General features: G+C 32.8%; 2 protein-coding genes and 6 long non-coding RNA genes across 10 annotated transcripts; 6 read left to right on the top strand and 2 right to left on the bottom strand.

The window, feature by feature from the left end:
- The first annotated feature begins 4,286 nt into the window (after window positions 1-4,286).
- Window positions 4,287-8,597, top strand: LOC143050982 (uncharacterized). Its single transcript, XR_012970524.1, has 3 exons — window positions 4,287-4,376; window positions 6,925-7,017; window positions 8,049-8,597. It is a non-coding gene; the product is annotated as an uncharacterized LOC143050982 (long non-coding RNA).
- A 21,278-nt stretch (window positions 8,598-29,875) lies between these two features.
- On the top strand, window positions 29,876-33,707 carry LOC143050981 (uncharacterized). The gene is made up of 2 exons (XR_012970523.1): window positions 29,876-29,965; window positions 33,362-33,707. It is a non-coding gene; the product is annotated as an uncharacterized LOC143050981 (long non-coding RNA).
- Window positions 33,708-36,740: 3,033 nt separating this feature from the next.
- LOC143051621 (uncharacterized) lies at window positions 36,741-48,679 on the bottom strand. Its single transcript, XR_012970853.1, has 5 exons — window positions 48,435-48,679; window positions 46,518-46,599; window positions 42,407-42,589; window positions 37,584-37,691; window positions 36,741-36,947 (listed from the first exon to the last, which is right to left on the bottom strand). It is a non-coding gene; the product is annotated as an uncharacterized LOC143051621 (long non-coding RNA).
- An 18,862-nt stretch (window positions 48,680-67,541) lies between these two features.
- LOC143050980 (uncharacterized) lies at window positions 67,542-81,835 on the top strand. The gene is made up of 7 exons (XR_012970522.1): window positions 67,542-67,653; window positions 70,915-71,246; window positions 71,946-71,979; window positions 74,030-74,067; window positions 75,857-75,890; window positions 78,777-78,814; window positions 81,104-81,835. It is a non-coding gene; the product is annotated as an uncharacterized LOC143050980 (long non-coding RNA).
- Window positions 81,836-88,193: 6,358 nt separating this feature from the next.
- Window positions 88,194-90,269, bottom strand: LOC143051620 (uncharacterized). The gene is made up of 2 exons (XR_012970852.1): window positions 89,928-90,269; window positions 88,194-88,545 (listed from the first exon to the last, which is right to left on the bottom strand). It is a non-coding gene; the product is annotated as an uncharacterized LOC143051620 (long non-coding RNA).
- Window positions 90,270-98,751: 8,482 nt separating this feature from the next.
- On the top strand, window positions 98,752-128,109 carry LOC143051619 (uncharacterized). 3 transcript variants are annotated; one of them, XM_076224519.1, is made up of 22 exons: window positions 98,752-98,885; window positions 103,977-104,470; window positions 105,222-106,214; window positions 107,033-107,182; window positions 107,700-107,868; window positions 109,794-109,930; window positions 111,954-112,032; window positions 112,434-112,630; window positions 113,114-113,281; window positions 114,685-114,940; window positions 115,275-115,390; window positions 116,724-116,874; window positions 117,368-117,565; window positions 118,195-118,282; window positions 119,100-119,299; window positions 121,740-121,819; window positions 122,480-122,650; window positions 123,364-123,514; window positions 124,117-124,170; window positions 124,567-124,725; window positions 125,378-125,503; window positions 127,695-128,109. In XM_076224519.1, the coding sequence occupies exons 2-22, from the start codon at window positions 103,991-103,993 to the stop codon at window positions 127,988-127,990; spliced, it is 4,419 nt and encodes a 1,472-aa protein (XP_076080634.1). In that variant the 5' UTR covers window positions 98,752-98,885; window positions 103,977-103,990; the 3' UTR covers window positions 127,991-128,109. The 3 variants fall into 3 exon arrangements, with proteins under 3 accessions (XP_076080634.1, XP_076080633.1, XP_076080635.1); XM_076224518.1 differs by lacking the exon at window positions 127,695-128,109 and adding an exon at window positions 126,470-127,320; XM_076224520.1 differs by lacking the exon at window positions 127,695-128,109 and adding an exon at window positions 126,331-126,407.
- A 5,581-nt stretch (window positions 128,110-133,690) lies between these two features.
- LOC143052023 (uncharacterized) lies at window positions 133,691-139,186 on the top strand. The gene is made up of 3 exons (XM_076224998.1): window positions 133,691-134,069; window positions 136,856-136,906; window positions 138,876-139,186. Exons 1-3 carry the CDS (start codon window positions 133,754-133,756, stop codon window positions 139,184-139,186), a joined length of 678 nt encoding a protein of 225 aa, XP_076081113.1. The 5' UTR covers window positions 133,691-133,753.
- Window positions 139,187-141,720: 2,534 nt separating this feature from the next.
- LOC143050979 (uncharacterized) lies at window positions 141,721-143,670 on the top strand. The gene is made up of 2 exons (XR_012970521.1): window positions 141,721-142,113; window positions 143,323-143,670. It is a non-coding gene; the product is annotated as an uncharacterized LOC143050979 (long non-coding RNA).
- The last annotated feature ends 509 nt before the right edge of the window (window positions 143,671-144,179 follow it).

Raw genomic sequence — 144,179 nt, 5'->3', positions numbered from 1 at the left:
CAACGGTTTATTGCAGATTCCCGAATCATCATGTTCAATCAACCTAATCCAATAAACAATTGTCTTTTGGTCGTTACTTATTGATTAATCAATGGTTGTTAATCTAACGGTTTAGCGTGGTATAATTTCAAGTTAATGAAAGAAAAATAAAAAATAAATTTTGTGTTTTAAAACTTTGCCTTTGTTATATATTTAGTTTTTAAGGAAATTGCTATGCAAGCTTTTTTTTTTTTAATTAACGAACTCTATTTTGAGATACGAATTGAGAAACAAAGGCTTTTGATATTTCATTTCCTTACTAACAACACAAGACTTTACATACTATCATTGTTCCTTGAAAGACATTTGAGAGTATGTGGTGTCCATGGGGTTCTTCAAAATCCGATTACAAAAGTAATATAGAAAAACTCCAAGAGGTAAAATTATTTTACGTTTTAAAAAGAGAATTATAGAATAAATCATAACTGTCTTCTATGAACGATAACTTTAAACTGGTGTCAATGCTTGTTTTTTAACAATTCATCTTTATTTCAACAATTGAAGATGAATACCATTTAATTTTATAATGTAATAAGCACTATGGGCAGGCGCGGATCCAGGGCTTGAAGTGGGGGTTTGGGGGGAAGGGTTATGTGAGAAATGTTTAGAACACTAGAGAAGTTTTCTTGTTATACCAGAGACATATAATACAATTGTATGATATGTCTCTGGTTATACCAAACCATATGTTTTTCAATAAATGGCACACTTTTTGTTCATCCGGCATATGGTTACTCTAAATAAACTTTTAAGTATTAATTCTATAAGTTTAATTATTTGATTACAGATCGTATCTACCCGTTTTGCAATTGTTGTATCACTCTAAGTGAGGCTAATAAAGATATATAATAAAATATAGAGATAGCAGCCTTGGATTGTCTTAATTAAGGCAGCACTCCTTTTGCGCCAATTACTGTTTTTCAGGGGTATCATTTGCGCCAAAAAAATTAATTTCAAATGTATCAATTGCGCCAGTTTTCGGAACTCATTTGCGCCAATTTACCTGAACACATATTGATCGTACCTATTAAAGATTAATACATATTTAGTATGATTTTTGTGTTATAAATTATTAGTTTTTGGACAATATAGTAAATTTTCAAGCTACAACTTACATTAAATTGAGAAGTACAAATGCACCAGCATTTAGAACTAGGCATGTGTCAGAAAAGGAAAGTTTCGCCGTTGAAAAGTATGAGAAATATGCAGAAGGAAAACTTAGCCGCATAGGCTTTGTTTGTGTAATGAGTTACTATTTCTAGCCTTTAACTTCTTAAACAGATAGAATGAAATTCAAAACAGTGTGGCTGTGGTCATTGATTGACACATTAAATTCATCCATTGACTGGGACAATTTAGGTGAACGTTTGTATGTAACGACCACTGCTCACTATGTACTTTTGAAAGGCACTTAAACTATGAGGTCACCAAAGGTTCTCAACACCTTAATAAAGTAGTTCGAAAAAATTATAATCAGAAATAACTCGATGTTTTGATTTATATCAATTATATAAATCAAAACATAAAGGTTATTCCTGATTATTTTTTCGAATTATTTTATAATTAAAGGCGTTAAGAAACCTTTTGGCCTTAAATTTTAGGTTCATCTGACGAAAGGTTTTGACCACTTTTGAAACACTTAAGTGTCTATTTTATTTGCTTCTATTAGTGTATGTGGAAGATTTTCTCTGATTTTGTCATTAAAAACGATCCGATTCAAGCTCAAATATGAAAAATCCACCAAATATGCCGGAAAATGTCACTTTTCAGATGGTTTTTGCCATTTAGCATGACTTTATGGTGCTAGTACCCGATATATGTGCCATGTATTGTCAAAAACAGCCCATATTTATGTAGCAGAAGCATTCTTCTGTCCAAAAAAAAACTAAAAATTTGGTAAAACTGCTATATTTTGGGGCCAAAAAGGTGTCTTACCGGACCTTCTCCTTTTACAAAGTCTATTTCTATATGCCATATCCTTTGTGACAGTTGTATCATTCCATCAGGTCCTTAGTGCATATTTTTGTTCTTATTGCACTAAGGAGGTCCTTTGCGGTGTTTCTACGGACCCCATATATTTGAAGCTGTTCAAAATTCTATACATTATAGGTACGTGTATCAGATCGGACAATTATTGTCATATATATAAAAAGAAGATTACTGTATAAGTTATCTAGTATGAAATATGTCCACTGGACCGACCGTGCACGTGCTATTTATATTATATCATGTATATAGCCAGTCAATATTAAAAAAAAGATGTGGTATGATTGCCAATGAGACAACTATCCACAAAAGACCAAAATGACACAAACATCAACAACTTTAGGTCACACAATTAAGGTCGTTAAAAACTTCCATTTGTTGTTGTCCACTGAAAATAAGCTCATAAAAACACGAATCCCCGTTTACTCAATTCCACCTTTATTTGTTAATATTTCTTTATCTTTTTCTTTTGATTTTATCATATCTTTTTTGTGAAATATTTTGTGTGGTCGAACATGAAATTGCCTCCGATGCTACAAAGAAAATTTGTTTAATGTCATCTGTTGCGATATATGCTAAGTACTACACGTGGACAGGATGTTCCCCAGAAAATAAGTTATACACACCCCGATATAACCCCAAGGGCACACGCTACTGTCATATGGAAAATTACTGGGTCACCTGTAAGATGGTAATCAGCCATGCAACTAATTAGGTTACTGACCATGTCACTTCAATTTAAAAAGTTTATCGTTAGATAACAAAATGATAAATTCATTTTAATTAAAAATTTAAGAACTAAAGGATTTATCATTATAATGAAGTGAAATAATTCAACCAAACTCGTATAAAGATTATTTTTTTAATCGATCTATGCCGGAAAGAATTGAAAAACTGTATTTATAATTTTTTATTTGTTTTATAGAAATCTGTGTAGGTTTCATGAAATGGAACTCACGCATGCCTAATTAAGATTTTTAAATTTATTGAAAAATATAACAAAAATTTAGGTTTGATATTAAATTAAAGTTACCTTTCCGCGCTGTAATTTATTTGATATGACATGAATCAAGCAATTTTTTTGAGGGATTTATGGGTTTGTCCATACAACGTATAAAAAAAGAAGTGTATGTTATTAGTATTTCACATGCCTTGCTTTCGCCTTGAAGCTCATTATTCAGAGTGTTTTAGACAAGATGATGAAAATAACGTCCAAGATACTTTTTTCTATCATCGAGAAGAGACAATTTTAATTCCCATTCCTCCATGCACTCTACCCCTGTTGAATTGTATATTTATAATTCCTCGTGCTTTTAAATAGCCCCCCCTTTTTTTGTGGTTACCGTTATGCCAAAAAATACCCGGGGCTTGATTTACATGTAAAATCATGGGCGGATCTAGCCATGATTAAGGGGGTTCCAACTACATGTCTCCATTAAATAAGGTGTGTCATTGCCGCTGGGTTTATGTTACCCCACCCTTTTCATATAATTTAGATTTCAAAAGTGTATACCTTATTCATATATTGTGTAGGTTAAAATGTTATCTTTTCCCATATTGTTTGCGTTTTGGTTGGTGTGTAATGCAACAGTGCAATACCTAACATGCCTAAGTGTCAAAAGAGAGTTCCCGACCTGTTCACATATTTTTAAGGTTCCTATATTAAAACTTTTCCTGATGCACAGGTAACCTATTCCAACGGAACGTCCTATCACCTTGTATATAGGAACTTGAGAGGATTCCCTAGATTATCATTTATGCAATGATTGCTCACAAAAAGCTAGGGGAGTCCAACCCCGGATTCCATCCCCTTCGACCCGCCACAAAATACAGATATAATTGATAATTGTTATTTAAAAGTCATATACTATAGCAGAGACATATAAATACATGTATATTATTAGTATACATGTCTCTGACTATAGCCACTATATATATACTAGAACCGAACACCTGTTTTGGGTTATATATACATACACCACATCTTCCTATGTCTATATAGCTGATTTACGGTAAATAACTGCGAGAAAATGAATAAAACACAAGTTGATAATTGTCTCTTCTCTGCTAATTTTAATGTGCATGCAATATTCACTCTGATTTGTGAGACCACCGACACTAATAATAATTACCTACAAAATAATCGGTGCTCCTTTAGCCTACTGGGAAGAACATTTCGGATCCGATCAATTTATTGGTTCCATTCCCCCATTCTACACTTCTCCACAGAAAAAAGGCCTTGCAATGCGTCATAATTATCTGGACTACTAACTTACTTCCATATAACTTCGAAAACAGACAATAATCTATTTACTGGATGAGATTGGGCTCACGGATTTTTTAATGGATTGGTAATTTTTATTTATAGCACAAGTTTACCAAGCAAGATTAATCACATTTTTCACCGTACAAATCAAATGGTTGCCTCCTGACAGACTTACACCTACACTGGCTAAAAACATATTCATATGAACATTTGGTATCATTTATTTTGTGTGACAACTCTTCACCAATGACCTGAGTGAAAGGTTGACGGGCGGATCCAGAACTTTTCATTTGGGAGGGGGGTTCAGATGGGGGATGCTTGCCTCAGTCATGTTTCTGTGATTCCCTATATAATCAACAAAATTTTTCACACAAAAAGGGGGGCAGGGATTTCTCCTTAATAAGAAATCTCTATTTTCAGCATAAGCTCATATAAATTTGCCTTTTAAAGAACTGAAATTAATATGAGCATGATGAGACGGCTAATGATTTTTCAGATGCTTTACATTAAAATACATCCATGTGACATACACAATTATATATAGATCCAAATTTAAAAAGCTATTTTTTTCAATATTTAAATAATGTAGGATCAAATCTTGATACTTGTATGTAGTTGAAATTGTTAGCTTTACACATTAAAAAATGAACACCCAAAATTTAAACATAAGAGTGACCATGTAGTCTTTATTAATGTATGCTATTGTTATGAAACTAGGTCATTGTAGGTAAACTGTCATCTATTCCCTTAAATCTTTGTTCCCAGTCACCCCAAGTTTGATTTAAATTAGTCAAGGATATCTACTCTATTAGCATGATTAGGTCTCTAGTTTGGATAGTTAATAACTTGCAAATTAAAATCATACTACTCCCAAATTTATATTTCTTTAAATATTATGGATGAAATAGCAAGTAAGGGATGAAATTAAATTGGATGAAATGTGGCATTTATTTTTGATAAAGTAGTATGTCTGATGTTGTCAAACTTAATTATAGACCCTTAAGGGGCAGATCCAGTCATTTTAAAAACGGGTGGGGGTGGGATTCTAACCCAGGACAAAAGGGGAAGGGGGGGGGGGTCCAATTACATGTCCCCATTCAAATGCATTGATAATCCAAAAATAGGGGGTTCCAATCCCTTGAACCCCCCTCTGGATCCGTGCCTGCCCTTTAAAAATAAAATGATCCTTATTTTGAGTTAAAGCTTATAGATTTTTCTATAATGCTTCTCAGGGGCGGATCCAGCCATTTTCAAAGGGGGGTCCCAACCATGAGTAAAGAGGGGTTCCAACTATATCTCCCATTCAAATGCATTGGTCGGTAAAAGAAAAGGATTCCAACCCTCGAAACTATGGTCAGGTTGTTGTCTCTTTGACACATTCCCTTTTTCCATTCTCAATTTTATCATGTAGTCGTCGTTGTCCCAGGACATTTAGTTTCCGCTTAATTACTTTAGTACAAGTTAATAGAAATCTGTGAAATTCAAACACAATGTTTGTGACCAGAGTTTTTGTTCAGAGTTTAGGAATTACATGAATTAGGGGCCAAAAGGGGCCAATATTAAACTTTGTTTGATTTTATAGAAAATTGATTTATTGGAGTTCTTTGATATGCCAAATCTAACTGTGTATTTAGATTCCTAGTTTTTTGGTCCTGTTTAAATTGGTCTACCTTAAGGTCCAAAGGGTCCAAAATTAAACTTATTTTGATTTTAACAATATTTAAATTCTTGGTGTTCAGATTAATATGCTGAATCTGAATATTTACTTAGATTTTTCTATTATGGGCCCAAATTTCAAGTTGGTCCAAATCGGGGTCCAAAATTTTACTTTGTTTGATTTCAACAAAAATTGATTATATGAGGCTCTATGATATGCTGAATCTAACCATTCGTTAAGATTTTTTATATTTTGGCCGTTATCAAATTGGTCCACATTGAGTTCTAAAGGGTCCAAAATTTAACTTTGTTTGATTTCATCAAAAAATGAATTATTGGGGTTCTTTGATCATGTTGATATGCTGCATCTAACCATGTATTGAGATTTTGAATATTGGGCCATTTTAGAGGTTAATTGTCAATTTAAAATGTTTTAAGTACTTGGACCATTGGACCACATTCATTCTGTGTCAGAAACCTATGCTGCATCAACTATTGAATCACAATAAAAATTCAAAATTCAGAGTTGTATCGAGCTTGAATGTTGTGTCCATACTTGCCCCAACTGTTCTGGGTTCGACCTGTACGTTTGTATCAAGCTGAGCCATGCATAGCATTTTTATTGGTTATTTATATATTAATTTGAAATTTTGACGAGTGAGACACATACAGATTATACTGTTAACAATATTTCAGAGTTTAACGTAGTCAAGCGAAACAAATTATAGAAGAAAAGTTGAATCACCATGTCTTTTTTGTCAAATTTATGAAAAATTAGTACGAACACAAAGAAAAAGTATGGGAATGTTTGTTTTTTAAACTATTGACCAGGGTGAAAGTCTTTGAAGGTCATGACTGGCAAAAAGTTTGTGAAATGAAATAGCACAAATATTCCATTCTTTTTAAATATAACTGCATATACAGAAAAACACAAACTGATGTTTAATAATAGTATTTACCTTTTTTATGTTTTATAGGACAAGGAATATAGAAAAATAATGAAAAATATAAACAGTTACAATAGAAATGAGCGCAAAACAAGATAAACAGAATACAACAAGGCCTAAATGGTAAGACCACTTCTATATACTGTAAATTCAGATTTTTCAGGGAATGGACAACTTATTGTGATTACAAAAAAAATCTGCATAAAGATCTATATAGTTACATGATATATATATATATATATATGTTTCTGTTATCAAAATATGATTTCTTATTTTTGCGATACTCACCCAGTCACATTATTCACATTACTAAAAAGTTTGGATAATTTCTGAATTACAGTAATAAAAGAAATTGCCTTTGAATGATGACTCATATAAAAATAAGAAAATATGGTATGGTAAATGAGTGACTTATCCACCAGAGTTCAATGAAGTGGATGCAAGAAATTAAAGGCCAATCTTGGGCCTGCCTTCAATAATGAGAAAACACTTCCTTTATATGTCATTCATTAAAGATCTCAACATATAAAGATTTAAACAATCCAATTTTGTTCAACATGTTCAAAGGCAATAACAATTAATAAAAAAAAATCAGGCCTAATATAAAATATTGTTTGTTTCTCCAATCCCGACCGACCCTGCAAAAATGGCCCTACTCATAAAATTTTATTGTCAAAACTAAGCCAAATATTATTTTATTCATTTCTGATTTTTCGGGCTTGCCGGATCATCCAATAATATTCAGGCTTTTGGGAAAAATAAAATTATTTACCTACCTACCTACCCACACCTGGCTTGTCAGAATAGGGATTAGGGAAACAAACAATATATTAATTTAGGCCTCATGCATGTCTGTGAGCACTCAACCTGACCATAATATAGGACAGTGGTTCAAATATTAACACAACATATGAACATTCTATAACAACTATTGCAAGTGGCTCAATTTTAAATATCATTGCAAGGTACTAAACAAAGAATATTAAATCTTGGACACAAAGCACTGAAATAAGAGAACTCATAAGCATGACAAGTAAGAATATCAAATGAAAGTTTCTCAAAATGTTCATTTAAACATGATAAAATAAGCTTATTTATATTGCTGTTTTTTTCTCAATTTATAACATTTGTTTTTTTATTTTGTGTATTTATAGATATCTTGGTTTTTATGATCATCAACAGGTCCTGCAGGTCTATACTGAAGAGGAATTTTAATTGTTAATACTTTTCTACATAATGTGCTAATTGGATTACTAATGTGAAATGAACTCAACTGTGTGTTTTTCTGGAAAAAGAAATAGAAAAAAAATCCTACAAAATTGCTATAAACAAAATGGAGTACTATCAAAGAACACAATTGTGTAAAATGTAACAACCTACATTCATATTCACTGATGGATTATGGAGAAATTAAGAAAAATAATAGTATCTTTGTCATGTTTGTTGTCGAAATAAACACCTGCTTTATCCATTCATGTACATGGCTCCATCATATCAAATATACAAAGAAGATGTTTGAAGAACATGTTGCCAAAATTTATTCAACAAATTGAAGGAAGATGTCTTGTGGATTGAATTATTTATGCACTGAACTGTTATGTAGAGGGTCGAATACACAGCAGCTGAAACAGAAGACAAGTTAATTTGACATGAAAAGTGTTTATTTTATTTAATATTCAAATATGAGCACAATATTAATAACATCACAAATCATATCAAATATACAAAGAAGATGTTTGAAGAACATGTTGCCAAAATTTATTCAACAAATTGAAGGAAGATGTCTTGTGGATTGAATTATTTATGCACTGAACTGTTATGTAGAGGGTCGAATACACAGCAGCTGAAACAGAAGACAAGTTAATTTGACATGAAAAGTGTTTATTTTATTTAATATTCAAATATGAGCACAATATTAATAACATCACAAATGGTATGATATTCATTGCGTTTTGCTTATTATTGTATTGTCTTAAACATACTAAACAGTCAGCCTTTTGTTTTTGTATGTTAAATACTCACCATGAAAATTTGTATTACAGTAATAAAGTTTTAATTATCTTTTGTATCAATAATTCAGTCTAGGAGAAAATATATTAATACTGTTTGTACTGTTATGAGATTTCCATAGAGGAAAAACATTTCCTTAAGGGAAATTTGATGTTCAGAAATTTCCCTAGAGGAAATTTGAAGAACAATGATTTCCTCAGAGGAAATTTGTTGTCTTGAATTTTCCTCCAAGGAAAAATGTTTGTCAAAAATTTCCTCACAGGAAAAAGTATTTCCTCCAAGGAAAATTTGAAGCTACAAATTTCCTCACAGGAAAAAGTATTTCCTCAAAGGAAAATTTAAAGCTGCAAATTTCCTCGAAGGAAAATTTGAAGCTGCAAATTTCCTCAAAGGAAAAAGAATTTCCTCTAAGGAAAAAGAATTTCTTCTAAGGAAATAGAATTTCCTCGAAGGAAATAATTATGCAGCAAATTCCCTAAGGGAAATCTTTTTCCCTTGAGGAAAAAACAATTTCCCTTGAGGAAAAATCTTTTTCCTTCAGGGAAATTTGATTTCCCTTGAGGAAAAGTACTTTTCCTCTGAGGAAATTGTTGAAAAAAGGGGCATAACTTTTTCAACAGTGGTGCTAGAGCCAAAAATTTTTAGGACAAATATCAGGGAACCAATACCAACCAAGTTATCAACTTTGTTTTGACTTAACTCCAAAAATTAAGTTGACAACTTTTGCACTCAGCGGAATTGCAAACTTGTCCCGGAGACTGTTTAATATATGCACAGGATACGAAAATCCTTAGTTTTCGAACAATTCAAAGTTTTGTAAACAGGAAATTTATAAAAATGACCACATTATTGATAGTCATGTCTACACTAAAATGTTAACTACTGAGCTGGTGATACCCTCGGGGACGAAACGTCCACCAGCAGAGGCATCGACTCAGGGTTGTAAATAGTTATCAAAAGTACTCGGATTATAATTTAGTACGCAAAACGCGCGTTTCGTCTACATAAGACTCATCAGTGACGCTCATATCAAAATATGTATACAGCCAAACAAGTACAAAGTTCAAAGGGTTGAGGATCTAAAATTCCTTAAATTTACGAAACCCGAACTCCATAAATAGATCATCCAAGAGATGACACAAGGCGTTTCGAACGGGTAACAAGATTCACCTTCATTAATGGCACCCGTCATGTTGACGTATATAAAGATAGACTCATCATATAATAACCTTGCAGTAGTTTTTGGTTTCTGGAAGATTCCGATTGTTTAACTATTCATATGGTTAATGTTATATTTTTTTACGATGAGAAAAAAACAATAAAGAACAGGAGTTACATGTATTTCGAAATATTCTGACCTGGTTTGAACTAAACAAAAAACAATCTTGCTTAAGGTAAGATTAAACACATTTTCTGTCTCAAAAACGAAACATGAGATATAGTTGTTTATATAATATTTATTTTTTGTAATCCTGTAAAAAATAAACATTTAAAAATTTAAAATATCAATTCGAGTATTTTTTGTGAGTAAGATTTGCAGACCCTAATTTTGATCTATTAGATAACATTGATGTTAAGCAAGTCATCAGTACTCCTCTACAGAAATATGACTCCACACTACTGTCGCATCGAGTATATATTATGTATAGCCATAGAATGTTCTGTATGATTTTGCTAATAAATATTCATTCATTCATATTGATTGATATCCATGTTTTAAAAGTTCATATCATAATGCATATGTGTACTGACTTTCAAGATTAAGTGACACCAACTTACCTTCCTTGACATCAAAATGGTCACTTTATGGTCAATAACAATCAGCAGACGCTGGTCATGTATAATGCATGCCTTGCTTGGCATTTTTTCACTCCTTCAATTAAAGTTGTTTTTAGAGAAATCTTCATTGCATGACAAGACGTGGAGGTCAATCGTTTAAAATTGTTTATAATATAAAACATCGTATATTGATAATTTTCAATGGAAAGAAAACAAGCAAGTTAGTATGTCTGTCTTATGGTAAAGGTTTTACTTTTATATGGTTGTCATTGTCAAGCAGGGCATTCAGGTAACGTCATGAAAATTATATGAAAAAAAAATCTGTGAATCCGTTTTAGTTATCATCAATCAGGCTGATGTGTTTCTAATTAATATTTTTGTTTTTAGTAGTTTTCGAACTTATAAATATGGAGCTAATACACAAGGCCATAAGATGCTTTGGTATTATTGGTAAACAACGACTATCGTGAATGAGGTTCTCATTGGATGTTTTAAATTCGTTATTTCATATCTTCAGCCATTTTTCTCTATTATTAACTTATCATGTCCATTTTTCTCTTTTTTATAATTAAGCATAAAGAGGAACAATAGATAACAGGGTGACATTTAAACTCATAGACCTAACATAAAATAACAATGCAAAGAAAAAGACAAACAAACAAATCATTATACACAAAAAACAGCATAGAAAACTAAAGACTAAGCAGCACGAACTCCAGTAAAAAATGTGGGTGATCTGAGGTGCTCAATATTCAAATGCTAGATATTCTTCATGCATATATTTTCTTCTTTTCTTTATTTGTTTTTCATTTTAATATGCCCTGTTTGTTAATCATTTATTATTAGGGTAAACACCCTCCACTAGACCCTCATATAAGCGTTTACATGGTACTCGTATGCCCTCGCAAATATAGTGGAAAAATACGCAGCATTAATATTTAAAGGTTAAATTCAAACGTTTTTGAATGAAAATGTATGCTAAAAGTCGAAATTTGTAAACAGGCATACGATTTAAAATGTATTCTATATAGCCACCTTAAAATCTTATTGAATTCTCACCTTGGTCACACAAAACATTCTATAGAAACATTAATAAGATTCTGTGATATTTCTTTTGCCTCTGAAATCTTTAGAATCTTGTTATTTTTCTGTTTCAAGGTTGAGTTGACTAATGACAAAATATGTAATTACATCTTACCAGATCATTTCTTTTTTATCATTAGTGTTGTCATGCATGTAATGTAGTTTCATACCAATTTTGTTAATTTATCGACTTTAAGGCTAAGCAATTACCTTATTTGTTGGATTAAGATATAGAGTAGTAAATGTGAAAATGACTGAATGTTTACTGTCAATATAAATATTGCTAAAAGTCAAGGTCAAATTATTTCCTTCTACACTGAATAGAATATCAAGCTCAATATAGTTCCAAGTGTATACAGAAAAAAGCAAAGCCAAAAAAAATCATTTGAGCGCTTCTGATGAGTCTTATGAAGACGCGCGTCTGACGTGTCAAAGTATAAGGATTGTACAATTCAATACTAAATTAAAATATTAACAATATATCAAGCAGAATATAGTTCAGAGTTGAAAATGAAACAGGGTCTTGCAAAAATAGTTCTCTTTTCTAAACATAATTGAGGTGCTATTTGGATTATGTGAAGAGTTGTCTAATAAGCAATAAAATCACTTCTCCTTTTAATTATGAAATTAGTTATCAAAGGTACCAGGATTATAATTTAGTACGCCAGACGCGCGTTTCGTCGAAACAATGATATTGTTCAATTATAAATAAGTTAAAACCTGAATATTGCCGTACCGTTGCATGTTTCTATTATGTAAAAATACGAGTATTGCTACTGATAGGCGAAGAGTGCAACACGAGTTATTTTTCAATCAGATACTAACTTTTTGATAGAGTAATTTTAAGCAGAGGTGGGAACAACACCCGGTTAAAGTTTTGGCCTGGAGGAGTAGTGGAATTTTATTTAGTGGAAAAGATGATAAATTATTTTGCAATCACACACTTTACTTTGATATGGTAATTTTTAAGGGGTAGAGCTTGGTTCAGGGAGATAACTCTTTAAATTAGTTATGCGTTTGTAAAAGTAAAGTTTCGTCAATGAGTTTTAAGCATTTACCTGAAACAGATTGGAAATAATCTATGTATCCAAGAAGCTTAGAACATATTTATGAAAATGGCTGGCACAAACGTACCGATGATTTTAAGAGTTATTTCTCTTAACCTAGGTCTTCCTCCTTAAGCAGAGGTAGCAACAACTTCCGCTTCTTTTGCCCGTATGTGTGGTAAAAACAAGCAAATCTTATTTAGTAAGGGACGACATAAAAAAATCAATGAAGGATAAAAAACTTAATTCAAATAGTTTTTTGGGGGTGGGGGGTCAACATTGCTGCAAGTTTTGTTAAATTGACATCGATATTATAGATATCCTTATTGGTCAATCAATTTTTTTCCAAATTAAGTTAAGAGAGGGGTAGGGTGTCAATGAAAAAACTATATGAATTAAGTTTTTTTATCCCACATTGACTTTTGACGTCGTTCCTAATAAAGATGATCAGTTATCAATTAAACGAATCCACGTTTCAGTTCGTTTATATATTATTTTTTTTTTTGGAATCTGGCCAATATCGTAGTTAGTATGAGGTTCCGGTGTAATTCCAATACATACTATGAACGTGAAATGTAAGTGTTTAAAGAAATTATTTGAATTATTAAGTCACATTCAATCCGAGTAGTTACATTGTAATAAACACTTAATTAGTTTTTCACGTCCATTTATGAACTTAAAGACATGACTGGCTTTTAAATTTCTAACTAACAAACAAATAAAATTAATCGAGTTGGTGATTCGAATGGTATTTTGATACACTGCCAGGGAAAGAATTTCTCAATAATTTGCTTTACACTTTTTATGAAGAGATATATCTTCATGACACTTCGTCCAAATTCTGCAGGACTGTGTGCATTATGGATGCAATGTCCGTCAACGACATTTTGTCTATTATTTGATTGCGTGAAAATATCGTTTTCCCCGGAACCTCTCTATTAGGTACCAACAATTTTAAATATGATATAGAATCACTGTGCTTAAACGGCTGTGGGTAACTTAAGTTACCCACAGCCCAAGATGGAGCCGCCTTGCGTCGGTTAGGGACTTCTCTTCTATAGAATAACAATACCATGGATGCATCAATTAAACCACTGAATTAAAAAGTTGTATTAATCGTTTAGGGAAACCCCTAAACTTAACAGGTGATTAAATTCTACAAAATAAACGATCACAGCACGATTTGAAAAAACGCTTAGGCTGTCCGTAACTTAAAAACAACTTGTCCGTAACTTTTTTCATTATACCAATAGGAATGTCCGTAACTTTCAAAGAATCGACATACGTGGATGTAATGTAACGTTATGATAGAGATTGCACCAAATACATAATCAGAAATGAAGTAGATCTCTAGTATGATATAATTCATTTGAATTAGAATGGAAGACAAAATTGGGATAGTATGAAAAAAATAACGATAAATCCGCTTAACTCGGGTTTGATTTTTTATAAAGTCGGGATACCCAAATCGTCAAGTTCGGAGGGTGGTTTCCTACCATTGCAGATAATCTGTTGACACATCATTGTTGATCTTTTTTATTTTTGAACAAGTAGACTACACAAGTACTTTTTACACATGCATGTGGCGTGTATGCACCCGGTTACAAATGCTGAATGCACTAATTGATTTTCTGCCAGCAAATGACAAGAGTAGATCATGCGTAAAGCCGGGATTATTTTGTTTTTGGGGAGGGGGCCAAAATTGCCCAATTGCATGACAATTATCAAAGGTTCAGCCAAAAACAATTATATTCAAAAGATATTCATTTCCATTTAATTAAAAAAAAATCACTTAATTCTAAGTCCAATGACGATTCGATTACAATTTATAGTGGCCTGTTGCATTCGATGCTCGAACTTTATAGATTTGCAGTAAATAAGAAAACTTGAAGAAAGGACATTTTGTAAAAATGTATAAAACCTAGTTTTACAGCTAGCTGCATATTTCACTTGTATGCAAGTTGCATTAAATTTCATTACATTGAACTAAACTAAAAGACACAATAGTTAAAATTCAGTGACATAAAAGGAATAGAGCAATCAAAATAGTGTAACAATTAGAAATAGTATATGAAAATATAAATAACTAAGACAACAGAGTAATTTAATAGTTTAACAATCCCTGATAACATACAAAGAGAAATAATAAAAAAACATACTAGGAAACGTATTCAAAAAAACATAACACTATAACTTATTGGTGGGATATATAAATACCGAGCAGCGTCAAAGAGTATTCATCAAAATACACATAAAAAAGAAACAGGGGTGAAAATAAACCGCAAACAGATAATAAAACTAAAAAAATTAAAGAGTATGACAAATCCATGGTGCGAATCGAAACCGTCGATAAGACGCACATCAGTTAATAAAAGTTCAAACCATAACCAGGATCGCGTACCACAAACCCCGCATAAAACCTCTGTGGTGTTAGTATGATGCGTTAATAAAATCACATTTGGTGGTGAATGAGTAGTATAAACGGCCGTGAAGGTTACAAATATGATGTTAATTGTCTTCTAATTGTTGAAATTATAATTCTTAAAATTTTAAATCAAAAGTTACCCTCATCTGAAAATAAAGTTACGGACAGTCTGCTTAGTTTCGATCAAAAAGTTACGGACGTCTTATGCATTTTTTAAAGTTGGCCTTGTGCTTTAGTGAACTCTATATTAACAAATGTATGGTAATTGTTAGTTATTTCTTTATTCAATAATCCTATAAATATTTACATTCTGCATGAAAAACGTCGCAAAAGGTACATTTTGTATGAATTAAATATCAACGAGTTTAGAGTCCGCCATCTTGAGCTGTGGGTAACTTAAGTTACCCACAGCCGTTTAAGCACAGTGAGAATGCAATATCTTCCTAAATTACAATAGGTTTTACTCTTAAGAGATATTGTTTCTAAGAGTTGCTCACATGTTAGTTCGCCAAAAACTGGATTTTTGTTTTAAAGGGAATCTACGAGTAAGATGTAATACCATATCATATTAGGTCTTCTTTGTATTGATGTGATTACATAATAATTTCATACATTGATTATAAGGTAAAAACATTGTAAAAGAGGGACGAAAGATACCAAAGGGACAGTCAAACTCATAAATCTAAACAAACTGACAACGTCATGGCTAAAAATGAAAAAGACAAACAGACAAACAATAGTACACATGACACAACATAGAAAACCAAAGAATAAACAACACGAACCACACCAAAAAACTAGGGGTGATCTCAGGTGCTCCGGAAGGGAAATGAGATCCTGCTCCTCATGTGACACCTCCTCGTGTTGCTTATGTGATAACAAATCCGGTAAATAGTCTAATTCGGTAGGTCACATTCTTGAAAGGAAAGGGGATTGTAGTTACGACGTAAAGAACATATCCTGTAAGCGTTGATTAATTTCTTGTCATCTTTATATCATATAAATCTCTTAAGAATGTGAAAGAAAGGTCAAATAGTGGATACATGCTTCAGACAACAAATCGAATTTAATTACATAACTGGCAGAAATTGTAATTTTATTGTTGAGAAAAACGATAAAAGATCTTCTGACAATTAATTTGTAAATTGATTATTTGGAATTTAACGCAACTTTCAACTGTATTGTACTATTTCGGTAGGAAATCTAACAATCATTGTCAGTTAAATTAGGAGTCGAATGGCTGGATTCGAACACACAACCTTTGTGTGGACAGGCCAAATAGGTAGTTATTATTGTTAAATACTTCGTCTATTCATATAGGAAAATGATCTGGATTTGAATAAACTCAAACCAGACGCGCGTTCCGTCTACAAAAGACTCATCAGTGACGCTCGAATCCAAAAAAGTTAAAAAGGCCAAATAAAGTACGAAGTTGAAGAGCATTGAGGATCAAAATTCCATAAAGTTTTGCCAAATCCAGCTAAGGTAATCTATTTCTGAGGTAAAAAAGCCTTAGTATTTCAAAAATTCTAAATTTTGTAAACAGTTAATTTATAAATATAACCATATAAATGATAATTCATGTCAGCACAAACAGTGCTGACTACTGGGCTGGTGATAACCTCGGGGAAATAAATTTCCACCAGCAGTGGCATCGACCCAGTGGTTCATAACCAACAATGTCTAAATTTTAACAGTGTTCTGCCATCAAGTAAATAATAAGGCAGACAATAATCATTGCTTGAAACAGTATATACTAGGCATCTACTTGATAATCTGTTGAACTCAAAAGAAATAATTAAAACTAGTAATCGTATTTCAATCTACATGATCTAGAAAAGACAAGTAAAACTATGTGTATATTGATTAAGTAAGTCGTAATCCTGTTGGTAGCTGGATTAAATGGACTGTGTAGGTTAAAATGTGTTTCTTATGGTTAAGAGAGTAAAAGGAGAGCTTTGTGTGCTTGTAAAGCTAGTTTAACCACAACATATTTTGAGCTTTTACAATGTCAGAACATTGTTACTGATTTTTATGTATTATTAAGTTTGGACCTAATGGAATTCTCAAATAAATGTCAAACATAATAGCGTTATCAACACACATCTCTATCGTGCTTCTTTATTGCGTGATTAATGGAAACAAATTTCTCCAACGTGTTCATGAAATAATTGAAGTTCAAATGTCCTTAAAACATTAAAACTAATACCAAAGTTCACGAAGCTGTAATATGAAAAATAGAAATTATATAAATGACAGAATGCTTGTATTTAACTGAAACTAATCTGGAAAGGAAAATCAATGAGTTCCTCAATTTTTTTATATTAATTTTAATCATTATACTTTTTTTTCTCTTTTCTGCATTGTTTTGTATATGTTTCCATATTCCTAATTATTAGGTACCCCGATTTCCTGTATTCTAAATCTATTGCTCATTTTTCTATTTTCTGTATTTTTCGTCTTTTTTATTATTACTTCTTTCGTTTTTTATTATTACTTTGAAAAATCTAACAATGGTCTGATCCAGACCCTCAGCAATCGTATATGCAGAATGTCAAATTTCGATAATAACAAGACACTGATCATATCTGCAATATGTCATTTGTTCAGGGATCAGTCAATAAATGCCATGTCTGCAAAATGTAATATTTAAATATTTAAATTACTCCGAACATCAATCAAATTAAGACACACCCTATCTGTAGGATTTTCTGACAAGGATCTGACAACGTCCTGTTAACCACTTTTATCAGTGTTCTCTGACTTTTAGCTAGTATTTCGTAGCTTTAAAATGCATATGTCTTGTAAATGTCCTTAACACCAAGTATTTCAAAAACTGCTTTCGTCTTTTTTTTTAATTAAAGATTTTGAATGCACTGAGCACTCGTTGAGATGGCTCCAAACTGCAAAATTTTGCATGTATTGTAGAAACATTAAACTATCAAGTAAAATAAATGTGTATCAATAAAAAAAACAACACTTAATGCGGATAACCTTCCCGCAATTTTCTATTCTAAAACTTTGTTCTCATTACCGTATCAGAATAGAAAATACATAGTAAGTCCGATCCTTGTAGGTCATGCGTTGTTCACAAGGCTAATAAATGTTTAATCTAATTGAGTGAAAATCTAATCATATTGAACTTTGATGAGACAACTATCTACCTAATCTATGAACCAAAAATAAGCTAAAATCTTATATTACAGAAATATAAGCACAACACTGAATTATATGCCTGCGAGAGTATTGACTTGATATTTCAAATGTCATCATCGAAATCGTATACTGGTTGCCTTCTAATTACAGAATTACACCTCATAATTGCGCCTCATTTCCTACCAAACATCTTAATAATGACTCAAATTAGACAGATAATTCGCCGTTTCAGAATCTATTGCATTCTGGGTAATATTTTCAAAAATGTACACCGAAACGTCGTGATTGGTTGAAAACGTCAAAAACAATGGAAATTCAACCAATGTCGTGACGTTATTTTCATTTTGGGGTACGAACAATGAAATTACCCATAGTCCTTTAGATTCTGAAACGGCTAATTGACCAGTGGGGTTGTTTTCAAATTGCATGTTTCCGCTTTGTCACATATTGATTAACTTTGTTGGCTCATACAGTCTACTACATATCACGCAATTTTGTTTATCAGATTTGTTGGAATATGATCCCAGTTACGGAAAACCAGTCTGGTACCCACGAATGGGGTTCTTAAAAACAATATATTACTTTTATTAAAAATGGTTTAGTGCTATTATTACACATGTTCTGTAACTAAATGTATTTTCATTAGAAAGAGAAGGCTTTCTAGGTTGAATTTCTGTAAAAAATGTTGATTGATTTAAATTTAATGTATACTAAATTGCCTTAATTTTATCATTTAATCTTCGCCATAAATAGACGGACTGAACTGTTGTTTGACAATCAATTCCAGACACTGAGATTGTACTTAAAAACTTCGAAACAAATGCCCTTTCATGAACCAGAAGCGTCAAGGCGGCTATCAAAAAGTAAAATCACAAAAATACTGAACTCAGAGGAAAATCAAATCGGAAAGTCCATAATCACATGGCAAAGTCAAATAACAAAACGCATCAAAAAGGAAAGGACAAGAACTGTCATGTTCCTGACTTGCTACAGACATTTTCAAATGTAGAAAATGGTAGATTGAACCGGGTTTTATAGCTAGCTAAACCTCTCACTTGTATGCCAGTCGCATCAAAATAATTAATTGAACAGCACCTTATTTATTTACTATATGATATCAATGCGTTTCAATGGGACAAATAATTGGATCCGTTCTTGTTACAACCGGTTTCCTACTTTTACAAGTTACTTGAAGTTTTGATCATGTTTTGTTCAAAAACATTTTAAAAAGTATGGGTCACCGGACTTTTTTCCACGCTACAGGTTGTGCAAAATTGTCAGATTTTGTATAGATTATGCATGGAAAATCAAATTTTATGTGATAAAAAGAAAACGTTCTATCAGAACTTTTAGATAAAATGTGAGACGATTGCATCTTATAAAATTCTTTCAGATCAGAAAAGAAAAAATGGGGTCACCGAACTTGTTTTCTTTCTACATATCAAAATAGGTAAATCCATAACACTTTCTATTATAAACGTTACTTTATCTGAATTATCTCCCCTTATTTAACAAAGTTGGAAAACATCTAATCAAACACAAATAAGGTGTTTTTGATAAATTACAACTGTAATTATGATAAAACACACAATTTTCTATATGTATATCAAAAGTCTTTTACATGAATTACATACACCTCTCAAAATTTGCACATATCATCAAATATATAGACCAACGTTTTCTGCTTCTTCAAAATCCAAGATGGAGGAAGACACCCGAGCCACCGTAATAGTCACAGCAGACCATACTTTACTTATCACGGTTGACCAATTTTTATTTTTTATATCGGACCTTTCTTTATTCATCCATTCTGTACTTTACAGAGTGTGCAATACAACCAAGGATCTTTCATTGCGCTTCCTATTTCTAACCCAGATTTTCGCTTGATAAAGATCTAATAAGTAAAGCCCTTTTCACCAGAGTTTAAAAGTTTATGTAATGATTTGCTGTTACACCACTGCAATATCTAAGAGGATGGCTGAGTACTACAAACATGGCTTATCCCACAATAGGTGCCTGTTCCAGTGTTTGATGTTCTCCTGAAATTACAGAATTTCAATCAATTCATTTTGTCTATTTGATTTATCAGGTTCTTGATTAAAGGTTGCAGACCTGTATCTCGCATGCCATGTTACATTTAACCACATGTTAAATGACTGAACTAGACAATTTGTTTAAGTAGTTAAATCCAGTTATTCCATTTCCTGCTTTTATAGGAAATACAATTCCTCCTCGGACGCCACAAACAAAACATTTATTAATCTATGATATAAAAAGAATAAATGATTGCCAATTAGAAACCATATGTCAGCATATGGCCTTCAACAATGAGCAATGCCCATGCCACATAGTCAGCTATAAAAAGCTCAGAAATGACAAATGTAAATTAATTCAAACTATAATGTTAAATATATCGACTATATAAAGATATTAACACAAATAGCCAGAAACAACCTGAAGATATTAAACTCTAATTTTCTTGAAAATTACGAATATTTTCTTCGAATATGTCTGACGATGACCTTTTCAAATTACAGTATTACAATCCATTTATCGTGTCTCATTTCCAACAATACATCCAGTTAATGACTCAAATTACTATAATTGACTAGAGTTGTTGTTTTCAGATTTCATGTTTCCTCTTTATAACATATTAATTAACATCGTCTGTTGACTTAAAGTCATTAACTTATCACGCAATTTAGTTTATCAGATTAAAAAAAAGGTTTGAACGTGTACTGTGTGTTAATCCTATTTGTTCGATACCAATTTCCGTGACTTTCGTTGGTACAGGGGTATTCAACAATTTACAAATTTTCAAAAGGAGTGTATGTAGACTTTACCTAAACCACGAAATTAAATATATACGAATATGCAAGTTTTCCTCACACCACTAAAATTGATACCCACGATAATAAATGAACCCACAGCACTTAAAAGAGGGGCGAAAGATACCAAAGGGACATGCCGTAAGGATTTTAACCACAAGTTTAAATACCTGTACCACACATTACGTTATATGTTTACCACATTTTTGATACAGTCTTTGGATGGTGTAAACTTCCCACTATCACCATACACCATTACACCATTCACCGTATACCATAACATCATACACCCTGTGCAATTTCACCATACACGTTACATCTTTGCACCATACACCTTACACATTCTATCTACACCATCCGATACATAATGCAATTTAATTTCAATGAAAGCGTGCGACTACAAAATTATTTATTTATTTTAAAATACAAATTTTGATCACAATATTGTCAATTAATGTATAAAATTAAAAATCAGCTCTTATATATCAATATATTGAATAGTTTTAAACCTTGATAACCACACTTTGTATACACGTTACACAATCACACCATTTCTCATACACCATTACACCATTCCACCATACACCATAACACCATACACCTTCTATCATTGCATAATATGTCATACATCATTACATCCTACATGTTTTTTTTTTCTATTTGTTTAAACAATCCAAGTTCTGTACGTACCTGTATTATATATAAAACATATGTTTTTTCTAAATGAAATATAACAGTGTCACACTTGAATCAATATACCAACAAGTGTTGATGCATGTACCCCACACGAAGGAGAACTTTTGACTCTGGATAAATTATTATTCCCTGTTTTAAACACAAATGAAGCAGGACATTTATCACCGAAAAAATACATGTTCAACACATGTAGCCCGAATTCGGCAACAAATTTGATATTTTAACCACACTTAAATCATGTTTTGCTTTTTGTTTTTTGTTGTTTTTTTTTGTATTTTTTGTTTTGTTTTTTGTTTGTATCATGTAATTCATACAAAATTACAAGTGTTAACTTACTGCTCTTTAGTCGGGTTGTTGTCTCTTTGATACCATCACCATTTCCGTTCTCAACTTTTAATTTCATTATCACGAGTAATATCTATGATACTTTCCGTATCAGATCATGTATTTATGATAAATAATGTTTGCCTAATGTCTTCCTAATTAATTTTCAGCCAGTCTTTGACACCCTGTGGGTTGTCTCGATATTGACATATGTTTTCATGTATATGTTCCTTTGTCACAATGATATAATGATTTTTTTTATCTTCTTGTTGACCTCTCTATCGCAGTACCTGTTGTGATATGAAAGTTGACACGTGCATTGCTATTTCAATGAGATTAAAATATCAAATTCGTTTCGTTGAAAAATTTGATATTTAAAAACTTGACAGAGAGGGGATAAATATATATTATCTTCTCTTACATATGTCATTACTAAAGAGGAATCAATAGTATCTGAAAAGTTTTTTTATTTAGATAAGACTCTCTCTCCTCTCTCTCTCTCTCTCTCTCCTCTCCTCTCTCTCTCTCTCCCTCTCTCTCTCCCTCTCTCTCTCTCTCTCCTCTCTCTCTCTCCTCTCCTCTCTCTCTCCTCTCTCTCCTCTCTCTCTCTCTCTCTCTCTCTCTCTCTCTCTCTCTCTCTCTCTCTCTCTCTCTCTCTCTCTCTCTCTCTCTCTCTCTCTCTCTCTCTCTCTCTCTCTCTCTCTCTCTCTCTCTCTCTCTCTCTCAGTTGAGGAAAGAGAGATATAGAGAGAAAGAAGATGAAAGAAATAGAGAAAGAAAGGTGGGACAGAAATAGGGAAAGAAAATAGAAAAAATGGTAGGGGAAGAGAAAGCGCGAGAGAAAAAGTAACGGAGTGATAGTGTGAGAGAAAGAGAAAGTAAAAGAGAGAGTGAGTGAGATTGAGAGTGAGAGTGAGAGTGTGAGAGAGAGAGAGTGAGCAATTGAGAGAGCACAATAGAGCATGGAGAGAGAGACGGAGAGAGGGTGAAAACAATTCCTATCCAAAATAAATTCTTTTCGACTACATTAAGTCTACAAGAAAATACACTCGTGATGTAGTGCATGGTTACGGCTGCATAGTGTTCTTTTTCATCAAGACTATGCATTGAAGCAGTCCATCGTGCAGAACACTACCGCCTACCAATATCTTGGATAGGTTGGCACCCAAACCTTCAGTTAATTTTTTTTTCTTTTTTTTCTCATAAACCTTCAGTTAATGTCCTTCATTAGGTATTACATATATGTGGTGGTGTTTAACGACCTTGACTGGCTATACAGCCCTCGCACGGTCGGCTCGGTGCCCGAAGGCGATTGGTGAGCGTTTGAATAATTTCTGCCGTGGGTCAGGAACAGGTGGTAAGGACGCCGAATGGAGGCCGCCATCTTGGTTTTGTTGAGTTGATTTTGCTTTGTTTACTATTTTGGATTTTACTTCTTCACAACGGCTGCTTTCAGGGCCAGTTTGGTCAGCTTGGCAGCCCGCTAACCTCGATGAGTGAGTACTGGTAGATGAATGGTGGACGTAGTTCTAAAGATGACAGGAAGCGTTATCAGGACCAAAGCCGTGAGGCAGTGAAATGAAGGTCGTATCACCCAACAGCCTAGGATACAGCCCTCGGACGTTAATCGGCATAACACTCCCCATGATACAATGGTTTTGGAGTGCATGTTAACGCGGCTACGCCAACTACTACGTCTATCTGTACGGCATGGATTGGTTTCTGTCATCTTAAGTAGTATGTCGTTGTTCATCTAACTGTAAACCCTCATCGAAGATAGCGGGTAAAGGAGAGCTGGCCCAGCACGTCCGTTCAGCTGTAATGACTGATACGTGACTGGTAATGGATTGAATGAATGTATGATTAGGTATTACAATGTTGAAGTAAAGGTTTTATCTCAATATATTATAATGTTCGTTTTGGTATTTAATTTTTGTATTTGTTGCATTTAAAGTATTTTAAATCAAGTCGTTGTCCTTTTGTTTTCACTGAACTTTGATAATTGACCATGTTAAAATTCTTAACTTTAATATACTTTTAAAATCTTTAAATTTTTGAACATTTTGAAATTTTAGAAATAAGCTTATTCAGGTTTGGTAACTCGAATGGTTGTATATGTGTACTTCAAATAAACCAAACACGTGTTAACCAATATATCCGTGTGTAGTCTACGAAGTATATGAAAAGAAGACAACAACACAAGTTCCATTTACTTGTTCCTAGATTATTTGTAATATATTTTTTTTAAAGCTAGAAAATATTTAATAGAAAATTACTCTCTAATATATGGTGTGACATATAGCCTGAAGCATGACATTTTGTAAACTTTTATAATTCTTCAGAAAGATTGATATTTACATTTTAAAATATTTTTTAAATGCATTATATATAGAGTTTACCTGTCAAAAAATGCGCACAATTGTAATCAAAAGCTGCGCGCAAACGTAATGATTTTTGCGCGCAAATGTAGTGTTAATGCGCGCAAACTTAATGCACCGTTATAGGGCCTTTTTACAAATGTTTAAACGGTATTTGATTAACATCATTTTGCTGAATCCGTTTTTCAGCTTTCAGTCTATTACAATCATTGATCACTTAAACAAATTAAACGCAGCAAACAAAAATGTGATAATATTGTTATGAATTGTAAATATTGACCTTTTTTTAATATGGCAAAATATATTAATATTCAAATAATTTAGTGGCAGATCCAGGGTTAGGGTGCTCCAGGGTAGGAACCCCTCCCCACTCTTTGAAAACTAAACATTGTCTTTATATTTTGGAGATAGGTTAGACCGCTTCCTTTATATAACTAACATGTGTTGGAATATCCCCTTTTTAAACTTGCTTAATCCGAGACTGAAGTTATTCTCTATGATTTGGAGTGTTTTACATTCAAGTTACTTCAGCCGTTTCCATTAGTTTTTGTGAAAGATTTGAACTGATTTAGTCATTAAAGACGCTCAAATTCAAGCTTAAACATGAAAAATCCATCAAATATGCAAAAATATGTCACTTTTCAGGTGTTTTTTCGTCAAAAATGAAAGTGGCCGTATTGGTGTTCACTCTGAACCTTTATATATGTTATGTATTATTTTCAAATAAAACTTACCTTTTTTTTTCTTTTTTTCTTCTTTTTTTTTTCTTTTCTTTGTGATTTGTCTGGACAGGTATTGTCCTCTGTATTCCGTTTTTGCTACTTTTTCGTTCTTTGGTATTGTCCTATATATTTTGTGTTTTGTTACTTGTTTCTGTCTGTTATTAGGTCTTCCCACCTTTCCGTGGAAAGACCTATTGGATTTCTTCTCAGAATGATTTGATTAATTTTGACCAAAGCTATCCGGAGACTCCATGTGAGAGTTATTTCCCCTTTTATATTTGATTTAAGTGATATGCATTTTTAACTGGAAAAGTGATAGAGGCCTAGGCTCTGTTGAGGTCCTTGGTAAAAAAAAAATGAAAATGAGGTCAAGGTCAAAGGTCAAGGTCATGATTAAAATTTTGATTTTGGTTTGTTATCTCTTATTTTCAAAAATCATGTAAAAGATATCAACAAAATATTTTCACAAAATTGTTAGTCGCGACATGTCGTTACACATAAATTTTAGTTGAAAGGGTACGTAAACATTTGATGCGAGTTTTCCCCCCTTTTATATCTAATATCAGTCATATGGTAATATAACTCATTAACAATATAAAGTAAAGACTTAGAGTCTTTTGTTTTGAGGTCCTTGGTTTATTTGAGCTCATATGTTAATTTAACGTTCTAGATTTTGACCTTTGCTTTTACCTCATATGTGTTCATGTTAAATTTTTTTTTAGACTTTTTGCTTTAGGTTGAAATCCATTGACGTTGAAAAAGCTAACCGTAAGTGACCTTTTGTAAATCGGAAGTAGCTAATTTTTGTAACAAATTATTGTAAAAGTATGTAAAACCATATATTTTTAGAATCAGCGTCAAGTAAACTATAAGACAGTACCGGAAGTAACATATTTTGAATCGGAAGTAGAAAATTATCTCCCTTATTTATATCTGTTTGTATAAAAAACCTTATATTTTTGGAATCAGCGTACAATAAGTTGTCATTTGACGCTGAAATTAATATTTTAAAACCAAATTTTAATATTTTTAAGTCAAAATAGATCCTTACTGGTGGAAAGACCTTTAATTGTTCTCTGAACAATTGGTTTTTAATTGTACTCTGAATTCCTTGTTTTTTTTTGTTTTTTTTTAATAAGTGTTTACAATTTCTTCAGTTGCCCAAAATGCAAACTGAGGATTCCCGTTACATTTAAAACTAACTGTCCGGGAAGCAGGAGGCTGGAAAAAATTTACATTTCATTATGAAGAATGAACACATGCGGCCACTTCCATTTAAGACGAAAACCGTCTAAAATTTAACTCAAATGATAAAATTGTGAAGATTTCAGTAATTTAGCCTGACTGCGGGAATTTCTAGCTACATTGAAGACCTTTTGGTGACATTCTACAGTTGTTTGTTTTATCTACAGTTGTTTGTTTTATGGTCGGTTGTTGTCTCTTTGACACATTTTTTTTAGTTCTGTTTGGAGTATATAAAGAATATTACCATGCGAGTCAATCATTATGTATTCCACTTTAAGCAGGTTCTCTTGATTTTGAATTTTCGCAAGATATTCGGAATCCTCTGGTTTATCCATATATCGTAAAATCCTACTTTTCTCCTTATAATTCTATGACATATATTTTTCTCCTCTGGGTTGTATAGTCCGGCGTTCCCACTGATTACTTCATCCGAAAAGTTCGCTTAAATTCATAAGCGTAGTTATTAATAATTGTCTTTATTTGTATTATAAGTAGCATTATACTTGTGACATAAACAAAAGTAACAACAACAATAAAATAACTGAGTTGACACGTATCTATACATATACAAGCAAAACTAACTAAGAGTCCCCTGTCCTCAGCTCTAAAGACTGTTTTATAAAGGAACCTGTTTTTTCACTTGGTTTATAGTAGAAGGATCTAGTAGGACTACTAGTTTTTCAGTATCAAATAGATTTGGAAACATAGGGTTATCTATTCCCATGTCATTAAAAAGTTTTATACGTAAAAAATTATTAATTTGACAGTAGAGGAGAAAGTGATTTTCATCTTCTAAGATTTTACAAGTTGGATATAATTCAATATGTCAGTGTTTGGTATATATTTCTTGGCAGTCATTTTTTATTGGTAGAGGAATCTGGAGTGGCACTTATTTTTTTATGTATCACAAAAAGACATTAGACCATTGGTTTTCCAGTTTGAATGGTTTTACACTTGTAATTTTGGGGCCCTTTATAGCTTGTTGTTCGGTGTGAGCCAAGGCTCCGTGTTGAAGGCCGTACATTGACCTATAATGGTTTACTTTTATAAATTGTTATTTGGATGGAGAGGTTTCTCATTGGCACGCACACCACATCTTCCTATATCTATAAATTCACTATTAAAATATTTTGGATAAAATGAAAATCAGAGGAACTCGACGTAATTCTACATGTACATGACAAAACGAATTTGTGAACTTCTCCGGACCCGATGAATATTTTTTTGCTAAATTGCTAATGTTGTATTTTGTTCTTTCGAATTTTTTATTGACAACTTCTAGTATAGTTTTTTACCAATAATCAGACATAACAAATACCCGTGCTGCTCCAAATGATATTAAAATGGATGTCATACTGAAATTAACTAGGCTCGGTAAGAATTTAAACAAAATTAAAATAAGTTTGCACAAGAACGGATGAAAACGAATATTTTGTAACACGAAATGTAGTAAACAAGCGTATAAATTGAAAGTAATTTTTTGGGAGGAACAGCCACAGACAAATAAATATATTTAGAAAAACATGAAAATATACCTCTGACCCCCCTCCCCGAAAATATCAATTAGTTGTCCCATATCTCGGTATAAAGAGGACCACTGTTGTGTTCACTTATCGGTACCCTGCGAAGCTTGAGAGGGAATGGCGGACCAGCTTAATCTCGATGTTACCAGTATATTATCAACAGGTGGTAAACGATACTTAAATTAGGTGTTTATTGATGCAACCTGTTATAGCATGGTTTATCAGATAAAAAATTAAAACATGTTTAATCAGATAACCAGTTTATTTATTAAATTCCTAAGGCAATGACATTACAGTACATGTACGTATATATATTAAGCATATGTTATTATAAAACGTGTGTGTAATACTATAAAAATGTAAATCTATCTGAATAACCTCTTCGTAGATCCAGGGACGCTGAGGGACTCGGGCTCCCCCTTCTGTGATAAAAATTTGGTTGATTATATAGGGAATCACTGAAGTATGACTGTAGTGGGCACCCTCTTTGGGAACTCAGTTCCCCCTCCCCGCCCTTATGAAAATTTCTGTATCCGCGACTGCTCTTTCTCTTTTCCCATGCGTGTGATTTTCTTGTTTGAAAGCTTCTCTTTTTCTGTTTTTGGTTTGTTAACAAACTTCATTTAAAACTACGATATTTTTAAGAAATCTTTAAGAAATCAGATGTGTTGTTTAGTGAAAAACGTTGAAGCCATGTTACATATTATTTAAATCTTAGTATGCGTGTTAGCACACATCCGAAAAGAATATATAATAACTTGACAAGCAAAAATTTGTAAAAGGCAAACTGTGGTATACAAAATAATGTATAATTTCACTGCAACTCTTGTTTGCTATCCGTCCCCGATATATGCATGTTTTAATGATGATATATTTAATTCTAAGATACCAGGTACTTTGTTCTGCAATCAGCCAATTATTTAAAAAGCGGATAGAACATGTAGAAATACAAAGAATAATATATTGCTGTTTTGTCATGATTTGATATAAGGGAGCTACCATTTGAATTTTATGTGGGGCTAGGATGAAATTTGAAAAAAATAGGCAGGACAGGAGTTTTGAGTAAAAAAAAGGCAGGATGAGACTCTTACAAAAAAAAATGTCAGGACGACAATTTAGGTAAAAAAAAGTCAGGATAAACTAAAAAAAAAAGGCAGGACCGAACAGAGTGAAAAATAAAATTACAGCTAAAAAAAATGCAGGACAAAATTTTTCATCATCTGACACAAGCAGGGTATAGAAAAAAAGTATTTAGAAAGTCAAAGAGTTCTGGGATTCAACCGGTGCGAATTCTTCCTATGTTTGCGTGACAAAACGCATTTCGTTTGCGCGAAATTTACTTCTTGAAAATTCACAATGTTTTCGCGAATAGATTGAAAAAAGAAATATAAAAAAAATAAATACTTTTCTTTTTATAAATAAATTGTTATTTCCAAATTTAAACAACTTTACTTGTAATCAACTAAACAAAAATTTTGTTTGAACTGTTTTGTTAAAATGTATTCAAATACTACAGTCAAAGGTTGTCGTTTTCATCGTTAACATGACAAAAGCAATAAAAAAAGACATAATCGGCAATAATCGCTGCGATATGCTTTTCTCCCCCTACGCTCACAAAGACAGCAAATTTTAAATATATAGATTATCATCATCTTTGGTTAATGGCAACATTTGGTATATAGCAGTTTTGGCATTAAAAAAAATCTGTTTAAAGTTTCTAATCAAATTTTATTAATCTGATTAATCATAAGCTCGGGGCAGTTTCTGGGTTGTGTATATAAGGAACAAAGTTGCTATTATAAGTACATGTACTCTGAAACTTATCAGATTCCAACAAACAGATTTTGAAAATGGAGGTAAGAACTGCTGTTTTATTTTGTAAATTTTTTTTATTTTTTTCTTGAAACTAAACAAAAAAAAAATTGTTAAAGACTTAATTAAACACAAATCATTTAATTCAATAAGAAACATGAATAAGAATTTACGTTTTTTTTCACATAATATCTAATATACAGGAAACCATTTTTTTTTGCGTTTCCTTTCTACAACATTTTTTTTAAATCTCGACCCCTGCAGACGATAAAATTGAATAGTCGGTGCCCAACTATCTATACTATTAAACGAGAAGACCTCATTTTGTGTGTCGCTTCTCTTCCTTCCACAATAAATAAATCATTATGACTCTGTGTTCTTTAGGTAACATGCATGGTGGCATTTGTCATCCATTTTTATGATTATTCGGATTGAGTTATTTTGGGAGAAAAACGACAAGATAGGTGTCCGGATATGTTTCCGTTATCAGACTGACTTTTAGTCATAGATAAGACTTCCGGTTTTAAACATGCATAAGAACAACCAATCGTATAATGGATTACAAAAATGAAAAATAAATAAGCCAATCAGACCATTCTCCATATAATTGTTTTTAGATCGCAAGAACCACAGCTATTAACCTCCTTAGAGACAATTATGTTTTCGCGTTTATCCACCTGTAAACTAAGATTATACTACTATAATATACAGAGACTCTCTGTACTGTAGTATTCTGTCTACTTTTTTTCTGAAATACTTACTATCTAATGGGTCATACCAGTTGCATAAATATTGAAATAAGTAAAACATGTGGAAACAAGAATGTGTCCATAGTATACGGATGCCACATCGATTACAATGTTTAGTGGAACGTGAAATGGGATAAAATCTCTAATTTGGCATTAAAATTAGAAAGATCATATCATAGGGAACATATTTACTAAGTTTCGAGTTTGTTGGAAATCTCTTCATCAAAAACTACCTTGACAAAAACTTTAACCTGAAGCGGGACAGACGGACGGACGGACGAACGAACGAACGGACGAATAGACTAGAAAACATTATTCCCGTAAATGGGGCATACAAATTTATTGCTGAAAGTGAAAGTAGTGATTTAGCCAAAATGAAAGTAGGGTAGAGATTTGAAAGAGGTAGGACTTATTTGGGACGTCGGGATCGGGTGTTTTTAAGCTCAGGATCACGGGATTGATCTTTACGGGATGCGGGAATATTTTATTTTTTTATTTCGGGATGTCGGGATATGAATTTCGTTTAAATATGCACCTCGGGATTTCATGTTTTTAAGCCCGGGATTTCTGGACTAGGGCCCATCAGACCATCCCTCAAATGAGTCTCAGTCATTTACACGAGATTCAAATCATACCATTGGCATGTTAATAGGGCTCTCAAAAGGAAAAGCACTGATGGATTGTCCTAGAAGCACATTTTATTAGAATAATAATGGTCTATAAGCAGTTTCATTTATTTCATGTTTGAAGCTGTGCAAATTTTTAATTTAATTTGACATTTACCAAAAAATACATTGTAGCAAAGTGAAAGAATAATTGTGATATAAGACCAGAAACACGAAAAATAATTGAATTTAACAGAAAGGAAACACATAACGGACTTTGGAAAAAAGGGAGAGGGCTTTGATACCTTATATGAAATTCCCCAGTCATAACATCTTTTACAAAAATTCATCCTTCAACAGTTTAAAAGCTGTATATGCCCGCGATTTCGCGGGTATTATTCCCATAAATAGGGCATAAAAATTTATGGTTGAAAAGGAAAATAGTGATTTGGCAAAAATTAAGATTAGAGGGAGGCAGGACCTTTTCCAGGGCGTCGGGATCGGGTGTTTTTAAGCTCGGGATTTGGTGATTTATCCTTACGGAATCCGGGAATATATTTTTCGATTTCGGGATTTCGGGATATGAATTTCTTTAAATTCTGCATCTCGGGATTTCATGATTTTAAGCCTGGGATTTCGGGATCAGGACCCCTCCGACCACCCCTCAAATTAGCCTAAGTCGGTCTAAGTCCTTTATACAGGATTCATATCCTACCATTGGTATGTTAATAAGGCTCTCAAAAGAAAAGGCACTGATGGATTGTCCTAGAAGCATATTTTATTAGACAAATAATGGTCTATATAATTATATAAGCAGTTACATATATTTCATGTTTGAAACGGTACAAATTTTTAATTTGATTTGACTTTCACCAAAAGAAGCATTGTAGCAAAGGAGAAGAATAATTGTGGTCTGAGACCAGAAACACGAAAATAATTGAATTTAGCAGAAAAGAAACAAATATCGGACTTTGGAAAAAGGGAGAGGGCTTTTGATACAGTTTATGAAATTCTCCATACATATTATCTTTTACAAAGTCATCCTACAACAGTTCACAAGCTGTTCTAGTTGTAATGTAAATAAAAGTCACATCTCGTATAAGGTTAATTCAACTGGTTTTTATGGTTACCATAATACACATACTTTATTGTCATTTTAGCAGAAGTTCAAAATAAGGATTTTTAATGCGCATGCACTCGTACCATATCTGCTTATAGATATGATTGTGATTAAGGATGTTCGCTCTCCATGTGTTTTTTATTTTTTATCAGATATTCGAAATCTTCTGGTTTTATCCTAGAAGTGTCATTGAACGTTTTGGCCGCGTACGTGTCCATATTTTTCTTTTCATAATTTTATCACTTATTTATTCTTAAAAGCCATACTCGGATATCTTTTTAAAAAAAAAACGTTTTATTTTTTCATAGTGTTTGATAGAAAAAAGGTGTCAATGTTAAATGTAAGAAAAATCTAGAGAGAATTTTTCAAATTTCTATCTATCGAAAACATGATAGCTGAGTCTCCGTTCCCCATTTTTTAGTTCCGTTATTCATATCCTATCAATGCATAACAGTCTTTTTTCAAAGCTTAAAACAGAGGAGCGAACGTCCTTTAGTGTCAGTCATTGTTTCATTTCTAAAAAATACGTTTATTTTTTACAACTCCAAGAGTTATATTTGTCAAATATCGTTATGAGCTCGACGAAGTTTTGACAGTCGTATGAAATGTTTCTGTTTTATTTTCATTGGAAAATTAACTTGGTGTTGTCTAATCTGAGATACCATACCTTGTGTTTAAATAATTCAAACTTTTTTCTGGGCTTTGAAGGATTAAAAACATAACATATTGTATAGACAGTTTCTGTTGTTAAAGTTTATGTGTTTACTTAAATGTGTTCTTTTTAATTTACACAAGGAAGCTTAAGTGTCTGTACCAAGTCAGGAATAAGATAGACGTATTCCATTTGTTTGGTGTGTTTGAGCTTTGAATTTTACTTTGAGAAAAATTAATTTTACTAAGAGGTCGTTATTCTTGTTATTTCACTTTTTTCGAAAGTACTATTTAAGTTTATTTCTATCGTTTCAGACCAAAGTCCTCGTCGTTATGTTGATGGTAGCTATGGTGCTAATGGTAGAGGTCAAAGGTAGACAACTGCAAAACGACTGTCTAGACATCTGTCGCCGAAGAATGGACAGATGTAAATCAAATTGTAACCAGGACTTTAAGAACAAAAACAAAAGAAAGAAGTGCAAGAACGTCTGCAAAAAATCTGATAGACAATGTAAAAGGTTCTGCCGCAACGACGACCCGACCGATGATTTTACTTACGACATGTAAATAAATAATTGGGAAACAAAACGTAAAATTATTCAAATACGTGTGTTCTCAATATATTCGTTTCATACTTTGAATAAAAGGTTATTACTAGTAATACTTATTATAAATTATTTACATTATTCTTCTCCCCAAGGTATTTTTAACAGAAAAAGGTCTTGTATTTCCATGGGTATATTTCCAGTCAGGATTTCCTTGGAAGAAGGTTGATATCAACCATGAGTTTCAAGTGTTGACGTTGCAATCATCCCTTCATAATCTTACGGACGCCACCACGAGTTGGTTGACCGCTGTGAAATATCTGTGTCACATGTACCGATGAAAGCGGATATGTTCCTAATGTCGTTACTACAATCCCGTCAGTGGTGTAACAGTACATTTTTTTGTTTTTGTGTTTCTGTATGATAAATATTTTTGCTTGTGTTTGTGTGGGATTTCTGTCACGTATTGTTGTCATTTTAGCGATATGTTTTAACATAGTCATAAAGCAGGAGGTTTAGCTAGCCATTAAACCAGGTTCAACCCAAAATTTTTCTTGAAATTTCCTGTATCATAGCAGGAATATGACAGTTGTTATCAAATATTCTTTTATATGTGTGTAGGAGCTTATTTTTGTTGCACTCAAGTGTTTCTGTTCTTCCGTTGGTTTCCTCTTATAGTTGATTTGTTTCCCTTGATTTTGGTTTGTAACCCGGATTTTTTTCTCTCTATCGTTATGACCTTTGAACACCGGAATACTACTGTTACCTTTATTTTGCAGGGTGTTAATTTCCCAATAACGTGTAAAATGTAATATGTGATGTGTGTGGTTCCATTTAAAATAGTGTTTAATGATTGATATATTTTGTACGGATTTTAAATTCAAGTTATTCAAAAGAAGATGTGATATGATTGCCAATGATACAATTCTCCACAAGAGCCCAAATGACACAGAAATTAACAACTATAGGTCAAAGTACAGCATTCAACAACGAGCAGAGCCTATACCGCGTAGTCAGCTATAAAAGGCCTCGAAATTACAAATGAGAAAACTAACGGATGAATTTATGTATAAAAAATGAACAAAAAACAAATATGTAACATATAAACAAACGACAATAGCATGAATTCAGAGTTTCCACATGCCTTAAAATGTAAAATGTTGAAAAGACAAATTGATTGATAACTTCGAAAATCTAAAAAAAAAAAACAATCGGCAATCCTCGGTAGAATCCGCTACTCTCCTTCTATTCCGAGTTGTGGCGAATGATACAAAAAAAACCCATAATCACCTTAAAGTTAAATGGTTGCTCCCTTACTTATGTACAGACATGTAGATATTGAATTTTACAATTGCAAAACAAAAGATGTATAATACACGTAATAGTATAAACATGAAATAAACAAAAGAAATGAAACTTAAAATATTGTAAGCTTCAATTATGTTTTCATTTCACACAATAACTTGCAATAACTGTTTTTGTCTATCAAGTTTATCAGATATTTATCTACCATCAAAACTCGTTCAAATTAAAATCATTTTTTTTACAATCTTAGTCGAAATACAACGGGTTAATATCTTCAATATCTGCCCTACATATTGGACAGCGCTGGTTCGACTCCAAATATACTTCCATGGCACACTCCATACAGGTAGTGTACAACGGGTTAATATCTTCAATATATGCCCTACATATTGGACAGCGCTGGTTCGACTCCAAATATACTTCTGTTGCACAGTCCATACAGGTCGTGTGGCCACATGGTAAAATCACAGCATTTTTCTCACGGTCCATTCAGATCGTACATTTCCTGGAAGGTTCCTTTATTTTCTGAAATTAATAAAAAAAAAAAGCATCATAGATGCCAAATATTGAGGTTGTACCAAGCACCTTGACTAAAACTAATTTGGCTCTTTTAATATTAAAAAAATTTGAATAAATATTAACTTAGGCCCTTTGGCAGGGAGGTAGTTTAAAGATAAGTTTATTTGAATTTGCTATGAGAAAAGCATCGTCTTTATGTACACTCATCCAGGATTAAAATTGTGAACGCCAGACGTGTAGCTATTCATCTACAAATGACTTATCAGTGACGCTCGAATGAAAAAATGAAAAAGGCCAACAAAATACGAAGTTGAAGAGCATATACATCATGGGTACACAGGTAAAATAGCTACGGACGTTTTACGTCCGTAAAAAATCCGTAAAACGTCCGTATTATACGGCACGTCTACGGACGAATAGTACCACGGACGTAAAACGTCCGTTGCTTCCCATCCGTAAAACGTCCGTAAAACGTCCGTAATACGGATATTTAGTACCACGTCCGTATTACGGACGTTTAGTACCACGGACGTAATACGGATGTTTTGTACCACGGACGTATAACGTCTATTATAATTATGCATTATAATATATATATATTATAGTATATAACACACTTATTGTAGTATATATAACACACTTATTATAGTGTATAGTATAGTTTGATTTTTATGTAACAGTTGCATTGTATTGCTGAAACTTTTGATGGAACTGTCAATGATAAAATGCTATACTTTTTTTTAAGGTGATGATACTTTTTATTTGCATTTCCTTATATCATGTATATAGTCTCCTAGTGTTCTATCTAAAAAAATATTCTGATGCAATACACATACAAGGATTTTGTCCAAGAACTTTCTGTCATACAGTGACTTGTTGTTTAACAAGTTGAATATTGATGATATCTTTTTAAACATTTTACATGATATTTCAAGAGTAAATCAACAATAATCAGAAGTATTTCAGTGGTGGTCTTTGGTTCATATTTTGCTTTCATGTATTAACTTGATAAAACAAGGCTCTTAGTTTTCTCTATTTGTCATGTCCAAACCCTTTCACAACACACTATATAGTTCATTTTTTTCATTGTTGGAGGACATATGGTGACCTATAATAGCTCACTATCACATCATGTGAACTCTGGTGGATATTTTTCTCATTGGCAATTCAACCAAATGTCCTTACTTTTATAAGTCCTTTTAATTATATATCAAGAGTAATTGATCTCAAGAGTATAAATTGAGAATACTGTAATGTTTCCTTTTTACAGTTTTGAATGTATCCTTTTTCTTCAAACTTTCTTAGAACAAACATAATCTTCAATCTTCTTCAAAGTTCAAAATTTTATTTCCAAGGATTTATATTCACATTATAATTTCTCTACTTTCCAAGTCTATGAATGTCAAAATAAATGTCTTCTTTGTAAATTTAAACGTTCTATTTTTTGTAAAATTCCCAAGTTTGTGAGGTAGTCTTCTGTGTCCTGTATTCATGGTATTGGTTATTCTTCACCATGTTCACTGTGATGGTAACTGAAATAAAATATTCATAAAGAATATAAATCTAACTTCCATGAATTACATAAGGGCTATTCCAGAAAAAAATGTATGGGGGGGGGGGGGGGGGGGGTTGGAAGGCAGTTTTTGTCAGCACCCGCCACCAAGACAATTGTAATTGAGAATTATAGTGCATTATAGTGTGAAAAGTTGCTCTGATACCCATCACCCATGTATTATTAATACAACGTGCCTTCCAACCCCCCCATACATTTTTTTCTGGAATAGCCCTAAGCTAATTGTTATATGTTTGCAAATTCATTCTGTTAATGCAAAATCATTATCTGGTCGTTTTTTTTTTTGCTTATTTGAATGTCCAGTGGCAAATATTTTATGTTTTCTAAATAACAACGTTTACTTATCAAAACATAATATTGGCCAGTCTGACTAGGTAAGTTTGTAATGTAAATGCTATGATAGTCTGAATTTCTGACATCTCAAGTGTGTGTGTATGGAGCAGAAGGAGGCGAGCAGAGTAAGGCTTAATGCATGCATTGAATCAGAAAGTGAGAAAAATAAGCAACACTGTACATGTACAATTAAACTTGAAACAGTTTTAGGTAGATAACATAAAATTATTTAAATTAACTGCAATTCTACAGATGAACTTACTTTGATATCAGGTCTGTTTTGCAGGGCATTCACACCTACATGACATACATGTTCACCAGTAATATCAATCCTTGCCAATAATGTCCTTTCCTTTCATTTGGTAACAAGCTAAAATTGTATATATATATATATAAATTAATCAAGAAGTCCAGACAAAAACTATATGTAGTATGAACCGATGCTCACTAATTTATACCTTTCCTATATACTTTTACTTTTAAGTAAATTGAAACAAAATGTAAGCTAACAACAGAAAGAAGATCAAGTTTAAGCTTATAAAAAAATCCTATATACATGTATGTGCAGATTTTAATAAAAGAACAACCTTTCAATGTACCTTGGCAATTGATAAACTTCAATTGAATCATAATTTCCTGTCAATATGCACATCTACATAGTATGTCCTTATTATCTACTAAGTTTCATGAAATTCTGTTGTGTGGATTCAGAGGAGTTGCAATGACAAACTGTTGAAGTAGTAATAAAGCAAATAAGTTCAAAGGGGCATAACTCCTAGAAAAAAAATGAATTGTAATTTCCTGTTGATATGCACATCTACATAGTATGTCCTTATTATCTACAAAGTTTCATGAAATTCTGTTGTGTGGATTCAGGAGAGTTGCAATAACAAACTGTTGAAGTAGTACATTAAAGCAAATAAGTTCAAAGGGGCTTAACTCCTAAAAAAAAAAATTAAATCTTAATTTCCTGTCGATATGCACATCTACATTGTACATGTTGTATGTCCTTATTATCTAAAAAAATTTCATGAAATTCTGTTGTGTGGTTTGAGAACAGTTGTGATGACAAGAAACAGGACTTGACGTCAGACAGACAGGTCAAAAACATTATACCCCCAAAACTTCGTTGAGTGGGACATAAAAATGCTGAATATCATGAAACTTAGTTAAATTGTTCATATTTTTTGTTGTAAGCTCCCATTTGATTTTTATAAATTTAAGTTTGTCAGTTTCTGAGTTATAAGATTTTCTTCATACATGTCATAAGAAAAGGGGTGACTTTCAAGTTTTTGGAAATACATGTATCCTTAAAATTTCGTTAAACTTTGATGACCGATTTATAGCTATTAAGAAAACCTCCTTTTAGTTTTCTTTTTATAAATTTTTGATATACATGTGACATTGAGAAATTATTGTTTGTTTGCAGTCTGACAACAGATTAACCAATTATTGCGCAACAGCCCAGTGTATTGCGCAACAGCAAGAAATCTTTTATTGAATATACATGTAGATTCAATTCTTGAATTCATATAAACTGCTACTTTTGCATAGGTAATGTTTCTGTATTTAAAATCTGTAGTACTGGACATTTACTTTTGATATTTAGTATCATAACTTTCTTTACTTAAAAATTATTGTAACATTTAGGTACGGTACATGTATAAGTCGTTCCCAAACCTAATTACAAACATTAATGTGTAAACTATGTAAAAGTTTCACAGTCAATGAACCATGATGAGGGGGTGGGGCTATATAATCTCCATGGAAACAATACTTGCAAATGCCAATAAATTTGCATACCAAATATTATTGACTAAACATAAGCAGTTTATCTTAAACTGATCTAATCACAAACTAATACATGTAAACTAAGATAAGTTTCAAAGTCATTAGACTGTGACTGAGGGGGCGAGGCCAAATATTCTCCATGGAAATGAGATGTGCCAATGCTTATACAACTGAATACCAATTAACATTGCCCAACCACTAATGGTTCCCCTTGAACTGACCTAATCACAAACTAATACATGATAACTTAGAAAAAATTTCAAAGTCAATAGACCATGACTAAGGGGGCGGAGCCAAATTATCTCCATGGAAATGAGATATACCAATGCTTATACAACTGCATACCAAATATCATTGACTTACCACTTGTGGTTCCCCATAAACTGACCTAATCACAAACTAATACATGTATGAGCAAAAGTTTCGAAGTCAATAGACCATGACTGAGAAGGCAGGGCCAAATAATCTCCATGGAAATGAGATGTGCCAATGCTTATACAACTGCATACCAAATATGATTATCCTATCACATGTGGTTCACCATAAACTAGACCTAATCACAAACTAATACATTGTTGATGCCGTCGCCTCCGAAGCTACAGTACTACATATTTTTTGGTTCAGAAATAGTACATAGATGCAAAAGTAGCTGTGTAACCAATTTCAAGTTCTTTGACTACATTTATTCAGAAACATATAATATGTCAAATATTTATTTACAATCCAAATTAGGACCTGTATCAAGGAGTAAGAAACTTGTCAACATTTAAGTGAAGCACTAATTATAAGAATTTTTGCATACATGTAGCAATATAATACTTCCTACAGAAAGTAACCAAAAGTTAGTGTGCAATAAATTCTATTATTGCATAGCAATATAATATTTCCCACAGAAAATAACTAAAAGTTAGCGTGCAATAAATTCTATTATCATATACTTCATGTACTTAGACTTAATAACATATGATTTTTACCGTATGATAATAGCATTAAATTAAAGTATTTTCTATATTTTTCGAATTGGTGCTTAGCGGGCTGATATGAAAAGTTTATCACATGCTTCGATTGTTATCACATGCCTTTCCGTAACGTTATCACATGGCATTTCGGTGATACTCGGCAAATTCCGGAAAATACACCTTAATGCTACGTTTTCAGTGAAAAACATTACAAAGTAGTGTACAAAACAATTATATGAATACTGGAAAGTATATTGTGTAAAATAATTAAATTAAATTAAAAAAAAATATTAAATAAATGCATTTTTTATAAATAAAAAAAGTTGACTTTTCCAAACAATTTTCATCATGTATATTGTTGAATTATTTTTTTGTCGATTCGTCCATATTAAAATGTTGGGTTTTTTTTTCTCTCTGTTGAGGCATATGATAGAAAGATTTCTTATTGAATGTATCAAATTTTGGGTCCGACGTCCGTGAACTTTTTACTCTTTCAAGATCTTTTCAGGAACCACATAGAAGGATCAATATATGAATCTGTTATTTTTCTCTACTGTTGAAGCATATGATAAAAAGATCATAACATGTCATTTTTCATATCGCATGTATTTTCAGCCCTCGGTCAATATCAGCCCTCGAGCCATGCGGCTCTTGGGCTGATATTGAACCTAGGGCTGATAATACATGGGATATGAAAAATGCCATGTAATAATCTGATAATATTGCACTAGTGCAAAAATCTTCAAAAAATCATGACGTTATCAATGACAAACTCTTAGTTTAAACCAATTTTTACTTTCAAATATTATATTGCTATACAATAAAAGGGTTATTGCATGAATATTGGGGTATATTGTCCCTCGTAGAACATATATTGCATTTGCAAGCTTATGCAATATAAAATTCAACTAGGGACAATATTCCCCAATATTCATGCAATAACTCTATAGTATTGCACCAGTGCAATACATCTTCAAAATTATTGCATGAATATTGGGAAATATTGTCCCTTGTAGAACAAAAATTGCACTCGAAGCTCGTGCAATATAAATTTTACTCATGACAATATTCATGCAATATCCCTATATTATAACTACAATTGCACAATATTAATCACTTTACCATAAGTTATTATAAAAAAGAAGATGTGGTATGATTGCCAATGAGACAACTATCCACAAAAGACCAAAATGACACAGACATTAACAACTATAGGTCACTGTATGGCCTTCAACAATGAGCAAAGCCCATACCTATTGCTTGGTGTCAAGGTAATTAAGAATCTCAAATTTGATAAAAATAATTAAGCACGTATTCTTCATTTTGTGGTTTAAAGTTTCTTTAGACAAGTAAGATGCTGAAAGAATATAATATACAGATATAAACAATACCAAATATTCACATTATTTTTTAAAAATGGTCTCAAAGCTTCAAATTTGCAATTTCTTTAATGAAAAATGCACCAAAAAAAAATAATACCTGTAACACTTCGGTTTTGTACATTTCATGAGCAGGAGATTATCATGATTATATAATTTAGTCAAATACAAACTTATAACTCCATAAAAGTATCGTGCTTAAGCCTTTACATAAATTTCAAGAAAATCAACCAAAAACTGACCAAAAAAGGACTCATTTTTGCGAAGTTATCTCCCCTTCCAATGTTAATTTCCAAAGGAAATATAAAATGCCACTTTTGAGTTTTCCTCAAGTTAGATTTTATGGGACTTTTTTCTGTGTATATAAAGGGCATAACGCTATAGATTAGAACTAAAACATTTTCTGTTTTAAATAGTTTGAGGTTAACCGTTTCCTCCATAATGACGCTTTTTGACCCCACCCCTTTACTCCATAATGACGCCTTTTGACGCCTGTGTAGTACCTCAGTTGAAACGCATTGACTACAAAATGTCTGCATATTAAAAAAGACTTTAAAAAAATTGTATCCAATATGAAAAGGATATTCAGGAGAATATCTGACTTGAATTTCATTGATGAAATGTTCGTTTTTACAATGCATTAATACTTTAAACCTGATGATTTTTTTTTTATTGAAAGAATCCTATGCGAATCAAGTTTGTAAACAAAAAATTCCATGGAGGAAAGGGTTAAATCTTAGTTAAATTGTTTATGGTTTTGTAAAAAAAATAATTTGTCACTTCTAACTGTTAACATGGATAATTTTCAAACTTGCCCACTACAAGAATCAAAACTTGGAACTCTATGAACTCAAATTTTAAAATAAATCTTGGAAACTACATGTCCATGATTTACCGAGTTTGACAAGAGAGCAAAATTATCAAATAAACTAGGCATCATTTTAATATAAACATACCTCTCATCACAAAATTATTCATTGACTACTGCTCCTCTGTGCTCATATGCACATAAATCAATATAATGACAATCTATGAATCCACTATATAATCTAGACAGCAATGACCCAAATGAATTCTGTTCTGTTGCTTATCTTCTCCTACTTCTCAAAGTACTTGTACTTGTACATTCTTTGAAAATGCTAAAAGAAATAATGTTTAATGAAATGAAGTTGTAATATCTGCCAAAATTGCATTTAATATTTGATCTTGCAAAATTGGCTTAGTTTTGATCTTTTAAACTAGACCAACAAACTTTCCCTGAAAAAAAAGGATAGCTCTTCTTAACCTGGTAAACATTTTAACTCCAGGTCAAATTTGCTCTGAATGCTTTAGTTTCTGCTTTCAGAGATACATGTATAAGCCAAAAACTGCATTTTACCCCTATGTTCTATTTTTAGTCATGTTGGCATGTTAGTTAGCAAGAGGGGTCACCGACACATATTTCTAACTAAATAAGTGTAATTTAGTGGTTCAATTTGTCTTATCTTGCTGTTTATCATATTTTTTTTTGTTCTGTTTTTTATATTTTACATTGTATAAATCAGTCTCTTAGTTTTCTTGTTTGAATTGATTTACAAATTTGTGATTCTCATATAGGGTCCTTAAAAACTGAATATGCAGTATTGGCTTTGCTCATAGTCATTGTTGAAGGATGTAAAGTGACCTATTGTTGTACATGTTAACAGTTAACTTCGATGTCACTTGATTTCTGGTGGAGAGTTTTCTTTTCTTGTTAAGGGTGCAATCAACAGTTTTTTTCTATGACGTCATATTTTGAGGGACCATGTATAAGTGACCCTTAGTGGTGGACTGATTAATAAAGATACTTGTATAAAACTAGATATCACTGGAATCAGAATGTTATCTAGTTTATAATGGAATAAAAAAAAGTGTACTTTTAATAGTATAAAAAAGTTTTATCCAGAGAAACTGGGAAAAACATTGCCTAATTTAAGCTTAAACAAGAGTGCACACGCTGAAATGTCTCGCCTTCTATACTAATCATTGATATTATGTTGATAGTCCTAAGTATAAAGCTAAGCTTTAATACAACTGTCACATAAACTTAACATTAACCAACATAACTAAACACAGACCAATGAACCTTAAAAATGAGGTCAAGGTCAGATGAACCATGCCAGGCAGACATGTACAGCTAACAATGCTTCTATACAACATATATAGTTGACCTATTACTTATAGTTTAAGAAAAATAGACCAAAACACAAAAACTTAACACTGTGCAATGAACTGTGAAAATGAGGTCATGGTCAAATAAAACCTGCGCGACTGACATAAAGATCATAAAATATTTCCATACACCAAATATAGATGACCTATGGCATATAGTATTAGATAAAAAGACCAAAACTCAAAAACTTAACTTTGACCACTGAACCATGAAAATGAGGTCAAGGTCACATGACATCTGCCTGCTAGATAGGTACACCTTACAATCATTCCATACAACAAATAAAGTAGACCTATTGCATATAGTATGAGAAAAACAGACCAAAACACAAAAAGTTAACTATAACCACTGAACCATGAAAATGAGGTCAAGGTCAGATGACACCTGCCAGTTGGACATGTACATCTTACAGTCCTTCCATACACCGAATATACTAGCCCTATTGCTTGTAGTATCTGAGATATGGACTTGACCACCAAAACTTAACCTTGTTCACTGATCCATGAAATGAGGTCGAGGTCAAGTGAAAACTGTCTGACACACATGAGGACCTTTTAAGGTACGCACATATCAAATATAGTTATCCTATTACTTATAATAAGAGAGAATTCAACATTACGAAAAATCTGAACTTTTTTTTCAAGTGGTCACTGAACCATGAAAATGAGGTCAAGGACATTGGACATGTGACTGACGGAAACTTCGTAACATGAGGCATCTATATACAAAGTATGAAGCATCCAGGTCTTCCACCTTCTAAAATATAAAGCTTTTAAGAAGTGAGCTAACACCGCCGCCGCCGGATCACTATCCCTATGTCGAGCTTTCTGCAACAAAAGTTGCAGGCTCGACAAAAACCTGAAATCAGGTCATGTGCACACCCCTGAAGACATGATACCTGCACATTTTTCATAATCAAAGTTGTATGAATTTCATAGATTTTTACCTGGTCTTTCAAAAAATTCATGCTTCAGGGTACGTTCGCCTGCTCCATAAAGAGCTACAGTGTCTGCAAATAAGTTTTCAATTTTCACTGCCAAAAAAAACAGACTGTTTACAGTGTTGTCTCCCCTCAAAACATGTATATTTAATCTAATTTTTTTAATTATTTTAATCATTCAACCTGCTTTAATTGAAGTTAATTAATATATCTTTACAACCAAACATGCCAAATACAACAAGAGTGCACACGCTGAAATGTCTCGCCTTCTATACTAATCATTGATATTATGTTGATAGTCCTAAGTATAAAGCTAAGCTTTAATACAACTGTCACATAAACTTAACATTAACCAAGTCCAAGATAACTAAACAAAGACCAATGAACCTTGAAAATGAGGTCAAGGTCAGATGAACCATGCCAGGCAGACATGTACAGCTAACAATGCTTCTATACAACATATATAGTTGACCTATTACTTATAGTTTAAGAAAAATAGACCAAAACACAAAAACTTAACACTGTGCAATGAACCGTGAAAATGAGGTCACGGTCTAATAAAACCTGCGCGACTGACATAAAGATCATAAAATATTTCCATACACCAAATATAGATGACCTATGGCATATAGTATTAGATAAAAAGACCAAACCTCAAAAACTTAACTTTGACCACTGAACCATGAAAAAGAGGTCAAGGTCACATGACATCTGCCCGCTAGATAGGTACACCTTACAATCATTCCATACAACAAATATAGTAGACCTATTGCATATGGTATGAGAAAAACAGACCAAAACACAAAAATTTAACTATAACCACTGAACCATGAAAATGAGGTCAAGGTCAGATGACACCTTCCAGTTGGACATGTACACCTTACAGTCCTTCCATACACCGAATATACTAGCCCTATTGCTTGTAGTATCTGAGATATGGACTTGACCACCAAAACTTAACCTTGTTCACTGATCCATGAAATGAGGTCGAGGTCAAGTGAAAACTGTCTGACAGACTTGAGGACCTTTCAAGGTACGCACTTATCAAATATAGTTATTCTATTACTTATAATAAGAGAGAATTCAACATTACAAAAAATCTGAACTTTTTTTTTCAAGTGGTCACTGAACCATGAAAATGAGGTCAAGGACATTGGACATGTGACTGACGGAAACTTCGTAACATGAGGCATCTATATACAAAGTATGAAGCATCCAGGTCTTCCACCTTCTAAAATATAAAGCTTTTAAGAAGTTAGCTAACACCGCCGCCGCCGCCGCCGCCGCCGCCGCCGCCGGATCACTATCCCTATGTCAAGCTTTCTGCAACAAAAGTTGCAGGCTCGACAAAAAACATGATACTTTTTCACCAATTATGTTGATAAAAAGGGACTTCCCTCCATGTCTATTTTTAGTTGGGGAATAACCCCTAGTTTTTATACGAAACTGTTTATAGCAACCTAAACAATATTTTATTTTGAAAATAAGGGAGCTACCATTTGATTTTTATGGGGGGCTAGGATGAAATTTGAAAAAAATAGGCAGGACAGGAGTTTTGAGTGTAAAAAAAAGGCAGGATGAGACACTTTGCAAAAAAAATGCAGGATGACAATTTAGGTAAAAAAAAGTCGGAATAAACTAATAAAAAAAATGCAGGACGGAATAGAGTGAAAAATAAAAAGGCAGGACAGAAATTACAACTGAAAAAAAAAATGCAGGACAAAATTTTTCATCCTAGCCCCCCCCCCCCCTAAAAATCAAATGGTAGCTCCCTAATTATGTAATTTAAACATTATTATCAGATTATCAGAATTACAATATGACAGATTTATAAGTGGAAAAAAGTGAATTTACACTTTTAAAAATTCCTCTATTTTCTCATTCACTATCACCATGATCACCACATTTATTGTATTTTTATATTAACATTACGTACATGTAAAGCAGACCTTTCACCTTCTCAAGGAGTCCACTTCCCATGTACAAGAGGAGGCCCAAACAGCTTGATTTTGAGTAAGCTAAAAAAAAGTTCAAATAGATTATGATACACTAAATAAATACATAAATTACATGTACATAATAATTTAATAATAAATATGAATCCACAATCATGGTTTCAGAAATGACACATCAATTTAAATCAATAGATATCATACATAACCAGGACTTTATGAAAACAACACGTTCTCGTAATTATTTAAACGACAGATGCAGAAACAAATGTATCGTTTACACGTCTCAACGATAAACGATCAACGACTACGCGACTATTTTGCGCGTACATCGTTTATGTGAACGATGTCAACGTTGACCAAAAACTGTAAGAAACAAATGGATTAAACGACTACGCGCGTAATCGTTTACATCGTTTAGGTTAGAAACAAATGCGCTCTTAGTATATAAATTGTATAACTATGATGTGAAACTGTACCTCCTCAGTCAAATAGATAGATAAGAAAGAAAATATATATTACCATTTTATGTACATATAATTGATTGTAATGATTACTGTTTGTTTGTTCTTTGTGTATGTGTTGATGACAATCCAGATTTTGGATTTTTATATCAATAAAATCTTATATATCTTATATACATCTGCATTGGCTAGAGGTACATGTATAGGGGGAGGGTTAAGATCTCATAAACATGTTTAACCCCGCTTGAATTTTGCGCCTGTCCCAAGTCAGGAGCCTCTGGCCTTTGTTAGTCTTGTACTATTTTTAATTTTAGTTTCTTGTGTACAATTTGGAGTTTAGCATGTTTAGTATGGCGTTCATTATCACTGAACTAGTATATATATTTGTTTAGGGGCCAGCTGATGGACGCCTCCGGAATTTCTTGCTGCATTGAAGACATGTTGGTGACCTTCTGCTGTTGTCTGCTTTATGGTCGGGTTGTTGTCTCTTTGACACATTCCCCATTTCCATGATTTCCATTATCAATTTTATGTATATTAAATTTTTATATCAGTGTTTTCTAATTTCTGGGTAGTCTAGTAGTCCAAATTATTATGACGTCTTGAAAGGCTATTATAATATTATTTTTTGGACGCTTTACTCTAATGTACAGTAAGGCGTCAAATAAAAAAAATGTAATAGCCTTTCAAGAAGTCATAATTATTTGAACTAGGTAGTCTAGATACAATGTAAGTACAAATTTATGTAAATAAGGGCAAATTTGCAGACTTATTTTTTATATAATTAAATATTAATTATATTCATTTGGATTTTACCCAAGTCATGCAAGTTGGGCAAAGCCATTCTTTGCAGGAGTATATTTTACAGATTTTAACCATTTTTATATAAAGTAGGGCAATTTTTTTTTAAAGCAGGACGAGTTGGTAAGGAAGCCACCACTTGACTTTTATGGGGTGGGGGCTACGATAAAAATGTTATCCTGCATTTTTTTTTTAAAGTTGACAGAACTCCAGTTCCGCATATTTTTCAAATAACATCCAAGCACCCCCCCACACAGGCACTTGTCTCAGAAAAAAAAATCCTATATATATGTATTAAATATGTATTATATTAAGGTATATAGGGAATTTTTTTTCTGAGACAAGTGCCTGTGACATGGTGACCCCCCCCCCCCCCCCCCACCTCCAATAAAACTCACGTGGTAGCTCCCTTAACAAGAGTGGGACATTTTTAGAAAGGGAGACGTGTTGTTAAAAAAGTAGGCCGTTTTGGCAGTGGGTCGAGTTGACTTGCGTCCGTTCTTGTCTATCTTCTGATCTTTGTCAGACTGATTTTCGGGTTTGCATGCGATGAAAATGAAATTTATAAATTCAAACGTTTTTTCGTGAAAAGTATACCACTAGCATCTTCTTAAATATTTGCATGATAATATTTACCTTTCGGTGCGCTTTCCAAGTACAAAATAGCGGGTATGTAAATAATCCATCAAAAAGACACACAACTTTCTTGTTTAAAACCCGGTTTCTTCAAGTTAATCGACAAGCAAACCATTTCAATTTATCTGTTTATAATAACTTGTTGAAACAGTTTTGAAAAACCAGAGGTCCTCGTATTATCTATCAGACTAGTATACATCTTTCCATTCTTTTTAACTGTAAAACATGAATTCAGCAGCCGACGAGCGTCCATGGATGGGAGTAGTCCAAATAATTATGACGTCTTGAAAGGCTATTATAATTTTTTTCTTTGACGCCTTACAACGTTGATGTAAGGCGTCAAAGAAAAAAAATATAATAGCCTTTCAAGTAGTCCAAATAATTATGACGTCTTGAAAGGCTATTATAATTTTTTTCTTTGACGCCTTACAACGTTGATGTAAGGCGTCAAAGAAAAAAAATATAATAGCCTTTCAAGACGTCATAATTATTTGGACTAGGATGGGAGTTGCGTCATAGTGTAAAAAACGGCAACGGTGATTTTTCCGGGTTTTCGTATTCCATTTGTCAAGCTTTCGAGAATACACTTTACGATCATTTACGTATGTGATTGAGAGTTAGTCCGGAACCCGGTCTGGAATCAAGAATGGGGATTTAAGTATTGAAAATAAATACAAAAAAGTTCAGAAGTGGTACACTGAGTATTTTAAAATAGGCCTCTGTTATAAACAAGGATTTGTCTACAAATCAGTCACGGCCGCTTTATATAAAACTATGAAGAAATGAATCGGAGACATAGGCCTACATGACATCATACATCAGTGGCGGATCCAGGGGGGTTGGACCCCCCTTTTTGGGACGATCAATGTATTTGCAGGGGGACATAGTTAGAACCCCCCTACCCCCCCCCCTTTTGTAGCCGTCCCGCCGGCTAGACCACACGACCACCTGGGCCTCACAATGAATAAAGTTTTCGGTGGCCGTGTGTTACCTTTCCTCGTCAGTTTTAATCTAGCGTCGTACTACATTACATGATATATAAGCCATGGAGATGTTATTGTTCAGTACAAATTAATGCAAGATACAGTCACAGAAATTATTATATGTATAAGAACGTCTAAGTCAGTGACAACTCTACAACAGATTTATCCATCGGATCACCAGCAATGATGGTGATACATGGCTGTGTATATATATATAGTACAATCTTTATGAATTTGGTATGATATATATGTCTGTATGTTTGTCATGATGTTTGTGTATAACCAATGTGTATTGTCTTGGTATCAATCCTATGATTCTGGATTTCAAACCAATAAAAATTACTGACTTACTTACTATACACATCCTAGCTTAAATCAGAGAAGAATTAAAGTCTTGGACACTTATTATGGGCGGGGGAGGAAGGGGGGGTCACTTATGTATTCATTTAAGTGCAATCAAAATTTTACCAATCGGACAGACCTTCAGTTAAAAATTCGTGTCAAGCTCTTTTGTAATCATGATTATTAGGAAATATCTTATAAGTTTTTCTACTGTCTCCTTGATTTACTCGATACAATTAAGATTCTAATAATAGCCAGTGCTACATTATCAGCCTGATAGATCCTTGAAATGGCTAAATTTTGGACTTGACAATATATTTTGTTTTATAATTCTCCTCCTATATTCAACGTTAAGCTCACAAGATCTTGTGGACGACATCAAAAGTTCAATGTGGTATAAACAAAACTTAATTAACATAGTTTTTTCACTGCCCCCCCCCCCCCCCCCCCCACCTTCTTTACTTAATTTTGGAAAAAAATGATTGAATATACATGTAAAATTGATGTGAGATAAGCAAAACTTGCAGCAATGTTTACCCATCCACCACACCCCTAAACTATTTGATTTAATTTTTTTTATCCTACATTGATCTTTTAATGTCGTCAGTGTGTCACTTATGTTATCATGTTTGTCAATATGTCGAATCAAGTCAAAATTGTACTTACTAAATTTGCAATTGAGATGTAGGTTGCCAAATTTTGAGAAGCCACGGGAAGTTCCGAACTGTTCGCTAGTACATGGCATGACTAGTGGGGCCTGTTTTTTTAACAGTCAGTGCCCCCCCCCCCCCCCCCCCATCCCTTTATACAAATTTCTGGATCAGTCAGTTTATGTTTAATGGTAAGTTTAAAGGGTCTTTAAATATTGATATTTTTATCTTTTATTCTCTGTCTTATCTCGTTTGATTGTATTTTTTGTTACAAATTAATGTAATTGGTATCCTCTTTCCAATTTCATCGTTAACAATAGACCTACAGCAAAAGGCCCTGTACTTTAATTTTCTGTCTTGCCTAAAAATACTTTAAATAGTACCCCTTTCTTCCCATAGTCCCACAATAAAATAGAAGCTTAGCAGGTAATTTGCTCTTATTCCACACCAAAGGAGGATAAATGTATGATAACATTTTAATGTTACCGGCATTATTCTACATACATTGATTCTGAGACTACTTTAACATATACATTCTAAGGGCTTTAATATATTAAAGGGCGGGTACAAAATGTATAAGGGACGAAGGAACACCATGTGACTATTGCATTGGTTGTTGTGATTAAAACATGATAAGAGTGTTTCCTTCCCCCTGCATCTTATGATCCTCATTGAACAGTAGAAACTACTTCAGACATTAAACAATCTGAAACTTTTCAGGTACTTTCTATATGCTCATGTGCAATTTCTTGTTAGCATAGTTTTGTACTTGGACAGATAATCAGAATGATCAACAATCAAGTATATTAGACAACAGTCAGGTCTATTGCCATTGGTGAAACCTGGTATGAGGTAATTTTAATTCAGCCTTGTACAATATATACATAGACTACAGTCATTTTTGCTCAAGCATTGCAAATAAGGTTAAATGTTAGAATGTTTTATATTGTTTTAACTGCTTTTATGGCAATTATTTAACCATCCATCATTAGCATGATTAGTTGGTTGTTTGAAAGACACCCATGCCAGCAGGGGCAGATCTAGTCCAAATAATTATGACGTCTTGAAAGGCTATTATAATTTTTTTCTTTGACGCCTTACTTCGACATAAGGCGTCAAAGAAAAAAATTATAATAGCCTTTCAAGACGTCATAATTATTTGGACTAGGGCAGATCCAGCCATTTTAAAAACAGGGGGGGGGGGGTCCAACTATATGTCCCAATTCAAATGCATTGATCGGCCAAAAAAAAGGGGGGGGTTCCAACCCCCGGACCCCTTGGATCTGCCACTGCCAAGCACTCTTTGTATTTATAATTCAACTTAATTGTAATTACAACCTTTAGAAAAAAATATAGAAAGATTTTTTTCAATTTCTTTTTTTTGTAATTAGGTCAAATAAAATAATATCTGTGTTCATGCTATTCAGCTATTACATCTTTGAAAAAATAGGATAGGTAGGGATTTTTTTTTATTTTACATTTTACATATTTTTCATTGACTCTTTGGGCTGATGGGAGAGAAATTCTGACATTAACAGTGCTTATTGATAATTGGTACGCTATTTCTAGGCTTAAAATATAGGGTAGTTGCGAATGGATGTTCATAATGAACAAAAGTTAATTATTTTAATAATAAAAAATTATATTAGTACAAGTATGTCATGTATGTACTCATATTATGCAAATATTTAAAGTTATAGCCTTGAAGCAGAGATTCACTATACATATGTATGTCTGGCATGCAGAATGTTGAAAGCAAGTTAAGAATTTTACTTTATACATGTATAAGCAGTCGTGCGTATATCATGCATGGTACTTTTACATCTTTGAATATGATACAGCCGTAATACGGATGTTGTAGAAACGTCCGTAATACGTATGTTTACGATACGTCCGTGAAACGGACAATCCGTTTTACGTCAGTTTTTACACGTACGTTTTACGGATGTATTTTTACAGACGTTTTACGGACGTAACCGTTTCATCCGTAATACATCCGTATTACGGATGTTTTACGGACGTTTATTACCACGGCCGTGAAACGTCCGTAGCTATTTTACCTGTGTAGCAGTGGCGGATCCAGAAATTTTCATAAGTAAGGGCCCACTGACTGACATATAAGCAACCAATTTTTTTCCCAAAAAGGGGGGGGGCGGGCTCCCTGCCCCCTAAATCCGCCTCTGGGTAGACAATTCTATTAATATTTGCCTTCCAAATGTTTTGATTCTACTGTCACTGATGTGTTAAATAAAGACGAATAGCCAGTCTGGGATCTGGGATTTTAAATTCTTCCTCGCCCTGCTCATCCTAGTCTAAAGTAATTCGACTCTAAAGTCAATTGACTATATACATTGTACACTACAAACACAGACATATAATTAGTTGTACAAAGTTAGTATTGTATTTGTATCATAACTAGTTATGCACTTGTTCCAATCTCATTCAGCAATCCTCGGTAGAATCCGCTACTCGGCACTTTTTGTGCTGACATGAATTGTCATTGATATGGTTATATTTATAAATTTACTATTTACAAATTTTTGAATTTTTTGAAATACTAAGGCTTTTCTACCTCAGGCATAGATTACCTTAGCTGTATTTGGCAAAACTTTTAGGAATTTTGGTTCTCAATGCTCTTCAACTTCGTACTTTATTTAGCCTTTTTAACTTTTTTGGATTCGAGCGTCACTGATGAGTCTTTTGTAGACGAAACCTCGCGTCTGGCGTATATACTAAATTTAGTCCTGGTATCTATGATGAGTTTATTTATTCCCGCGGCTGTAATACGGTATGATATATGTGTCTTCGTCTTACATTTCTTCGCCGGAAGATAAACGGTTTACTGCTATCTTCTGTATTTTTAATACTTTATTCCCCTCCTTTACAAGAGATCAGTAATGTAAACCACGGACGAGGTAAGATGAAGGTACGGAATCGGCCGAGTTGAGACGAATGGTTCCAATCTTTGTATTAGTACTATTAATAGCAAATTGGAAAACACACACAATTTCAAATAAATGAAATTATATATAGATATAAGAAGATGTGGTATGAGTGCCAATGCGACAACTCTCCATCCAACTCACAATTTGTAAAAGTGAACCATTATAGGTCAAATAAAATTGAGAATGGAAATGGGGAATGTGCCAAAGAGACAACAACCCGACCATAGAAAAAAAAACAACAGCAGAAGGTCACCAACAGGTCTTCAATGTAGCGAAAAATTCCCGCACCCGGAGGCGTCCTTCAGCTGGCCCCTAAACAAATATATACTAGTTCAGTGATAATGAACGCCATACTAATTTCCAAATTGTACACAAGAAACTAAAATTAAAATAATACAAGACTAACAAAGGCCAGAGGCTCCTGACTTGGGACAGGCGCAAAAATGCGGCGGGGTTAAACATGTTTGTGAGATCTCAACCCTCCCCCTATACCTCTAGCCAATGTAGAAAAGTAAACGCATAACAATACGCACATTAAAATTCAGTTCAAGGGAAGTCCGAGTCTGATGTCAGAAGATGTAACCAAAGAAAATAAACAAAATGACAATAATACATAAATAACAACAGACTACTAGCAGTTAACTGACAAGCCAGCTCCAGACTTCAATTAAACTGACTGAAAGATTATGATTTCATCATATGAACATCAGGCACAATCCTTCCCGTTAGGGGTTTAGTATCATACCATCATAATATATATGAGAAGAACATAACCCGTGTCATGCCAACAACTGGTTTTTGAATAAATGTGTTTAGTTCCGATGCAAAGACCCTATAAGTGAATCAATATTAATGCCAAAATATGCAATCTTTAATGACCTGACAACAGTATCGTAACTATATCCCCTCTTAATAAGTCTATTCAAAGTACGGTCGTCAAAACAGAGCCTTTGCTCACACCGAACAGCAAGCTATAAAGGGCCCCAAAATGACTATTTTAAAACCATTCATGAAGAAAGACCAATGGCTTGGTTGTGTGATGATGCTTTAAACAATACTCACTTTTCTCTTTCAAATCAGCAAAAACCTTTACTGAATCAACAATTACGTTTCTAGACTCAGCAATCCTCTTTTCGGAATCCGAATTTTCTGACTCAAGTTATCTAAATACTTTTTGCAATCATCTAACGCATAAGTATCTTTCTGTACAGAGGGACTAAAATTAGGCTTTCTTGGGACCAATTGCTGTAAAGTTAAACATATATGAGATAATACTGCATGTTAAAACATCAGATTGAAAAATAAAACCAACAGTTTGTTATACAATTTTGTATAATGTCAACTTAAATAATTGTATGTATATTAACGAACATATATATACGTCAATTAGACAGCAAACCAAAACACAAAAAACCTCCCTTAACAAAATCATTGGCTCTACAAAGCTTTTTAAAAGACTGTGATAATTGATAGAATACGAAAAAAAGAAGCCCCCCCCCCCCCAAAAAAAAAAAAAACAAAAAAAAAAACAACGAAGTGTCCGTGTGCTTTCTGTGTGCATGATTTCGATATATATGCCATTTAAAATGTTGGATATTTTTCATTAACCTAACATGTGCATCGTTTTTCTTTTAAAACCGATGAAAAAATAATAAATATTTTCAAAGATGACATTTTAAACTATATGTAATCAAATTATGGAAATAAAAGAAAGCATTAGGAGGATTTTTAATGACACTACATGAATAAAACCAGAGAATTCCGAATATCTGGCAACATTTGAAAAACAAGAAGAACGAACTTTCGTTTAAGTTAAAACTATTTTAAGTTTATGATAGACACTTGAATAGTAAATGTCTTGTGGAACCTGACATTGAGCTAGTACACAATTTTATTGAGGGGTCAGCTGAGGAACGCCTCCGGGTGCGGGAGTTTCTCGCTGCATTGAAGAACCATTTGTGGCCTTCGGTTGTTGTCTGCTCTTTGGTCGGGTTGTTGTCTCTCTAACACATTCCTCATTTCCCTTTTCCATTTTAACTTTTTAATCTTAAGGTGGTACCGAACACTACAGGGAGATAACTATGTAAAATCTTCTAAACGTTTTAATTACGTTGTGTTTCAATGGAATATTAAGCTTCTCAATGATCAAAATAAGTGTTTGTCAAACTGCTATATAACCAGTGAATTTTTTCTGATAAAACGGTTGGTTCAATTTTTTTGAAATTTTTATATTTTTGTCAAAGGGTCAAAGTAAATACTTTGTCAAAATTTTATGAAAATTAAACGAGCCAAATTAATTTTAGTGAAAGTGTTGGGTACCACTACTACTAGACCAAGAAGTTTGTATCCTTTTTTAGCAATCGGGTGAACCTTGTCTTTTTTTAAGAGGTTTGTGAAGCTAACACTTAATTTTTATTTTTGTATTTCATTCAATCTTATGTTTGTATATGTTGTTTACAATTTATTATTTTCTACAAATTACAATGTGTACAAAATTCTACTTAAAATCACGTATAAAAAGTAAAATCACAAAAATACTAAACTCAGAGGAATATCTAATCGGAAAGTCTTTAATCAAATGGCAAACTCAAAAGACAAAACACATCAAAAACAAATGGACAAGAACTGTCATATTCCTGACTTGGTACAGGCATTTTCAAATGTAGGAAATGGTGGATTAAACCTGGTTTTAAAGTGCTTAACCTCTCACTTTAACTTGTTTAATAATTAACAGTATGGGTTTTGTAATAAAAATCTTTGGAACTAAAATTCTCATGATTGAATAATTACACAAAAGATATTTCGAAGATCAGTTCCGGCACAAACATTCCGAGGATCCAGAATTGGTAGTATACCGACAATATCCACCATAGCAAGTTCTGATTGATGTTTTTCAACGTCAGGGTCATCAAAATAGGGGGGGGGTTAAATTCTATTATGTTATCAAAAGGCCGTACTTTTACCTATGATAGTTAACTTTTTACAAATTGTGATGTAGACTTGTATCATTGGCACTCATACCGCATCTTATAATATTAATGGAATAAAATTTTATAGTGTGTAAAAATGCATACCATAATCTATTGTACAAGTTATAAGAGAATTTTAGTAGAATTTTGTAATTTGTACATTCACTTTTTGCAAGTTCTACAGAGTCAAATTACAAAGTATAATTCGTACATTTTTTTTAACAAATTATAATTTGTACGAAATGATAACTTGTACACAACATATAAATGTGTAGGTTTTAACCTTTATCTTAATATAATATATGATCAAATAAGAAGGCTCATGCATGCATTTAAGCAGTTGTGACACAACAGGCAGGACTAAAAGAGCAGTAACCGCTGAACATTTCTACTTTAAAACACATTATCCATTTGTTCTCATAATTGAGCAGCTTCTAAAGTCTTAGGGATTATGTACCCTTGTGTTGATTCAATGCTAACCATATAAAAATTTTATAGAAAATCCAAAGCCTGTATCCTTGTACTCTCATATTTGGCAATTCAGTGACTGAATAACAAATATAAATATAGACCAAATCAATACACTTTTTAGGGTGCGTTCGACTTTAGTGACTCAGAACGAGGTGTTTTGGAATTTAAGTTGCTTAGAACTTTTTGTAAACAATAAACGCTAGCACATCATATAAAAACAAGTGACAGTAATCCATGTTTAAAATTTTATAACAAAAATCTCTGTGGATTTTCTCTATATATATTAAAATCTTGGTTTATTTGCCACAAAGTCCTCTTTTTCTATTAAATGCAATGAATCAGTAAATAACAATGCTTTACATAAAGTTTCCCCTTGGTATATGTACAAAATGACCTATCTCTATTATTCATTAGGTCTTTCCACTTTTCGTGGAAAGACCTTTTGTTTTTGTTCTGATTATTTTTTTTTCTGCTGTCTGAGATGCTTTTTTGTCTCACAACATATCGAACAGATTTTTGGCCAATGATGTTGTACAGTAATGGGGGTTTTTAAAACTCACCCTGTGTGACCGAACACTTATTCTTATAGAAGTTATCTCCCTGCGTCCCCTTTTTCTTGTTATCGCTATATCTCTAAAACCATAAAAGATTTTAACAAACTGTTTTCAGCAAATTGTTTGTCTACGAATGCTTTGGTTAATTTTGACTGGAGTGATCGGAAGACATCTTATGGAAATTATTTCCCTTTGAAAATTTAAGATAGGCGATATGTTGGATAAATTCATACGTTATAAGTCGTAGAGGCTACAGTCTTTTGATATGAAGTCCTTGGTCCATTTGAAGGAAATTGTGGTCAAGGTCAAATGTCAAGGTCATGTTATAATTTTGATTTTTTATGTTATCGTTACTAAAAAGAAACTGTTACAGTAAATGATCATGATGATATGATGTGTTTTCGAAAAAAACTGTTTACGATAAGGCGCAACTTCAACTCATTTTATAAAGTCGAAGTGTTTTGGTCAACCCTTATAGGAGTTTTCCCTTCTTTTGTATTTGAAATCGGTATTTCTCCACAACCATGCAAGTGATTGAATTGGGGTCTTTTGATTTGAGATCACTGACCTATGACCTTTAAATTGATGTCAAGGTCAAAGGTCAATTTGATATTCTAAATTTTGACATTTGCTAAAATTGTTTTTCATTATAAAAACAATTAAGTCTTCTGCATATACCTATTAGTCTTATTTTTTGTATATCAGTTTGAAGTACCAAATTACATCAACAAGGAATGACATTTTCTAATATCGTTGTTTAAATTTCATTCTTATTATCGGGGTAGAAAGACCTTCAATTGTTCTCTGAAGAATTGGTTTTTAATTATATTTGTTGTTTTGATACTATATCAGTTTGAAAAGTTCGTACAAAAATAGCTTCAGAAGGGGTAAAAAACATTAAAATATATTTTATCACACAACAACAAGTATTTACATAAAATACCAGGTAGTATTGACAACATTTTTAGATGGAACAGTTAAAAATTGAAAGATTTTCAAGAAGGTTCTACTAAACAGGTACATGTAGTTTTATAGTTCTACCGTATTATCCCGAACTTCCTCTAAGTAAGGAGTTCTCATCCTAGGTGTATCCACATCATCAGTATCATTGCATTGGATTGCAATTAAACCTGAGCTGGGACTGCGGACAAATGGTGACATTTCTATTCCAAAAGAAGTGCACATAGTAACTTGTCGCTGTGGTTGTGCTACCAGTCCGATGTAAGGTGATGAATTGACCATACCATATGCAGTTGGATTGACCACGCCACAAGGCTTTAAAATAACCATACCGTATGACGATGGATTGACTATGCCATAAAGCGTTGCACTGACCATACTAAATTGCGCTGGATTGACCATTCCAAATGGATTTTGTTGTACAAAGTTACCACCACCAACCATCTACAAGTATATATTATCTAAGTTTTGAAAACAAAGTAAATAAATTAAGGTATTGCAGTACAAATATCTGATGAATTGAGTGCGCCGTTGTTTTTTTTCCCTTCTATTTAGTCACCTTGACAGGCATTGTTATGCACCAGGACAAATTCAGGAGCCTGATGTTCAGTGATTGTCGTTTGTTGGTGTGATTTATAGGCCTTTATTTTTTCTCGGTTTTCTATATATATTAGACATTTTGGGGCCCTTTATTGCTTGCTGTTCGGTGTTAGCCAAGGCTTTGTGTCGAATGCCGTTCTTAGACCTATAACTGTTAACTTTTTATACATTGTGACCTAGATAGAGAGTTGTCTCATTTGCACTCATATCACACCTTCTTATTTAAATCAGGTATAGACTAAAGTTGGTTTGTTTCTTGTATATGTACAGCCGACTTTTGATATATCCACAGTATTTTTTATATGCATTTAGCATATTGTTATTTTCATCGGCACATTTAAACTATGATGGATAGATTATTGAAGTGTGCATCTGGTGGAGTAAAATTATTGCTACTATTGGGTCAAAATCGCAGATGGTTTACTATAAGGCTCCGAGAGTGTTACAATCACAGAAGAGAAAAATGTCTTTTGGAAAGTGAAACACGAAAACCAGTAAAAAAAATGAATCATTGACTGAATTTACCAACAAATCTTTAAAACGATGATTTACATATTTTTGTATTCTATATATATTATGAAATATAATAGACATAGAAAAATGGCCATTTTACGATTGTACATGATTTCTGTCTATTAATATAATCTGATGTTTTATGTACAACTCTGTTGCACGTTGAGAACCCTTGCAACAACTGTTTGTGGTCCGTTTTTGGCCTGTTTCAAGGTACATTTCTGTCTCTTCTCAATGTACCCTAATTTTTAGGGGCAGTCCAAATTTTCCCGACCATTATCTCGGATGGTCTCTATTAAAGTACTATTTAAGTTTATTTCTATCGTTTCAGACCAAAGTCCTCGTTGTTATGTTGATGGTAGCTATGGTGCTAATGGTAGAGGTCAAAGGTAGACAACTGCAAAACGACTGTCTAGACATCTGTCGCCGAAGAATGGACAGATGTAAATCAAATTGTAACTAGGACTTCAAGAACAAAAACAAAAGGAAGAAGTGCAAGAACGTCTGTAAAAAATCTGATAGACAATGTAAAAGGTTCTGCCGCAATGACGACCCGACCGATGATTTTACTTTCGACATGTAGTCAAATAATTAGGAAACAACATGTAAAATTGTTCAAATACGTGTGTGCTGCATATATTCATTTCATACTTTGAATAAAAGCATATACTTATTATAATTAGTTATATTATTCTTGTTCCCAAAAGTAATTTAACAGAAACGGTCTTATATTTCAAGGCCTATATTGCCTTCGGGAGTTCCTTTGAAGAAAGTGTATATATTAAGTGTTGAAGTTGCAAACTTCCCTTCGTAATTTTACAGACAGCATCACGAGTTGGTTGACCGTTATGAAATACAGTGAAAATTGACTAAATCGAACCCTTTCGGGACTTGAGATTTTGTTCGGTTTTGGTAGGTATTCGGTTTCATCAGGTAACAATGCATACAATGTGATATGATTGGTCTTCAGAACAATTTTGGATTAGACAGGTTTCCGGTTTATTCAGGGTTCGGTTTAATCAGGTTTCACTGTATTTGTTTCACAGATGAAAGCTTATATGTTCGTTACTACAATCCCGTTCCCTTTTCTCAAATGTGATCTACCGAATTATATGTTTTACCGGGTTGTAACATGACCCGCACGACGGGTGCCATATGTGGAGCAGGATCTGCTTACCCTTCCAGAGCACATAAGATTACCCCAAGTTTTTAGTGGGTTTGACTGGTCAGTCTTTAGTATTTATGTTGTGTTTTGTACAAAATTGTTTTCTTTTTGTAGTCTTTTTCTTTTAACCATGGCGTTGAAAGTTTTTTTTAAACTTATGAGTTTAAATTTTCCTCTGTTATCTGTCGCCCCGCTTTTTCATACTGAGCTTTAGGATAATACAATATATATATATATATATGGTTGGATACAGCACATTATTCTGCAATCGACCTTGACCTTTCTTCTACATACAGGTATACACATTATACGAAGCAATATACGTATACTAGATGTATACTGTCTCTTGGTACCCTGCTTCTGTTGCGACCGAATGGGTTTGTCAAAGTAGTGTTTACGTCACATTCTGTTTGAGGTCCGCGTTTAAGTCATGTCGATTTCTTTCAAAATAAATTTAACGATAGGGATATGGAAAAATGTACAAAACTAATTGCAGGATAAAGACAATAACTGTTTGGTGTCTTTAAGTGGGTAGGTCTTGGTAACACCAACATTTTTCTCTCGTTTATTCGTTTTTATATTTACATCATTATTCTGACAGTCTGTCACTATCTATGTACTATATTTGAATTAATTTAGATTATCTATTAGCACATGCATGTAGCATAAGTTTGTACTAGAATTGATGTTCAGATCATATCTTCTAGAATAGTATATTGAACATAAACCAAACACAAACAGTAAGTAAAAACTCTGTATCAATGACTTAGCACTTAAACCATACTACCTCATTATTAAATTCATATGTTCAAATCAAATTTCCTAAAACTTCCAAGATTTTTTTTATTAATGATACCACAAGGTCCTTTAGTAATTATAGTTGCTCTAGAACTCTTTGACTCAGTTCATTGGTATTTTTTTATAAAGCATTTTATGTATGAATGGTAATTTTCTACCTATTCATCAAAATCATTAAAAAAAGATGTTCTTTAGTTTTAATGTTTGGTTGTGTCAAACATGAACAGCTTACTGGTTCTGTCTGCATAATTCTCACAGCCAAATGTAAGCAACATAAAAGCTTGATCACTGTTTAAATTACTGCTAGGTTAAAACGCTCTAATGACTTTCAATACATGTTTAAGAGTTGTCTCTTATATACCACCCTTAAATATCAGTTGTATCTGTACACGGCTCAAAACAGGAGTAATAGCTCGCTAAAGCTCGCGTTTCACCTGTTCCTTAAACTGGTATGAATACTGCTGATATATCAAGACACTAAACCGTTATTTTTTTTTACTGAAAGGTGAAGAATAATGTGTATAATGTAATGTGAATAGTGAGGGGGGATTGATAGGGTTTCAGATTTTAATTTATCAGAGATATAAAATGTATAGAGAGTACCATTTTTTTTTCGAGCAATTTGCATTGTGGGTTATATTGACCGATCCAGTGTATATTATGTATGAAAAATTGTGCATAATGATAGTGTAATAGACAACTTTCGAATCGATGCATTTCCGTCAAAGTTTTAGTAAACATCATTTGTGCATTAAGGTGAGAGGTACGTAAATGAACGCATCAAGTGGAAAACTGGAAAATCGACGTTTGTTGCTATGGGAGTTGTCTCCCGTACACCAGAAAAAATATTTTCAAGATGTCAGAAGATATTCCTTTTGTGTCATATTTTAAACACACTACTCAAGATTGCAAATGACCAGTGCTATTTAGATCGAAGTATTCATGTTTGTGTTGTGAACATAATTTTACATAATTTATATGCATGACCTCCTGCAAAAGTCGGAGGAATAACATTTAAAGTTGTGGTTTTTTTATGCACTTGCCGTCGCGGAGGGGGCATTAAGTTTAACACTTGTTAGTCTGTCCGTCCGTCGTACCGTCCACAATTGGTTTCCGTTTTCTAACTTTAGTTTGCCTCAACCAAATGTTAGAAGACGTATACACAATGCTGATACCCCCCCCCCCCCCCCCCCCCAAAAAAAAAAAAACACAGATCTATAGTTTAAAATTTGGTGGTCTCACTTTAACCGTTCTGGATTTATGCTCAATAACAAATGAAAAATTGTTACATTTTTCGTTTCCGTTCTCTAAGTTTAGTTTGCCTCAACCAAATGTATTGAAACGTTAACACAATGCTCTTTATCGAGATCAAGAACACTTTGGGTAGCGTCACTTTTCCAGTTTTTTTAGTAATATCACTTTATAACATTTTATGCAAGCGAGGCATCATATGTGTCCCATGGACACATTTCCCCATGTATTTACTATTGTTTGTCTTTTGGCCGTTTTTCGTTTTTTCCGATGGCATTGTCAGTAGGTTTTCGGCTTATAAGTTTCAATTTCCCGTTGCGCGGTATATTTCGCCTTCATTATTGTGAAGCAACAAAATTGTGGTCGAATATGTGAACATTGAATGTATATCGTCATTCGGAAATTCTATTTTAATGACAGATCTTTTATTGTTTCTATTCAATATGTTTATAAACATATGTCCTTTAACATTGTGTTTAATCATTCCAAAAATACGCTATAAATACGTAGGACCTCGTATTATAACTGAAAACAAAATAATAAAAGGTAATCAATGCTTTTTACAGACAGGATAATATGCTCTATAGTGCGTTTAAAGGCCAAACAAACTATAATGAAGCAGTCTTCGTTGTCTTTAAAAAACTGCTGAAATAGTCTTTACGTTGCGTAATCCTTTCGGCGACGTCATGATTTTTCTCTCCTTTCCCGTCAGCAACGCTTTTTAAACGGCTGATATATAATAAGGGCGTTCGGTAACCCCATGAAAATTTAATATTCAAAATAAAGGAAAATAATACCTTAAAAACATTTGATTTTTATAGAAAAATCGTAGGATTGGTTTAAACTGCAGATTAACTATAGCTTGATATTTCTTATTTTTGGTACAAATTTGACGTTATGTCTATATACTTTATGTTGTTTCCTAACCATTTTCAAATGTCTGGAACTCGAAAATTAGATCGGTTACCCACTTAAATTTTTCGATTTTTCATTATCTTTTAATAAGTTCCACGTGCATACAATTTCTTTTAATAATCGCAGGACAAGCCATTTACGTACCTGTTACCTTAAGGGTCAATATCAGTTCTGTTCTCATGTTGAGCGAGTGCTTGAAAAACTATGATGCTATATTGCGCGAATTATTCAGCAAATTGAATTCTCATGCTTGACAATCAGCACGGCTGTCATTAGGGATCTGTGATTAAGTACCTACGGAACAAATACTACTTCTAGTTTATCCTTCACAATGACGATCACTAAGATATATACGTTTACAATCAAAACCAAGGAGTGAACAAAGACTCACAAAGCCAAGGGACATTTACATCAACAGTTATAAATAATACATAAGAAACAACACGAACTCCACTAAAAACCGGGAGTGAAATCAGGTGCTCCGGAAGGGTAAGCATTTCCGGCACCTTATACGACACCCTTCGTGTTATTTCTTTGTACAGTTTGGTAATGATGGAAGGTTATTTTGACTGAGGAAGAATAAGACTAAGACGCTTGGTGAACTTTAAAAGTGCAGGGATATAGGCAATCCCCTCTATCTGGTAAATGACGTCACAAAGGCGCGCATAATTGAAGGTGAAGGACAAATTAAAGTTGTCTATTGGGAAGTTTTAACCGTTCAAGGACCGTGCTGGTATTTTGATAAACACCTACCTGCCAGTGAGAGGTTTGACGTCTGTGAGTCTTTTATAGGAAAAATTATGATCGCGGAATATGCATGTAACTCTTCAAGAGTTACATGCATATTCCGCGATCAAAATCAAGAGTTACATGCATATTCCGCGATCAAATTTTTTCCTATAAAAGACTTGAGTCAGCAGTGCGTGTGAATTTATCGGTTACATCTATTATGATTTATAAACATTAATGCAAGATGTTGTATGATTGTCAATGAAACAACTCTTCATTAAAGACGATTTTTTTTAGATTAGTCAAAGATTGAAATATTTTAGGTAAATAAATTGGATAGTTCTAAAGAATGGTAAACTATCAAAAATGACTATATATAATGACTTTTTTTTAATAGATGTAATGCAAAATTTCACAAATTTAAATAATACATATGTTCATAGTTTATATTTAGATAAACCTTTTCTTCAACATGATACATGTAAACTTGTTTTGAGCACACCTTATGAAGGAGAACTGCATAATTGAGTGCTCACCTTTGAGTTTCCATGATATTGGTAGGCAATATTAAGCTCCCCGATGAACTGATTAATTGCACAGTCCTGGCGGAAAAAACATTATGCTGAAAGAATTTATTTAGGAAGGGAACTTATCACTTTTTCCATCACTTTATCTTGGTCGTTCTGGTTATCTTTCGCATTTTCTCTCTAGATCGTTCTCTGCATGTATCGTTAAATATAAGATGTGTCATGAGTGCCAATATGACAACTCTCCATCCAAGTCACAATTAGTAGATCTTTGGAATCCTGATCCACGCCGCCTCCAGAATAGGCAGTTTCGCAATTTCTTTCAAGCCCGGCTTTGATTGCTGAAAAATCGATGTTGATAATTTAGAGGGCATCTGTACATTTATATTTTGAACACCTATATAGCTCCATTTTTTTCTCTCCTAGTAGCACCAATATTGAAAAGTATTTTTTTTATTTGGATACCATTATCTAATTTTTCTGTAAAACCCATTATTCAACCCCTTTTCTATTTTTATAGCTGGTCAATGGCCATACCGTTATCAAATGATTATATTGATTAACAACGGAGTACTACTCACTGTAATGTATCAAGCAGGCACGTGCAATTATTTACAAATCTAATTAGAATCAACATTCATGAACAGGGCAAGATATGGAAAATTACTTTCTTCTATGGTTTTGTTATAATAAGAAGTTACAAAAACGGCTAAAAATGTTGCTTTTGTATTGTGTTACCTTAGGGATGTTTGCTCCTCTTGTTCTAATTTCTGTCAGAATTTCGGAATGAATTTATCCTTTTTTTGCTGTCATAAAAAAAAATGGCCCACTAGCCCTACTTTTCATTTCATAATTGCTGTACATATTGTTTTAACAGGCAGATTTGAAAATCTATTAAAATCCTTGTTATTTTTTTCATTTTATTTCAAATAAAAAAGCGAGCAATGCTATAGGTATGAAAAATATAGAGAGTATAATTTCCCGCCAAATATTCAATGGCTTAAATCTCGAAAACAAGCTATATCCAATTAAGTCGGACATCACGTGACTTTTGTGAGGTATACTAAACGCCATTTTGTATTATATTGCCCCATATAAAATGCATAGGTACTTCAATAATTTTCTCATTAACCTGGCCCGTTTTCTAACTTTTGCAAATCAATCCATGTTATTCAAACCAATTTCTATCAAACATTGTTGGTCCTAACAGTTTAATTTTTGATTAAATTCGATCAAATGAGAATCGTAAAAACATTGCTTTTTCTCGTCATTTTTCCGTTGCCTCCATGCTAAATTACGGATACCCATGTCTACTTGTACAACAAATAAAGAAATTCCGTTAATAAAAATAAAACTTTGCAAATCGATTAAGTATATTTAAACATATATCTGGCGAAACATACTCTTTGAAACAGTTTAGGGATTTTTCAAAATGGCGGATGATGTATATGGAAATGTTGCATCGAATCAAGGATTTGTATAGTACGACCTTCCTTGATTAAATTTAATTTTTTATGTAGAATCTCTAATGTTTCTGTTATTTTCTTTGGTGATATTTCGATATGATTGATTTCAAAATTTCTTGATAAAAAAATATTATTTTAATGACACGGGAACATTTTATTGTGACCGCCTCGATCCAAAATATAGACTGTTTATACCAGAAAATAGTACACAATAAAATTTTCTATGCTTTTTTTAAAGGCGTTTTTCCTGTTTTCTGTATAATTTATCTTTTTTTAGAAATATATTTATACTTTCCTTTTAGAACCAAAAAATATTTACGTCCCAAGACAAAAAAAAATTCAAACAATTATAATAGATAAATAGTCTATACCTTCAAAATCCCATCGCTTGACGACCAGGTGAACTCTGACTTGGGTTGTAATGTTACATAACAATATATTGTCAGGTAGACGTGCAAACCAAAAGTAACCAGGTGACATTAAACATCCTGTGTATACATGCATGTATTAACAGAGTTTGAATTTTGTGATATACAAAGGTTTTCATACAAATATATCTTCTCTTCCCCGTGTCAAATCAGAAGAAGAATGTATCATAATAAACTTTAAGAAAATATAAATAATATAAAAAAAATTCTTTAAAAAAAATATTTTTGTTTAAAAGATAATCAAATTAATATTTATGTTTCTATAATTATATATTTTTAAAGAAATGTTTTGATTCAAATTCTAATTTAAATGGATTAATTCGTTTTATTTCGTAGAAAATTAAACAAGATTTCACTGGATATGATTTTATTAATTTTTTTTTCAATCTAATATTTTAAGGAAAATCCAGGCATTCAATAAATTGATATAAAGTTAAAGTTGTGTTTAAAAAAAATGTTATTGTATACATTTCAACATAGACATATACTAGTATACAATTGCTCTGATTTCAACAACATTGTATACACGACAATATTTATCGATATAGTTATCGGTCCTGAATAGGACTGATATAGTTGGGTATGACACAGACCACTTATTTTTTCTCATTTTTTTTTTAATTCCTTTTAGTTTGGATCAGTCTTTTAAAAAGCTTGTTATTTTAAAACATCCTCAAGTTTAAGTTACGGTTCATGTCATAAATGATTTTGTATTCATTCAAATGATATTCAAATGTTTAAATAACAAAATATTCGTTTATCGCCTTATTGTTGACTTAAGACATTATCGAATACAAATCTTTTTTATAATTGCGTGATTTATATATATATATACACATGCTTTGTTTGACTGCCCACGTATTTGATTTATTGGGTTTTTAAATCTTTTAACAGACGAAATGGCAGAATTGTTTTTCCCGTCAGAGTCTCGGAATTATTATCAGAGTAGTGGAGTAAGTATTTAGTAAAGGTTTTTAATATCTCTGTTCCAAATATCATAACGTCCATCTGTAAAATATATATATAATGACGTGTACAACTATCCACTGACCAAATGGTCACATAGCAATCGGATGTATTAAAAAGGAAAGTAGGAATGAGAAAAATAATACTTTCTCAGAAGGAACATTATCATTAAGTGAAATCACATTTATTTAAATCAGTTACCTCATTAGGATTTAACCTCCACCCTAAAAACAAAAAAAATGACAAAAAATAACTTCCATAATAAAATGCAACACAAACAAATCGAAAACGAAACCCAAACTGGTTTTGATTAAAGTAAATAAGGGGACGACCATTTGATATTCTAGGGGCAGGAGGATTTATTTTGGATCGGTTATTTATTTTTGTTAGCTAAGTTCATTAAAGCTAGGGACTGATTATTTATTTTCACAACTATATTTATAATATTCGAAAAGATACCATTTTAAAATTATTTGTTTATTATTAATAATACATGTATAGTCAAGTCATTGTGTACCATTTAATCAGAACTGATCATCATACTCTGAAGAAATGAATCTTCTAGATTCCAAACTGCATATTCCTGTATTGCATACATACACAGTATTAAAGTTTGGTTGTAACTAGCCTCTTTTAAAAGTATTGGCAAACATGATTTAGCAGTGCGGAGCGAGGCAAAAGTTTGTTGAAGGGTTTTGGAACCGCTGATGGCCCAAGAAGCTGTAGAACAAAAGATGCAAAATCATGCTTGCTTGTGGTGTTCCCCAGACCCTTTTGTAATCTGAAAATGAAAGTTCTGTTTTAATAATATTTTGACAATATTTTGGTCTCAAAGCAAAATGTATAGATTCAGTGTAAATTTCTAGGGACAACACCAAAAGACCAATAATCATGATGAATCAAAAATGTAATTCATATAGTTAAGTCTGTGGCTGCCTTTTATTCAAACTCATGGTCAAGTTAATAACAAAACTACTAAATTAAACTAGAGGCTCTAAAGAGCCTGTGTCGCTCACCTTGATCTATGTGAATATTAAACAAAGGACGCAGATGGATTCATGACAAAATTGTGTTTTGGTGATGGTGATGTGTTTGTACATCTTACTTTACTGAACATTCTTGCTGCTTACAATTATCTGTATCTATAATGAACTTGGCCCAGTTAAGTTTCAGTGGAAAATGTTTGTAAAAATTTACAAATTTTATGAAAATTGTTAAAAATTGACTATAAAAGACAATAACTCCTTAAGGGGGTCAATTGACCATTTTTGTCATGTTGACTTATTTTTATGTCTTTCTTTGTTGTACATTATTGCTGTTTACAGTTTATCTCTATCTTTAATAATATTCAAGATAATAACAAAAAAGACAAAATTTCCTTAAAATTACCAATTCAGGGACAGCAACCCAACAACTGGTTGTCCGATCCATCTGAAAATTTCAGGGCAGATAGATCTTGGCCTGATAAACAATTTTACCCAGTCAGATTTACTCTAAATGCTTTGGTTTTTGAGTTATTTTGTTTTATTTTTAGCCATGGCGGCCATCTTGGTTGGTCGACCGGGTCACCAGACATTTTTTAAACTAGATACCACAATGATGGTTGTGGCCAAGTTTGGTTTAATTTGGCCCAGTAGTTTCAGAGGAGAAGATTTTTGAAAAAGATTACTAAGATTTTCGAAAAATAATTAAAAATTGACTATAAAGGGCAATAACTCCTAAAAGGGTCAACTGACCATTTCAGTCATGTTGACTTATTTGTAAATTTTACTTTGCTGAACATTATTGCTGTTTACATTGTATCTCTATCTATAATAATATTCAAGATAATAACCAAAAACAGTAAAATTTCCTTAAAATTACCAATTCAGGGGCAGCAACCCAACAACGGGTTGTCCGATTCATCTGGAAATTTCATGGCAGATAGATCTTGACCTTATAAACAATTTCACCCAGTCAGATTTGCTCTAAATTTAAATAAGTGGCCAAGTTTGGTTTAATTTGGCCCAGTAGTTTCAGAGGAGAACATTTTTGTAAAAAGTAAAAACACAAAAATACTGAACTCCGAGGAAAATTCAAAAAGGAAAATTCTAAAAGTTAACGACGACGGACGACGACGGACGCAGGACCCAAAGTGATTAAAAGCTCACTTGGCCCTTCGGACCAGGTGAGCTAAAAATGAATGCAACACTAACAGAATACAGAAGGGTAATAAATGAACAAAAGACAAATAAATAAGAAACATTGATACTGAAAAACAAAGGGATACATCTGAAGGAGAACATAACCTGCTTCTTGACAGGCACTCGCCATGAATACAACTTGATATGAAGACAAGCGGTTTGGTTTTGAAATTTCCTACATGAGGCATTTTCCTCAATGTAGTTAAGGTCCTGTAATGAAAGTGAGGTAAGTGTAATAAATTGGTATCTTATTTACATTTTGATTAAGGTAACGTTTAAGTGTAAACTTAGATGAACTTAGTCTGATATCGTCCGGAATAGCATTCCAGGATCGAATAACTGAGGGAAGAAAAGATTTCTGGTAAAATGCAGTTCTACACTTTATATGCTGCATGTCATTCGTTCGTCTTGTGCCATAATTATGAATATTAAACAATTGTTGAGGGATAATATCGCTTAAAAAATCAGGGGTCTAATGAAACATTTCATGAAATTTTATAATTTTATGCTTTTTACGTCTTTCTTATAGTAACTTCCATCCTGTTTCGTCGTATAATTTATTTATGGACGATAACTTAGTACCACTAGTAACTATCATAGCCGCTTCAAGTTGCATATTTTCTAGTTTATCACTTAAATAGTCTTGAATGTTGTCCCAAATAATATCTGCATATTCAAATAAAGGTCGGATAAAACTTAAATTTATAGTTTGTAAATACTTTCTTTTCAATTCTTTACGCACAACTTGGCAAATAAAAGACCGCAAATATAATTTTGAAGAGGAAAAACATAACGCCATCATGATCAATGATGTATTGATGGTATCAAGGATAAATCAATGTATAATGCACTGCCCGTTTAAATTAATGAACTTACAATAAACAAACGTACTAATTTTTGTCGAAGACCTGATTAAAACAAATAAGAATCAAAAGTATCACCTATTCAGGACAGAGAATCATAGCAATGTTGAAAGAGAAACTGCAGTTGACATGTCTTTCTTTACTATATAGTTAATATAAAATGCAATTTTATTAACCATATGTACTTATTTATATTTTATAGATGATTTGTGGTAACGCTATGCAACACAATCCAAATGGCATTGTCAGTCCACCATTATATGATGATCAGCCCAACACCATATGGTCATTCAAACACCATATCGTCAGTCACATACCGTATGGTATGGTCGGTACAACGGTGGGCACGTAAACCAGCATCATCAACATGTTAATATGGACCCTACTAACGGAAGAGAAACAGCACAATTTTACCCTAGTTTCAGTCGTAGTGAATATAACTCAAGATTACCTGCTATTCAAAACAACGATACAGTTTGCAGGAATATGCCTAGGAGAATAACTCCCTATATAGAGGAATATTCTGATGACACGGTAACTGAACACACGTTTTTACAGTATTATATCTTCTATATACATGTAGCAATGGTCACACATCTGATAAAGTATTGTGAAGTTTTCCGATGTACAGTGAATATATTGTTCAGGCAATAGAAATAAACTCAGAGGGAAATCAAATCGGAAAGTCCATAGTTCATTGCAAAATCAAAATGAGAAAACACATAAAAAAGAACTGTCATATTTCTGACTCGGTACAGGCATTTTCAATGTAGAAAATGGTGGATTAAACCTGGTTTTTAAGCGCTAAACCTCTCACTTTGTTGACAGTCTCATCGAATTCCGTTATATTTACAATGATGCGTAAACTAAACAGACGTAATAAATAAAAGTCAAAATATGATCGGTACAAATAAGTTTTCTTAACATATACTACTACTTATACCAAACGTGAAAGTCTGAAATGGAACATGATAATACATGTATATATTTACGATTAAGATAAAGGAAAGACTGTCACCGAACAAAATACTTCCAACAATCGATTAATTAATTGTTGATTGCTTAAGATTCAAGTCGTGCATTAAAAACAAATAGCATCGAAAATCATCATGAAAATTACATGATGGCTACACAAACCCCTTCAAAACAATTTAAGAAAATGGTTAAAACTTCAAAGAATAAAGAATCCAGGTTATCTAGACTTCTAGCAGTACAACACATTTTACATTACAGCATTTGGTTCACAGACAACCTAACGTTGGGTTTGGTGAGTAGATTTTATAAACATATCAGGGAACGACCATCTAACATCAAAGGTGTAAAGGTTTTTGCCACATAAAAATATTCTGATCCCCAAATTGACAGTATGTTTTTCTTAAAAAAATATTCTGTTCAACAATTTGATGATAAACTAGTTTTATAATTGGGTGCACAAGACGCTCGTTTTGTTTACATTAATCTAATCAACTGCGCATAAATACAAACAGTTTGGAAGACAAATAAGATCGAAAAGTCAACTACTAATAGTGTAATAAATAAAATGTTTCATGAAAACAAAAGTGTGTAATGAAACAATAAATGCGTAAATGTTTGCTGAAATTTGTGTACCCTTGAGCCTTCTTGAGACAAATCATTGAATAAAAAATAAACATAATGGACAATAATTTAATTTTGGATGTAACGCGTCTTCTGATTGGCTGACGTTGTTAAGTCTATCAGCCCATAGACATAATTTTGTAAATGTTACCATGACGTCATCAACATTTTTTCATGGTTTTCTCCGGTTCAAAAGTGAATTTATAATTATAAGAAATATCTGTAATATTTTATCTGTCTATTCGAAATAACATAAAAAATGTGGTGCACACTTTAAAATAATCTGCTACGCGCGTGATTCAGTCTGCGCCACATTTGTTATGTTATTTTTTCATAGACAGAAAAATTTTTACAGTCTCATTTACAATCTCCTTCCTTAGAACAAAGACACGAAGAGTGTGGTGGCTTTAGACTTGTTTATTAGCGCTCGGCCATCTATTTTGCCTGTTGACATTCTCACACATTCATTCATAGCTCTCCAACGTTGACATACTTCACATGAGAGTCATTAATGGCCAAGTGGTCTAATTAGTTAAAATTCTGTATCACTAGCCTGTAAACACTGAGGTGGTGAACTCGAACTCTACATTATGCAGGTTCGATGACTCCAATCTTTATTGACAAATATTCTCAATTATACTGACGATGGGTTTATTTCGGGTACTCAATCATCCTCAACAAATAAATAAAAAACTGGGATCTACTACGAAATGGCCAATATTGTTTACAATGTCGTCATACGTCAACAAATCCATCAATCAATCAATCTACGTCAAGATTAAGTTGTATAATGCATGAACATGAAAAACTACTTTTTACCTTTGGAACAACTAACCAAGAGTACAAAATTCTTCAGGATGTAACAATCGTTTTAAAAGACTACAAGTTGATAATATATATAAACTAAAAACTAAAAATCAGAAAATAGGTTACATGTGCTTGTTTTTGAAATAGAAGCCATTGAAAATTTGATTGGAAATGATTATTTTAGATTTTTCATACATTTAACATTGCCAATGTTTTACTTTTAAAAACAATGGTGTGGAAATCGAATAGTATGTGTGCATGATTCCGTATTTTGTATTAAATATCGTCACACAATTTATACATGTAATATTCATGGATTGTAAACACTGTTGAGTTCGGTTTACATAAGAATTTGAAATATAAACATATTCGTCCGATCCGTGCATAAATTTGATTTACTGATCGATCGCTGACCGTTGTCATGGTAACACTCACATTAGGTTATTTGACTTATCTGACGGATCCTATGGGTCACCAATCACCAATCACTCATTGATCAGTCAAACATCCGTCACCGATCATTCACCGATCAGTCAAGTTCACGTCAAACAGTAACGCCTAAGGTTGCAAGTACTGTAATACATAATGCGTTGTCTCACATTACATTAAAAAAAATAAAAGTAAGCAGATGACGGTCGGATTTGGCTGGCCGTTTTTTTTTTTTGTTTTTTGAATGTTTTATATTTTGTCATGTTGGGGGGGGGCGCTCTTTTATAGCGCAGTATTCATGGTATTAAGTATGTGTTTCGCTGATTTTTGAAGGCCGTTCTGTGACATAAAGTTGGTTACGTCTTTTATAATACTCTGTTAAATCCACGTCTCTTCGTTTTTATTTGGCGTTCTACGCCTTTTACACATTTTTGTTATTGATATAATTTCACCATGAACTTTCAACATGCCATCTCTTTTTACAGAGGACTTCGACGAGCAGGACCTAGAAAATGAAAATGAAGTAAGGAATTCGTAGAGTTTGGTAATACTAGTAGATAGTTTCAGCGATTACATATTTTTTTTCTTTTTTTCTGTTATTTTCACTTTTGATGACAACTTGTACAAATTCCTTCATACTGAGCTTTAGACTTTACAAAAAAGAAATTTCGTTTGTTTTGATCTTGCATATTAATCACTAAGATTTACTTGCATGACTTATATTTAGCCTATACAATAATGTTGATATTAGGTGACTAGATATAAAAAAAAATCAATCAGTTTGACTCCAAAATATCGCTGAATGGAAATAACTCCAACTAAAATTACGTTAATTGAAGAATGGTATATATAAGGGTCTAAATTGGTTTCATAGATAAAGGACAATGAACGAAATATGCAGAAAAAGGGGTCACAACATAAAGATTCGAGAAAATAAAAAAAGCAAATTTAATAATAATAAGTTGCTAAAATATAAACGTTTCAAAATAATTGTCAAATATATACTAGTCAACAAAAGAAACGATACAAGACATTTTTTTTCATATTAAAGATGAAGTTTTACGTTTTTAGGACCAATATTGAAGGTAGTAATACTTAATGACCATGGAAATATAAATCCGTTTCAAAAAAAAATTTTTTTGCTTTCATGACGTCATTTGGCGAATTTTTTTTTTTACAAAATTTACATTAAACGACATATTCAAAAACAGAAGTTCCAACTTTTGATGGAAACTCTCATTAAAAGGTAAAGAAAATGTTTGCCATTAATTCTTTTTTAAAAATCATAAAGTTTCTTAGCAAAGTTCGGCCCCACAAGACATTATTTAGATGTATACATTATCAAATGATTTACCATAGACAGTATGTTAAAAGTGAAATTTAAAAAAAGCGGTAACAATCTTAAACCAAATCTTAAAGCTTCCAAATTTACAGTGTGTTGTTTTCAAATCCAAAGCATTGATTTGAGATGGAAAAAAAAATTTTTTTTTTGCGTTTTTTGAGATTTAAAAAAACACTTTTTTCACCAAAAATTAAAAACAACAATATTTCAACCCATTAGTTACAACATAAACATAACTTTATTAGCATATTGAATATTTTTAAACAAATTTGAAAATTCATTTGGTACTTAAAAATTGTGTGTAAATGAATTTGCACCCTATGTTCTTTTACAAGGAATTAAGATACTTTCCGACAGATTTTGATTTTGATTTTCATATGTGCATACTTTGCAAATGAAAGCTTTTTAAAATTGTGTATCTCATTTTGCTTATTATTTAATACTTTTCGATAGATTTTATTCCAAAGGCGTGTATCGTTTCTTTTGTTGACTAGTATATGAAGGAAAGAGCAAGCTCACATAGAAAAATTAAGAATATTGAAATGATGATTTCCAATTGACAGTCTCATCGAATTCCGTTATATTTACAATGATGCGTAAACTAAACAGACATAATAAATAAAATAGTCAAAATATGATCGGTACAAATAAGTTTTCTTAACCTATACTACTACTTATACCCATGGTGAAAGTCTGAAATGGAACATGATAATACATGTATATATTTACGATTAAGATAAAGGAAAGACTGTCACCGAACAAAATACTTCCAACAATCGATTAATTAATTGTTGATTGTTTAAGATTCAAGTCGTGCATTAAAAACAAATAGCATCGAAAATCATCATGAAAATTACATGACGGCTACACAAACCCCTTCAAAACAATTTAAGAAAATGGTTAAAACTTCAAAGAATAAAGAATCCAGGTTATCTAGACTTCTAGCAGTACAACACATTTTACATTACAGCATTTGGTTCACAGACAACCTAACGTTAGGTTTGGTGAGTAGATTTTATAAACATATCAGGGAACGACCATTTAACATCAAGGGTGTAAAGGTTTTTGCCACATAAAAATATTCTGATCCCCAAATTGACAATATGTTTTTCTTAAAAAAATATTCTGTTCAACAATTTGATGATAAACTGGGTCGATGCCACTGCTGGTGGACGTTTTGTCCCCGAGGGTATCACCAGCCCAGTAGTCAACACTTCGGTGTTGACATGAATATCAATAATGTGGTCTTTTTAATAAATTTCCTGTTACAAATATATGAATTTTTTTTTGAAAACTAAGGATTTTCTTATCCCAGGCATAGATTACCTTAGCCGTATTTGACACAACTTTTTGGAATTTAGGATCCTCACTGCTCTTCAACTTTGTACGTGTTTGGCCTTATAAATATTTTGATATGAGCGTCACTGATGAGTCTAATGTAGACGAAACGCGCGTCTGTCGTACTAAATTATAATCCTGGTACCTTTGATAACTATTATAATTGGGTGCACAAGACGCGCGTTTTGTTTACATTAATATAATCAACTGCGCATAAATACAAACAGTTTGGAAGACAAATAAGATCGAAAAGTCAATGGTTTATCAACAGTAAGATATGATTTAAGAAGGCTCGAGGGTATAACTACATTTTTTTAAATATAGGATTTCGCTGTTTTTTACTATAAAATGACCTCTATCACATACATGTACTAAATAGAAAAATAAAACAAAAAACGGGGTTACCGTTCATTTAAGCTCACAATCTGCCTTCAAAAGAAGCATCTATTTCTGTTAAGGTACTTTTTTCTGTTGAATTAATAGGATAAATAGAGGTAATATCGAAATAAAAAAAGAACTAAATTACAGAAATCGAATAAATATAACAATTTTTTAGTTGAACTGCAGCTTATTTAAAAAAAAAATGAAGAAATATAGGTCACCGATGAGATAAAAAGATATTTCAATTTTATTCAATTTTGCAGCAAAGGGAGAATATTTGGAACTTTTTCATTGATATAAACATTTAAAACAAAAGTGATCTGTAGCCAAAACAAATCGGTTTTTGGTGTTTTTTTGTACCATAACATAAAGTTACAACTAATAGTGTAATAAATAAAATGTTTCATGAAAACAAAAATGTGTAATGAAACAATAAATGCGTAAATGTTTGCTGAAATTTGTGTACCCTTGAGCCTTCTTGAGACAAATCATTGAATAAAAAATAAACATAATGGACAATAATTTAATTTTAGATGTAACGCGTCTTCTGATTGGCTGACGTTGTTTAGTCTATCAGCCTAAAGACATAATTTTGTAAATGTTACCGTGAGGTCATCAACATTTTTTCATGGTTTTCTCCGGTTCAAAAGTGAATTTATAATTATAAGAAATATCTGTAATATTTTATCTGTCTATTCGAAATAACATAAAAAATGTGGTGCACACTTTAAAATAATCTGCTACGCGCGTGATTCAGTCTGCACCACATTTGTTATGTTATTTTTTCATAGACAGAAATTTTTTTACAGTCTCATTTACAATCTCCTTCCTTAGAACAAAGGCACGAAGAGTGTGGTGGCTTTAGACTTGTTTATTAGCGCTCGGCCATCTATTTTGCCTGTTGACATTCTCACACATTCATTCATAGCTCTCCAACGTTGACATACTTCACATGAGAGTCATTAATGGCCAAGTGGTCTAATTAGTTAAAATTCTGTATCACTAGCCTGTAAACACTGAGGTGGTGAACTCGAACTCTACATTATGCAGGTTCGATGACTCCAATCTTTATTGACAAATATTCTCAATTATACTGACGATGGGTTTATTTCGGGTACTCAATCATCCTCAACAAATAAATAAAAAAACTGGGATCTACTACGAAATGGCCAATATTGTTTACAATGTCGTCATACGTCAACAAATCCATCTATCAATCAATCTACGTCAAGAGTAAGTTGTATAATGCATGAACATGAAAAACTACTTTTTACCTTTGGAACAACTAACCAAGAGTACACAATTCTTCAGGATGTAACAATCGTTTTAAGACTACACGTTGATAATATATATAAACTAAAAACTAAAAATCAGAAAATAGGTTACATGTGCTTGTTTTTGAAATAGAAGCCATTGAAAATTTGATTGGAAATGATTATTTTAGATTTTTCATACATTTAATATTGCCAATGTTTTACTTTTAAAAACAATGGTGTGGAAATCGAATAGTATGTGTGCATGATTCCGTATTTTGTATTAAATATCGTCACACAATTTATACATGTAATATTCATGGATTGTAAACACTGTTGAGTTCGGTTTACATAAGAATTTGAAATATAAACATATTCGTCCGATCCGTGCATAAATTTGATTTACTGATCGATCGCTGACCGTTGTCATGGTAACACTCACATTAGGTTATTTGACTTATCTGACGGATCCTATGGGTCACCGATCACCAATCACTCATCGATCAGTAAAACATCCGTCACCGATCATTCACCGATCAGTCAAGTTCACGTCAAACAGTAACGCCTAAGGTTGCAAGTACTGTAATACATAATGCGTTGTCTCACATTACATTTTAAAAAAAAAAAAAGTAAACAGATGACGGTCAGATTTTGCTGGTCGTTTTTTTATTATTTGAATGTTTTATATTTTGTCATGTGGGGGGGGGGGACTCTTTTATAGCGAAGTATTCATGGTATTAAGTATGTGTTTCGCTGATTTTTAAAGGCCGATCTGTGACATAAAGTTGGTTACGTCTTTTATAATACTCTGTTAAATCCACGTCTCTTCGATTTTATTTGGCGTTCTACGCCTTTTACACATTTGTGTTATTGATATAATTTCACCATGAACTTTCAACATGCCATCTCTTTTTACAGGGAACTTCGACGAGCAGGACCTAGAAAATGAAAATGAAGTAAGGAATTCGTATAGTTTGGTAATACTAGTAGATAGTTTCAGTGATTACATATTTTTTTTCTTTTTTTCTGTTATTTTCATTTTTGACGACAACTTGTACAAATTCCTTCATACTGAGCTTTAGACTTTACAAAAAAGAAATTTCGTTTGTTTTGATCTTGCATATTTATCACTAAGATTTACTTGCATGACTTATATTTAGCCTATACAATAATGTTGATATTAGGTGACTAGATATAAAAAAAAATCAATCAGTTTGACTCCAAAATATCGCTTAATGGAAATAACTCCAACAAAAATTACGTTGATTGAAGAATGCTATATATAGGGGTTTAAATGGGTTTCATAGAATAAAGGACAATGAACGAAATATGCAGAAAAAGGAGTCACAACATAAAGATTCGAGAAAATAAAAAAAAGGAAATTTAATAATAATAAGTTGCTAAAATATAAACATTTCAAAATAATTGGCAAATATATACTAGTCAACAAAAGAAACGATACAAGACATTTTTTTTTCACATTAAAGATGAAGTTTTACGTTTTTAGGACCAATATTGAAGGTAGTAATACTTAATGACCATGGAAATATAAATCCGTTTCAAAAAAAAATATTTTTGCTTTCATGACGTCATTTGGCGAAATTTTTTTTTTTATAAAATTTACATTAAACGACATATTCAAAAACAGAAGTTCCAACTTTTGATGGAAACTCTCATTTAAAGGTAAAGAAAATGTTTGCCATTAATTCTTTTTAAAAAATCATAAAGTTTCTTAGCAAAGTTCGGCCCCACAAGACATTATTTAGATGTATACATTATCAAATGATTTACCATAGACAGTATGTTAAAAGTGAAATTAAAAAAAGCGGTAACAATCTTAAACCAAATCTTAAAGCTTCCAAATTTACAGTGTGTTGTTTTCAAATCCAAAGCATTGATTTGAGATGGAAAAAAATATATTTTTGTTTGCGTTTTTTTAGATTTAAAAAAACACTTTTTTCACCAAAAATTAAAGACAACAATATTTCAACCCATTAGTTACAACATAAACATAACTTTATTAGCATATTGAATATTTTTAAACAAATTTGAAAATTCATTTGGTACTTAAAAATTGTGTGTAAATGAATTTGCACTGTATGTTCTTTTACACGGAATTTAGATACTTTCCGACAGAGTTTGATTTTGATTTGTGCATACTTTGCAAATGAAAGCTTTTTAAAATTGTGTATCTCATTTTGCTTATTATTTAATACTTTTCGATAGATTTTATTCCAAAGGCGTGTATCGTTTCTTTTGTTGACTAGTATATGAAGAAAAGAGCAAGCTCACGTAGAAAAATTAAGAATATTGAAATGACGATTTCCAAATCCGGACCCTCATATAGACGTATCATATTGTGCTTTATTCTTAACTGAACACAAACTATCTAAACGTAATTGATAATTTTCGAAACTTTGAAAAATGTCTTTAGTTCTGTATTTTAAGTTTTAAGAAATTTTTCCATATGTGACAATTATTTTCAATTCTTTTGATTTTTTCTTAAATTTTCTTATAAAAAAGATGTAGTATGATTGCCTAAAATACAAGTACCAACTAAAGCTCTGATGAAAAAAAAGTAGATGCAAATAAACTCTATCATAGATACAAGGATTAAAATTTTATATTTACGACAGACGCACGTTCCGTCTAAAAAAGACTCATCAGTGACGCTCGAATCAAAACATGTTTAAAAGGCCAATTATAGTACGAAGTTGAAGAGCCTTGAGAACCAAACATTCCTAAAAAATTTGCCAAATACAACTACGCTTCTTTAGGCAACCAGACGGCATTTAACAATGAAAAACTCCATATCATAAAGTCGTCTATAAAATGGTCTGATACGAAAAATAAGAAACACATAAATTGCATTTAGGGATATAATGGTTAATGTTTCTACAATACATCTTGCCTTGAAAGATATTCTTAAAATATTTAAGGAATAACTGTCATATTTTTTCTGTCTATGAAGAAATAACATAAAAAATGTGGTGCACACTGAATATCCCGCGTAGTGTGCACCACATTTTTTTTATGTTATTTCGAATAGTTAAAAAAAAAATTACAGTTATTTCTTATAATTTAATTCTAAATTCCATTTTAAACCGGAGTAAACCATGACAAAATGTTGATGACGTCACAGTCACAGGACAAAATTATTTTTATTGGCTGATAAACAAAACAATGTCAGCCAATCGAAAGACGCGTTACATTCAAAATTAAAATATTACTAATTGTATTGACAGGGAACATTTTCTCCATATTCTTCCACACGATTATTCAAGGTTCTCCAACAAACAAAAATTCCTGGTACAGAGAGTCGGAATATTTTAGAGGCAGTTAAGAAGTCATGGTGCATTAGTGATACAAAAGTTTGTTTGATATATACTGAAAACAATCGCCAACGCATAATACAAATCTCAAAAGGAAGCAATCATCTGAACATCTTTGCAAATGAGAATGGTTCGTGGTGCTTGGACTGGATAGAAAAAACATGTACTAAAATATGTATGGATAGACTTTCTGATATGGTATCCTGTGTTCCAATTCTTGCAGGAGGAGTTACCGTGCTATCCACACTTTTTAAATCTAAAAAGTAAAACATTATATGTGCATAATCGGAACAGTTCCATTTCAATTTGCTATACTTTATATACTGCTTTATTTCGTTTATACATTGATCAAAAATGGTAAATAACATTGTTAATAACTCTATTGAAAATGTTTTTCATATCATTTAAAAAATTGTCACTTTGATAATTTGGTATTGAAAAGGAAGTCGTCTTTTTTCATACGCTATTTCTATAACATTAAACTTGTAATGTGGTTACAAATGACGTTTAACTCCTTATATTTCCACATTTTAAGACCTATCAATAAGCTACCAACCACCACATACATTGTAAGACATAATATTTGCACGATTGTTAGCAACTATTATATCTGTTATAAAATATTACTATACTATATAATTTAAACTATTCATCAATAAAACTAAAGATATTGAACTATTATGTAATTATATTTGTATCAACGTGGTCTCTGTACTTCTAAAGACTCCTTTCAACAACTCTGTAAGGTAAAATATGAAAGGTTAAAATATTGTTATTTACTACCATACCCTAGTTTCGTACTATCAGTTCTTTTATCTCGAACAGACGTTAGTTGCATTCGAACTCCCGTTTATCTGGCATCATGAGACCAATATTTACTAGACACTAGAATGTTGTACAGTTGTTTAGGTGTGAACCCTGAAAAATCATTGCAAGTAGAAGGTTACGTATCTTTTTTTTTTAATCTGTAGATGGACTTAAAATTATGTAATGTAAATTAAGTCCATAACATTTAACACTCGCGATGACTTATTGTTGATGTCAATGACGTGACTGTTTCATGTTTATCTCCATGAGCTCTCTTAATTAATAATAAGAACTTATTTTAGAATGTTGGTATCTAATGATTCTTCAGGAAAACCTGGTACTCTTTTTTTATTAAATGATTCAGGGTACGTTTAATTGTTATCGCTACACAATTGTCCTGTCTAATTGATTAAAACGTGATATTGTAAGTAATGCTGATGCTTTGTTTCCAATAGAATCAGGGTCATTATCGATAAATATCGATACCAAAACAACCAAAAAATTACCAAGCAGCATGAATTTACGGACAACAATCAAACCGATCAACGAATGAAATATTTTGTGTCGATTATACATTGTTCATTCCTGATAGAAATAAATGAAGAAAAAAAAACAGCACACTTAGGACTTAGTTAAGTATATACTAATGCGCTAGATAAATAATTGTTTTAAAATTTTTAAGCACTTTAAGTTTTTTCATATAACTTTGATCATCAATCAAAAATTACAAAACCGATAAAATAAATTACAGCACAATACAAGTTGTACCAAACCGCATCAAAAGGATTACTCAATAAAAAAAAACCACACGTAAATGTCAATCCGTACGGAACGAATTTTTTTTTAGATCAATTAAGATCCTATTTTAACTTCGTGACCTGTAACTTTTCAAACTGAATGCAAGGGAATTCTATTAATTGTCTTTTAACACAACGGATAACTTTCGACCCGAATTTCCAAAATGTTGTGCAAGATAAAATCCTTTTATGAGTTTTGTTCCTTCACCATGTTGATATCATTAAGTAGGTCTTGATAAGATGTTTTCTTTGGTAACTCGTTGTTACTGTTCGCACTTTGTGTGCTGACATGAATTGTCATTGATAAGGTTATATTTATAAATTTACTGTTTACAAATTTTTTAATTTTTTGAAAAACTAAGGCTTTTCTACCTCAGGCATAGATTACCTTAGCTGTATTTGGATAAACTTTTAGGAATTTTGGTCCTCAACTTTGTACTTTATTTGGCCTTTTTAACTTTTTTGGATTCGAGCGTCACTGATGAGTCTTTTGTAGACGAAACGCGCGTCTGGCGTATATACTAAATTTAGTCCTGGTATCTTTGATGAGTTTATTTAGATTCAGATCTGGTCAGTATTATTTCATTATCTTCATCATGGTATTCAAACATTATCATACATAATCCCTATTTATGACATTTTGCTCACGCATCATTGTCAATATAATCAACATCGCTGCGACTGTCGTACAAGTGAGGGGTTTAGCGCTATAAAACCAGGTTTATCCACCATTTTCTACATTTGAAAATGCCTGTACCAATTCAGGAATATAATAGTTGTTGTCCATTCGTTTGATGTGTATAGTAATTTGATTTTGCCATGTGATTAGGGACTTTCCGATTGAATTTTCCTCGGATTTCAGTATTTTTGTGATTTTACTTTTTCCTATTTATAGACATTTGATACGCAATTCAATTGTTGTCACTTGTGAAGCGTGAGAAGAAACAGCTAACCAGATTTCAGCCCCGTTTTGTTGGTTGTTGTTTTGCTTGGTTGGATGATAAATAATCCAATCAAAGTCTTCAGTGTAGTAATTGGTTTTTGGCCACGAGCATCATCAAAGAGACATGTATTGCCGAAATGCGCATCTGGTGCAGGAAAAATGGTACCGTTATTGTTATTATTATAATTGATGTATGTCTTTTCGTCGCTTTTTTTCAATGATGTCTGTTTGTAACGGGTTTTATTCTCCCTGGTATCTTATCTTTTCATATTTATTTTTCTGTCGTTTTCATTGTAAAGTCAACGTTTTTCGTGGTCCTTATATTTACACATATATATATAAGATAAGTGAAACACTTGGCAGAATGATAGTTGATACCAGTAGATTTTTGCTCACAAGGATCCTATTAAACCAAGAGTTCCACATGGTGAAACTGAAGTCATCCCTTCGAAAATTTTACAGACGCCATCACGAGTTGATGACCGTTATGGAATAACCGTTTCAAACAGGTGATATCGGATATGTTGCTTACAATACCCTTCCCTTTCCACGAGTGCGTTTGTGTTGCTTAGTCTTTAGTTTTCTATGTTGTGTCTTCTGTACTATTATTTGTCAATTTGATTTTTGTTTTTTTGTTTTGCCATGGCGTTGTCAATAGATATAGGAAGATATGGTATGATTGCCAATGAGACAACTCTCCATCTAAGTAACAGTTTATAAAAGTAAACCATTATAGGTCAAGGTAAGGCCTTCAACGCGGAGCCTTGACTTACACCGAACAGCAAGCTATAAAGGGCCCCATAAATTACAAGTGTAAAACCAAACGGGACAACCAACGGTTTAAAAACCATAAACGAGAAACACGTATGAACTACATAAACAGACGACAACTACTCTACATTATTCAGAACATTAATTAGGCCGTTAGTTTTCTCGTTTGAATTGTTTTACATTTTTCTATTTCGGGACTTTTTTTAGCTGAATATAACATTTGCTCGTTTTTGAAGGTCGTATGTCGACCTACAGTGGTTAATTTTTGTGTCATTTCTGGAGAATCGTCTAATTGACAATTATACCTCATCTACTTTTTATAAATATTTCAAAAGTTACCTGTCTTGTTTATGCATGATATTCACGTGAACGAAACATTCACCAGTAATGTCATCGAACAAGTTATCAAAACATTAGGTTTTCTTGTAGTATTTAAGGTGGTACCCAACACTTTCACTAAAATTAATTTGGCTCGTTTAATTTTCATAAAAATTTGTCAAAGTATTTACTTTAACCCTTTAACAAAAATATAAAAATTTCAAAAATTTTGAACCAACCGTTTTGTCAGAAAAATTACACTGGTTATATAGCAGTTTGACAAACACCAATTTTGATCATTGAGAAGCTTAATATTCCCTTTACAACACAACGTAATTAAAACGTTAAGCTGACTTTACAGAGTTATCTCCCTGTAGTGTTAGGTACCACCTTAAGTCTTTCTAGTTATACAAAGAGAAGTTTGTCCTTACCTACAAATAAAGGCAACAGTTGCAATTGTAAACCGGTGTACAAAAATCATAAATCGATTGAGAGAACACAAATCCGGTTTACAAACCAATACCGCGGGAAACACATCAACTTTAAGAAGAAAACAAAGGAACAACAGGAACACCGAAATGCAACAAAATGTCAACACACAAAGAAACGAACTATTTGAAAACAACTGACATATTCCAGATAAAGAGGATATTTAAGAAGAAAAAAATGGTAGGTTGAACCTGGTTTACTGGCATGCCAAGCCTACCGCTCTAGGTTAAAAAAATATACTTTTGTATATCATATGTCTTTACAGGGGAAAGTTTGGTCAGCAAACAAAAAAGAGAAAGAAAAAAAACATGAACAACTGTTAAAGAAATTGCGCGGTTTGGTAAATATAGTATGATAGTTTAATGGGCGGTTTGGTAAATAAATTATATATAATTTGAGTTAGCATTATACCCTCTCGTTGCCATTTTACATTTGTTTCAATCTTATAGAATAAATCACTGTGATATTCTAATAAAATAGAGATTGGAAATGTGGAAAATGTCAAAGAGACAACAACCCGACCAAAGAGCAGACAACAGCCAAAGTTCACCAAAGGGTCTTCAACGCAGCAAGAAAAACCCGAACCCGGAGGTGGTCCTCGGCTGGCTCCTAAATTTAGTAGTGTACTAGTTCAATGAAAATGGACGTCACACTAAACTTCAAAACATATAAATGAACTAAAATTAAAAAAAATATATACAGGACTAACAAAGGCCAGCGGCTCTTGACTTGGGACAGGCGCAAAAATGCGGCTCGGTTTAACATTTTAATCCCCCCTTTATATATTACCTCTAAGCATATTAATAGAATTGTCTACCCATGATATATATGCTCTTCAACTTCGTATTTTGTTGGCCTTTTTCATTTTTTTATTCGAGCGTCACTGATAAGTCATTTGTAGATGAATAGCTACACGTCTGGCGTTCACAATTTTAATCCTGGATGAGTGTACATAAAGACGACGCTTTTCTCATAGCGAATTCAAATGGACTTATCTTTAAACTACCTCCCTGCCAAAGGGTCTAAGTAAATATTTATTCAAAATTTTATATATATTAAAAGAGCCAAATTAGTTTTAGTCAAGGTGCTTGGTACAACCTTTATATTTGGCATCTATGATGCTTTTTTTTTTATTAATTTCAAAAAATAAAGGAACCTTCCAGGAAATGTACGATCTGCATGGACCGTGAGAAAAATGCTGTGATTTTACCATGTGGCCACACAACCTGTATGGAGTGTGCAACAGAAGTATATTTGGAGTCGAACCAGCGCTGTCCAATATGTAGGGCAGATATTGAAGATATTAACCCGTTGTACTTCGACTAAGATTGAAAAACTATGATTGAATTTAATTTGAACGAATTGTGAGGGTTAATAAATGGTTGATTAATTTGACAGATAAAAAAATATTTATTTATAAGCTTTTTTGTATAATGAAAACAATAATTGCAGCCTACCGAGTGAAAAACTATGATTACATTTAATTTGAACGAATTTTGATGGCCAACAAATGGTTGATAAATTTGATTGATAGAAATAATATTTATTGCAAGTTTTTGTGTGAAATGAAAAAAAACTAATTGCAGCTTTTTAAGTTTTATATCTTTTGTGTATGTTATGGCCATAATACATGTAATATGATGCATCTTTTGTTTTACAATTGTAAAATTCAATAACTGCATTTTTGCACATAAGTAAGGGAGCCCTAAAAATCTTAAAAAACAATAATCAGCTTCACAAAAAACTTAAGACTAAGATTGATCGTAAGTGACGAACAAGTCAGTATACTTACGATCAATCTTAGTCGTAAGTTTATTTATGAAATAGACTCCACTTGGGTTTTTTTCCAGATTTTCGACGCTATCAATCAAATTGTCTTTTCAACATTGAACATTATAAGGCATGTGGAAAATCTGGATTCATGCTATTGTCGTTTGTTAATATGTTACATATTTGTTTTTCGGTCATTTTTGTACATAAATTAGACCGTTAGTTTTCTCGTTTGAATTTTTTTACATTTGTAATTTCGGGGCCTTTTATAGCTGACTAGGCGGCATAGGCTTTGTTATGTGCCATTATGGCTCTTGTGGGGAGTTATCTCATTGGCATTATACCACATCTTCTTTTTTAAAGTTTAAAAATCCGTACAAAATATATCAATCATTTAACATTATATATTTTAAATTGAACCACACACCCTACATATTACATTTTACACGTTATTGGGAAGTTAACACCATGCAAAATAAAGGCAAAAGTAGTTTACCGGTGTTCAAAAGTCATAACGATGGAGAAAAAAAAATCCGGGTTGCAAACCAAAATCAAGTGAAGCACATCAACTATAAGAGGAAAGCAACGGAACAACAGAAACACTAAAGTGTAACAAAACAAGCTCATACACACATAGAAACGACTGTCATATTCCTGACTTGGTACAGGACATTTCAAGAAAAATGGTGAGTTGAACCTGGTTTTAATGGCTAGCCAAACCTCCTGCTTTCTATGTTAAAAAATATCGCTAAAATGACAACAATACGTGACAAAAATACCGCACAAACACACCCAAAAATATTCATCATACAGAAACGCACAAAGATATAAATGTACTGTTATACCACTGACGGGATTGTAGTAATGACATTAGGAACATATCCGCTATCATCTGTACATGTGACACAGAAATTTCACAGCGGTCAACCAACTCGTGGTGGCGTCCGTAAGATTATGAAAGGATGATTGCAACGTCAACACTTGAAACTCTTGGTTGATATCTACCTTCTTCCAAGGAAATCCTGACAGGTAATATAGCCCTGGAAATACAAGACATGTTTCTGTTTAAAATACCTTGGGGGAGAAGGATAATTTAAATAAGTTATAATAAGTATTACTAGTAATAAGCTTTTATTCAAAGTATGAAATGAATATATGGAGAACACACGTATTTAAAGAATTGTACATTTTATGTCCCAATTATTTATCTACATGTCGTAAGTAAAATCATCGGTCGGGTCGTCGTTGCGGCAGAACTTTTTACATTGCTTATCAGATTTCCTGCAGACGTTCTTGCACTTCTTCTTTTTGTTTTTGTTCTTGAAGTCCTGATTACAATTTGATTTGCATCTGTCCATTCTTCGGCGACAGATGTCGAGACAGTCTCGTGTCAGTTGTCTACCTTTGACCTCTTCCATCATCACCATAGCTACAATCAACATAACAACGAGGACTTTGGTCTGAAAAATAGAAATAAATGTTAATACATGAAGGTACTTTCGATGTGGAATAACGATTTTTGTCTTTTAACGGATTTTTAAGAAAGAAAGAATAATAATGAGCTGAAACCTTCGTAGCTTGCTGTTCGTTGTGAGCCAAGACTCCGTGTAGAAGACCTTACTTTGACGTATAATGGTTTACGTTTAAAAAGTGTGACTTGTATGGAGATTTGTCTCATTTGCATCCCAGGAATAGATTATTTACCTTAGCCGAATTTGGCACAACCTTTTGGAAATTTGAATCCTCAATGCTCTTCAACTTTGTACTTGTTTGGTTTTATAACTATTTTGATATGAGCGTCACTGATGTGTCTTATGTAGACAAATCGCGCGTCTGGCGTACAAAATTATAATCCTGGTACCTTTGGTAACTATTGAAATCATACCACATCTTCTTATATCTATATACAATATGGCGTCTTTTAAGTGTTGAGATTCACTGCGTGTTTTAATGCACATTTGTTATAAAGACACTGAATGGATGATTATAGGAATGTTCGTGGTGACAACTTTAGTCTTTAGTCTAAAAATCATCACCTTAAAAAATGAATTTCTTATAGATCTTAGCACCAAAAACACATGAACTAAACTCATACATATACTTATAGACGTTCTGTGTATTAAATCATGGTTACTTATATCTCACACCTGCATACTTCTACATTCAAATGTACAAAGTCATTATACCTACATATGCTACCTATATATATACGTATATACTAGTATAATCAATGTCAGGCTTGAACATCACAGCTACCAAGAACAGGAGTATTGGACGCTCACAGACGTTTATTTAAGGTGGGACCTAACATTACAGGGAGATAACTCTGTAAAATCGGCTTAACGTTTTAATTACGTTGTGTTGTTAAAGTAATATTAAGCTTCTCAATGATCAAAATCAGTGTTTGTCAAACTGCTATATAACCAGTGCATTTTTTCTGATAAAACGGTTGGTTCACATTTTTAAAAATTTTTGATATTTTTGTCAAAGGGTCAAAGTAAATACTTTGTCAAAATTTTATGAAAATTAAACGAGCCAAATTAATTTTAGTGAAGGTGTTGGGTACCACCTTTACCCGAAACATGATTACTGAACATATAACAGTAAAAATTGTAACATTCCTTTGAAGATTACTACTTTTTAGTCAGGCTTTTTGATCAAACGCTAAAAGATACCATTTTAAATACGTGGTCAAGCAAATGATAAAAAAATTATAAATCCAGATTTTCTCCATACCTTAATATAGTGTAAGGTTTTGAAAAACAAAAATTGATTGTTAGCATCAAAAAACAAAAATGTCCCGAGAAAATGTTTTACAAACTAGAAATATAACATCTCTTACCTGCATTTTCGAAATTTGCTCTGTTGAAATCTGTGATGTTTCAGATACTAATAACTACAGCCATATTCCTTTTATACATCATGTACAACCCTGAAACTGCTCCGAGCATAATCAGATAAATAACATTTAATCAATTTTACCGAAAAATCATACACAAAATTAAATGATAAACCGATTAGCTATATTTCGTGGCAACAGCAGTATATCGCTGTTCAAAATTCATAAATCGATAGAGAAAAAACAAATCCGGGTTACAAACTAAAACTGAGGGAAACGTATCAAATATAAGAGAACTACGACACAACACCGAAATGTAACACCCACAGAAACGAACTATAATGTAACAATGGCCATTTTCCTGACTTGGTACAGGACATTTTATGAAAAAATAGTGGATTGAACCTGGTTTTTGTGGCATGCCAAACCTCCCGCTTTAATGGCAATATTAGTTATATCGCGGCATGTGTTGTCATTACGGAAAACGACCATTTAACTTCGAAGAGTATTTGTTTTCTAAAAGCATTCTGATCCCCGATTTGATTGGGGAAATATTCAGGTCATGCTGATGTTAAAACAAAATATAATATTCTGAATCAAGATTTTCACAGTCACCATACCTTACAGAGTAAAATTTTGAAGAAGAAAAAATTGATTATAAACGTCGAAAAACTAAAACAACATGTTATTTCTTTGCGCGAACAAAAATTCTGACTCAGACAAAAAACCTTCAGAACGAGATTTTTATCAGTTTTGGCATTTGGTTATTTTACTGATAAATTGAGAATACACATGCAGTTTTTCCAACAGGATGTTTAGAATATCCTAATTACATTTACAATTGTATGACCAGTGTAAGAAAATATCAACTTCTTGTTTATTTTAATTAGTTTAAACATATTTATTCATAGTGGATTGGGAAACAAGTTTTGCAACTTATAGTAATCCCTTTCCACTTTGCGAGTGCGAGTGCAGCCTTGTAGCGGCATTATCCTGCTCTTTTCTTCGAAATCTAAAAGGGTGTCTTTAACGTGCACGACATATGGCTCTCTCTTAACACGGGTCAGCCATGAATCGTCCCCTTCCGACGGACCATCATCTTTTCCTCAAGACCATACCCGCAAATGGTGTCAAAGGAGAGCCGAAAATTCTTATGTACAAGCTTAAGAAATAAAAAGAAAAGCAAGGCATTATTCACAACCGAAGGTTTTTGAACTTATTAAAAGAGGTAGAGCTAAACAATTCTTTTCAAGGCACAAGAATTAATAAAGAGGGACATACGATTCCATGTCTATTTGCATGAACCTTTTTAGAGAGTTTATTGCACCATTTGACATTCGGCAATCCTCGGTAGAATCCGCTACTCTCCTTGAGGGTACGGAATCGGCCGAGTTGAGACGAATGCACCATTTGAATGTTCCATCTGTAAAATTATAAAACATATATACCACTAACATTGCCGTATATCTTTAAAATAAATTTCGTTTAAGATCTAAAAATAATTAGGGAGCAACCATTTAAATCCAATGGTGTTATAGTTTTTTTGTCTGGGTTATAAAATTGTAAAAAAAAAATAATGATTTTATAAATGCTTGAATATTTAGTAGAAGACAAGAACACAGCGGAAGGGAGGCTAATCGGGCAAATAACCATTTTGCATTACTAGTATTTGCCATACGTTTTGGATGATTTACACTACATGAAACACAATTGCCGAAGGAAATAAACATTAAAAGATTTAATTTGATTATCCGATCATATAACCATGCTTTAATTTCTTATCTATTAAACTATTACAAGTTTTATCTACAAATAATTAATTTACGGGTACCATCTGTAGAGAATATTGTCATAGCTAAAGGGACGAGCCAACATTTTGTCATCTATGGAAGGAAGGGAACAGAAGGATTTTAACGAATTGAATATAAATTGTCACCTGCTGCTTCGCGAAATATTTTTTCTGCGGCTTTTCCGCCGAAATTTTATTTTTAATTTTATATACAATTGCTTCCTGAATTGTGTTGCAGAATTTTTATTTTAGTCGTTTCTAGCAAAATTTAATTTATTAGAATTGAAGTTATTACCAGGCAGAGTTACGTATTTTCAAATACACCTGCACCCTCGGAAATTAATAATCAACCTGCCCTAAACAAGACGAATACATGTAAAAATGTATGAAAGTGGTATATAGGCATGAAATAAATGGGATATAGAAAAAACTATTGGGGTTAAAAAAAGTAGGATATAGAATAAGAAGGGGAAAAAATGTATGTGTGTGTAAAAAAGGGGATATTAAAAAAAAATGGTATTTGGAAAATAAACACCCCTGTGTCAAACCCTCACTAAAAAGGGGGGATATTAAAAAAAAATGGTATTTGGAAAAATAAACACCCCCGTGTCAAACCCTCACTAAAAAGGGGGGATATTTAAAAAAAAATCGTATTTGGAAAAATAAACACCCCCGTGTCAAACCCTAACTGAAAAGGGAGGATATTAAAAAAAAAGTATTTGTAAAATAAACACCCCTGTGTCAAACCCTCACTAAAAAGGGGGGATATTTAAAAAAATCGTATTTGGAAAATAAACACCCCCGTGTCAAACCCTCACTAAAAGCCATGTAACACAATTTAGACTATTAACAGCACTATAACACAGTAGACAATTTACTTGGATCTGGAATTAAAGAGTTTTTTTTCAATTCGTTTAAAAGCAGATCCTGGATGATATCAGCTGTTATTTTTATATAGTCCGAAAAATGCACGAAATATTTACAACTGAACGTTATACCGTATGTAATCCAAAACATTACTAATTGACAGAAAAAAAAATATAAAATAAATTGATGGTTACAAAAGCTCCCTTGGCACCATTTGCGAGTATGGTCTTAAGGAAACAATGATAGTCCGTCGGAAGGGGACGATAAACGGCTGACCCGTGTTAAGAGAGAGCCATATCTCTTGCACGTTAAAGACACCCTTGTAGATTTCGAAAAAGAGCAGGCTAATGCCGCTACAAGGCAGCACTCGCACCCGCAAAGTGGAAAGGGATTAATATAAGTTGCAAAACTTGTTTCCCAATCCACTATAAATAAATATGTTTAAACTAAACTAAAAGGTATATTTGTAAGTGATAATTAATCAGTGTAGGAAAATTTTGATTGGACAATTGAAAAGTGATGATCATAGATAAAGTTTATAAATGATAATCGCCCTTCCGCATGTTTCGTTAAACTCATAATTAGCTTAAAATATCAAATTAGCTATCAAATTGGAACTGATATCAATCTAAAAAGTATAAAACCCATTTTGTCCGTATAGGTATAGATTAAAGGTATATCGTCTCATAGTCTGCCAGCGTCTTCTCGTCTGCCAGCGTCACAGAAACAGAATTGATAAATAATTTTCATAACTCAGAATTTACTGCACGTATGTTTTATATTATTCTTGTAGTTTCCTTGAAAAAATATTGGATATTTTAAATTGTGTAAAATTATATATATTATTCGAATTATTTAAGTATTTTTGTTTGTTTCTTTTCTTAACAATATGTATTTCATATTAAAAATATTTGAAGCAATTTGTGGTTAAATTTTAACAAGTCATATTTTGAAACAACTTCCAAGCAAGGACCGAAGCTCATAAACTCGGCAATAAACGCAGGACTTCGGGAATGTCCGGAGAGCCGACAACCTTGCTTCGGAAGTTGATTTTGAAAGACACAGAATAGAAGAAAAAAAATGTTTTGGCTGTTATAAACTTGTCGTCTATTATTTTCTATTTTCTCCTGATGTGAATATGTTTTTAATATCTATCTTTACAATTTGATTCGGTTGAAATATTTATTAAATTTACGGACTATGCAGAATACATTATATCTATAAAATAATAACGTTTCATAACAAAAATGTAAACCAATTATTATAGACAAATTACATGTAACCTGTGATAATTTTGCAATTATTGGTACATATACCAAATTGATAAAATTCCAACCAGAGGGACATTTTGAATGCTTTTCAGCGCTACTGGGGCGATTGTAACCGGATACAATAATATTGTAAATTAATTGTATTGAATTTGAAAAGAAACAATTGACTATATATATTTATTTTTTTTTAAATTAGGCAAACATGAAATTGACAACAAATTGTGTGTGACAAAATTTTATTCTATAAAAATGTCTGATGTTATTACATGCAAATTTTGCCAAATGAAGCGTGATGGATATGCACTCTGGTTGACAAGGGAGCAACCATTTAAGTTCAATGAGGAGTTGTTTTTATTTTCGACGCTACTAATTAAATTATTTGTTTAAAAATTCAACACTATAAAGCAACGAGAAAATCTAGATTCAGAATTGTTTTTTCTGATATCTGCTTGGCAAGAATTTTTTGTTATCAAAATGGGGAACAGAATGTTCTTTTTTAGAGAGAAAAAAACAGAACCCACACCCCCAACACCCCTCCCTTTTGAATTTAAATATCTATTTATCTATCTACCCCCCCCCTAATCGGAATAACCAAATATTAATGCATGAACTATTTGCCACTGGACGTTAAGCAGTAATTTTTAAAAAATAAAGTAGATTTTGAAATATTTGCCACTGGACGTTAAGCAGTAATGTTTAAGAAAAAAGAATAGATTCTGAAATATTTGCCACAGGACGTTAAGCAGTAATGTTTAAGAAATAAAATAGATTCTGAAATATTTGCCACTGACGTTAAGCAGTAATGTTTAAGAAATAAGTAGATTTTAAAATATATGCCACTGGAAGTTAAGAAGTAATGTTTAAGATATAAAGTAGATTTTGAAATACTTGCCACTGGAGTCAAGCAGTAATGTTTAAGAAATAAGGTAGATTTTGAAATATTTGCCACTGGACGTTAAACAGTAATGTTTAAGAAATAAGAGTAGATTCAGACAACTGACCAAAAATCAGCGATGCAGTATTCTTTTGTTTTATTATCATTTACGTAACTCTTATTATCAGTTCACTATATCTCAGGCTTAACAACACAATGCTATATTTAGCATAGGTTATACTGCCATAACGTAATCAATTCATATCAGCTTATCACACTGATAGGCTTTTATCATGTGCTCCTCGTTCACCCGGACTGATGACCCTTTATAGCCCTCGTCTAGCGCCTCGGACTGATAGCAGAGTCCCAGAAGGACAACCGCAACGACATCAAAAAAGGCCATGTCTACCCTTGTTGTGTTTGATTTTATTGTGTGTGGTTTTTATTAACTAAAAACTTGCTGATTACAGTTTAAAATTGAACCTGTTTATAATTAAAATTATTGAAATTATATAATGTCTTATATCTAGGGTGTTTTAAATATTTAGAAAAACAAACATCGATTGGACCTTGCAGAATGACATCACAATCATTTTGGGTTAATCACAGTGAAATAGGCGCACTTTATCTTGTGCCCTCCCTAATTGGTCCATCAAATTCTGACAATAAAGTTCGATTTTTCGGGACTTCCTCCTCGTTTGAAATTGGAATTGATTTGGAGACGGATTTTCCTAAGACATAAACCTCTAACATGGTTTCGGTACCTCCTTCCCAGTACACCTCTTTGATGACGATACATAAAGTTGATATTTTGAATCCTTCTATAAACGTATAATATTAATAATAATAATTTTAAAAAAGAACAGAAAATCTTAATCTGAGGTAGCATGGATTGGGTAGATATTTTTTTTTACGTGAAAGTTAACTTATAAAATCATTCTATTAGTTGGGGCCAGGGGTTCCAGCAGGTGGTATTGTGTTCTTATCAAAGGTTCAATCTTTCTGTCGTGTCACCCAAAGACTTAAAATGGTGTTGGTGAATCTCCATTGACCACGCGTCGGTAAGGAATAGGAATAATGTATACAGCCATAGTGGAACTCTTTCCTGTTTTTTTTTTTTTTTTTTTTTAACTTTGCTAGCCAGCATGCTACATGTACAATATGGTTGAGCAGGTACTGTGAATGTGGTGTAGAGATATATATATATACATGTCGATAATGTACTCTTAACTATACTTCCGGTTCCACAAATTGTTTGCATGATTTTATGTAGCATTGTTATAAACGGAGGACACACAAAATCCATTAGGCAGCAACCATTTGATTTTCTGGGGGGGCTATGGTTTTTTTTTCTGGACAAATTTTTTTTTCCGCCTGCGGCGAAAAACAATCTATTTTTTTCGAGACAAGTCGAAAACAATTTTTTTCTTTCAATTTTAGCATTACATATAGTGGCAGCTGAGGGTGAAACAAACAATTTTTTTTTCTCAGAATCTTTTTTTCTCCAAAAACTGGAAACAAACTTTTTTTTCCAAAAAAAACCATAGCCCCCCCCCCCCCCCCCCCCCCCAGAAAATCAAATGGTTGCTGCCTTATAGATATTTTTTTACAGAAAAGTATGAGTTTTATTTCATGTATATTTTCATTAGTTGGGTCGAAAATATTATTTGATGATGTAAAATGTGTCATTCTTTTCGTCGCCGAGTATAAAAAGATAACCATCATATGCAAATAGAAAGGTTACATATTTGACCTTGTACGGTAATAAGTTCATGCATACCAATAAATAACATCCATTCAAACTGATATCAATTCTTTTATTGTGATATTTTATAATAAAACTCGTAAAAACTTTACCTGAACGTATTAACAATCCGGTTTTATTTAAATACATAAGTTTATATTTCGGTATTTATACATTATGATTGTACTTTATACTGCTCTCTACTTTTGATTTCTTTTTGTTATGCGTTAAAGGGCATACTTTGAAAACGTGAATTCCCGAATTCGACCCCCAGCAGGGTTAAGAAAATACTTGAAAATTAGCTAAGCATGTGGTATGTGGGAGTAAGAGCTAATAGTGACCAGCTCTGAGTCAAATAGTGTGTGCGAGTAGGGTGACATGTCTTTCAGCGAAATGTTGTATGAAATAGTACGATAAAATACGGCCCTGCATGTCGTTCAAGTTAAAAAACAAAATTCATGTTTTAACCAGAATATTTGCCACTGGACGTTAATCAACGTCAGTATATTTGTTCATGTTTATGATTTAACCAAAATAGCAGTATTTCAATGACACATTCATTTAAATCTGAGATAATAAAGCAATTTCATGTATCATTAAAGATGAAAATATATTTGATTTTTTAACGAAATTATTTAAAGAAACAATAGGGCTTTGAGAACCAACATCACAAATATGGAAGTAGCTAAATTTAAATCCAATGTAAAGCTTGTACCTATTCAATCGGGTCTAAAAAAAAAAGAAAAAAAAAGCAAAACAATAACAAAAACACGAACTTAAAGAAAAATTCAATTAAACGGAAATTCTCTCATCGATGGCAAAATCAAATACTAAAACACACCAATCGAATGTTCCTGACGTTGTACATGCATTTCCATGTGAAGAAATTGTGGATTAAACTTGGATATATAGCTAGCTATATCCCTCACTTGTATGACAACGCATCATCTTATTAATGAAATACAATATAAGAACCACTGGTTTACACGTCCAGAGCCTATGCATTCATCCCTCGATCAGTGGATGGCTATTAAACAACCAGTGCTATACTAAAAGCATTTCCTGGATAAGAACGTGTTGTATAATGCGATATGAATATGAACACTACTTGGTACTAGTCCGTCATGCAAAGCCGGAATCATAGTATATTAAACAAGATAATTTTATTATGAAATAATTACATTAGATGTATGTTTCATTATAATATTTTATTCTGATTGGCTAACTGCACATCACGTGTTATTCCGTAAGCAGTTGCAATGCTCAATACAACTTTTCATTCATGATAACACGTGCTCCAACAACAAAGTGCACAGGTGAATTAAATAATAAAATATATAAAATTCTTGTTTTCATAATCATAGCTAAAAAATGTAATTATAAGTATTGAATGCTACTTTTTGTAACTTTATAGGGTTGTAAAAGCGTTGACCGTACGTACATTTTTAGAATGAAGCGCTTCCGCGCTTCATACAAAATGTACTTCGGTCAACGCTTTTACAACCCTATAAAGTTACAAAAAGAAGCATTCAATTCTTAATAAAATACACCTTATTCAGTATAGATTCAAATTGTGGCAACATGATACAGAGACAAACGACAAATACTAACATTAATATGTCCACTAAACGTTTGCGTGGTAGCTCACAAGACCGCAATATAAAAATGTCACCCTATCATCTAACACTTTTTCTGACTCCAAGCTGACCAGTCTTTGCCCTTACTCCTTCAATACGCTTTCTTAGCAAAGCAACAGGAAATGCTTTCATTAGTTTGACCATGCATTACACACTCTCGGCGAGCACCTTGTCACTATGAAATCTTTCAGGACTACTATTTTGACTTCAGTTCGTTGTCAAAGTAATGATGTTGTTTTCTGATCTTTTCCAGTATTGATTGTCCCCCTTGTTAACTTCTCCATGTTTACCTTATATCATACTTATTTGTAAATAATCTGCACATGTACTAATATTGATACTTCAGTGGTCGGTACTCATATCGTTATCATGTCTAACTATCTTCTTACACTCGGTTTAAATTTATCATCAATAATTTTATTTCGGGTGCAACAATCATATATTGACAAAATCACCTTTCCACAACTTTGTTTTTTAAAATTTTCTTAAAATTTACAAAAGGAAAAAGAAATTGACATGTACAGGTTAACAACCTAATTTATTTACGGTTTTGTTTAGTATCTTATCACAATGCAGTTTCTATGGTATATTTAAACCACTTGTAATAAACCCTCACTTTGATCATTCACAACAAATGCACTCATGTGACCATCTCTTCAAGGTGATTCAAACATCTAAATTAAAAGTAGTAAAATAAATTTAAATCACTGCATTTTTCGGAAACAAGGAAGTGAGATCCCACATTTTTTATTAGGATGGCCGGATATAACAACGAATATGTAAGTTTCGTTTTCTTATATATATACGTCTTATTAAAGAAAATAATAGTAACACTTTAAGATGTCCATGTATCTATTTGCATTCATCGACGATTTTTTCTTCTCCTCCAAATGTTATAAAATTTTAATGTTTATCTAAATCAAAAGTTTCATCGTCCAAAACAAATCACATTTTGATCCAGATGGCCGGGTACAACAACAAATATGTATATGAGTTTCGTTTTCTTATATACATCTAAGTGAAGAAAAAAGTTGAAGCTGCGCACTTTAAGATGTTCAAGTATCTGTTGCATTTTATCAATGAGTTTTGAACCGAAAGTTTGAACCTGCATTGTCCAATTTTGATCCGGATGAGCGAGTACCACAACACAGATACATGTACATGTATTCGCTTCTTATGTACTAAATAAAGAAAACAATCGTAGCATTTAAAGATGTTCATGTATCTCTGTTGCATTTATCCAATATTGTTTTTAATGTTATCAAAATCTAATACGTATTTAAATCGAAAGTTTTATTATTCAAAAACAATTGCAATCCGATGAGTGGAGTTGTTTTTTTTTTTTTTTTCATTCCAAATAAATAAATTAATGTGATAATAAATATATGAAAGACCAAAGTGACATACCCCCAATGAACTCGTAAACATATAATAGGTAAAAGTTATCATAAAATGGAAAGTTTAACCAATCGAGCGCTTATTGTGAAGTTGTTTTTAAAAGAAGTTTAATATTTATGGTATAAATAGTTTGTAACATATGATACTGTAATACTGTATTGTGTACTACTTCTTCGCTCAGCATGACCATTACTATTTATTGTTGGTTTCGTTACGTCCAGTGACAAATATTTCAAGATTATTTCCGTATTGAGAAAGAGTTAACCATCATATGAACTCCCCGGTGCTGTGTTCTGTCTCGCCGCTTAGATTGGAACATTTATATTTATTGTTGTTAATTTTATGTCCAGCGACAAATATTTCATGCATCATTTGATGTCTAGAAGACATTTTCAGTCTATACAAAAAGCTAGATGGATTTTGTAAAGAAGGTGTATCAGAATAAAGAATAGGAACGTCCTGCCTCACTTCCATTGTAATAGGAGCGAACCTTGGATAGGAGTAGAAATTTTACCTTGTAACAGGTCACTTATGGAACCAGATTAAAATCAAACTATTTTTTGTCATCAATGTAAACTTTTATTCCTATATAAAAAAAAAAATACTAGGTTGGGCATAATTTTTATGTTAGATTATGCAATAGTTCCTTATTATTTCACGAAAAAAACATAACAAGACACTTATGTAAAAATAAATATATAGTTTATTAAAGGAAGCTTTGAATACAATTGAATCGTAATAAAAAAAAAAGTAATAAAATCTCGTGTATATAAAGAAGAAAGTTCAGTTAGTTCCCAGTCCTTTCCGATTTCGACTCTCTCATCCGTAGTAAGTGGAATATAACGACTGGATTATTTGGGTAAGTCTAGTTCAAAATACCATAGAAATGAAAAAAAAATCTATTTGTCCACCTACCCTCTTTTTGATCAAAATTTATGTTTTATTTTTTCAGTAGATTAAGAATTTCATATTTTTAAAAAGGTAAAAAAAAAGGTCTTTACAAAAAATATAAACATTTTTATTTCCTGATAAAGTTATGTAAAATGAGTAGGATTTATTGTATTTATGGATGGCGATTTCGTAGACAATACATTCATTTCAATTATGAAACGTATTTAATTGTATATAAATACCATATCCTGTGTTTTCTGTTTGAGGAAAAGCATACATCCAATTCTTACAACACTAGCCGTCTATTTTCAAAATCGTCTCCCCCTTCCAGAAAATATAATGTTTTCCTCTTACACTTTTGTTCTCTCCCTTTTATTCATTTGTATTCCTATACAATTAGCACTATATATAACCCCAAACATCAATCACAACCATTACGGTATGTAATTTTAAAAGAATTGAATGCTTCTTTTTGTAACTTCATTGGGATGTAAAAGCGTTGACCGAAGTACATTTTGTATGAAGCGCATATTTTACAAATACGTATTTATTTAATTCTTTAAAAATTATAAGACCATTGTACCTCGGATTCTAATCGGTTTCTAATCTATATATAAAGGTGTTTTAGATTTGCGTGAAAACTTTTGTCCATAAGAAATTATTCCTCGGCCCATTCCCCCTTTCCCCCTATGTCTATAAAGGGTTTATTCCGTATGTTTGTGTGTTTTTCTAATCTGAGTGTTATTTTGATTCAGCAGATCATTTTGGAATGAACATTTCCCGGCATCATTTTAACTGCCTAAACAGTTCGTAAATAGTGTGTATTTGTATAAAAGACGCCACTGTGCAGAAACGTCAAAATGACGCCCTTGGACATAATGGCTAGACATAGGGAATGCTTTCCGAAAAAAATTGTAAGGTCATTATGTTTGTGAAAACACCCGCCTCCTTTGGCCATTTGTATGAACTTATAGTTTGTATCTTATAAATATGTTAGTTTTGTATTATAAATGTACATTTAGTATTTATACAACATGTTTCACCTAAGGAATGGACAAAAATTATGTTTGGACATAGTGGCTAGACATTCGATTTTTTTTAAATTCTGCTTCAAGAAAAAGGTTTTTTTTACCTTTGAAACTTTGAAAATGTTTATCTTTTTCAGAACTTTCTATTGAGTATAGTTTTAATATGATTCTATTACTTTATAGGGATAATAATAACACTGAAATGTTAATAAACTTTCCTCATAACACATTAAGACAGGTTCCTCTGCTGAATATTGCGTTGAAGGCTTGCTTCAAATTTCAGCCACTACCAAAAAAACGGGTATGATGTGATAATCTAAATCTAGTAGGAAGCTGATATACTAAATTTCGCTGAGTGTATGTGCAAAGTTACAACGGAACATAGAAAAATGCATTTTACTTAATTTGAAATGTTACGCCGGACATGCAATTTTTAACGTAAAAGTAAGATTTGTGTGTTCAATAAAATAAATGTATGGTGCAAAAATTTATAGAATTAACTTAAAATAAGAAAAACATGTCCGTGCCTTTCTGTAGATATATGGATGTTGGTGATTTTATTTTGTATAGGCAAATGGTTGCTGTTCTTAAATCATATAACAACGTAATTTTAATCCGAACGCACTACAGTGCGCAACGTCTATAGATAGCCCCAAACATCAATCAGAACCATTACCGTATGTAATTAAGAATTGAATGCTTCTTTATGTAACTTCATTGGGGTGTAAAAGCGTTGACCGAAGTACATTTTGTATGAAGCGCGGAAGCGTTTCTTTCTAAAAATGTGCGCGCGGTCAACGCTTTTACAACCTTATGAAGTTACAAAAAGAAGCATTCAATACTTATGATTACTTTTTTTTAGCTAGGATCATGAAAACACGAATTTTATCAATTTTTTATTTAATTCACCTTTGCACTTTATTGTCGGACCTCGTGTTATCATGAATGAAAAGTTTTATTGAGTAAGGAATAACACATGATGTGCAGTTAGCCAATCAGAATAACGTATTATAGTGAAACATACATCTAATGTAATTATTACGGTATGTACTATTGTACTACAATTTCATATCAGACTTATAGGTACCATTGTAAACTAGGAGTAGTATAAACAAATTTGAATAGAACGTCATATTATAACAAACAACGCGCGATATATTAACCATTGAACGGAATTAAGGAGCGAGTGAGGATTTGTTGTAACTCACATACGACTGCTTTCAAATCATTGTTCAAAATAATTTACTTTTCTAAAGAGGTATAGGGGGAGGGTTGAGATCTCACAAACATGTTTAACCCCGCCGCATTTTTGCGCCTGTCCCAAGTCAGGAGCCTCTGGCCTTTGTTAGTCTTGTATTATTTTAATTTTAGTTTCTTGTGTACAATTTGGAAATTAGTATGGCGTTCATTATCACTGGACTAGTATATATTTGTTTAGGGGCCAGCTGAAGGACGCCTCCGGGTGCGGGAATTTTTCGCTACATTGAAGACCTGTTGGTGACCCTCTGCTGTTGTTTTTTATTTGGTCGGGTTGTTGTCTCTTTGACACATTCCCCATTTCCATTCTCAATTTTATGTGATATCTGCAACCAACAATCAGTACATCCTGTCATCTAAGTTTTTACATATTGTATTGCAACTAATATACCACCACCTGGCATTTATCGCCTTGAACAGGCATGAAATATTTTCCACTGGACGTTAAGTAACCAACAATCAATCAATCAACCCTGTCATCCTAGTTTTTACAATTGATCATTGTTCTTATCTGGCATTCACCAATAATCATTGATTCTCTGCCTTTTATAGTCCTGATATATTTGCCACTGGACGTTAATCAATCAAAAATTAATCATTCAATTATGTCATCGTTTTCTTTACATATGACCGTTTTTCTTATCTCGCCGTAAAAGAAATTCAATGTCATGTCCTGAATTCTATATTATTTTTTTTATTTCGTGACATTACATTTGTTCAATAAGGAAATTAGATAAGTCTTCATTATTATTGATGTAATAAAATGGGTAAACGCGTAAAATATCGACCAATATTATCTTTATCAAACAAAATATCCGAACGATAAAAAGAAGACATACAAATTAAAAAAAAGCGTTGCGTTTGAATAAACATATGAAATACGATAACAGTCTCGCTTCTGACCGCTACTTTCGCTGTCATGCAACCCCATTGATCATAGAAATGCTTTTAAATGTCGAATTATTAGTTTTCGGTCATACAAATACTTTATCCTCCATTGCATCTAGTTATGAAGAACAATACCATGAAATTACTTGTATTTGTTTTCGTGTGACCGGCGTGGAGCATGATCGGGTTTTTATATATATATATATTTTAGATTATTGTAACGTGAAATCTAAAAACCGGGCAAAATATAAAAAAAACATATATTGAATCGAATAAAAAAACCATTGATAGGCAAACAACAGTACCCAAATAATCACACAGAGCTCAAGACTAAGTAACAATATGCACAAGACAATAAGACATTATCTTTTTGTGAGTACTAGTACCTCATATTAAGTTTATTTTCAGGAATTTTATAAGAGATGAGTTCACAGGCCGAGATGCAGGAAAAAACAATGGGTTCAGCTTCCAACAGTCTGGGTGATACAATCACTTCCACAACATCATTTACCAGAACAACGGTTCCAAAAATGAGATCTCAGCTCTCAGCATCCGGGTTATCAAAAATCGAAAGACATATCCACCAATCAGATATCGTGTTAGAAAATCCATCAAAATATGTGGTTGTGACAAAATGGTTAGCGACAATTGTTTTCGGAGTGCTTTTATTGGTCTGCTTGGTTTCCAGTAAGCTGTCCGCCATTGGAATAGCCGCTAAACTCAGTGAAAGTGGAAACTGCTTCACTAACCAAAATGGCGACAATTCAAAAGATTGTTCTACAAGCTTCATATTGCTGTTGTTATTGTTAGTCATACCAAATGTTCTTACTTGTTTACGTTTTACGTGGAATAGTCTTTATAGAAAAGACAGAAAATGGCCGTCAAAACTAAAAATATTTTATGTGAGTAAATATAACGCTATTTTATATAATTATATAGTATTATATAGAATTCGTCTAAACATCAGCCCAACAATGTTAGATCTGTAAATTTGCTTTCAATTTTTATTGTTTTTCCATCGTCCATCGACGGGATTCAAACTCATGCTACGGAGATATCGTGACACCAAATCGCCTTGCACTGTATCCGACCCGCTAAACCACTCGGCCACCTAGGCTTCCCAATAATAAAGCTTTTGGTTGCCGGGTATACACATAGTTAGACAACTCGATTTTTTAATTTTGCAAAATTGCAATTACGTTTAGTTTCATCGGTTTGAATCCCTGGAAAGAGCCCCTGCAGTAGAAAAGCAGTTCTATTCTGACCTGTATACAGGAAAATCTTTTATAAAACCAATTCCAACTATAGATTTAATAATAGTATTCAGAGAAAAAGATCGATATTTGCAGGAAACAATATATTAGAAATGAGATTGCTCGGAGCATTATTTTTTGCTTTGCATTTCAGGTAACTAGCAAAAAACCGAAGTGGTGTCACCAGGTCGTTACTCTTAAAACTTTTAGTTTAAACTCTTATACATTTGTACCAAATATTTTGGCCTACTTTTGCTAGGAACATAGCATCTAAAAGTAAAGACGAAGAAATTATTAAAAACACATACTTCTTTAATATGTTGAATTGAATCATTTGTAATGATATTGGTTAACAAAAACTCTCATGATTTGTACCAAATCTGTTTTGTTTTCTTTTCAGTGTGTTTGCCTTAGTCTCATCGAATCGTTTGGTATGTGTTTGTTTGCGTTTAAAGTCTTGAAAGTAAACAAATCTGCCACAGTAGTTCTATTAATGGATGGAGTTTATATTGGTCATTCAATCGTGACTGGATTTATAAATAGCAGAAGTAGAAACGGCCAGTCTCAACCAATCAAATTTGCTGTTTCAACAATAATGATAGTAGCTGGTTGTGTGTTAACTATTTTTGTAATAGCAGACAAAAAACTAATGGAAACTAAGGATTTATGGCATATATTTGTTTCAATACTTTGTTTATCGACCGCGTGGCTTCCATGGGTACGGAAGAAAATTGTTTCCGTTGATCAGCCAATCGCTGCCTTCCACACAGAAAGAGCATACCAGGCGACAGAAAGTAGAAGCAGTGACGAGCAAAGTCAAGGATCATCAATGTATGGCGGGAGCAGTTTAACTAGTAGCCAACAGACAGATGACGGTATAATCGAATCCAAAGAAAAATATACACACAAATTAATGATTATTTCATCCGGAACTAAAACAATTTCAACGTTTGTTTTTGCCTTTTTGATCCAAAGTATGTTTGATGGCTGGTCGGTTAAGGAATGGTCCGAAGGCTGGGATCTACGGCTCGGCGATCTCGAAACTACAAATGGCCGCCAAACATATTTTTTTATGATTAATATCATTACTAGTATTTTAGGGTATGCCGTCGGTCTGTACGTGTTGCGAACACAGATGGGTAAGGGAGGGTTTGCTGTCCCCCTTCTCCTCTCAACACCTGTGACCTTTGGCATGCTGTATATAAATGACTTGTGTTCTGGACTTTATTTTGGGAAAACTGATATCGAATATAGCAACAATATTTGCCATAACGGAACAGAAAATCTGGAATTCTTGTTACCTGCCTTGTTACTAGTCTGCATTGGTCAATGTCTGTCTACTGGTTACTATGTTTACAAGAGCTCTACCATTGTACTGCAGAAAGAAGTCAAGGTATATTTAGTAGTTAAAACGGGTCAAAACTAATATTTGTTTCTAAAACAGCCAAAACTAATCTTTGTCATTGTTTTTAAGAAAGAAAAAGAAGGATATCACGTCGAACATAAATATTAAAAGTCGTAGTTCTAATCTGTCAACCTTCTACGAAAATTATATTGATTCATAAAAAGTAAATCTTTCAAAATCTAGTATGAACAACAAGATATGTCAGACCATCACCAATCTGACAACGACCCAAAGACACACACAAAAAATTCCGAAAACCATCCAGACGTTAGAATACAGTCTCGCCAATATGTCCATCTCTTATGCAAAGACTTTATTTGACCTTCCATCAACACCAAATTATCCAATGTCAACAATATTAAGTTGCAACGAACGAAATTCAAAGCCATCAACTTAGAATTTAGGCCATTCTAGTATATAACTGATTTCTAATCACTGCGAATCCTTTCTTATGTTACTTTTTTGTATTAAGCTATAAGTTACTAGTTTCCGGCCCTAAGTTGAAATACTAGACCCCCTACTTAAATTCGTAAGTGCGAGTGCTTTTTCTGAAAATACTAAGTTCATCGGGAACACTACAACCCAAACATTTGAAACTACATAAACAAAATAGTCAAATTAATCTACAGTGAACTTTGCTTTAGGGTGTTGAAAACTGAATTTCTTCGTTATTTCTTAATCTCCGGGCTCATGGTTTCTTTTTCAAGAATCAACGCTTATTCACTGTATCTTTGATTATACTTAATTTCTTCGTAATTTCTAATCTATCAATGGAGACTTTCTGACCTCTGTTGTTTATGTTACAGTTATTTTGGATGCCGATGTACAACAGTTTCCTACCAGATCAGTGGATGTTATTGGACAGACGGACGCAACTTATGGACGACACACAAGAACAGCAAGAAGAACAAATAAAAAAGACCAAAGTTTATATTTGTACCACTATGTACCGCGAGGTAAGTAAGACGATTATATAAGAATATAAATGGTATATGAAAGGAGATTGTAAAAAATTAGTAGAAAGAGAAAAAAACCCAGACCAGAACATACACAATATAGACTAGTATTGTCAAAAAAGATATCCAAATATCGTAGTGTACATAGAAATATAAAATGCAATCACATATTCCGAGAGATCGTTTAGCACAAACAGTTTACATCAGAATTCAGATGTGTACCTTTAATAGTATTTTAAGTTCTCGCGATGAACATGAAAATCAACCGTAAAGACCATTTTCATATTAGATTGTGTGAGTTTTTTCGATCCAGCTTAAATACCTTTGAAGAAACAGCCAAATGAAGAATGGCAACATCTATGCTGTGAAAACTTGCTGATTGTCAGTATCGTGTTTCGGTGTTGTAATTGTAAAAAAACAAAATTATTTTTCAGACTGTCGTGCTTGTCTCCGGTACATTCCCGCCAAATTATGTCACATCCGTAATACATGCGCATGACACATATTTCTATTACAGACTAGAGATGAAATGAAACAGCTTCTTGAATCTATTTCTCTGATCAATGCAGCAAAACAATATGGCACACGCCATTTTGAATCACATATCATATTTGACGGAGGGATAAAAGGAAACGTGATCGGAGATAAAGCACTGCAACTGTTAAGTTTGGTTCCGGAAGTTCTGAGTAAGTTAACAATTCACCTGTTTCTGGTCAACGGACTATTTTATTTAAACATATTTATTTATAGTGGATTGGGAAACAAGTTTTGCAACTTATATCATTTACTTTCCACTTTGCGGGTGCGAGTGCTGCCTTGTATGGGCATAAGCCTGCTCTTTTTTCGAAATCTACAAGGGTGTCTTTTACGTGCAAGAGATATGGCTCTCTCTTAACAAGGGTCAACCATTTGTCGTCCCCTTCCGACGGACTATCATCGTTTCCTCGAGACCATACTCGCAAATGGTGTCAAGGGAGAGCCGAAAATTCAGTCCCTGAAATTTTCATCCCAGACCGGGAATCGAACCAGGAACCTTTGTGTTAGTAGTTTAATGCACTAACCACTACACAAACGGACTATTGGTTATGCGCATGATTGTGTTTACTTGAAAATAAAAATATCGACATACTATGGGTTGAATTTCAATTGTTTAGGACAATTTAAACCAATCACAATTTTTTAGAGCACGTTTTTGCATATTACCAACACTGCATTAGGTTCTGAAACTGTGAATTATCCCTTTGTAATATCTCACTCTAACTGAATACTAAAATTTATGATAAAGGGATGATTTTTCATTTCCTATCGTTAATTATCCGTTTTTAGATGGTGACGTTCCCTTGTCACCATCTTACGGAGTTTATATATCTCAACTTGTACGATTCGCTCGTGTATGTAACAATGTTTTAGATTTTAACGAGAGAAATTTATGTATTACTGAAAAATTATTACACCAGGGTTTTCGATATCACAAACTAGTCAAAACATTTACTAAATTTTATCATCGGTATAAAGACATCATTCGTAAATATAGCTCAACATGCAGACTTCTAATACGTTCAGGTATTTCACATCCAATTTTTTATGGAAATATTCTTTATAAAGCATAAAGGTGTCAGTATTCCCCTCAGAAAATTACAAAACCTTTGAATAGACTTATTAAGAAGGGATATAATTACGATACTGTTGTCAAGTCATTAAAGATTGCATATTTTGGCGTTAATATTGAGTCACTGATAAGGTCTTTGCATCGGAGCTAAACACATTTATTCTAAAAACAGTTGTTGGCATGACACGGGTTATGTTCTTCTCATATATGTTATGATGGTATGATACTAAACCCCTAACAGGAAGGATTGTGCCTGATGTTCATATGATGAAATCATAATCTTTCAGTCAGTTTAATTGAAGTCTGGAGCTGGCATGTCAGTTAATTGCTAGTAGTCTGTTGTTATTTATGTATTATTGTCATTTTGTTTATTTTCTTTGGTTACATCTTCTGACATCAGACTCGGACTTCTCTTGAACTGAATTTTAATGTGCGTATTGCTATGCGTTTACTTTTTTACATTGGTTAGAGGTATAGGGGGAGGGTTGAGATCTCACAAACATGTTTAACCCCGCCGCATTTTTGCGCCTGTCCCAAGTCAGGAGCCTCTGGCATTTGTTAGTCTTGTATTATTTTAATTTTAGTTTCTTGTGTACAATTTGGAAATTAGTATGGCGTTCATTATCACTGGACTAGTATATATTTGTTTGGGGGCCAGCTGGGGGACACCTCCGGGTGCGGGAGTTTCTCGCTGCATTGAAGACCTGTTGGTGACCCTCTGCTGTTGTTTTTTATTTGGTCGGGTTGCTGTCTCTTTGACACATTCCTCATTTCCATTCTCAATTTTATATCTATAATTGTTTAGTTCAAACGGGTCATACTTTCGTTATCAAAGAGCCGTTTTGAAAGAGTGTTGAATGTGTTTATTTATTTTTGCAGTTTCAAATTTTCAACTTTGAATAGTGTTTTTGAATGCTCATCATTAAGTATGATTTTCAATAACAGAGTTCAAGTAAGAAAGGTAAAACATTTTTTTTTATCATAATTTATATTAATTCTAAGAAACTGGTGATGTTGATACCTGTACGAAAGCTGACTTCCCTTATGGACTTCGTCTGAGTTGGAGGCTACCTGCATCAAAAGGGGAGGGGTGTGGACAACCTATGACATTTGTTATTCACTTGAAGGATAATAGAAAGGTGAGAAAAGGGAAAGGACAATTGGTTGTGAACAAACTTATTTGACATTGTTATGTTATTTTTTAAGTTTACCAACTTTGGTGAAAAACAAGCATATTTATTTTTCAACGTGTACTTAAGGTTGCGTTTTAGTGTCTTTATATATTGAGATTCTGATTTATTTTTTTTTTTGTCATTTTCAAATGGCTGAATGTTCAGTAAGTTATTTCAGTGCGGATAATTGATTTCCGCAATTCTCACTTTACGTATTTAGATCCTTTAAAATTTTGAAACAGTCTACATTTTTCCAAAAAAAGATTTAATAATTAAAGGGAAATTACATTTTTTCAAAATTGTGTATGCAAAAAACAAAAAATGGTGAAAAATAAACCGTCGTACATGACATAATTTAAAAAGACATCTGACGATCTTGTGACTCCCTATTAAAGTGTTCAATAACAAAAATTGAAATTTCTGAATAGATTGTATAAAATAGAAATTTAAACAATCTTTTCAACATTTAAAAATTCAGGTTAATGTGATAGCAGTAGATTAAGACTAAAAATAGGTAAAAACGTGACCAAATATGTAAACAAATATTATAAGGAAGTATCCCATTTCAAAAAAAATATATATACATTTTGAATTCGTGTCTTATCTCGGCGCTATAGGAGTCATATAAATAATGAAATACGTTTCGTCATTTTACAAACGATATCATAATCTGAATGATTCAGTCGTTATACTTTACTCACTTCGATCATTACATTGCAATGATGACTAAACTGATAAGTGTGTCTTTTCTTTCAACAAATAATAAATATGTCATTATTTCGACTAAAGAGATACTTTGCTGTTATTTCGTTATTATTTCGGAATAGAGATCGATTGGTTGATTGTTTTTTGCTTAGCGTCTAGTGCCATATATTTCATGCATATATTTTTTTATGTAGATTGGATGCGCATTTGTTCGTTTCGATAAAAGAAATATGCATGTCAGGAGTCTGTAATTCAGTGGTTGCCGTTTGTTTATGTGTTACATATTTGTTTTTCGTTCATTTTTTTACATAAAAAAGGCCGTTAGTTTTCTCGTTTGAATTGTTTTACATTGTCTTATCGGGGCCTTTTATAGCTGACTATGCGGTATGGGCTTTGCTCATTGTTGAAGGCCGTACGGTGATCTATAGTTGTTAATGTCTGTGTCATTTTTGTCTTTAGTGGATAGTTGTCTCATTGGCAATCATACCACATCTTCTTTTTTATATGTACTCTGACTCAATTACTTTGTCGTTATCTCGACAAAAGATATAAGTAGAAGCGTATGCAGATTTTTCGACACAAGCGATGCAATGGCGGTTTTAATTTCTCGGACACCAATGATGTGTCGATATTTCAATGGAACATATTAGTTTCATGAATTTTTCGATATTTTGACAAAATAGATTCAGTATACTGATAATTAGATAGCAAATATGTTTTTCTCGATTGTTAGACATAATGAAATAATCTTAGTCTATTAATACGTAATCAAAATGAGAGAGGCGTATACCAAAGTGATATTCAAACTCATAAAAAATAAAACAAATTTACAGTCACCAAAACACAACGTAGAAATTACAAACGCAGCATCACGAACCTCAGCGTGTGTGATCTTCGGTGATCTTGTGAACTTAACATGATATTAGCCCGAATTATCTTGATGATATAGTCTAAGAAAATCAAACTGATGGAGGTAGTGATTTCAATTATATCTGACACAAACCATAATTTGAAGTATATAAAAACTTAACACTACTGTAAAATGTAAAATAACAAAAATACTGAGCTCCGAGGAAAATTCGAAATGGAAAGTCCGTAATCAAATGGCAATGTCAACAGCTCAAACAAATCAAACAAATGGATAGCCACTGTCATATTCCTGACTTTGTACAGGAATTTTTTTTATGTAGAAAATGGAGGATCAAATCTGGTTTTGTAGCTAGCCAAACCTCTCACTTTTATGACAGTCGCTGAAAAATATATTGATAGTTTGTCCATGTTTTAGGTGAAGAATAAGAAACGATGGAGTCAAATTATGTACATGTCATATATCTTGGATTTCCTTGTCAAAGAAGACGCAAAAGGTAAATTACTATGAGTCTAAGTTGAGCGTACACAGTTGGTTTGAATACTTAATCAACAAAGGGAAAATAATGTAAATGCAAATGGTGAAGTCTTAAACAGTAAAAGCTGATTAAATATCACAAAATGTAACGCCATTTATTCCTTTATTCCTAACAGTATTCATGTGTATGGCCCGCATACTATAACATGTTTCTAATTTGGTTAACATCGACAAACGGAAGCAATGATAGCATAAAATGTATAGGGTCATAAAATTATCGGACTTCACACACACAAAAAGTATATTAGTGTGTTATCATTGAAGGACATGTTTTGCACATGTAAGCGCCATTGATTTATTACATCTACAAGAATAAAACTAACAGTCACTCATTTTCATTCTATGCTTTTTATGTTTTAGTTGATGATGAAACGGCTTTCATTCTAACAACAGACGCAGACGTCAAGTTTACACCAGACTCGGTAGAAGCTCTACTTGATTTAATGACACGTGATACTTCTGTAGGTGCTGTCTGCGCACGCACACATCCGCTAGGTGAAGGGCCACTTTATTGGTATCAACAGTTTGAATATGCTATTGGCCATTGGTTTCAAAAGGTATGAACTTAAGCAAAACTATATAATGTATATATAGTTAGATGGAAATTTCGATGGATGAGAATTAAAACAAACGACAGAAGATGTACATACCAATGACTAGACATCAACAACACGATAGACGTTACCATTTTACACCTTTTGTTAATTTAAAACAGTGTACAGATATAGGAAGATGTGGTGTGAGTGCCAATGAGACAACTCTCCATCCAAATACAATTTATAAAAGTAAACCATTATAGGTCAAGGTACGGTCTTCAACACGGAGCCTTGAATTAAAATTTTCGTGAGTGGATAAATTGCGGGAAAATAAAATATTACTTTTGGGTGTTCTCTCATATAATTACATAAAGAAAATGAGAAAAGTTAACCACGAATACAAATTGCCACGAATTCGACTGCAATTTCCAAAACTCGTAATAATGTATTCGCGAAAATCAGTTGGTTTAGAGTAGTAACGCAGTGCTTTTTTTATACTTATAGGCTGCAGAACATGTGTTAGGATCAGTGTTATGTGCTCCTGGATGTTTCAGTGTATACAGAGTCAGAGCTTTAAGGGACATTATACCTACTTACGCCTCTAATGTAGAGAAGGGATTGGAATTCCTCACCAAAGATATGGGAGAAGATAGATGGCTCTGCACACTTATGGTAAGGAAATGTCCCATGCAGTATTGTGAATAATTATATGATTTTTAACAGATAGTGGGGAAAAGAATGCGTTGATCATATTGAAAAGAGGATGTGGTATGATTGCCAATGCGACAACTATTCTCAAGAGTCCAATTCAAAATGACACCAAAATTAACAACTATAGATCACCTTCAACAATGAACATACCACATAATAAGCTATATATAATTTAATGATAAATTGGTTAGAATAACCTATAAACAGCTATTAACCTTGAATATTGAATTCATTTAATATGTTTCTGATATGTACAGATAAGATAGTTATCAAAGGTACCAGGATTATAATATAGTACGCCAGACGCGCGTTTCGTCTACATAAGAGCTTGCTGCTTTGTGTTCCCATAATCGTCCAATTTGAAGTGTTAAAGTTTCTGTCTGGAATTTTATTTCGTCTCTAACATGTATATATAAAAAAGAAGATGTGGTATGATTGCCAATGAGACAGCTATCCACAAAAGACCAAAATGACACAGACATTAACAACTATAGGTCACCGTACGGCCTTCAACAATGAGCAAAGCCCATACCGCATAGTCAGCTATAAAAAGCCCCGATAAGACAATGTAAAACAATTCAAACTAGAAAACTAACGGCCTTATTTAATATGTAGAAGAAAAAAAATGAACGAAAAAACAAATATGTAACACATAAACAAACGACAACCACTGAATTACAGGCTCCTGAATCTCTCTTTTGTATTACCAAAAAGGTATTTTTCAATATTAACATTTACTGTTCCTTACACGAAATCTCCATTATTAAGTTGGATACAATGACAATGATAGTCATAGTTATGTTTGGAACTTTATGAATTAAAGATAAAATTGATCTTTGTCCGCCACCATATCGTGTAATTGGCCTAGGGACCATGGTTAGAACCAAGAAGCAACGAATTAATTGCGCTTCAGACTTTACATTGTTCATTTTAAGGTGGTACCTAACACTACAGGGAGATAACTCTGTAATATCAGATAAACGTTTTATTCACGTTGTGTTGTTAAGGGAATATTAAGCTTCTCATTGATCAAAACTAGTCTTTGTCAAACTGCTATGTAACCAGTGTAATTTTTCCGATAAAATGGTTGGTTCAAATTTTTTGAAATTTTTATATTTTTGTCAAAGGGTTAAATACTTTATCAAAATTTTATGAAAATGTTGGGTACCACCTTAAACACCAGCAATGCTACGGCACCCGCAGAAAACACCTAACTCTGAGTCAATAACTTATTGCTTAAACATGTTCTACCTTTCTGGATTTCAGAGCTACATCGTGCGAGGCAGTACAAATTTGAATATGATACAATAATAAATGCAATGTGCAGATCACCATTTTTTAAATTCTATTAACTATATATACAGGTTCAAAGTGGTTGGAGAATAGACTATTGTGCTGCTTCGTGTAACTATACGAATTGTCCCACGGAGTTTGAAGAGTTCTACACACAACGGCGACGATGGATAGGTTCCACGATTGCCAACCTGTACCTCTTATTAAAGGAGGCTAAGATTGTTAGAAAGTTAAATCAGGGAATATCAATCTGGTTCTTAGTTTATCAGGCAGCATTGCTTGTATCTACTGTTTTAGGACCAAGCACCGTTATGCTTATCATATCAGGTATGTCATGTTCACCATTCTTCGTATCTGGTTCAATGTTCCTTTTGTCATGTTCATCGTTGAGAAAACATTTTCATTGCTGTGTCATGTACATCGGTCTTTGCTTCTTTGTGTCATATTTGACCTTTTGAAAACAATTTGATTGCTGTGTCATGCATATCGTTCTTTGTGTCATGTTCACCGTTCTGAAAACAATTTGATTGCTGTGTCGTGTACGCAGCAATTTGCTTTCTTCACTACTAATTCATTTTATTAAAACGTGAACAGTACAAATTGGTCAAACTTGCTGTCAGTTGTATATCTAGAACGAAACAAAAATATCTTTCTTTTATAGGAGGATTAGCCTACGCCTGGGGATTAGAAGTTATAACAACAGTCATCGTACAGTTTATTCTGATTGTTTTGTACGGAATAATCTGTATAAAGACTTCACAGAAGACACAGTTACTTGTAAGTCGTGTTGGAGGATGAAAAACACTACTTCATTGAATGGAAAATGTGCAAAAATCTAGAATAACATTTTTTACCTACTGATATATTTTATAACCTTTGCTACAGGGTTTAGTTCTGATAGAAATTTGCAATCCAAAGTGTAAATTTCTTTTTTTTTTAATTGAGGACTTTTTTAAACCTGTAGATTCTGCAATCAAAAAGCTCTAAAAATTGCTAGGAACATTCTGTAAGCATATCACAAGTTATCTGCGACTGTAGTATTGGACAATTTCAAAGAACATCTGTCGATCTAAACTTGTATTAATTGGAAAATACATGTAGGGGTTGCGTTTCTATTGATACTCAGTATACTTAATGAATGGCTATTATTTATTTTGAGTTTATTGAACCATAAAATTAATTTTTGACTCTTCACATTGAATAATCCGCGCGGATTATGAAAAATGTGAAGAGTCAAAAATTAATTTTATGGTTCAATATATTCAAAATAAATTATTGCCATTCATTATAAATAAATTTCTATCAAAAATAAAGCTCAAAGAACTTTTTATATTATTTATAATAACAATATCAACGTACACACATGTTGGCCTATGAATACACAACGTCAGAGTGGGCGTGTCGCCATAAAAATTGACAACATTGAAAATAAAACTAATAATTTCAACCAATCAGAAGACAGTAAATACACAAAATTTATATATTTTAACGTGAATAAAGTAATATACCAAATGATAAATAACTAGTGAGTCTGTCTAAAACACGTATAACCACAAATATATCTTCGCAATAAATAAAGACAGCAACACAATAAACACGATATCACTGCTTGTGTCAATCAAACTCAGATGGCTGTATTATAACAACATTGTCTGCATTGCACCAAATTGATTAGATTTTGTTTTTTTTCGACGTCTTATGAAGAAACATTTCTTTTGCTTTGGCTTTCTAAGCCATTCTTTCTAAATGAGAGAGTGAAATGTGTATAATGAAGACGCGACATTATAGACTTACATAATGTTTAAAGGACTTGAAAAGTATTATTTCTTTGGAGTTCCATACCATTTATCTTAAATGAAAGTATGAAAAACATATGTTGACGCAACATTCAAAACTTGCATAACTGTGTTAAAAATTGAAATAAAGAAAGTATCCAAAGTTTTTTCAAGGTCTACCTTTCTCTCTAAACGAAAGAGTACAACATATAAAATGAGTCAGACGCGATATTCTAGACGAACATGTACTAAATATTGGAGTAGATAAATTTCTCACTAAATTGGTAATTTTTTATGTCTTCGTTATTGTATATAAAAAAAAATCTCTTCCATAGACGGCCAAAATCTTGACCTTTGCCTACGCCCTAGTCATGATGGCTGTGGTTGTTGGTACTGCGGAACAGATTGTAGAAAATCTAGCCAATATAAACAACAAACCGTATCAGGACGGAAATGATACCGTTAACCCAACATTCAGCCCTGATGGTATGTATTTGGATGTGGGCTTTTAAATACTAGTAATAAATTTGAAGATGATACACACTTTTTCTCAACATGTGAAACTCCTAAATGATACAATTAATCCAACATTCAGCCCTGATGGTACATACATTTCGATGCTATCCACTGAATATTAATGACGTTGAAGATGAAACACATTTTTTCTCTGCATGTCAAATTACTAATTTTTACGTACAGCAGCTTGATAAGGATGTAAATATTTTCTGTCCAGGAATTTATGTATTAATAATAGACTGCTATTAATTTTATCAATATTAACAACTATGCAGCTTCCTGCTTCAATTTTTGTAAATTCGTTAGCTATAAAGCGGGTGGACTCCACACCTGCTTTAGTATCATTACTTTCTTTACAATATCGGATAAATGTAATTAAGTATTTCTTTCACATTTACATATCGATGAGCATTTTTTTATTCTTGCATACGTTATTAAAATTGGTTTTATTTTTTTATTTCAGCCATAAGTAAAGATTTTCCTATTTCCATAACAACGGTATATTTTGGTTGTCTCGTGGGCCTCTTTTTCGTGACTGGATTATGTCACTTAGATGAGTTTACCTGTCTGTTCCAGGGACTCTGGTTCCTACTGTGTTTACCATCCGGGTACATCATGCTGATTATTTATAGTGTCGTAAATATTACTGATAGATCGTGGGGTAAGTCATACTAACAAGAAAAATTACAAAAATACTGAACTCCGAGGAAAATTCAAAACTTAAAACAGGGGTATCGTGGCCGCGTGGTCGAACAACTGTACCACTAGGCTGTCAACACTGAGGTTGTGATTTCGAATCTCGCAAATAAAAGGTACACTCGTCGTCGACTCCAATCATATGCTGTTTCAATCAGTAAAAGGACAAACTACCTCAAGCATCAGTAAAGCTGTGTCAGGCTGGTAGTTTATGATGGCTAAAATATATTTCTTCACTCTGCACTAATTAATTATTATTAGACAGATGGGCTTGAAAAAGTAACAAATATGTTTTCACTCAGCATAAGGGAGTTACCATTTGATTTTTATGGGGGGCTAGGATGAAAAATTTTGTCCTGCATTTTTTTTTAGCTGTAATCTCTGTCCTGCCTTTTTATTTTTCACTCTGTTCGGTCCTGCCTTTTTTTTTTTTTTTTAGTTTATCCTGACTTTTTTTACCTAAATTGTCGTTTTAATTTTTTTTTTTGGCAAGTGTCTCATCCTGCCTTTTTTTTTACTAAAAATTCCTGTCCTGCCTATTTTTTTCAAATTTCATCCTAGTCCAAAAAGATAATAAGTCTTTTATACATTTAGGGACACGTGAAGAAAAACAGGAGAATACTATGAAGAAGGCCAGTTCATGGTATGAATATCTCGGCGCTATTCTGAGACAGATATTTTTGTAAGTAAAGAAGATGTTATTTCATAGGCTGTATATTTTTCGAACAAAAGTTTAAATAACCGATTCCAAATATAAAATTCTATCAATATTTCTTTCATCTGTAATGATAAAAGAAATATCATTATGCCATTGACTGAAAATATGATTGACAGTATTTCCCGATGTAATATTTGCCACTGGACGTAAAGTTAATACGAATTAGTTCCTCAAAATCATCCTTGAAATACATGAAATATGTGTCACTGGATGTTTAGAAATAAAAATCAGGTTCGGTTTTATATGCCTTTATTGAACAGATGTCAATGGATGTGATTTGTGCTAATAAATGGTTAAAAAAAATTAGCTTTCCATATAACAATCTTTCCAAAACATTTTTTTTTATGCCCCACCTACGATAGTAGAGAGGCATTATGTTTTCTGGTCTGTGCCTCCGTTCGTCCGTCCGTCTGTGCGTCCGTCCGCTTAAAGTTTTTGGTCAAGGTAGTTTTTGAAGAAGTTGAAGTCTAATCAACTTGAAACTTAGTACACATGTTCCCTATGATATGATCTTTCTAATTTTAATTCCAAATTAAAGTTTTGACCCTAATTTCACGGTCCACTGAACATAGAAAATGATAGTGCGAGTGGGGCATCCGTGTACTTGGGACACATTCTTGTTTCTTCAAAAATACATTCAAAATAAAAATATCAACAAGACAAAATAGAATACATACTTCCACTCTTTCGTTTATGTTGATTATTAAATGTTATGAAACATATATAATACTCAAAAGCTGAATGCAACCTTTTCTTCATTTTTTTTTTTTTGAATAAACAGCTGCTGTGACAAACGGCTTGAACAACATGACAGCAAGCCACCAACGAGCATTGAAACGTCAGACATACCATATGTAGGCCGGAAACGAGTATCTTCAGAGGCAAGTGATATAGAGGGGAGTTTTACCAGATCGTGGCAAGGCAGACCATCCGGAACCATCTATGAGCATCAAGAAAGCAGACAAGATCTTCTTAATCAAGGTAGTTAAAGCGGTATGGACGTTGCTCATTATTGAAGGCCGCATGGTGCCCTATAATTGTTACTTTCTGTGTCATTTGGTCTCTTGTGGAGAGTTGTATCATTGGCAAATTGGCAATTATACCACATTTTTTTTCATATATAGACTGTAAATAGTTGAAACGCACAGGCACTTGTCTCAGATTTTTTCCCCTATATACCTTATGTAGCACAAGGTACTTAACTTGCATTTTCGAAAAATGTCAGGCGGTAACGAAATTTCGTTATATGCCGCTTTCTATGGTGTCAACCCCACTAAAACTTGTAATATCGTAATTCTAAATTGATTTATCATTACAATGCCAATGGTGTATAACACGCCTACATTTGTTGTCGGAATCATCCGTAGCAATCCTACCCAAGTTTGTCAATCGTAATACTTTTTCCAACCGCTGAAAATTTGGCAATAAACGTCTCGCAGCAAATGATTAATTATAAAACCTGTTTCAGAAAAAACTGTTATTTTTTGTCTGAATAGAACTTATCACCCAGTTAGTAAAATTGTATAAGATACCGTGAAAAAAAAACCCTAACAAGTGTTATTTGTGGTATGTCTATTCTAATAAGTTACGAGTTTCCTTTTTTAGATTTACCCATGACGTCAATGTCATTTAGACTCTCTCTTGACTTTACGTATGAAAATGAAACGAGATCAAATAACTCCGAGAATCATTTAGACTATCCCATAAAATTGACTAATCGGAAACCGAGATATATACATTGTAAGGAGACGTGACGCGTTTATTGCCAAATCATCAGCGGTTGGCAAAATTATTACGATTGACACACTTGGATAGGATTGGTACGGATGATTCCGACAACAAATGTAAGTATGTTATACACCATTGTAAAGATAAATCAATTTAGAATTACGATATAACAAGTTTTAGTGGGGTTGACAGCATAGAAAGCGGCATACAACGGAATTTCGTCACCGCCTGACATTTTTCGAAAATGCAAGTTAAGTACCTTGTGTTATATTAAGGTACATGTATATAGGATTTTTTTTCTGAGACAAGTTCCTGTGTTGAAACGTATTACTCCTATGTTCATCGGGAACGTCTATGATACAAACCCAATGGTACCTGTGGACTAGACATATAGTCACTTTTAGTCTTCTTCTAACCGCAGTAGAACCTTTGCCAAAGTTGGACGTCTGTTTGATGGTCCGGGATATACAAGTACGCAACCACGTCTTGATGGAATGGGGACGTTAAGTGTAAAACAGTGCCCAGCTATCTGCACGTCAAGCTGGAATGGGTAACGTTTAACGTCATAAACGTGTTCACGAATAAGGATTATAAGATACCATGCACTATATGTGTACCACGTTTTAATATATTTAAACAGGGTGTCTTTAGGAAAAAAAATTTCTTGCTTAGTGTTTGTCAGTTACAGAGTTTAAAATACATACATATAGTTGTAAATGCGAATCACCTACATTAATAGCAGAGGCCGAGTTGTCTAGTAAGTAATTCATTTATTGTTTAATTTATCATTAGATTACTGAACACTTATTGTAAGTTCTAAGCGCGCACGAAGCGGAATCGTTCGACTCCAATCTTAGATGACTAGAGTTGCCATGGAGTTTCCTTTCGAAAGTCGGTGGTTCTCTTCGAGGACTTCGGCTTTCAACAAATAAAAACCGTCAGCCCCGATTAGCCAATAGTGCTAATAATGACTTTAAACACAAACAAACAATCAATATCAATTATTTAATACGTATTTTTTTATTTAAGGATGTTCGCTACTCTGTTTTAAAATAACAAGCTTTTTAAAAGACTGTTATACATTGATAGTATATAAATAAAGAAACTAGTAAAGCAGAAAAAAATAGGGGTCCGTGTCCTTGTTTTCGAGATATAAGCCATTGAAAATTTGGCGGGAAATATTTCTCTCTAGATTTTTCATTTAATTAACATTGTCATCATTTGTCTATCAAAAACAATGAAAAAATAACAAGGATTTTATAAGATTTTCAAATATGACTTATAAAACTATATGTAATAAAATTATGAAAAGAAAAATAGGGCTTGATGGGCAAAATTTTTTTATGGGCACTAGATGGATAAAACCAGAGGAGTTCGAATATCAAACAAAAATTCAAAACCAAGAGGAGCGAACATCCTTAATTTCTACATTCGATTTTTCATCATTAAAGAGAATATCAATAATACATGTACTAACTCAGTTTTTTTAATTCGCCGTTTCAGAATCTAATGAATCCTGGGTAATATTTTCAAAAGCGTACACCAAAGCGTTTTGATTGGTTTAAAACGTTATAAACAATGGAAATTCAACCAATGACATAACGTTATTTTCACTTTGGGGTACGAACAATGAAATTACCCATGATGCTTTAGATTCTGAAACGGCCAATTGTTGTTGTTGTTTTATTTTAAGATGACCCATATACATATGGAGATGAGGATGAAATTATAAAAGTTGAAGACTGGTTTCAACAAATAGATCCAGGGTTAAAGGTGATTTTATCATTCTTATTATATTAATGGGGATCTGGATGGACCATAGAATATAATGAATAATGTGAGAGAGAGAGAGAGAAAAAAGATAACAGACTATTCGGGGGCTGAAATATTATTAACTCAACAATGAATGAACAAAAATGGTATGAAAACTAAAGAATGCAAATAAAGATCCCATTCAGACTCGTATGTACGTGTTTATATGATGGCAAAACTGCACAGTTCGTAAAACAAATAAGGAAAATATACACGGATACGTACACTACTAATACAATAGAAGACATTGAGTGCAACTTTAGTTCAACTTTTACACTTGGTCGTCCATATGTGCGTATACAAATGTTGTATAGTCATAACTTTCTACAAGAGATCGGAGGGTCTCTCCGTATACAAACTGCGTCTAGTGATCTATTCCGTTCTGGGACCATTTTACTTATATCCATCACTAGTAGAGTAATATGTGTATCGAAGTTGGAACTGTCGGTGAGTTTGTATCCATGTAGTTCAGCTTCGTGACCTAATGAAAGAGAAACATGTTCTTCTAACTTTCCGGACATAAGAGCTAAATTATGTGATGCAGTCCCGATAACCAGAAGACCCAAAATAGGAATATATTAACTTGCCACAAGAATAAGCACATTATATTTTCTATTTCAGACTGAATATGTAGCATTATTCAAGAAACATGGTTACGATGATACCAGCTTCATAGCCAGTATGACGGAAACAGATTTAAAAAGAATAGGAATTAAAAAGAAAACACAGAGAACTATGTTAGAAAATAGAATAAAAGATCTACCAGACTTTCTCATAGAGGCTGCTGTTCCTGTAAGTAAAATCAAATATGAATTAGTGCGTAAAACTGGTTCCCTGTCTTTACAAATCTAAAAAGGACAGTGTGTTTCAATATGCTAATTTTTAATATTAACTTTTGACAAAGCCATACTTGTTTATTGTTTGTTTATAAATTCCCCAATGCAATGTGTCTTAGTTATATACGATTTTTTACACGAAATATTTTCTTGGTAACTATTTCATTTTATGAAAAAAGATCAGTATTTTTCGCCAAATATCGAAAGAAAATATGCATCATTTTACAAATTCACACTTCTGTGGCAACATGTTTTGTACGAAATCTTCTTTGAATCAGACAAAGGTTTTTTTCATCTTATAGATTAATTGTAGAATAATGTAGAAACTCAGTAAAATTTGCGCACAACAATTATGTCGTAGCAAAATAAAATCCATCCGCTCTGAGGTATTTCGCGCTTACGTAATACTAGTACTCCACAAACGACTCATCAATGATGCATGCTCGAATAAAAAAAGTAAAAATAAAAACCAACACCAAATAAAGTATGAAGTTGAAAAATATTGAGGATCCAAAGTTCTCACAGGTTGACCAACGACAAATCAGGTAATATTTTCCTGGAGTATAAAATGCTTTATATTTCAAAGAACATTTAAAAATCGAATATTTGGGTAACAATGACGTTGACCAATGAATAAAGACCTTACATACCATATTGGAACTATTGTAGGACAACGTAGATACCTGGTTAAAAGATATTGGTCTACACCAATATAAATCAGCTTTTACAAAATGTCACATAAAGAAAACAAAAGATCTGGAACAGTTAAAGACGTTTGAAAAGAAAGATATTGAGAATGAACTTGGAATTACAAAAGCAGGTACATTGTGAGAATATGAATCTCTCTAGATACATGTAGTATTTGGTAATTGTTGTGAAAGGTTGCTGTACCTTTAAAGTATAGTCAACATACATTTTTTGTGAAGAAATACATATCGTTATTTTTGGTTCCTTTTCAGTTATATTTTTATACTTGTTTATGTTGCTATATTTATTACAACATTGTTTTCTTTATTATATCGGATGCTCATTTATGCCTTACTCGTTTGTTTTAATTTATATTTTCCGTCAGTCCTGCGGTCCGTCAGTTCGTTGGTCCGTCCAACAAATACTTCTGTTATACTTTCCACTGAGAATAATGATACCATATTTGGTCAGCAACTTGACATTTGCGACTCAGTTGTTCTGTCTGACACCTGCATATGTTTTCCGCTAAGTTGGTATGGTTAGCTCGACAACGTACCCGTACATTTTGTACAGTTTGTGAACAACAATATTTCAATAAGTTTATTGTTACATAAAAAGATTTTTTTTTGGCATAAATTGCATTTATAACAAATGACAGAGACTTTAAGTACAGGGCAATTGAAAACATACCTATGAGATTTCATTTTACTTTTTATTTATTTATCGTCATTTCAGCTCACGTGAGACGTTTACAAGAGGCAATAAAGTACTTGAGGACGCCCACAAAAGGTTTGTAAACAGTACAAGTATAGAGTTTTTTAAAAATCGTCAGGTCAAGTTATATTTTTTTTTAAATAACATTAAATAACATAACATGTGTTGGCATTGTCCTGGTTTTCTCAATGAACTATCTTAATCCGAAACAAAAAAGCATGCAAATACATGTGCTGTTTCCTTTGATGAATAAATGAGAAAGGAAAAAAGTCTTGTTTTTGCGCTGGGGTTTTTAGGTGTTAGGTTTCTAATATATTTTCTATCGCTTTGAAGTTATATATTTGACGTGCTTCCCTCAGTTTTAGTTAGTAACCCGGATTTGGTTTTTTTTCTCAATCGATTAATGAATCGAACAGCGGTATACTACTGTTGCCTTTATTTGTTCATTTACTTATTTTCTATTTATTGTAGAGGAGCTCTTGCATGCTGAGATAAAACAAAGATTGGACAATGCTATTAAACATGACATACAGAAAATAAATTCAACAGAGTATGAATTCTGGAAACTACTGACAGACACACATCTTAAACCAACATCGGAAGCTTTTAGTTTACTTGGACAATTGAAGAGTAAGAGATCGCCCCTTAATAATAATATGTTTGTATTTATAATTGCCACGGTACGAAAATATGCATTGGTTTTGCCACACCACTGTCCACGGTAAGGGGAGGGTTGGGATCCCTCTTTCATGTTAAATCTTGCCACATTATCTGTCCCAAGTCACTAGTTCAGTGGTTGTTTCTGTGTTACATATTTGTTTTTTGTTCATTTTTTGTACATTAATTTACGTATTTTTTTTCGTTTGAAATGTTTGATATATGTCATTTCTTCTTTAAGCTGACTGTGCGGTATGGGCTTTGCTCATTGTTAAATTTCCTACGGTGTCATATTGTTGTAAACTTCTGTGACATTCTGTCTCTTGTGATGAGTCGTCTGATTGGTTATGATACCACATCTTCATTTTTATAATGAATGAACTTCACATCCAGTAAAAACTTTCAGAAAAAAAAACCGAATTGTACATTGGTAGCAAAACAACTCATCATTTTTCCACAGAGAAAAAAAAAGTTGACATAGATAATTACTTAAGTCTCAACAAAATAAAACCTATTAATGTAGTGTTCAAAAATGTATGTGAACCAAAAACATAAATATAATTAGTGTATACCAAAAATTAATGTGGTGAAATGTCCGCGTGACAGGAATCTTTCTATATTGCAGAAAAACTAGAAGAACTTAGGAATACTTGGTTGATGATTTTGTTAGCGGTTAACTCCCTTTGGCTGGTGTTGATTTCAACACTTGCGTCAAAGATAAATTTATTAGTTCTTGGAAGTAATCCAGTCGGTAGGTATATTCATGAGTAAATGAATATTTTATTTTACGAAATTAGTGTTCATTAAATTTACCACGATGAAATATGTTTTAGCAGAAACAGAATTATGTATTGATTCCGATTTTAGATAGAAAATTGTTGTAAATTGAAGATAAAATATAAATTGTTCGTAGAATTCTTTAAAAATTCTTTAAAAATTAACCATATAAAAAGAGAGAAAGAAGATAAGGAGGAGAAATCGAAATTTATAGGAACAATTAAGACAGAAAGGAACACATTCATTGGCCGGGAGCTCAGGTTCTCCGGAATTGTATTTAGTTCCTATTCCGCACGTTGGTACCGTACACCATTGAGCTCAGGTTCTCCGGAATTGTATTTAGTTCCTATTCCGCACGTTGGTACCGTACACCATTGAGCTCAGGTTCTCCGGAATTGTATTTAGTTCCTATTCCGCACGTTGGTACCGTACACCATTGAGCTCAGGTTCTCCGGAATTGTATTTAGTTCCTATTCCGCACGTTGGTACCGTACACCATTGAAGACTTGTTTATATGCAAACAACAAACAAGGCTTGCACAAATTAAAGTCAATGTAAACACAATTGTTTTCAGCATGCTCAAAGAATGCTATTGATGAAAATTAAGAAATAAAATAATGTGTGTAATATACCTCTATATTTGACATCAATTCAAAAATGGGGATTCCTTTCTTATTTGCCAGTTTATTTTGTTTTAGTCTTTTTAATTTAAGGTATTAAATTTCGAATCGAAATTCAAAACTATCATTTCATAAAGTACCAAATGAGTATTTCACTCCATGCAAATCTTATATATTCCAGGTTCGTCTCAAGATGCACGAAATAAATGCACTGGACATTATTTTTTCAATCAATATTCTTAATGTAGCAAATTTTGAATTATAAAGGGTATTTCTGCTTAAATATAAGTATTCATTTATACTTCAATTTCGTTTTTCAGGATTTTTGTTTTTGCTGATATGTGCAATTATGCTTTTAGTACAATTTATTTGCATGTTGTCTCATCGTCTGTTTACTCTCCGCCATTTTCTTGCTAGGGCGCCATATAGATTTGGGCATGAGTACAAATCTAGCTGGTCATATAAAACAATAGAAGATCAAAGTGCTGCTGTTGAAGTGCAAAGAGCAGAAGTAAAATGTAGTCATGTCGTTCATAATCGGTCGAAACAAAAACATAAAAAATCCGAAAATAACGAAGAGACATTACCACTGATTCCTTTTGAACAAGGGGATGAACAATGCAAGACTGTCTAACTAGGATTGTTTATTGTGACTTTACCGATATATATGATAGGGAAGCGTCTACATGGAGTATCAAAAAGAATAAGTTCGCATTGAAATAATTTTCGGGTCAAAACTCATAAACTTGCGACTTTTAGAAACTGAAAAGAATGAAAAGTTTTAACTAGAAATTTTGACTATTTATATTTTGGAATCTCAGTCTTGTAATTTTCACTTTTGCTGTACATATCTGTCTCGGAAAAAAACATCATTTGTTGAATGACACTGAAGGAATGTACATTCCTCTCCCACTTCAACACAACTATAACATACTAGTAATCAGTGTTCATTTGGAATATCTAGCTGAATTTCGTACTGTTTCTGTGTTTTAGCTTCATGTATCTAAACTTTCAAGGCTTTCAACCAATAGCCACCTTGCTCTCTTTAATTTTTCAGCTGACTTTTCCTTACAAAAGAAACTGTTACAGTTATGAATAAGTTTGAAATGTATGTTTTTTATGTACTAACTCAAATTTATTGTGAATTTATGGCAATAAAATGTATAACGCCATAATTAATTAAAGTAACCTTGTTTAATTTACAAATAAATATAAGTTGACTAAACGAGTCAATTGGAAGTCTCCAAAGTTCCAATGTACATTTGTGCATTTTTGTGTTTAAATGTAAAAAGTAAAATCACAAAAATACTGAACTCCAAGGAAAATTCAAAACGTAAAGTCCCTAATCAAATGACAAAATCAATTGATAAAACACATCAAACGAATGAACTTAAACCCTCTCTGTATGAATACAGGTTTTTTAAGATGTCGTAGACTTTATCATTCATTTGTTATATATGTAGATGTGTTGATTACTTTTTTAAATAGTGAGTTGGATGATAGATAAAATGTGATGCCATCTACAAATATTCTTTCCTCTTGCAGGTCTTGTGTTTCTACTTATATTCGGCGTTCTTCTTTTAGTGCAATTTTTCTGCATGCTCTTTCATCGTCTTTCTACGCTTGCGCATTTCCTTGCTCGAGCTCCTTATAGATTTGGGCATGGGTACAGGTCAAGTTGGTCATACAAGAATGACGAGGATATTGCAGCAGTGGCGGCGGCTAAAAGAGCAGAAAAAGATTGTCGACAGCGAGAACGCAATCGTGTCAGAAGCAGACAGAGAGTTACTCGTAATCCGGAAGACGAAAGGTCGCCATTAATAAAGTTTGAAGCTGTATAGATTTTATCGTTACCTTGACAACAGGCGTTTTCTAAAACAGCTTTACTTCGATGTTGGCATGAATCAAATTATATTTTGTTTGAAAATGTTTGAGTAAATAAAATATGTAACTGTATAAAGCTACGGCTTCAAGGTACCAGGCTTACAATTTTATTCGCCAGACACGCGTTCGTCTACACAAGACTCATCAGTGACGCTCTGATCGAAAAAGTGAAAAATCAAACAAGAATTTAAACACGATTGCAAAAAGTGTTTATACAGTTTGTATGTACGCATGATTATAATTCATCAACAACAACACAACAATAAATAAAAGTGCAACCCCCTTTATTTTCGTGATCAATGCTTATGAACTCATTTTCATAAAACCGGCAATCAATGTCAAGTGAAACTTTTATACCAAGCGTTATAACATGTATAATGAGCTATACAAAAGCAGAAAATTAACGGTCTGGTTTATGAACAAATTTCAATTTAAAAACAAAATAATTAATAACAACAAACGGCATTCGCCGAATCACATATGTGCTTCACGTTGTGTGAATCCAATAATAATGTGTTTCACAATTGGTATTTTATAGCGGGAAAAATCTAATTTAAAGTTTAAAAGCGCCATATCTTAAATATTAGATTGAGACATAACACGTCAAACAGGAATTCAGTTTGGGTACACGAAGAGTAACTTTTCTATTGTTTTTTTGTTTAAATAGACAAGCCCCTTATATATAAATTATAGATAAATAAAACATTCCCTTTCCCGGAGATAGACCACATCTTCCTATATCTATAGAACATTACACACAAATGTTGTTTTAGAAAATCTGTGATTTTCTACAGGAAATAGACGATGAATTTTTAACTGTGTAAAATTTCCCATTCCTGGCATGGGCTGCTGAAATTGCTAATAATTCGCAATAATAGATCGAGTTGTGTCCACGTAAACTATCTGAGCATAGGACTTCTAAAAAAGGGATGATGATTATTTTACAGCAAAAATACCAGACAAATTGCGAAAAAAGGAAAACTATATTATCTAACTAAATGAATAACCCATTAAGAAATACAAAACGATAACAATATTTTTATTTGAACTAACTACTAGATGAATAAACTAATAGGAATCAAGAAATAGACAAATGTATTTCTGAGGAAATAAAAGCTTTTTTCTTACCTCCTATACATTTCTAGGAATGTGATTGGTTAAAAGCGTCCGCGTGAAGACCATGTATATTTGATATTGAGTTAGTAGGGAGGCGGGGCTTATTTCATACACTGTTAGTAGTGGAGTTACGTCCCTTTATATTCCATAATATTAGGTAAAAGGGAGGCGGGGCTTATTTGATACACGGTTAGTAGTGGTGATACGTCCCTTTATAAAAACATTATTAAACGTGGACATAAATAAAAATCTATAAGATTTACACGAAGTTCTGACTTGGGACAGGCACATACATAATTGTGGGGGGTTGAACATGTTTGACTCATTATATTGACACAAACCACACAAAAAAAGAAAAGCCCAAGTCAACCAATTATTCTTCAACACAGAGAGAAAATCCCGCACGCGAAGGCGAACTTAATCTCGACCCTAAACACTAGTGTACTAGTTCAGCGAAAATAGATGTCACACATTTATATCAAATATATGGTCATTTGTCAATTACTATTTGCAAAAGTATGAATTGTTCAAAATACTAAAGATGTTCTTATCCCAGGCTTAGATAACCATAGCCGTATTTGGCCCAACCTTTTGAATTTTGGATCATCAATGCTCTTCAAATTTGTATTTGTTTGGCTTTCTTACGTTTTTATGCCCCATTTATGGGCATTATGTTTTCTGGTCTGTGGGTCCATTCGTCACGCTTCAGGTGAACGTTTTTGGTCGAGGTAGTTTTTGGTGAAGTTGAAGTCAAATCAACTTGAAACTTAGTACACATGTTCCCTATGATATGATCTGTTGAATGGTTATGCCAAATCAGAGATTTGCACACATTTTCACGGTCCATTGAACATAGAAAAGGATAGATGAATGCGGATGGGGCGTCCGTGTACTATGAACACATTCTTGTTTAATTGAACGTTACTGATGAGTCTTGTGAAGACGAAAAATAGGGACGAAAGATACCAAAGGGAGAGTCAAACTCATAAATCTAAAATAAACTGACAACGCCATGGTTAAAAATGAAAAAGACAAACAGACAAACAATAGTACACATGACACAACATAGAAAACTGAAGAATAAACAACACGAAACCCACCAAAAACTAGGGGTGATCTCAGGTGCTCCGGAAGGGTAAGCAAATCCTGCTCCACATGTGGCACCCGTCGTGTTGCTTATGTGATAACAAATCCGGTAAATAGTCTAATTCGGTAGGTCTCATTCATGAAAGGGAAGGCGTCCGTAAAATTTACGAAGGGATGATTTCAACTTCACCATTTGAAACTCTTGGTTTAATATCTTCCTTGTGAGCAGCAACCCTCTTTCAAGAAAATCATGATGGGAAATGCAAGCACGGGAATATCGTATCAATTGGGAGAAATATACTCCGTATGCAGGTGCTGCTGGAATGTTGTTACATAGAAATGGAAAGTTCACAATTGGAAAGCTGAAATCATCTCTTTTGTCGTAAAGTTTTGTTTTCAACCGACCCTCATTGTCAATTTCTAGATGTAAGTCAAGATATGAGGCCGACTTAACTGTATCTGTAGTATCCTTTATCTCTAGTTCGATGGGATCGATGCGTTCAACATAGTCACTAAATTTTGAATTATTTAGTGAAAGAACATCATCTATATAGCGGAAAGTAGAGTTAAAGGATATTGCTAACTTCTTATCTTTCTTCCTAAGAATTTCCTGCATGAATAATAATAAAGAAACAAGTCGGCAAGTAGAGGAGCACAGTTTGTTCCCATTGGAATGCCGACAGTCTGTTGAAAAACACGTCCTCCGAACGTAAAAAATATGTTGTCAATCAAGAAACCAAGCATCTTGATAATATCAGTTTCAGAGAATTTTTTGTTTGAACCAGAGTGATCCTTTACAAAGTAGGATTTATCCCTCCCTAAGACAAGATACTTGTATCTACGTTGGCCATTCTTTTTTATGAAGCAATACCAACTCTTTCAATTTGTCTTTTAGTTTGGACAGTGGAATACTTGTGTAAAGAGTAGAAAAATCAAATGTTTTAATACTGAGACAACGCATAAATACTGTTACAAGATGAAAGAGAGATAGATTGTATGTACTCTAAAAGATCTTTTTTTAAGTATCCACATCTGATTCACGCCACCTCTAGAATAGGCAGTTCCACAATAACTTTGAAGCCCGAAAGTGCGTCTGGCGTATTAAATTATAAGTCTGATACCTTTGATAACTATAAGCATGTCGAAATGTACTATTGCATTGTTTATTTGTGCATTTCTCTGTTCTGAATTTTCTTGCAATGATTTTTACTGTAGTCGTGTAATGTGATGTTGTCATTTTAGTGTTACATTTTACATTACCATAAAAGCGCCAGATTTGGCTAGCCACAAAACCAGGTTCAACCCACCATTTTTTTTTTCATAGTCAGGAAAATGGCACTTATCTTATGCTATTTGCAGTTCGTTTCTGTGTGTGTTGCATGTTAGTTTGTTTTGTTGCACTTCAGTGTTTCTGTTTTTTTCGTTGTTTTTCTCTTACAGTTGATAAGTTTTCCTCCGTTTTAGTTTGTTACCCGGATTTGTTTTCTCTCAATCGATTGATGACGTTCAAAGAGCGGTAAACTACTGTTTTATTTTACTACAAATTAAAATATATAAATGAAATATTTTAATTTTAAAATATACATGCCTTACAAAGACCAAAGGCTCTTGGCTTGGGACAGCCTCATAAATGCAATGGGATAGAACATATTTTGAGTGTTCTCAAGCCTCCCCTATACCCCTAGCCAAGTTAGAATTAACATACATACATACAGCAAAACGTACACTGATACTAAGTTTTAAAAAGTCCGAGTCTGATGGTATAATGGGTAACAGAAAAAACTAATAAGGCAATAATAACTTAAAATATTGTATCTAGACATAATAGTTAACAAAGGTATCAGTATTATAATTAAGTACGTCAGACGCGCGTTTCGTGTACATAAGACTCATCAGTGACGCTCAGATCAAAATAGTTATAAAGCCAAACAAGTACAAAGTTGAAGAGCATTGAGGACAGAAAATTCCAAAAAGTTTTGCAAAATACGGCTAAGGTAATCTATAAATCTATAATCATAAACATCAATGATAACACGTCCAATGAATACAGTGCAAATACGTCAAAAATGACAGAGAATGACTTCCTGCGGACTTTTACTATGTAAACCAATATGAGCATAATTTATGGTTCCTGCCTTTAATACATATTGAATAGGATAAAAAAATAATATCCACTTCGAGTCACTGACTCTTCCGAATTATTTAATCTGCCACCTGATATAAAAACATTTACCCAGCAATCAGACTCACAGAATATGGCAATGACAATTAGTTTTTTGCTGTTACAAATTGAGGATGGGGTATTGTTTTCTCTTGGATAAACAACTTGTTTGGCGTCAATCAAAAAAAAAAAAAATACACAATGAAGCTCAATTTTTACGTAATTTTAAAAGTAGTTATTATTCATTATTTCCCTTCGAACACATTTTTGAGTAGGATAATTAAAGTCAAACATTTTATTTTTGAAGAAACAAGGCACTCTACAGGAGGTAAATACTCAATGCATTACTCTCACAAAAAAACCATTTTAGGACAAAATAATTTATCACATAATGTCATATCTCTATTTTTCTTTTTAATATGTGAAAACCTGTTGTAACTTCAAACACTTAACTTTTGACCACAAATTGTGTAAATAGTCTATATTGTTTCCTCATTATCTATAACTATATATTTCCGAATTTTCTCAGGGAATGATAATTAGGTTTTCCTATCAATACAACTGGTTCGTATAAAGTTTTAACTCCGTACGTTCTTAGTCATGTTCCATTCCATAAGAATAGAAATTAATGAATAAATGGAGATGTGGGATTAAGGTGAACGAGACTGCATCTTAACGAAAACAATAACCAAAGGACTTAACGCATGCAAAATAATCCGATGCTATATAAAAATGTTCCTGATTAAATTGTCTTATCTTGTTTTTTGCAATACGAATAGAAAACTTGTCTATACTAAGTTATTTTAGATGTATTTAGTTTGTTCATTAATTTTGTATTTAGTCTGTATTTTTAATTCACAAATCTTGTAAAAATACGTAAATTGAAAAACTTTTTTCATACGGTCCAGATTATTATTTTTGTCAATTTGTTTGCGGAGGGAGTGGATAATAATAATGCCCATAAATATTTTGCTTTTCTTTTGATCACAGCTTTACCAGATGACGTCGTATTCCATGAAAACGCGTCACTCACATTATATATGATATTAATGGCTATCATATGTGTTCTTGTCAGATATTTAAAGGAACTAAAGTTTGTGAAGAAGATGTTCAAAACGTCAAAAATGAAAGCTCTTACATAAACCACAAGTGGTCGTATTTTACTCTTTTCTTCTCGTTTGATTCAGACTGAATAATTTAAACACAACACGTACGGACTGTAAATAATTTAATTACAAAAATTCATATAATGTGTTTCATCATTTTTGATATTATAAGTACATTTCTAAAAAAATCAGTGCTGCACAACGTACATCAAACAAAATTAGTTGAAAAAAGACGAGAAAAATACGAGCTGATGTCGTCTGAAAATACGATCACACGAGACAGAGCTACACATGTCTATGACGACATGCATGTACCCGTGCCACGTGCAGAAACTGATGGGGAACAGATTTACAGCCAGGCAAACTTCAAAGAAAAGACGGAGGAGACATGTTCTAAGCGTATTTCACACCAGTACGAAAAATTAATTGGATTAGCAAAGAAAAAAAAGAATCGGATGTGTGTTTTTGGTATCATTTCCTTGCTGGTAGCCATTTTTAGTTTTACTGGTGCTATCATTTTCAGTATTTTATATGCTAAGCCAACATACTGTGATACATTACTTAAAGGTATGTTTGAATGATTAAATACTGACAACCGTTTTCAAAAAATTGTCTAAGCTTCTGGGTGACATAGATTTTTTTTCCAATCTACTTATTTTGACAAAGGAACTCGGACTTCTCTTAAACTGAGTTTTACTGTGCGCATTGTTGTGTGTTTGTTTTTTTTTCTACATTGGTTGGGGGTGTGGGGTGGGTTGAGATCTCAAAAAACATACTAAACCCCGCCGCATTTTTGCACCTGTTCCAAGTCAGGAGCCTCTGGCCTTTGTTAGTCTTGTATGATTTTTAATTTTAGTTTCTTGTGTATAATTCGGAGTTTAGTATGACGTCCATCATCACTGAACTAGCATACATATTTGTTTAGGGGCCAGTTGAAGGACGCCTCCGGGTGCGGGAGTGTCTCGCTATCTTATTAAGAAACCCATCATAGATACCTGGCTTTCATTCTGTATTTGCGCCAGAATAGCGTTACGTCAACAAAAGACTCATCAGTGACGCTCGAATATTTTTTTCAAAGGCCAATAAAGTACAAAGTAAAGCATGTAGGACCAAAATTCCTATAAGTTTTGCCAAATACAGATGAGGTAATCTGTTCACGAGGAACAAAAGCGTTAGTATTTCAAAAATTCCTAGTTTTGTAAACAGTTTAAAAAATAATGTTCTTAGAAGCAAAATGACTTTTATATTGAGGATGGACGACTTGATAATCGATTCTGTTTATACAGATAATTTTAATGCAACTGTCATACAAGTGAGAGGTTTAGCTAGCTATAAAACAAGGTTCAATCCACCATTTTCTACATTTGAAAATGCCTGTACAAAGTCAGGAATATGACAGTTCTTGTCCATTCGTTTTTGATGCGTTTTGTTATTTGATTTTGCCATGTGATCTATATGGACTTTCCGAATTGCTTTTCCTCTGAGTTCAGTATTTTTGTGATTTTACTTTTTTTTAAAGTCTAAATTACAATGACATTTTTTGGTTACTTCATTAAACTTATACATAATGTATTCTTTATTTAACGTAGCACGATCTGTATTTGGTATGACTGAAAGATGAGTGAAAATTATTTAAATTAATACTATGAACCATCAATCAAATAAGTAAAATTCATATAATAATTACAATTTACGTAAGTTAAAGTACTACCCAGTTACAATATATATGTTCCGGACCATATGAGTATTTGGACCATACGCGTATGGTCATGACCATATGCGTATACTCATATGAGTATAATACTCGTTTGGTTATTAACGCGCCGGACCATATGAGTATTTGGACCATATAGTTTTTTTTTTAATTATATTATAAAAGTTTCAATAATACAAAAAATGTATTAAAAAACAATGATGGTTACATGACAATGTGTTATTTTAGAATTCAAATACTACGTTAAAATTAGATATTGATGCCATAGTTAGTTTTCATCGCTAATTACATTCTTGCATGTAGGCTTGGGTGACATTTACTTCCACACGGTATCATAGCTTTTTTTTTGCATTTGCAAGTCTTTGTTGTGCACGATCCTTTTCATTTACACATTTTGTTTGCGAGTGAAAAGCTATCATTTTTGTAGTTGTGTACAGTGATACCGAGGTCTAGGGCCATGCCGATATGTCTACAGTGGTTTTAAGAAGCTCTAGATCTCAAATATTGTAACATGACTGCAATACACCATATTCACAAGACACCTTAAATTAACTATGTTACTTTCCAGTGACTTCTTGTGTAACAGTTCATTAAGAAATTTGTGGAATTTAGTTTTTTAAGTCGACAGATTGCCATTCACTCGTACATGTAATTACAAATCGGTAATGACCATCAGTACATGTAATGACTATCGGTATAAAATGTGTTTATTATAGTTTCGACAAGTAAGTAAAATTAGCTATTTAAAACTTATAATTTTTATTCAGCTAATGTTTTTATTATAATATAATAATAAAATTTAATTAACCTATATAATAGCGTCTTTTTAATAAACGGTCATACCATATGAAGAGTTTAGAAGTATCGAAAGTAAACTAACAGTTTTAATTACCCCGACCATACGCATACGGTCGGACCATATGAGTATATACATATGTACCCATATGGTCATGAACATACGCGTTTGGTCCAAATACTCATATGGTCCGGAACATATACATATTCTAAAGACAAACCTATAAAAAGATTATCATAAAAATGATTTGTATGTACACAAAAATAGCAATTTAACTGTACTTTTCACGGGATAGGGACAGCATTAGCACTTGTCACCTTCAACCTTTTTGTAATATCATACAAAACTGGCATTTTTTCCTAATTAAAACTATAACAAAATATCAAGAAAAAAATTGGGACAGTGTATGAAAATGCAAGTTATACACTGTTCACACTAGGAACTATATTCGAAACCGGCGAAAACCAAAGGAAGATAACTGTGACCATGGATCAAGTCAGTAGGTTATATGACACACAAAATTAAAGTTTTAGGGAGCTACCATTTGATTTTTATGGGGGGGGGGGGGGGGGCTAGGATGAAAAATGTTGTCCTGCATTTTTTTTAGCTGTAATCTCTGTCCTGCCTTTTTAATTTTCTCTCTGTTCGATCCTGCCTTTTTTTTTTAGTTTATCCTGACTTTTTTTATCTAAATTGTCGTCCTGATTTTTTTATGCAAGTGTCTTACCCTGCCTTTTTTTTTACTCAAAACTACTGTCCTGCCTATTTTTTCAAATTTCATCTTATCCTCCCATAAAACTCAAATGGTAGCTCCCTTATAGTCATGTTGGTCTTGATTTTCAGAGCAGTCAGTGACATCTGTAACGAAAGAAAATGATGAAGAGAGTCCCAAACGTAAGTGCAGTAGTGATGAATACAGTAAAACCTGGCTAAACCGAATCTTGCATACACCGGAAACCTGTATAAACCAAACATGTTCTTAAGCACCGTCATGTCAAATTGTATGCGTTGTGAACCTGATAAAACCGAACATCGGTCAAAACCGAACAAAATCTTCAGTCCCGAAGAGGTTTGGTTAAAACAGGTTTCACTGTATAAATAAAAGTTTTATATGGGTCATACAAATATCAATATCCAAAATATTTCAAAAGTTATAGGTCGGGAACACAGTTATCGTCCCTTGATTTGCGTTGTCTATGAATATAGTCCATGGAGTGGACAGTGTGTTACTAGTGTGTAGGACTCTAAAGTGCGATGGGGACGCTAAAGTACGATGGTCACGCTAAAGTGCGATGGTCTACGCTAAAGTACGTGGTTCCATACGCTAAAGTCCGATGGTCCGGGAAAATATCGACGTAAAAACGTAGTTCGATAATGACGTTAACAGTTGTTTATAAAAACTAAAAATGAACATACTGGAAAATATATTAGAAATATTTGATTAACAATTTTTACACCATATGTCCATGACAAGTAATCGAGTAATTGATTGAATTTAACCGTTTTTTATCAGCTGAATCACAATGTTTATTTTTTATCGAGTGCTGGAAAAAAGACTTTGTGTCCTACAGTCGACCGTTTTACTATATAAATACAAAACAGTATACGCATACTTATATCCTGCTTCTATTTGAAGCGAACGGATACATTCGAATCATTGTTTATGCATGTGGCAGTTTACTTTGTGATCCCCGTTAAAATGCTGTCGATTTTAATAAAAAGTAAAGTCGGTAAAATAGAGATACATGTGTTCATGCGTTAACTATAAATTGTCTGCGAAAACATAAGTCGTACTGTATATTGTAGGAAAATACGGAAAAGGAGAAAGCTCGGCAACATTATTTTTCTTGGATTTAGATTTAAGCTTATGCAAATAAATGCTGCATTTTCCGATAATGAACGAATTAGGGATTTTTAATTTTCAATGACAAATGTAAGGGAGGTTGTAACATTAGTGTGAACGGCAATCTACACCAATTATCCAAATATTCAATACGCTCCGAAATGTTAAAAAAATTTATTTTACATGAAATATAATATTAGCAAAACATAAATAACCTTTATAGCAATTATTACTTGGTCGGACTTGTTAATTTAGAAACAATTACTTACGCCTACCGGTAAATTGTAAAGCCTATCTCATATGTTATATCTTAGCATAATAGCTTTTGCAAAAAAACTTTTTAAACCTCTATGTTTTGATACTTCCAATCTTACCCTTTGGACCATCACACTTTAGCCTGATACACCATCGTACTTTAGCGAACAAACAACCAACGCACTTTAGCGTGAGACACCATCGTACTTTAGCGTAGACCATCGCACTTTAGCGTGACCATCGCACTTTAGAGTACCATCGCACTTTAGAGTCCTACATATATATATACCCTTTCCATATTTGTGCATTGCGTTTTCAGTTTGTTTTCTACTTGTTAGTTAGAATGTATGTTTGGTATACAGTGAAACCTGTTTAAACCGAACCTCTTCGGGACTTAAGATTTTGTTCGGTTTTGTTCAATGTTCTGTTTTATCAGGTTCACAACGCATACAATTTGATATGACGGTGCTTAAAAACATGTTTGGTTTATACAGGTTTTTGGTTTATGCAGGGTTCGGTTTAGCCAGGTTTCACTGTATTTGGCCTTTCTTTTATATGAGACAGACTTTTAACGAGAGATTCTTCATTGTTCTTAGTTCTTAGGAAACAATATCCTTAAAAAATCATGTTCTTTTGTAATTAGAACAAAACTTTGGTTTCCAAAGCAAAAGAAGAACGCCATATCAGAACACCAACAACCAATCGATATAATGAGAAACATATAAATAAATAATCTAAGCTTATAATTTTTTTCTTCCATTTTAGAAAGCTGGTTGATGGTTTGTAAACCGTTTGAAAAACAAGGTGGGACCAGTATAATATGCCCTGAGTCGACTACAGTTATGATCATTCAAGTAAACATTACATGGTACATTTATGAAGGACAGATGGACATGCCGAACTGCGATGTATCACCGAGTTGTATCAATCCCAGTGATAATGTAACAGATAGTATGAGAAATTATTGTGCTGGAAAACCTTCTTGTGTGATAGATTCTAAGTTTTTTAATAAACATAGCGAATCGTGCCAAGATCAAGGATATAACCTACTGAAAGTTACGTTTTTTTGTTCATAGATGCTTAATAAATCTGATTTCAGTAGTTGTCGTTTGTTGATGTTGTTCATAATTTTTTTCGTTTCTCCTTTTAAATATATATATAATGTTTGTGGTGTAACATCTTCGCGCAAGTTTGTAGTTTTCTGTTTAGTATTAAATTATTATTAAGATCCATTTTGTTACATCGTGTAACAATTTCTTTGGTAATCGCCAATGGCAGTCAGCAGGGTTGAAGAAAATCAGTTGTTTGACCTGTAAGTCAAATGCGTTTTGTTTAAATATACTTTTTCACATTTTTCGTCTTTTGAAAAATGTTGTTTGTGCTGTATTTAGACCCTTCTACATCGAAATTTGTTTTACATGCACATGTATAAAAATTGCCGTTTTTATCCAACGCAATCATAGGTTTGAGCCTAGTTTACAATTTAGACTTATCTATATATAGATTAGACCGTTGGTTTTTCCGTTTGAATGGTTTGACACATGTCATTTTTGGGACCCTTTTATAGCTTGCAGTTCGATGTGAGCCAAGGCTCAATGTTGAAGACCGCACTTTAACCTATAATGATTTACTTTTACAAATTGTGACTTGGATGAGAGTGTTGTCTCATTTGCACACATATCACATCTTCTTATATCTATATACATGTATCTACATATAACTTAAACTACCTATTACCTCTATCTCTCACTTTCTCTGCCTCTATGTTTGTCTGTCGCTTTGACTTTTTACTGTCATTCTGTTTTGATCGGTATGTTACATAATGTATGTCTTTCTTTATATTGGTCTGATTGTTCAATCCTTCTCTCCGTGGAGTGTTTAAAGATTATATTGGGCCTGCCAACTCTAGACTCCTTTGAGCTTGTCATTTGGTTGGAAACTTTTCAATATATGTTGACAATGGTTACATTGTACCTCTAGATATCAAACTTGAATTAGCTGCAAAGGTGTGTAATATTTCTTAAAATAATATTCGCGATCGAATTATTTTCGAGTAGCAATAATTTGGGAATATAGTTCGGCGCAAATTTGTTAAACTTGGATTCTAAATTATTTAAATACATTAATAATAATAAAATTGAGAATGGAAATGGTACATTAAGTACGATTGAAAATCGTTGCTATAAAACATATTAGATAAGATATGATGATCAGTGGCGGATCCAGAAATTTTCATAAGTTGGGGCCCGTTGACTGCCTAAGAGGGGGCCCGCTCCGGTCATGCTTCAGTGATTCCCTATATAAGCAACAAAATTTTTCTCAGAAAAGGGGGGCCCGGGCCCCCTGTCCCCCCCCCCTAAATCCGCCTCTGATGGTATTTACCAAATATATTTGACAGATTATTCCCAACCTCCGACAATTGATTCCTTCGAATTCTTTTATCTGTAACCTCACATGAAAACCAATCAATCTCTGTTAACAAAGACAGGACATTATACATGTTAAATTATGACATTGACCTTTTTTGTGAATTGTTGATGGGCATTTTAATTTTTTTCTCTTTAGGATAAACAATCATGTTGGCTTTAATTAAAAACTGATTTTTCAATAAAATACCAGAACACAATTTTTGTGGAATTGTTAAAATCTTGAAATAATTTACCACCTAATTTTCAATAAAAGCATTTTTTTTTTCTTTTTCTTTGATCTTCTAAAACCATTTTTTTTAATTAAATATTTATAATCAAACGTTTTATTTTAGTAGAAAGCTTGCTTTCATAATAGATGAAAATTCGGTGACTTTAACTTCTGAGGCAAAACATCTATCAAATATTAAAAAAATTACAGATGTGAAAACAGTTTTTTACTTCAAACTCTGAACTCTTGACTTTTGACCTTAAATTGTTTAAATAGTCATTATTGTTTCCTCATAATCATGAATAATATATTTCCGTGTTTGCTCCGGACATTACAATTATGTTTTCCTATCAATTACAACTGGTTCGTATTAAGTTTTAATACCATACGTTCTGAGCCATGTGATATATCAACGTCAGCATCAAATATATGTTGTTTCATGTAATCCAATGAACAAAATATACGTGAACGAGACAGAAACCAAACAACATAAATAAACAAAAAGATACAAAGAGTGCAATATACAGTCTTCATCAATGGGAACCATTTCAAGATCTTAATCTTAAATCTTGTTCCATACTATCGAAATACAGTGAAACCTGGTTAAACAGAATCCTACACAAACCGAAAACCTGTATAAACCAAATATGTTTTATGCACCGTCATGTCAAATTGTATGCGTTGTGAACTTTATTAAACCGAAAATCGGGCAAAACCGAACAAAATCTTAAGCCCCGAAGAGGTTCGGTTTAAACCGATTTCACTGTTGAAGAAGCTGGAGAACCTTCATTTCTGTATTCTTAAAATGTTGTTGGCAATTTTATTTTTTTTTTCAAATTCACAGCAACGAATGGTCGTATTTAACAGTTTCCATCTTATCGGATCCTGACTGCTTAATTTCAAACACAACGTGTACTGACTGTAAATATTTTTGATTCCATAAATTGAGTGTATCATCATATTAGATTGCGTTAGTACAGTTCAAGAGATTCAGCGGTACACAACGCACATCAAACAAATTTATCAGAAAAACGAGAAATATACTTTTTGATGTCGTCTGGAATTACGGAATCACGTGACAGAACAACACATATCTATGACGACATTCACGTACCTGTTCCATGTGCAGAAACTGATGAGGAACAAAATTACTGCCGGCCAACCTACAATAAAAAAACGAAGAAGACATTTCCTAATCGTATATCTCACCAGTATGAAAAACTTATTGGATTAGCAAAAAGAAAAAGGAACCGGATGTGCATTTTTGGTATCGTTTCCTCGCTGGTGGCCATTTTTAGTTTAACTGGTGCTATCATTTTCAGTATTTTCTATGCTAAGCCAACGTTCTGTGATAAATTACTCAAAGGTATGTTAAAAGCGATAACATAAAAAAGAATATTATTTTTTTATTACAAATTGTTGTAATATTGCTTAGAAGAAGGGGTATATAAAAATCGGTAAGATATAATCACGTCCTTAAAGTAGACAATATAAGACAGTGCATGGCTAAAGGAAAGAGACGAACAGAATTAAAAATAACACACTGAAAAGAAAACTAAAGCAAATAAATGCATCTCATAAATAAATCCGAAACAACAAAATACTTTAAGTAATAAATGTGAAAATAAGTTTATTGCTTCTCTTAATGAGGGAAGTTATAGAAAAATCTGTATCAAACCTATTTAAATTGTATGTTTGTGGGGTTTATAATCGGGATTGAGATCGGATCGATGGCTTGGAAAACTTTGTAATAAAAAACAGTTCTTTCGAACAAACAGGAAAAAGTATGACCGTTGGTATCCATTCTGTTAATGTGTTTGAGCTTTTCTTTCTTGCCATTTGATAAGGGACTTTCCGTTTAGAGATTTCCTCGGAGTTCGGTAATTTTGTTATTAAATTTTTTCCTTATTTTTTAAATAAACAAAACAAAAACAAGATCGCTTCTCTCCAAACTCAAATTTAACCCTTGCTATTGTGGGATGTGCTTTGGCTTTACGGGATGTATAGATACGCAGCAACGTTTGTTTTGAATGGGAGCGTTCACCCTGCGCGCATTTTTTTTTTTATATAAGAATGCCATTTACGTTCTATCACTTTAAAGAACCATTGACTAAAACTCTTTATTGGACTCGTAAGTGGTCTGTTTCAAGGCAGAATTTTACCCTCGATCCCTCATTTCGTTATTTCTAGTGTCAGTCCAAATTTACCGCCCATTACTCCGGTCGGCTTATTTCACAGAACCCACATATTGTCAGTATTGTAAGCAGTGTTTAGTCCTAAATTAGTATGACACAATTACAATTGGACCCGAGCAATCGAAGAATCATTCAAACTAAAGATAAAGATACATTACAATCTGGCTAAACCGAATCCTGCATAAACCGAAAACCTGTCTAAACCAAACATGTTCTTAAGCACCGTCATATCAAACTATGTGCGTTGTGAACCTTATAAAACCGAATATCGACCGAGACCGAACATAAATTTAAGTCCCAAAGAGTTTCGGTTTAAACAGGTGTCACTGTATATTAATATTTGTAATTTAAAATAAAATAAAATTGTTCTTTCATTTCAGAAAACTGGTTACTGGTTTGTAAACCGTCTGGTAGTCAAGGTGGGACCAGTATAATTTGCCCGGAGTCGAAATCAGTCGCAATTACTAAAGTGAACGTTATACGATACAGAAACATGTTTTTAAATCAGAAGAAAATGCCAAACTGTGAAGTTTCGACAAGCTGTATCAAGACCAGTGATAATATAACAGAAAGTATGCAAAATTATTGTGGTGGAAAGAATTCTTGTGAGATAGGTTCTATATATTTTGATAAACATAGCGAATCGTGCCAAGAACAAGGATATGACCTACTCAAAGTTACATTTTTGTGTTCATAGGTACCAATAAAGTCTACATATTTTGTAGTAATATTACCTTTTTCTATCACTTTCTCTGTTTTAATGTCTGTCTGTCTTTATCTTGATCTGGTTATCTCTCCCCCTCTCAATTAAGTGTGTACGCGAAATATCTGTTCTGCCAACTCTAGACCTTGGCAATTAATATTGATGATGGTAATACTGTACCTCTTGCTGTCCAATTTGAACTAGCTTTAAAAATGTGTCATTATTTTATTGATATACAAACAACTTTATACCCAGCATTGTATTCGATGTGTTATACTATTATATGATCCCAGACAAAGTCTCATATAGTATGGAGATAGATTTGGAGCAGTATAAGATTATTTGGTTTTTATAAAGAAGTAACAAAAATAAGAGGTAGAAGATAACAACGAATATATTCAAACTTATAGAACGAAGACCAAATTATCGTGTGATGGCAGAAAAAGAAACGGCAAACATTCTATAAAAGTTAACATAGAAAAAATAAACACTAAGCAACACGACAGCTGCTTATCAAAAACCGGCTCTATAAGG

Source organism: Mytilus galloprovincialis, chromosome 11, assembly GCF_965363235.1.
Source record: "Mytilus galloprovincialis chromosome 11, xbMytGall1.hap1.1, whole genome shotgun sequence".
Taxonomy (NCBI): domain Eukaryota; kingdom Metazoa; phylum Mollusca; class Bivalvia; order Mytilida; family Mytilidae; genus Mytilus; species Mytilus galloprovincialis.
The sequence above is the reverse complement of the archived record's forward strand: the minus strand, read 5'-3'. Positions and strand labels throughout refer to the sequence as shown.

What these genes read in the sequence shown, in the direction of transcription:
- LOC143052023 (XM_076224998.1), top strand. Translation starts at nt 133,754, where the DNA reads ATGTCGTCTGAAAATACGATCACACGAGACAGAGCTACACATGTCTAT. An exon ending in CTGTGATACATTACTTAAAG is followed by an intron (nt 134,070 to 136,855) that starts GTATGTTTGAAT and finishes CTTGATTTTCAG; the next exon opens with AGCAGTCAGTGACATCTGTA. An exon ending in TGATGAAGAGAGTCCCAAAC is followed by an intron (nt 136,907 to 138,875) that starts GTAAGTGCAGTA and finishes CTTCCATTTTAG; the next exon opens with AAAGCTGGTTGATGGTTTGT.
- LOC143051619 (XM_076224518.1), top strand. Translation starts at nt 103,991, where the DNA reads ATGAGTTCACAGGCCGAGATGCAGGAAAAAACAATGGGTTCAGCTTCC. An exon ending in CAAAACTAAAAATATTTTAT is followed by an intron (nt 104,471 to 105,221) that starts GTGAGTAAATAT and finishes TTTTCTTTTCAG; the next exon opens with TGTGTTTGCCTTAGTCTCAT. An exon ending in TCATAGAGGCTGCTGTTCCT is followed by an intron (nt 122,651 to 123,363) that starts GTAAGTAAAATC and finishes GAACTATTGTAG; the next exon opens with GACAACGTAGATACCTGGTT.